This window comes from Ostrea edulis, chromosome 5, assembly GCF_947568905.1.
Source record: "Ostrea edulis chromosome 5, xbOstEdul1.1, whole genome shotgun sequence".
Taxonomy (NCBI): domain Eukaryota; kingdom Metazoa; phylum Mollusca; class Bivalvia; order Ostreida; family Ostreidae; genus Ostrea; species Ostrea edulis.
Genome location: NC_079168.1, coordinates 9,241,150 through 9,365,333, shown reverse-complemented (window position 1 = coordinate 9,365,333; position 124,184 = coordinate 9,241,150). Strand labels below are relative to the sequence as shown.

The 124,184-nt window shown below is 37.4% G+C and overlaps 7 protein-coding genes across 8 annotated transcripts; 3 read left to right on the top strand and 4 right to left on the bottom strand.

Moving 5' to 3' along the window:
* Window positions 1-21,748: 21,748 nt before the first annotated feature.
* Window positions 21,749-31,542, bottom strand: LOC125651664 (uncharacterized). Its single transcript, XM_048880363.2, has 20 exons — window positions 31,289-31,542; window positions 30,955-31,166; window positions 29,227-29,565; window positions 28,585-28,642; window positions 28,188-28,443; window positions 27,829-27,956; window positions 27,644-27,717; window positions 27,407-27,541; window positions 27,024-27,200; window positions 26,711-26,877; window positions 25,480-25,809; window positions 25,243-25,393; window positions 24,951-25,156; window positions 24,766-24,853; window positions 23,915-24,672; window positions 23,711-23,807; window positions 23,401-23,585; window positions 23,094-23,291; window positions 22,179-22,369; window positions 21,749-22,074 (listed from the first exon to the last, which is right to left on the bottom strand). Exons 1-20 carry the CDS (start codon window positions 31,457-31,459, stop codon window positions 21,802-21,804), a joined length of 4,194 nt encoding a protein of 1,397 aa, XP_048736320.2. The 5' UTR covers window positions 31,460-31,542; the 3' UTR covers window positions 21,749-21,801.
* A 19,449-nt stretch (window positions 31,543-50,991) lies between these two features.
* On the top strand, window positions 50,992-68,825 carry LOC125651667 (uncharacterized). 2 transcript variants are annotated; one of them, XM_048880374.2, is made up of 12 exons: window positions 50,992-51,358; window positions 51,543-51,736; window positions 55,370-55,482; window positions 58,805-58,822; window positions 60,205-60,450; window positions 60,671-60,919; window positions 61,220-61,408; window positions 61,507-61,723; window positions 61,807-62,006; window positions 62,284-62,430; window positions 62,899-63,140; window positions 68,216-68,825. In XM_048880374.2, exons 5-12 carry the CDS (start codon window positions 60,390-60,392, stop codon window positions 68,336-68,338), a joined length of 1,428 nt encoding a protein of 475 aa, XP_048736331.2. In that variant the 5' UTR covers window positions 50,992-51,358; window positions 51,543-51,736; window positions 55,370-55,482; window positions 58,805-58,822; window positions 60,205-60,389; the 3' UTR covers window positions 68,339-68,825. The 2 variants fall into 2 exon arrangements, with proteins under 2 accessions (XP_048736331.2, XP_056023164.1); XM_056167189.1 differs by lacking the exon at window positions 61,220-61,408 and having other exon boundaries at window positions 68,216-68,824.
* Window positions 68,826-78,724: 9,899 nt separating this feature from the next.
* Window positions 78,725-80,274, bottom strand: LOC125652296 (UDP-N-acetylhexosamine pyrophosphorylase-like). Its single transcript, XM_048881370.2, has one exon. The coding sequence runs from the start codon at window positions 80,272-80,274 to the stop codon at window positions 78,748-78,750; it is 1,527 nt and encodes a 508-aa protein (XP_048737327.2). The 3' UTR covers window positions 78,725-78,747.
* Window positions 80,275-86,789: 6,515 nt separating this feature from the next.
* On the bottom strand, window positions 86,790-93,052 carry LOC125651660 (heat shock 70 kDa protein 12A-like). Its single transcript, XM_056167188.1, has 2 exons — window positions 92,058-93,052; window positions 86,790-87,938 (listed from the first exon to the last, which is right to left on the bottom strand). The coding sequence occupies exons 1-2, from the start codon at window positions 92,122-92,124 to the stop codon at window positions 87,187-87,189; spliced, it is 819 nt and encodes a 272-aa protein (XP_056023163.1). The 5' UTR covers window positions 92,125-93,052; the 3' UTR covers window positions 86,790-87,186.
* A 5,568-nt stretch (window positions 93,053-98,620) lies between these two features.
* LOC130054521 (death-associated inhibitor of apoptosis 1-like) lies at window positions 98,621-99,827 on the top strand. The gene is made up of 3 exons (XM_056164487.1): window positions 98,621-98,899; window positions 99,222-99,441; window positions 99,697-99,827. The coding sequence occupies exons 1-3, from the start codon at window positions 98,621-98,623 to the stop codon at window positions 99,825-99,827; spliced, it is 630 nt and encodes a 209-aa protein (XP_056020462.1).
* A 5,888-nt stretch (window positions 99,828-105,715) lies between these two features.
* On the top strand, window positions 105,716-107,119 carry LOC130054519 (uncharacterized protein F54H12.2-like). The gene is made up of 2 exons (XM_056164483.1): window positions 105,716-106,750; window positions 106,880-107,119. The coding sequence occupies exons 1-2, from the start codon at window positions 105,716-105,718 to the stop codon at window positions 107,117-107,119; spliced, it is 1,275 nt and encodes a 424-aa protein (XP_056020458.1).
* Window positions 107,120-109,062: 1,943 nt separating this feature from the next.
* LOC130054518 (uncharacterized) lies at window positions 109,063-109,854 on the bottom strand. The gene has a single exon (XM_056164482.1). The coding sequence runs from the start codon at window positions 109,852-109,854 to the stop codon at window positions 109,063-109,065; it is 792 nt and encodes a 263-aa protein (XP_056020457.1).
* Between the last annotated feature and the right edge of the window lie 14,330 nt (window positions 109,855-124,184).

Genomic DNA, 124,184 nt, shown 5'->3' with positions numbered 1-124,184 from the left:
ACACACACACACACACCCTGGAAATATTGAAGAGATCCACCCCTGGCTTAGGTTGGTTTCGTTTCGTTCTCTAATTAGGCCTAGGCTCGTTTCAATTTCGTTTCGTGGTTTTGCAGGTGCCCTAATAAACGAAAAAAAAACACTCCAAAATGACCAAATTGTCACACCAAAAAAAAACGACCTCAACCCATTTGTTTCATCTAAAAATTCGAAGTAAACATGTTTTAGACAATAATAATAATGCATTGTACATTCAGTATTTCAAAACATTGAAAATGAATCCTCATGAGAATATAAAATGATGGTACATGCAATCTTGCTTTTTACATAAAGCCCTTTGTTCTGCAGTTCAGACTTTACGTTACCATGGTTATCAGGAACCGTTTTTAATCTTTAGTTTTATTCTTACTTATTAGTTTTTCTTACTGCATGTATAAATTCTTTGCTAAGAAACACTTCTACTTCACAAACGATGTGTTAAAATAGCGCAGTTGAAACGCACAGCTACATACATTGTACAACTTGCGTATCCATACCGACCACCTCGTAAGGAGGCCCGTAAAATTTGTCCATTCATGATCAAAAATTCTAATGATTTTATGCCCTTTTCATCAGATGTGTTCAAACATGGATATAACGTTAGAAATACCAATAAATCAAATTAATATTGTACACGTACTCTCTAAATTGTACTCGAAAATACAGATACCCTACCCTTGATCATGTTTTCAATAAGAATGTAAATTACAATTGTGAACTAGCTAACTCTCTCTCTCTATCGCTCTCTCTCTCTCTCTCTCTCTCTCTCTCTCTCTCTGCATGGGTGGGTGGGTGGGTGGGGGATGAATCTAATTTCTTTTATGATTTCGTATGTTTTATACTTTTTCAGTAATAGCGTAAAAGCATATCTCTAAAATGTCTATGAAAATACATGTACATGCATCTACATTCAAACTATCGGCAACATACACTTTTCGATACTCAGATCTATGCAATATCAATATTTGTTGAAGCCCGAATGACTTTCTATAGTCTGTTTTCTAAAAATAAAACGTGAGGGGGGTAACCCTGCTATGAGGGAAGATACACTATATAGTAGCATTTCTCCCTAGGGGAAAGGCTACTATATAGCCATTTTTCCAGGGGGGGGGGGGGGGGGGGTCTACTATGGGGGAAAGGCTACTAAACAACACCGGATCTGTACATAGCTCTCTGATTTCTCAGAGAGCTACAGTTCTTCAACTACCGGAGAGAGAGAGAGAGAGAGAGAGAGAGAGAGAGAGAGAGAGAGAGAGAGAGAGAATAATGAGTAGTTAAAATACGCCATATTCTTTGACAGGGGACATGAAATCATGTATAGACTACATATATCCCCTACAAACGACAGTGGCATTGACACAATGATTAACGTACTACATATAGGTTAACTTACATATTCCATTTCTTGAGAATTGTACTATACTGTCCATCTCCAGCTGCATCAGCCTATAGTCATCACGTCGCTCTAGTTGTCTCACATGGAACTGCGCAAAAAGAAATGCAAATGTGTCATAATTTTTTTAATTTATTTAATTCCTAATACATGTATATCAAAGCAAGACATCCATTCACACTAAAATATAAACATTGTCATTGTAGAGCGAAGTGGTAAACAAAACCTATAAATTGAATATGTTTATACATGTACGGGTCTAATCATTTTGACCCGCGGTTGTATAACGTCCCTTTTCCAATATCTTTATTTATCGAAAATGGATGAAAATGCATTTGTAATATGTTAGTAAATCAAACGCTAATCATCTACAACTTCTTAATGTTTGACAAAAATAGCACAGGCATGAACTATAGAACTATACATCATGTACCTATCGAAGTAGCCTAGTGGGTAGTGCGCAAGCCTTGCAAATCGGGAAGCTTTGTGACGCAGCGTGGATAAAATTTTCCCGGAGTTATTTCTGAACGTTGAAAAAAAATGGATTGTTTTAACGGGCACTCTAAAGCAAAGAGAAAGGGAGCCCCATCCCCTAGTATGTACTTGTATTGTTGTAAAGGTCTTGACGAGTAGAATTTTAAAAAAAAAATGACGCCCTTTCCTATCCCAAGGTATGGGCGAAACCCCGAAAAAGAAAGTAAGGAGTTGTAATAACTTTTTGGTACATTGTCACATTAAAAACTGAGATCAAACCTGTTGGGATTTTTTTGTTGTTGTTTTTGTTGTTTGTTTGTTTTTTTGTTTTTTTTTTGTTGTTGTTGTTTTGTTCTCCTTTTGTGGAAAAATGACCCGGATTCGCTATCAGACCATTTCGGTCAAATCCAACTAATTTGCGGGCATATTTAAACTTAACAGATGAAAATCACCTGACCTTAACTTGTATCTCTATATTTGGTAACCATATTTGGATGTTGGTAAAGGGAAATAGTCTAAGATAGACTGACTCTAAACTCATAAAAGAGACCATCGTATCTTCTGGGTATCTGTTATTTATCATTCTACATTCAAAGAAGAAATCAGAAAACATAATTTTTGACAATGTCAACACTGCCACGAAATGGTCGCGATGTCCGTGGTATGTGCACATTTACATACGTGGTCAGACGACGTGAGGTTGATTGTTTAACATCCCTATCAAGAATTGTTCACTCCTATGGAGATGTAATTAGCAAGCATTAAATTTCAGAAGAATACACACAATGAATGTAAATAGGTGCAAATGAATGATAATATCAGATAATGTTCATTGTCAAATTGGGGTGGGGGGTGGGGGGTCGTTCATTGTCAAAATGGGGGGGGGGGGGTAGCACTGCCCCCCCCCCCCCCCGATTAGTACCTGTAACAGCTGAGTACATAGTGATTATAAGTGGTGGTGTCATAAATAACTGGAGTTTTGTTTCTATGTCTGTTTGACATCCCAATCCAGACTTTCAATAATTCAGACATACATACATTTAAACATATACATGTAACATTAAGAGACCTTTATCTTGTCCTTATCTACCGTGACATTAAATATGTAGAGTCAGTTTTTATACAGTCCTATCCGTGATTGTTGGGCGCTTGGCAAAGGATGATAAATCGACTGTATTAAAAACTTCAATGCTCCAGAAAATCAAATTAAAATCTTAAAACTATAAATAAAAACACTGTAAATAAAAACAAAGCAAAATCTTAACACTGTAAATAAAAACTAAAGTGAAATATAATGATAGCCAAGCTACAGTAAAATGTTGATTATATATGTATAATATATATGTAAAATGTATATATATATATATATATATATATATATATATATATATATATATATCCATTCTCAACGACCGTGTAGCGTGTGACAGCGTGGCGAGAATTCCATCGTCATCGGAAGCCAGTTTTTTGACTTGCCTAGATGGTCTCAGGGTCTAGCGCGCTGGTTACATTCTGTTACATGTAAGAGTTTTGGTTCTGTAGGTCGTGAATTCAACCCCGAGTAGGGGCGGAAGTGGGTATCCAAATAAAATGAAATTTTCTGTACTTTATATATACATGTATATATATATATATATATATATATATATATATATATATAATATATATATATATATATACATACCAAAACTCTTACATGTAACAGAATGTAACCAGCGCGCTAGACCCCGAGACCATCTAGGCAAGTCAAAAAACTGGCTTCCGATGACGATGGAATTATTTACAACTACAGATATCAAGAGTGAGTACGTGTAGCTGATTGTAGTAAATTCTTTGAGACTGCAAATAACTAGTAACTAATTGTGTTCTCCATGACATCAAAGTTATATTAATAAAATGTCAGTTCATATATAATTTTTATGAAATATGAAGCCATTGAGACAGAAAGAAAATCCAAAAGTAACATGCATAATTGCTATTATTATACTTTCATGTAAAATACTCGAACCTGATTGGTCGAGAAGCATTTGAAAAAACATATTGTTACCCTCTGAGAACAAAAAACACGCGCCCCAGGGTGATATTATCTAGCAACGGGTAACAGAACTTGACAACGGGTGATATTATAAAAAATCATCACATGCGTCAAATTTATGCGCGTACGGTTCGCCGTAGATTGCTAGACGACGTCGTTTGAGCGTTTGTAATAAACGCGAGTACCCGCATCGAAATACGAAATATCGCATGACAGTGATTGATCAAATGTCAGCAGACGTAAGTTTTTCTGCTTTCCAGTTTACATAACATTCAGTATAATAAAACAAATATTGCATGTAGTTGAGAGTAACATTAAAATTTTCACCCCTCGAGAAACCATTGTCAACCTCGGCTACGCCTCGGTTGACAATGGTTTTCTCGGGGTGGAAATTTTCAATGTTACCCTCAACTACATGCAATATTTATATAATGGTACTACATTTTATTGGGAAACAAGGATTTCTGGTTTCCATATCTGGGAGGTAAACAGTCCTACCTTCACCGTAGTTGTGATATTCTGAGTTCCCAGGTAATCGGATTCTGCATTGTAGACATAATGATGGTCATAACCAGGCTCAAAATAGGATCCCAAACATGGTCCCAACAGAAAATACAGCAAAATCAAAATCATGTTGTCGGTCTACATTTGTGCGTTTAGTGTACCTTCTTAATAATGGATTCTATTTTTTTTTAAATCAACCATTTAAGATAACCGTGTTTGATTGACAATCACATTTGAATATTGATTTTGTTATTGTCGATTGTGATTCTATCCCTTTAAAAGATTTGTCATCGGATACAAATGTCAGTGAATTAAATATATAAATTCACCGGAAAAAAAAACCGAAAAAAAAACCCAACAACAATGTAAATCAGATGTGTAAACGTCACTCTTGGGTTTAATGCATACCGTAGAAGTATTCAATTTCCGTGGGGGTAAATGTTTTGATTTTTTTATCATTATTTTTTGGGGGAGGGGGTTAAAAATTAAGCATGTCTGAAGGAATGAAATTTTGTAACTGAAAAGTTTGAAATTCTTTGGTACCGGTATATACAAACCACAAAAATCAAGAGTTGTTCAACACCCAATGGAAAATTATTCTACAGCTGTTAAATTCCTGATGTCAAATGATCTCATCACCCTGTTCATGTATGTAGCTTTTGAACTACTGATGTTCTTTTATTGTTCTATTTTGATCGAAAGTAATGATACCATTGCAATTACATGTACCTTACTTTTCTCTATATGTCTCTCCATTAAAATATTGCTACACTTCGAAAAATGACCTGCATGGGTCTGCTCGCTATCTGGTCTTAACAGACAACTGGAGGGACAGACGTGCTTATTCATAAAGTATGCAGGCGTAGAGCGTCGCAGTTCATACTGTACCTTTATGCATATTCCAAAAAATGAAATTTATTTCTTAAATATCGCTTATTGACAAGAGTAGAATTGTCATGTACAGAGTCAACGCGTAATTAATTAAAAACTTCGTTAATTATATGATTGCTCTACATTCTAATGTTACTAACACAACGTCGCTTTTGATTTTTTTAATGGAAGAATTCTCGACTTTCAGAATTTTACAGAAATGTTCCATATGCAATTGATCTGATCAAAACCAAATTAGTGCGTTTAGCGCATACAAGATTGTGTAGACTAAGAATCATAATATATCGCAATAATGAAAACATTATAAATTACATTAACAAGCCCACGGATCACAGGCACTCGACGTTTTAAATATCTGTAATAAAAAAAATTGTCTTCCTGTAAACATAATATTGACAAGGTATACCACGCCGCCATCTTGGTTTTCGTTTTTACCAGCTGCATCGCTTTACAATTTCGTCGAAAAGTTCGATATAATACAATAATTAGAACCCTACCGTCTAGCAACAACTCTGTCAATATCTTATTTCTCGCATCGTTATGGAAAACTTGAAATAATGTCCATTGATCAGATATAATCAAGCATCAACTATCGTCTACTGCTCCTCAAAATGCGATAACTCCTGATCTAGGGACGGAAGTTGACATCATTATGCAAATGAGAATTCCCTTGCTAATGTACCCACTGACGCTTGTTCAGGGGGAGGGGGGGGGGGAGGGGGCACTGAATGCAGGGTAGTTGCAGTCCTGCAAACAATAAAACTCGGCACAATTGTGTGGTTTCGGGACAGGCTGGCACGGGAAATTTAGTAAATCTATTACATTACCAAATAACATTGGGAATGTTCATGACCCCACCCCCCCTGCTTCGACTCCAACCCACGTTTTGTCACCCATTGTGACAACACTAAAAATTTACAAATAAGCAGGACAGGACATTTGGATGTATAAATGTTACTGTGTACGTTTGAGAGTATACCCACGTGTAGGCGCGCGTGCGTGTGTGTATGAATTCAATTTTGAAGTTTTCTTATTACGTTATGAAATTTACTTTCAACAGAAACGAATGCATGAATAAGTGAAGTTATCATGTTTAACGTTTAAAAAAAGATTAAGTATGTATTAATTGAATAATGTTCAAGATCTATTACCTCGCTCACTAGAACATATTTACTGCTAATTATAATATTTACTATTTTTAATTTTATCGACCAATGAAAAAAGGGCTATCCCAAAATATTATGTCTACGTACGTCCACCTTTCAGCGATTTCTCGCATTTGAGAAGCAGTAGACGATGTTTGACGGTCGATTATAGCCGATAAATGGACTTTATTTCCAGTTCACCATGACGATGCGAGAGGTATGACCTTCATAGAGTTGCTTCTAAACGGTAGGGTTCTAATTATTGTATTATATAGAACTTTTCGCCGAAATTTTCAAGCAATGCAGCTGGTAAAAACGAAAACCAAGATGGCGGCGTGGTATACCTTGTCAATATTATGTTTACAGGAAGACAATTTTTTTTTATTTATAGATATTTAAAACGTCGAGTGCCTGTGCCACGGATCTAGTATAGAAATATTAGATTTATGTATGGTAAGAAAAGAGATAATACAGCTGTTTTTAAATCTTCTGATTCGGGTCATAAGTGACCTTTGTGTCAGTTGTTAACTGCCTATGTTTCTCATTTTGTAAGCTGTGGTACACTGATCTTTAAACCATAATCATTTTATTTGTATATATCAATAGACAAAAAACATCATCAAATGATAAACAGAACAAGATTGGGAAAAGAAATTAAAACATGTCAACTTTTTTTGAAAATAGTGACCTTAACCTAGTTTGAATTACTCTAGGTAATCTAGGTCATTAATCTAGGTCATGACACTGTTTGGTCAAAGGGAACCTTTTTGGAATATGTGAGCTAACTATTTATTAATAAGGAGTGTAATGCATTTTCAGTTTATGAGCCTAAAACCCCGCCCTAGGACGGAACCACTAATCCGTCGGTTACGAATTTTACAATTGTGGTAGCGGGTCTATTTTCATTATCACTACACATCCAGTTTTTGTGCTTGATATTCAATAAAAACGGGAAAAGGAAATATTCATATCTAGTGATCTGTCATAAAAAAAAATTACTTTCTTAAACACCACTCTTATTTCACGAACAAGTATTCGGAAGTTGAAATTAAGATCTGCTCATTGACAATATTTTCGTAGTCTTTGGTGATCAGATCTTTTAAAAGTATGTTGGAATTGCCATCGGCACGAAGTGTGCTCCTTTTGTTAGCTGACCCGTGTTCTTATTCAAAAGCTTCTAGATGAGAAGAAAAAAGTAACTGTTCTTCCTGTCACAGTGGCCTTTAACTCGACATTTAGAGATATCGACACCATTTTATCTATTAAAAATAATCGTTCTCATTCATATGTTCTCATTCCAAGCAAAAACTCTCCTTATGTGAATTTTTTTCGAAAATTATTTTTTGATGTTAAATGAATGTATACACCATAGGCATCATTCCCTAAGATATTAAAGATATATTCAGTGTCGTGAATATTTTACAGGTAATCAAAGACAATAACTATATATGAGCAATTACGTCGCTTTATTGCTTCGACGTTAAGTCACTTTTGAGAAGCAGGGTGGGCGTTGTCCTCGGCGTTTGTCTTTACAAAGGTTTAACTAGGACAAATTTTTGTTTATTGATTGTTTGTTTGGTTATGGATATATGTGCTTGAAATATTCATAATTCCTTCGAGACCATTTGGCTGAAATTACGCACCGGATGATATACATGAGTACAACTACTTATATGTAAAATCTCTTATTATAAGAGATTGAAGCCTGATTTAAATAAACTAAATTCCAATAGGGGGGACGGGGGTTCGGAAGGGGTTAAGGAGTCTCGCAGGTGTTGTTGTCCGACATAAAAAATAAATTACCCTTAAAAAGTGCATACTGTACTTGAAACATTCTGCTATTGGTGCTTGAAACAAAAGAAACATGTTATAATTTACAATATTGTGTTCAACATTTATCATATTCTCATGAATAGGACGCGGTAGTTCAGTGGTAGAGTAGGTTCCCACTTGGGGGGTTGGGGGGGGACTGTTATTTTGCAATGCAAATTAAAGATATATGGAGTGACTGCCCATCTCCCCCCTCCCCCCCTCCCCCCCCCCCCCCCCCCAACTATTTTTAGGAATAGTAGTGAATGGGAATAATGTAAGCTTTAGAGTTATGAATGAGAATTATTTAGCGAAGTACTGAGTAGTAATAGTAAAAGATCCCCGAAGTCTGGGATATTCATTTGTTGGAATGAGTTATGATAAAATACTCCAATGCTACCGTCTCTTCCTACCCCCATCCCCCGAATCAGGATTTTAGAGTTTTGAAGATCAACGAAAAATTTCTCTTTTTTTGGCTGCTCAAGTATTTTTAAGAAGCCAACTTCCATACCCCCTCCTTCCCTGAAAAACGATACGTGCGTTCGCTTCGTAACCAGGTAATGACCTACATGTACAACGTAACATGTTATGATACGGAAACCCTCAACATTTAGAAATGAGAATCGCGGGTCTTTCAGATATGACCTAAAGTGAAAACAACAGCATCAGCAAAATAAAAAGAACAAAACACACACATAAACACACAACGAAGAACTCGTGTTGCGACAAGCGTACCATAACAGATAGGAGACCCCATGATGTTGCCGATCGTCTGCACTTGCATCCAATAAAAATTTTGATTGACTTCATGGAGTCCGATAACTGATGCTGCTTTACTTCGATCGCTTTAGTTTTTATTACTGTAAAATGTTATAGCTTCCACTTTGTAGGCCTACATAATTTCTCTAGACTACTGCATTTGCCCATGCATTGTTAGCTAACCTTCCTGTGTTAATTGTCCCGTGGAGATCCGGGTTAGAATATGTCCTCATTACCCATTGCTTGTCGTAGAAGGCGACTAAATAGAGCGGTCCTTCGGATGAGACCGCAAAAACCGAGGTCCTGTGTCACAGTAGGTGTGGCACGATAAAGATCCCTCCCTGTTCAAAGACCATAAGCGCCGAGCATAGGCCGAAATTTTACAACCTTTCACCGGCAGTGGTGACGTCTCCATCAATCTAATTAAAATTAGATCCTATAATCCGCTCATCTACTATCGCCACACCTAGTGTAGCGACAGTAGATGAGCGGATCATAGGATCTAATTCTAATTAGATTGCGTCTCCATATGAGTGAAATATTCTCGAGAGAGATGTTAAACAATATTCAATCAATCAATCAATCCTTTGTTAAATTTGTGGAATAGATGATATATTCTTGATAAATATAACAAGTAGAAATAATTTGTTCAACTTTTGACAATACAATATAAACTATGTCAACTACATTATACCCCCCCCTACCCCCCCCCCCCCCCCCCCCCCCACCGAAATGCACCACATTTAATTTGTTTTATTTATGTTGAAATGAAGTTTAAATTTTATATTTAAAACAACATTAAGATATGTACTCTACGGGTTATTTAGAAATAGTATACCGATATACCAGAACAAGATCATATCCCAGCTAACCAACGCTGTCACCCCCTTCTCTGATTAAAAAAGCCGGGGAAAATAAGAAAAAAATAAAGTAAATATGAAAAACGTTAATATTTTTGTTTTAAAAATGTTATTGAGTACACAATACTATTAACATAAATAAATCCTTTAATTAACACGGCTTGAAATAAATCTTAAAAGTAAGGAATTTATTCATCTATGAATTAATTAATATAACTTGCATTTTGGCTAAGGAATATTCATATCATCATGAATATTTATTTTCTTTTTTCCAAATGAATCCGTTTAAAAAAAACAAATCAAAACAAATAAACCCCAATAACACAAACACATATTGTTCTGTAAGATATGTTAAAACAAAACTGTAGCAACTCCATTTTAAAAGGTTTATTTTAAATAGGCCCGATCGGATTAACATTCTAAATTGACTTTACGTTTCATAATTTAATGCTTTGCATTGCGCGCCATACAATTTACATGTACCATCATTTTGCTTCAGGAATGAGAGTACCAAACCCCCGCACGCGTAACCCGGACGCAGTTTACCCGTCTATAGGTGTTGCGTGATTGTCTAATATCAAGAGTGAAATATTTGGAATTGAAAGAAATATTATAGAGGTTCAAATTAATTGTCAGGATGAAAAATTATCGCACAAAATCGAGAAATGACTGAGGAAATTACCATGGTAGGGGTGTGCTTAAAATGAAGGGTGTAATTTACTGCAGATTGCTATGTGTTGTAAAAAAGTACAAATATGGCCTATAAAAGGCACGGGACCCTATATAATTTTTGTCGATTTTTATCAACACTTGGAATGAACTTTGAAATGTTTGCGGTCATTTGTTTAAAATTAATATAGTTAATTAGTGAGAGGGCCAAAGGTTAGCATTGAGGTCTATGGGAAATGATTTGGTACTCTTTTCCCTTCAATCGCGGAGCAAACGTATCGGCGCTTCAATCGTTGAGCAAATTTATTGGTGCTTTCGTCGATAGGTCTGTATTTGTTTTATTCTGCATACAGTATTTATTGAAATGCACCCACAAATGGCCACAATGTTCTTTTTGGTACATAGGCCGACACGAAAATGACACCAGGCCTAAGCATTGTTCGCCCGTCAATTACGAAAACATACTTGTAAATCTTTGCATTGGAAATGAATATCGCACTTAGTGTTTTTTCCCAGTATATATCATTTAGATTTTAAATTTCACAAATTCGTTTACAAGCAAAGACAAGCACAATGTTATGACGATGCGCTACTTTAACATTGTACGGCAGCCGATATCGCAGAAATTGATTAACCGCGAAATACATACACAAAATATTAATTTTCTTTGCATGAAAGGTACAGGTGTATTTGAATAAAACCATTTCCACAAAGGTTGGGAAGATGAATTTTCAGTACCTTAAAGGGACTGGTTCACGTTTTTCGAAAGAAATATTTTTCATTGTTTATGTTAAAATTTAAAAATACAACTCATTTCATGTTGAAAACCAAAATTTGGACCGTCTGAATGCAAGGATAAAAGCAATATTTTAGCTTTGATTCTGTGTTGTGTAAACAAACAAATCATTGAAACGTTAATTTTGCAATTTAAAGCATTTTCATTTTGTACTTTCACAAATTTAACTTTTGAATGACACATTTTACCTAAAGTATACTTGAGATGTGATATTTATATAATAAACTTGGATCAATATCTATTTATTTTGAAAACTTCGAAAACAATAACACACCTCAATCTTTGTTTTCAAAACAAATAATAAACTCTCTATAATGATTTTTTGCGTCGCATATTTTTATTGTGACGTAAAAATATGGTGGATTGACATAAGGGGGTGTTTGCTTGGAACGACTCATATGTCGATTCGATATACATGTATCCCAGTGGAATTAAAAAAAGTCACCACGGAATCCTCCACATCTGCTTTGTACTTTGATATTTTATTGAACATAGATGTTAACGGCAAAGTAACAACTCAACTTTATGACAAACGGGGTGATTTAAGCTTCTCCGTCGTCAACTTCCCATGTTTATGTAGCAATATTCCATCATCACTTGCATATGTTCTTTATATCTCTCAACTGTTTCGATACGCAAACTCTTCTGCGTATTGTCAGTTTTTAAATCGGGGCAGGTTACTGACAAACAAGTTGATATTACAGAGGTTTTAACAGTTTCGTTTAAAGTTAGCATTTGGCAAATTCTATGGTCGTTATAACGATCTAGTTTGCCATTACAACAAACCATTGGGTCAACTGGTGTCTGCCAAATTTTATACGATTTGTTAGGCCGTTCATGGCACACTGATTCCGACTACGGATAGTTCGTTTACTTGATCAAGAAATACGGCTCACGGCGGGTGTAATCGAGCGACAGGATATGCTTAAACCTCGTAGGCATCTGATCCCACCTTTGATATGTCCAGGGTCCGTGTTTGCCCAACTCTATATTCTGTATTCTTTTTAAGAGTTATGAATTTGATCACTGTTCTTTATCATCACTTTTTCATTAAGGAGAAATACAGATTTTCACATACATGTACATTGTATGTTTACTGTACGATCCTTGTTCTGCCTTGGAGCATTAACCAATGAACCATGGTTTGTGGATTTCACATTTTCCCCCCAATTTAACTTCACACATATCTTTGCTAAAATGGACGGGTGTAAAGGATATTTTAATCCAAATAGCCTCACTTTGGCTTGAGCTCATCACCCATGCATTTGCAAATTTTAATAGAATTCTGCATCTACAATGTAATTGTGTGTGATCCTAGTTTGTTTCCTAGATGTTCGGGAATAGTGAAAATTCTAAAACCATTTTCACCATATATCACTATATGACCGATATATCCCTGTCCTTGGGTCTGAACCTCTTACCCTAAGGCCACAAATGTCACTACAGTATTTCCTAGGTTCCATGATTAGGATTCGTTTCTCCGATAAATTTTCAATCATTTTGAGATCACCACTTGTAATGCAACATTTGAGGGATTTTAACGTGAAAACGCGACACGACACGGGACCTCCGTTATTAAGGTCGTATCCACAATTTTAAAGATACCAATCCGTAGATTATCGATTCTACCATTGTGTCTTAATTACTCTCGCAAATGTTAAGTGACACATATTCCTTAGTGAAGATAAAGGGCGGGGAGGGTACCGAGAGTTTCCGATGGGGATCTGTGAAAAGCCAATACAGTTATTAAAATATAAAAGTTGAGGTGATGCAAAAACAAAGCACACATGTCTGAGAAAACGTAGTGATGCTTCTTCATGTCACAAATGTGTTTGTAAATGTACCCTTGTATAGCAAGATGCATTAATGGTAGCGTTTGCTTCGTATTTGGGAGGTCATGAGTTCGAGCCTTGCTCGTGACATGTCCGCGTTAAACCTAAGACTTAAACATAGGCATTGATTGCTCCTTCGCCAAACACTTGGCATTTAGAAGTGAGAATCACGGGTCTTTTGGATACAACCCAAACACAGATGTCCTTTGTCGTGGCAGGCGTTGTACGTTAAGGAGGATTTCGTGTCGGGGGGGGGGGGGATCATCGCAATTTACAGAGCCTTCGTATAGGAGAAGGTTCGTCGATAGTTTGATACTTTAAATGGACATGCACACATATTGAGCTGGAAAATTTTATTTTGCCTTTTGTAATGTTTAGAATGCTTTACTGAGGTATTTCTATTGGTCAGCAGAAATTTGAATCTCACTTGTCGATTAGATCCTATGATCCGCTCATCTACTATCGCTACACATAGTAGTTACGCGAAACATAGGATCTCTAATTTTAATTAGATTGGTTGTCAAGGTACGATGTACATGGGAGATACAGATCTCACAATTCTTTGTTATGTAATCAAGGCTCATGCCATGTTTTTGTTTGCGTAGGTTAAATATATTAGTAAAAGTTTCGTTTAAAGCAGATTTTTCTAATTTATCAGTTTATTTTGAACATAGTTATATACTATTTATATTTTTCATTTTGTTTGCAATATGCCATTTTCTAAGCAATATATATGTAAATAAAAACATGGAACGAGTCTTGTTTATATAAAATAGAATAGACTTGCTTAAGTCTTTGTGTTTAATAAACAGTGCTCTCTGTAATACTCTTAAACATAGACTATGTTTGATAACATTTATGTATGGTAGAGAGTAGAGATTTAGATTTCTGAAACACAGTAAAATTTGGACGAAGTGATAAAGTAATAAAAAACAACATAGAGACTAGAGCAAGTAAACAAATAGAATTGTAAGTGCTGCATGAAAGGTGAAGATAACGAACAGTGATCAATCTCATAACTCCTGTAAGGAATACAAAACAGAGAGTTGGACAAAAACGGACACCTGGATATATCAGAGGTGGTATAAGGTGTATCTCACTTGTAACGCAGGTGATATCTAAATTTTGGTTGAACATTAGAAATACTTTAAAGCATTTTGAAGAATAACATGGGGAAAAATAAAATTTGAAAATGTACCTTGGTTGTTAAGTTCCCCCACTAAGCAAATGAAATTCAAAGTAAAAATTGAAGGTTTGTACACGGTAGGTGGTCCTAAGAAGAGAGAAAATCTTTAAGAAGCTCTCAATAACGTTGTAATTTATCAAAACGGAGAGAAAGCATTAATGGTAAAGAATATTTCGTATCATTCAAAAGGTCACAACCTCATTTTATTAATTCGTGTTGGTCATTTTGAAAAAAAAAACCCTGTTCTGAGTCTACTCCCAAGGGAATATTTGTTAAAGAAAATAGCTGAGCTATTTAGTTCTGATCTGAGTCCTGACACTGTTAATAAAGGCCATCGTGCCCATTATGACTATTTAGATAAGACGCTATCCATATTCCTCTAATCTGTAAACTAACGGAAGTGTCAAACATTGCTATACGACATTAAAATTGTTGAGAGTTTCGTTTATGGAATAACCACAGCCTACCTTTTTATCTTTTAAGTGCTCTGGTAGGGGGCAAGTTATTGTACATGTACCTGTAGGGTTTAAAATAAAAGTAAGATTTGAGATTTGATCCTCATTGGTTGCTCTGTAAACTCTTCCTGGTTGATTTAAATTCATACCTTCGAGTATCTTTAAACCAATTTAAGCTAATAAAGTAAACACGATCCAGTCCTAAAATCTCTGCTTGTCAATTTGAAATATATTGAGATTAATCACTGTTCGTTATCCTCACCTCTCATACTAGCAACAAGAGAAAAACAAAGTAATTGAAATATATTTTCTCATTTCCATCAATATATAAGCCACTTGTCAAAACCAACCTCGATGTTCTCCAAATTTTGAGAAACATAAAATTTAGATTACAGATGTCAAATGGCTTTTAGAATAACTGGTTCCTTTCTTTTATCCGCATTACCTCCTGGAAATCTTTTATGCCTTTCACATTTACTCTTTCTTTCATATCATCAAATGACCATCCTGTATTGCAATATACATATGTAGTATACAAATATTTACATATTTTATCACAATCAGATAACTTTCAAAACATCGAGATCGAGAGACCAAGAGAGAGAGAGAGAGAGAGAGAGAGAGAGAGAGAGATTCTTGCTAAACGGGGGATATCATGCTAAATTCTTCAGTTTTATACAATTGTAAAGAAAGTTTTATCAATCGGAGATTCGATGACATATAATTTTTGGTATGTTCATTGGACTGTCTACAAAACTTTAACATTTGCTATAACTTTTAATGAATGGTGATTAACATTTGCATAACTTTTAATGAATGGTGATTAACATTTGCTATAACTTTTAATGAATGGTGATTAACATTTGCTATAACTTTTAATGAATGATGATATGGCTTTTATATTTTAGATATGTATTACTTGTGACAAGATATCTCTTTTTGTACCAAAATATCTAACCTAATGACCTTGACGTTTGACCTACCTTTGATATAGTTTAACCTTGGCTTTAACGTGTGAATAGTTACTGATAGAGCTTTCATATTTCATATGCATATTTCTTGTGACAGTAACTGTCCTTGAGTACCAGCGTTACTTTGCTGTCATGCGAGGCATCAGTGTTTCATTAACACATCTTGTTTATGCCATTAACAGGCCTTTTAAGTAATATTTTATTGACATTGATAAGTTTGGATGATTCTTTGTTGTTTCATTCCCCAAATATGATGGTGCTGCCATTCCAGTGTAGTAGTTGCCGTATATTTTTGGAATTATGAAATATATTCAAATCACTAACATGTAGAAGCTGTTAGACAAATACCACAGCAATTGCACAATCTAATTAAAATCAGATCCTTAGATACGCTCACAATCGCTACACAGAGTATACGGCGCGGATCTAAGAAGTTTGATTTTAAATAGATTGAGCAATTGCACAAAACGTATAGCTTACCAAACAGTGGTAGTAGGTAGAATAAAACGATTACCTGTACCTCTGTAATTTACTATTTGGTGTGGCAAAAATAGAGATGATATACAGGATGTAGCTCGCGGGGGTGGGACAGACGCGAGAACTACCTATCCACCTCCTATAAAAACCTTAGATTTTTCTTCTCCTGATTGAGGTCTTATATCGCTATATTCTTGCATCGCCGTCCCAAAATAATTTTGTTTGTGGACGAAGCCACTTATCATACGTCCTACGTTTGAAGCGGCCAAGATACAAGTGGGGCTTGGACCCTCAGCGTACCGATTACGAAGCGAACACTCGACCAATAAATTACCGCTAACTTTGTTTCTATTCAATTATCATTTTTACCTCCATTATGATGAGTGACAGAACACTACAGTTATCTGTAGGTACTGTGGACTACTGTGAAACCACTTGAATTAAGCGCCGCAGGTCAACAAATCGTCTTTATAGATATCTGATAAGGTGGTGGTCTAATTGACAAAATATGAAACCACAAGTTCGGAGTCGGACGGTCATTTATTAGTAAATAATCTGCAATAACTTTGCAAAGAAAACTCCAAAAGGGCCATCAAAACAATACTATACAATGACATCAAACATGGATCAACACAAAATTGTTCAATCCAATACATCTGGAATTCAAACACATATACGGGTATTTCTGCAGTTGCGCATTGCTTTGCATATTGCAATAATTCGCAACAAGAGAACCACAGGTCCTTTCGGTCACCTGAGTATTAGTTAAAAGTATCACTAGCCCCGAGGGCTATGAAACCTAGAAACAAAATTCCTGTTCTGCATATTCAAGCTAAATTCTAACATTCAGAAAAAAGTATAAAACAAGATGTGTTCTTAAAACTTAAATGCCCCTGAAAGTACCTACACTGATGAGAGACTTTACATAATATGATACAAAATTATGTAACCTTAACACAGTATGACTGATTTCCACCCGTTCTACAGTTCAACTGATTACGATGTTCAGGATCTGTAAACTGAACAATATTCAAGTCACGATATACAATCTATCATCTCTGTCAAAGACATGTATGTGCGAATTTTTGACAAATAAAAATATAAAAAGAGGGGGGGGGGGTGGATATTAATTTCTGCCTAAATCTCAAAATGTTTTTGTTCACTTTTACTTTAAAAGGGGGCACTAGACATTGATCTATCTTTATAATACAGTTGACATTTTTAAGATTGTGACTGACAAATATCGGCGAGTCTTCCTGGTTCTTACACTGTGTTTTGTGCTATTGCTTTTCTTATGTTTGTTCCCGGGTAATCTAATGCTGGCACGTTTCAATTGAAATTAAATCCAATAATCCATTTTTCAGTAGACAATATTTTTCGGTGACATATCTCTTTCTTTACAGTGCTTTGAGGGGATTATTCGCTATGTGGAAAGATAAAGAATTATCGCAATGATGTAAATTAAAAGCAACCGGGGTTTACTTTCCGATGTCTTGATAATAATATTTTAAATTATAAGTTTTACAAAGTTTCGTTGATGTTTACATCGTGGTGAAGGAAAAATGTGAATCAATAAATAGCCGAATTCTAGATGTCAAACATTTATATTTTTTCTTGTTGTTGTTCCATCTTTCATTGCAAAGGAAACGCATGGCAAGGTAGTTTGAATCCGCATGCGAAATAACGGTGCGCAATTTTTCAAATAAATTAGTATGATTGTGTGAATGTTGTTTTAAGTCCCATTCGAGAATTTTTCACTCATGTAGAGACGTCACCAGCTGTAGGTGAAGTACCACAAATATAACCTATGTATGATGGCCGTAGAATTGTGGGTTCTTCAATGTGCCAACGCCTACTGCGACTCGGGATCTCCGTTTTCAGGTCATACTCCAAATACCCTTGACTCTCACCTCTAATGCCAGACGCTTTGTGAAGGAGCAGTCATTATCTATGTTCAGTGTACAAGTTTGACCCGGTGCCGGGAGCGCGCCTCATGGTTGCCAAGCGAGCGCCCTATAACCCTTAGGCGACGCCGACGGTGGATATCGTATGCTATAATCTATCAAAACTTGAGCACTCCTAATAGGACTAAAATTCCATGGTGCTCATCCAGTGTAGCGTATATCTTATTGTGTTCCTCAAACAAAAATTTAAACATTTTTTGACTGTTTCTTATCCCCCCCCCCCCCCGGTCCTTTTGTTTGTCCGGGAGTGTTCTCTGAAACTACACAAGGTATCAAGATAAACCCCTTTTAGAGGGATTGTATGCATGTCATTTGTAGATGTGCGAAACGAACATTATTTTGTCTGAACATTATTTTGTCTGAACATGCATGGAATCTTTTGCACCCTAACTTCGGAATCAGTCTAACTTCGTTTTTTCAATGAAATCTCACTGGAGGGCGTGGTTTTATCATTTAGAGGGTAATCTTTTTTCTTAAATGTTTTTCAACAATATTTACACAAAATACCATATCAAAACTATTTCATACAAAAAGCGTTCTTTGTGTACTATACAGCATATGTATATATTTGAATGCTGTATTCATCTAAATTCTTCTACAATCCCTGCTTTTAACACGACTCTTGATATCTGTACGGACACAAATAAATGAGCTTAGGTCAGGATAAAGTCAAATCAGGACACATGATTTTTAAATGCAACCTTTGCGCAACGCATAGCTGTAGAACTGTAGCTTTCTGAAAAAAAATATTTTGACGGAACAGAGAGCTACAGATCCACCCCTTATAAAAACCTTCGATTTACGGCGCACAAAAAGCTGCGCACGGTTGAGGCCTGATGTCGTTGTATTCTTGTATTGCTGTCTCATAAATTTAATATAAAGATAATCTTAACATATTTTCCTACCATAATTGTGTCCAAACATACCTTCAAATATTCATTAAAGCCCTATACGACCCGAAAACTCCCCAGCTTCAAATGATTTCGTTTGTTGACGTAGCCATGTTGGGTCGCCGGGTCAACACGAACCCCGTTGTTGTTGGTATCTATTCATAAAATTCTTATAAGTTATATGTTCGCTCTTCATTTATTATCATCACGAATAATTCATAGAAATTAAAGAATATAGTTTTTCTAAAGGTAAAATAAACTCTTGATTAATGAAAATGCTATAAAAGTCCTTAACACACGTGTGGCAGGGATGGAGATCGGACCAGACTAATGAAAGACGCATTCCCGTGAGTCTAGCTATTTGAATAATTATTATTTAATGGAACTGGGATGATATATCATTCAAAATATTTAAGGAAGTTAGCTCCTGAGCTTTTGAGTACAACTGCGCAGGATGCTACAACTAAGTATTCACTGGTTCAATACTGATCCCATTGGTGCAAATATATTACACATCTATTCTTGAACCCTATCCAGTTGAAAATGTTTGTGTCAATTCAAATTTTGAAAGGGTTTGACATGGACTATATTTTGTGGCGGAAGGATTCACTAATCAAAAAGTTCTAATTCTGCATGATATTACAGTTTCTGTTTCATCCCATATATATCGTCTATTTTTATAAACCTATACATGTATTTCAGTTGTAAAATTTATGATACAGGTAGTTGAGACTTGGAACTAGTTAAAATGTTGTAATTTATTAACTTGGTTGATATATGTTTCCAAACAGTATACCGATTCTTTAAAAAGGTTTAATTAATTTACTCTAAATTTTGTATAAAAATTCAGTATTTTCGCCAATAATTCAAAAATTTGATCTCCAACCCCCACTTTTTTTAGTTGCATTTTAAATTGAAAGACCAGACCTAGAAAATTATGTAAAATTTTAGAAATTGACATTACTCCTAATATGTCCTTTTAAACTCTCAATTTTGATATCATGAAGTTTTTCGTATATCAAGTGCAAAAAGGTCATTATTTATTTCCTTTACTAGTATTAATTTCTTTTTTCATCTGTAGTGTTAGAGGGCATGATTATGTATCTATTTTATGTAATGATTGATTTGTGTTGCTTATGTTGTGTTGACACTAACAGAAAAATCAAGTTTAATTGAATAAATTTTAAGTGCAAAAAGGTCATTTTAGAACACTGTAGCTCAATAACAAGCGTTGCGACCCCATATTTTCTTTTTAATTTCCTAATTCTCCTTCGATGTAGAAATCAAAAATACACTTCCCCAAGAATTGACATTACTTCAATATTTGTGGGGATATTAGTTCACATCAAGACGTTATTGTGCAAGTATGGAATCGAATTGATCGGCTACCTAACATGGCTACGTCAACAAACGAACTCATTTGAAGCTAGGAGTTTTCGGATCGTATGGGGCTTTAACGAATATTTGAAGGTATGTTTGGACACAAGTATAGTAGGAAAATATGTGAAGAATTTTTCATACTAAATTTATGAGACAGCAACACAAGAATACAACAATATCAGGCCTCAACCGTGCGCAGCTTTTTGTGCGCTGTAAGTCGAAGGTTTTTATAAGGGGTGGATCTGTAGCTCTCTGTTCCGTCAAAATATGTTTTCAAAGAGCTACAGTTCTGCAGCTATGCGACGTATTGCTTCTAATGTCTCTTAGTCATGACATTTTTGTACGAGTGGCCATGATTTGGGACAAAACAGTCTTAATTCAGGGTCACCCCAAACCATCTGCCTTACTAACCTTTATTTTGTATCAAGTTGAGGTTCTGATATATTTGCATTGCAAATCTATTATTCAACAAAAAATTCAAATTCTTTTTTTACCAGTGCATAGACCAGGATTCTGTTCATAAGCAATAAATAAACTAGACACACTGATTTCCTGACATTCTATAGCAAATTATTGGCAAAATAAACAATCTATTTTTAAGTGATATTATCCTACGCCGACCAGGATCTAAAATGCCTTTCCATGAATAAGTTATAAACAGACAGAAATCGATTTGAATGAGGTCCTTTTTGGAATTGTCTTTAGGACCTGACAAAATTCGCAGTACAACTCGCTATTGTAGCATAAAGGCTATTTCAATGTAAAAAAAAAAAATGATTAAAACAGTTGTGTTATGATTGAATAACCCCTAAGACTGATTTTGACTACGGACAACTCCGTTTACCTGATCAAGATATAGGGCGCACGCGGGTGTGACCGGTCGACAGGGGATGCTTACTCCTCCTAAGCACCTGATCCCACCTCTGTTATATCCAGGGGTCCGTGTTTGCCTTACTTTCTACTTTGCATTGCTTATAGGAGTTATGAGATTGATCACTGTTCGTTATCTTTACCTTTCATATGCCTAGTTATCAAAGTTGGGGAACATGGGGTCTGAGGTTCTCTGGGCTATTGAACCATCAAGTTTGTGGGTTTTAAGACTAGCGAGCCTATAAGGTAATGGACCTTTGAACTAGCGAGTATTCGGGGTTTTGGACCTTTGCACTAGTGGATCTTCGGGGTAGAGTGTCTTTAAATCAATGGACCTTCCAACTTGTGATCTTTTAAGTTATCATGCATTTATTTTTATACATAATACAACTTCAAATAAATCTAAACTTTAGACAACCATTCATATTCCCAGTTCCGTAAGACGTGTTTCGCATGATTGCGTGCTGCGCTCCTATACGCACTTCTCTTGTGTCTGTCCGTCGGAATAACGTGCATGCTAAATGGTGCGACAGCAAATCGCGACCAAGTATTGCAGGTGTTTCCGGACCAAGTCTCAATTTTTCTCTGCAGTGCGGCTTTTATACTTTCTTTTCTAAGATTTTCTGTAATGTGGAACTGCACCTCTTGCACATTAATGTTATGGACCATCAAAACCTAAAACAGAAAACTGTATACCTTAAAAGCCTCTTTAAAAAGTTTAATGAAGAAATATTTTCTCAAAACAAATATGTCTTCTCTGCATTATATCTAAACTTTACCTTGAGAACGTATCTAAGACTTGATAAATCTTTAGTTGATTCTATAAATACTCGAACAACACCACTTGCTCTGATAGCCATTTCCTGAGATACAATTTCGAGCAGTGGTGAGGGGTTGTCTTCTGCAGTAAATAGTCGTTCTTCTACACTCCTTGAAGGGTCTGGACGGAATGTCGCTGATATGGTTGGCACTGGCAATCGAAATATTTTCAATTAAGGAGAAATCAAATTCATATCGTATCTAAAACTTAGTATATTGCATTTTAAAGACATTGTAACTTACATTCAATATAGATACATAATGCAACCAGTCCAATCCCACCAAAACATGCGCCCGTACATTGTATATTCTCCAATATTGTTCAAAGAGCAGCGTGTCACTTCGCTTGATCGAGCATGCAAATTCTGGGTGACGTTTCTCATAGATTTCAATGAAACGGGTTTTATTTTTGTTGTCACTGACCAATTTCATTGTAAGAATGTCATATTGTGGTCATATAAACTCACTTTGATGGAAAACATAGGGCTAATCAGTAAGTAAAATTTTAGAGCGAAATACCACGCTGTTTTTCGAACGATAGTATGGGTAGCTAGGTCAAACCCACCCAAGGGTTTGTGATATTAATGTTATGATTGTATATATTAACTGTTTATGGTCCGTAGAATGTGACGTAATATGTTGCCCCATAGAAGACCACATCCTCTACATATTCGTGGTGGTTAAAAAAATTATTAGACTTGTTACGAATCAACATTACATGTACGACCTAAAACTTTGAAATCGAGAAACTTATTAAACTTCTAAACCTATATATGGCTGAATTATTGCCACCTTTGCTTACACCCTAAATAAACACACACAGAACCCCAACAATAGCTGTCTCTAAAGTATCATTGATGTAAATTATGTCATACTTAGAAGAGAATATATCTGTATGTTCTCAACACATATGAATCCAAAATGGCAAGCTAGAGAATGTACTGTCGACTCATGGTTTCCAGTATTAAAAAATGTCGCGCTGTTGTGCAAGCTTTGAAATGGTCTGGATGCTCTTTTGATGTATTTGTGAACCATAACTGCACATTGCTTGACTTTCCTATCCCACGTCGCACCTATTTTAAGATACAAATCAGATGTCAACGTTTTTAATATTATAATACTTATAAACATATCATGATGGCGTAACTGTCGTTAGTTTTGAGATAAAAAGTAAATGCTCACCTGATCCTAGGCACCCTCCACAGGTATCAACAATACATGAATTTATTTCATCAATAATCTCTGGTCGTGGAAGATTGTCCGATCCTGCAGCAGACGACAAACGTTCTTGAAGCAATTTTGCCTGCTCTTGTCTGTATCGTTGAGTTTTGGAACAGAAGTCTTTTTCTCCTGTATTCAAACATTGTCTGTACATCGGAAATAAAATAAAACAGCAATCATTTAAGATTTTTAACGAATCATGTGATAACTTTTATGTTCCAAACATATTTCAGAAACTCTCAATATAAGGAATTTTCGTTTGATGATTTACTCTTTCTGATTCAGGTGAAAAGCAAGGTAGGAATACTCTTGACCATTTGAAGTTGAACACGCCGTCCGTTTGTTCATAGGGACTATGATTGGACCCCCTACAAAACGATTCAATTGTATAAATGCATCTTCAGCGTTGTAACAAATCTAAGAATCTTGATGTTTTAAAAGTCGACAACGGATAAAATAAAACTCAATGACAAACCTCGAATTGCAGTATATACTCTAGGTAGCAAATTCAAATACACATTTCGTCCACCACTATTCCACAACTTTATGTATTTCTCTTCGTTTCCGAATAGCATTGGATGAAAATCAACATAGAGCCTATCTCTGTGACATCCGATACCAATTGCTCTTTGTTGAGGTCTTGTAATTGGAGGGCACATTCTCATAATGGCAATACCTATTTTTATTAGTTCAAGTTCTGTTCCCTTATTCGACGTTATTTCCAAACTTTGACCGACATGAAATCTAAATCGTTCTTGGGGCAGTCTCATGTCGATATTTTCTAAATTTACCGATCTAGTTCTAAATCCTGATATTACTTCTAATTTTTCACCAAATTCATTGGACGCTAGCTCTAAGCATTCAACTATTGATGAATCTATTCTTAGGAACCTAAATCCGGGAGATTGGAAATCTGATATTGTGTATCGTGGAGAAAGTTTTGTATTTCCATTCTGGCCGTCGATTAATAGTGGTATTCTTGTTTCATTAGCAAATAGAGAGGGTAGAATGTATTCCCTCTCAAAACCAGTATTATGTACGCTGACACCTGTCGCGTGGAAACCACTTGGATATACCATAACGTTGGAGACATAATGTTCTTGTGGTTTAACAAAAAGTTCTAAATATCTGTCGGACATGTGCGATATGAAATCGAATCCAGCGCATATTGCTAGCCCCGCTAACTGGCTATAGCTAATTCTTGACGGTTTTTCAAGCTCTATCATTAGTGCTCTACAATGAAAATTTGAATTGTAAGCAAGTATTGGGAATTATTGAATTATGGATTATATTCTTAAATTATAGAAATATGTGTTGACAACTGACCTCCCCTCTTTGTATAAAGGAGAAAGTTCTTTTTGTCCGAACTGAAAGTTCTCGGGTTCTTCATGAAATGCCTTTAAAACTTTTATACCTGTGAAATAACATATTTTTACATTACAATGTTAGTCTTCCTAGTATTTTTAACGAAAGTAATCATAATAGGAATGATGGAATAATACGTCTTATACTTGACGAATGATGCCTCGTTAACGTTGCAAGTCTTCGAAGACGCAGTGCAGCAATGGGTGTCATCAATCGGTTTGCACATATAGTCCAGGATTCCGTTGTTGATTTCACACTACAGTCAGAACATTGTCTAAGTGGACTGCCACACCATTTTGACCTCGAATCTTCCGGAGTAAATATCACGTCATCAAAAGTATATTGATAGAGTCTGAAAGTCAGATAATTCGAAATTTATTGTAACAAATACACATAATAAGTAGATTGTAAAAAAAAGAATATAATTAATTTACGAACCTGTCATGGATGGTGTTATGAAATCGCGAAACTCTGGAAAATATTTCACCACAGACTTGAACTTCTGTTTTGCCTTTCGGATAAGTCTCGTTCACACTAAGGGAAGTGGGCAATTTATTCAAAGCACATACAGAAGAATCCAATGTCAAGGCTAGAAACAAGAACATATACTTTAATTAATATGAAAAACAATCATATGGCTATTCATTAATATTTTGTACTTTGGTCATGGAATACCTGTAACACCGATGCTTTCATCAAACGCTTCCTTTTCAATTTCTTGATTTTGATTGGACATATCATCATCCCTAGAAACAGCTACCACTATTCCTTCTGTATTGTTAGAAAAATCAACAAAGTCGAACCCAGAACAAACCGAAAGCTGTGCTACTTTCTGTAAAATATTGATGTCTGATTCTGGTGTGATCGAGGTACTTTTACCGGAAATCATATTTGAAATTGAAAGTTTTGCCAATCTCCCTTCATAAAAGAGAGATTTATTTCCATATTTGCCAAATGGAAAGTGTGAGTTTGCCTCTTGAAATCCTTCCTCTAGGATTAATTTCCCTGCAAATAATAATCAAAATATGCATCGATGTACTTCAAGTGGAAAATTTATATCAATAACTTTTCAAAAAATTAAATCACAATACAAAATCGGTCCAATTGATATACGATTTTCACATTCTTAAAAGAAAATAAATTCATGTTTAAACGCGTACATAGTACTGCTTGTATTCGGTGCTTGTTTTCCAAGTCATTTACAATTAAAACTCCCAAATTCTTGGGTTGTCACAATTGACGGAAATGCAGACACTGTATACTAAATTTATCAAATGGTTTTGTTTGTTTGTTGTTTTACGTCCCATTCGATGTTTTCACTCACGTAGAGACGACACCAGCTTTAGGTGAAGTGCCACAAATTTTGACTTATGCATGACGCTTACAGCTGTAGCAGTGAGGGTTCTTTAGCACGACAACGCCTACCGTGCCACTTCACGGTCGTTAATGGGGTCATATCTGAGAAATCCGTGACTTTCACTTTTAATATCGGGCTCTTAACAAAAAATCCAGTCATTACCTATGTTAGATTTGACGCGAAACCGGTATCAAGAATCAAATCCGGTACCCCCAGTTGTTCCCATCCACTAGCCTATGGAATGGTAACGAAGATATTGCTGAATGGTAGATTCTATCATTCAATAACTTTGCAGTGAGTCATTCATAACAATTCAGTTTCTGACATGTTAACTTTCATTCTTTATACGATGTTAACGTTAAGAGTTTAATCACCATATTTAATATACATTTCCATGTTTTTAGTATATATCTTTAATTCAACTGACAAAACCTGTATGCTTATAGAATACCATGTAGAGTGCACTATAGCTTCTTTGACATGGGGATATTGACACCCCTCATTCTATTAGTTAAGACAATGAAAGTAATTTCCGTCTACACTCATTACTTTGTGGAAATTCCACGCGAATGTATTCCACTAAGGTTGCTAACGCTGTTGCTAATTTGGCAGACACGTATCTCTTTGAACAGTTTCTATTTGGTTCTCCGCACCAGTCGCCATCTGTAAAGTTGTCCGGGGTAAAATAAACATTGTCTCCTTGAATCAGATACAACCTGTTGAAAGGAGATTAAAATACTTATTCAAAATATAGCCTATATTTGTAATTTTGGCTGATAAACATTATTATAGGACATTAACAACAGTTTTATTAAAAACATGAGAAGATCGAGACTGAAAAAAATGAAGAGTGGACGCTTACCTTCGGAATGAGGAATAATTTCGTTGAATGATGTGGACCATTTCTCCACACACGTCTTCGGCTGATTGAGGGGGTCCTTTGTAGTATAGTGATGCACACATAGCTCTACAGGTTCCTCCAGTATTTCCCTCAATGATTGTCAGCATCTTATGAAACTTACTGGCAACTAAAACATCCCTACAAAACAGCGATCGCAGATGTGTTAATGCTCTTTGTTTTGGTTCAATAAAGGGCATATAACGACCATGTGACTATAAAATAATTATGAAAGTTTCAATGTGCATTATATTTCGTTTGTTTCGATCACAGACTGCATAATATGTGATTGAATAGTGGTGACGAAATACGTACAATTTACATAAGTATACGTATGTTAAAATTACCATATGTTTAACCCAAATGCATGAACAATAAACATCGCCTTTGCTATTTGGAAGTCCCCTTCAATTGTCACTGTACTGTTGTAGCAACGCGAAAATGCTGAAGAATTTGACTTAACTCTCAAAGTAGGCTTAATCCTGGGGGAAAAGACATATAATTAGTAATGACTAAATAGCTCATTATTTTCATTTTGTTTCGACGATAATTACACTAATTATGATTGAAAAAAAAATCATTACGTTATTATGGCAGGAGGTGATAAAACTGCAGATACGTCTTTTCCTGACCAAAGTACTGATGCATTCAAAACAGCCTACATAGTATATTGATTATATGTATATTATATATATTGATCAATCATAAAATGCTGAATATTGCAACATACATGGAATTGTGATTCTATAGTGTAAATGTATGGACTCACTGTTTGGAATATTGAAGCGGTGATATTAACGTTCCCAACTGTGTGTACGTCTAAGCCTCGAGAATGCAGAGTCCAGTTATAGGCTGTCACGTCACCATGAGAAGGTTTCCCATCGGACAAAGTGTGCGCTAGGATTTAATGAACGTTTATTCGTTATCATCTATTGAATTCTTTTAATTTTCTTACAAATAATTACGATCTAATTTAAATTTGATTGTTTTTAAATCAAACAAAATACATGTATGTACAATGTTCTCTGAGGTTTTTATTTTGAAGTAAAAGTGAAGATATGTACAGGTATCATAATAGTAAAGTTTTAAAGCTAGACTTAAATTCTGTAATGTTAACGGTTGGCTTACATAAAACGTACTGTCCTTGAGCTTCAAAATTTGAATTAACGACAGAATGCTGGGAGACCGCTCCGTGAACATTAGCAAACGCAACATTGTTGGATGTAACCACTAACTGTACCGGTGGCAATCCTGGTGCCTTTGCCAAAGTAATGTTGATGAGTTCCGTTGTCGGTGTGCTCCACAGTACACGGGAACCGCTTATAGTTGCCTCTTTAAAGAATTTCATTCTGAAGTCTGCGTTGATTTTTACAACTGAATCCAACTAGAATGCAGACAGAGATTACGTGTATATGCTTCTAAAAAAATTTCTCAACTTATCATACATGTATGTTAATTTCTTCTATCATTAATGATTAATTAATTGTGTAATCATTTATTTATTTTAACGAAAAAAGTCACTTGCCTGTGATAGATAATGCTTTAATACTGGTTTGTTGTCAACTTTGTATATGAGCAGATCACTAAAAATTGGTAAATGTAGTTTTAATATTCCTCTTGTACATAATCAATGTTGTGTTTATGTTTCTGAACTGATTCGATACGCAAGAGCGTGTTCTGTTGCGTATGATCAGTTTTTAAATCAAATCGAGGCAAGCTACTGACAAATAAGTTAATGTTACAGGAAAAGCGAATATAACGAACAGTGATCAATCTTATAACTCCTATAAGCAAAAGGAATTTCAAGTCTATGTTTATTATAACAATCTAATTTACAAATACAACCTATCATTAGGTTAAAGGCTGTCTGACTTGTTTCATATCAATCGTAAGACCATTCTTTGCATACTGATTCTGTTTACGAATTACTCCGTTTACCTGATCATGATATAATACTAAGGAGGATGTGACGGGTTAATTCTTGTACAAGGATACATGTGACGCCGTGCTCTTAATTTTGTATTCTTTATGGAATTACTAGTATGAGATTAATCATTATTCGTTACCTTCACTCTTTCATGCGGAGAATAAGTAGCTTGCAGAAAAAGACTAAGCGTAAGACTGAATAAAATCATGAATATTATAGATAAATACTTAAGAAACTTACAAGACATAGTTGATGCGAGTTACACTGTAACATGACAGACAGTCCCACGTAAAGGTTTTATCCAACTTGTTGGTTAGATTTGTATAGTTGTTTTCACTCATATCCCATTTAATCAAATTCTTCATTCCTGTATACCTATGTAGTGAAATATTGCTATTTTCTCCGTCTGTCTCGTTATTGAGATTGTACTGTACTTTGAGGGAAACATTGGCGTGCCAGTCTACGTTGTTCAGTAGGTCTGTAAGCATGTTAGATAGGTATCTTCTGTGTCGCTTTCTGTTGTCGACATGTGTCGTATACTGAAGGTGAATGTTTGCCTCTTCCAAAATGTCCAGTGGGCTTTGAAAAGAGAAGTATACATACATGCATAAGACTAGGAATATATCATGTGATAAGCACTATTGATACGGTACACTGTATATGTCATAACAATCAAAACATGCAAGCATAAAGAAGATCCGGAAAGTCTTATAGCATATAAAGGTTGTAATGTTGAACAAGAAGTTCGCGTGCTTTAACGGTCATCTGAGTACAGAGACAGCTAAAGTGAAAATCAACTGTCCGTGGCTTTCTGGATCAAATTATTCCGATGTTCCTAGAATAAAAGTACATTTTTTGAACAAATCATCTAATGAATTTTTACTTTATAATTGCCGCTCCATGAAACATGATTATTTAGTCCAGGGACCATAAGTTCCACAATTTTGGTAGTAGTCTCCATAAGCATACATATAATATTTTGTCACGACACACTGAAGATGAAATGTATTATCACTATTTCGACCCGCCATAAAGCCTTTACCCCTGTCCCAGAATCCTTTTTAACTTTGGTGGACAACTATATGCTTTTTATAATTATGTGCTAGTACAATATTGTATACAGTATACCTTCACAATACAAAAAGATAATACGTTAGTTATTTATATGTTAACATTAAATGTAGTTTCACTACATACCTATTTGGATCCCACCCTAGTGCCTGAACCGTAGGGATAGTAAATGTTACAATAGTGTGCATAGTAAAGACATTCACGATTTTAACTATGTTTATAAATGTAGTTTGTCTTCAAATTATTCAGGGGTAACACTTATAGTTTTAAAGAATATTTTTATCATTTGAACCATAAAGCAACAGAACCCTGACCCAGGCGTCACATATTTCACATATTCGGTAGAGTAATCCTTGGTCATCATAAGCATATGTACAGTTTGTCTGCTCGATGTCCCTGAGTAAGTTTTTAAAGATTTTGATTCTTGCAGTAAGCACTCAATCTCTTGACCCAGATGTCATGAATTTCAAACGTTGGAAGAAAATTTTCTTTTCAGAATTAATATAAATTCAGTTTTGATATTTGACGTCCAGTAGTCAAGGGGAATAATCTAAAAGAAAAAAAAGCATTTACACTGTATGGACCAGAATTCCTGATTCTGGGACTACGAATTTCACAACGTTTTTAAATAAAGGTGTTTCTTTTTATTATAACTATGTACTCAGTTTCATTGTTTGATGTCCAAGAGTTTAATAAGAATGCTTAGATAGATAGGTAGAAAGGTAATTAATATACAGATATACAGATGGATAGAAGGTTTTGACCCACTAAATAGGCCCCTTGAAGTTCATAGTTTAGTGCCCAAATGATGTACTTTCAGGGAGGGTGATTATGAATATAAACGTAAGACGGACAATGACGGACCCAGGTGATCTAAAAAGCAGAAAACCAATTTACCTGACAGGGTCAGTAAGAACATCTAATCGTGTTTCTTTTGGATGAATAATTCTTTTAACTTTTGCATATATTCCTTTGCTGGACTGATTATCATCGCCTAGGGTGCAATTCCACTTCCGGCCTCCCAGTAATATCTGACCTTCCCTCCAAGAAGGTTTGTCAAAGTGTTCTTTGAAAGCTATCATGATTATGCCTTTGCGGCATAATACTCTCTGCAAATGAAGAAGACCTTAAACAAAATTCTTCAGTGATATACTACAATATTATTAATGTAGTAATGGCCCCAGTTTTACAACAATGAAATATGATTTACGTAATATAACTGTATGCCTACCTTAATGGAGTCTATCTCATCAATGTCTATTATATCAGCGAAACGCCCTTTGCTCCTTAGCATAAGTAACTCACCATTTTCGTGTTCATAATTTACTTCATGGTGAAAAGAAGTGGTAGCACATGCATGAAAAATCGCAAAAGCAACGATGCTGAGAGATATCATGTACATTGCTATCACAATGATAGAGAAACAAAAACGTCTCTTTTCAGTCCATTTTCTATATCATTGCACATTAATGCAAGCTATCGATTGGAAGAAGGAGGGTCATATTTTTCCCCGCCTTATTACCTGGTAGGTTGATCGATTATATTATCGACAACTGATAGCTGTTCAGCGACGGTATTTATCTCTTTCCTAATAAATCCATTCCAGAGCAAACACCCGTGTTGATTTATTCAAGTGTCCTCTCATTCTCTTTACATGAATACGAAATTGCTCCCTCCCCACAAAAGCAAATCCAGTCGAGATTAATAATAATCGCATCTATTATAGAACAAGCAAGATTTTGTCTGCAATACAAACAATTCATAATCTGGTATTCTTTATTTCGTTTAAGCAAAACCTATGACCTTATGTTTGAAATATGTTTTTTTTTCTTGCAACCACGTTTAGTGAAACAAATCAGAACAAAACCATTCTTTGTACTTTTGTATATACGATATTCAAAGATTCCACAAATATTGCAATGTACATTTTCTTCCCATAATTATGCAGCAATATTCCATTAACGCCTGCAAATAGTGTTGATGTTTCGATACACAAGACCTTGTTCTGCGTATGATGAGTTTTTGAATCGAAGCGAATTACTTACGCGCAAGTTGATGTTGCAGGGGTTTGAACGATTTCGTTTAAAGTCAACATTTCGCAAATTCTATGGTTGTTATAATGATCTAGTTTACCAATAAAACCTATCTTTGGGTAAATTGCTGTCTGGTGTGGTTTATACCGATTTTAGGCCGTTCTTTCATACTTAATGATATTGATTATGACTAGAGTTATATCAATACCAAGGGGGATAACTTGTATCCCTAAGGATATCTAGATGTTTCATGACAAGAGTTATCCTTCTTCTGCATTATAAAAATCATGATATGCTATATCATAATTTCTATCTATGTGTTTGAACCTAATATGTTTTGATTTTTTTTATTCTTGTTTATGTAACAGGTTTTGTTATTTCCATAAAGCGTGTCAAATAAAATACAGAACCTAAGCAGCCATAGTTGTCATGTATGGTATTGACCAACAGAAAGAAGGATTTCACATATACAAATCCATTGATAAGCTAAAGACGATTCATTTCTGATCCAAAAACATTTGCCTGATTTGATTTTTTTTCAGGATCTTGCAAGCGAATATCATAATACTAAAACATTAGTTATGGAATAGAATTTTGGACTCAAAAATGAATTTACAGCACCGCGTATTTCCTCTAACATATGTGGATATTTCTCTAGCAACCTCTAGCAACCTTTTCTCTCTATTGCTCTATGCAATAATATAGTAAATAATCAAATTTTGTTGTCCATGAACCTCCTCCATATATCAACCCGGGGATGGGTGGAGGGGGTCATAGTACTATACTTCGCTTTGGATTTGACGTGTTTTGTCCTTTCAAAGATCGTTATACTCAAATACAAACATAAATTCATTACCTGGCCACTTTTTATAGTGGTTATAAATGGTAGTGTAAATGCAAAGTTGAACTGATGAATTGAACTCATATACGGGATGATTTAAGCTTCTCCATCGTCAACTTCCCAATATTCCATTATCACCTGCATATGGTGTTTATATATCTCAACTAATTCGATATGCAAGAGCTTGTTCTGGATATAGTCAGTTTTTGGATCGAGGTAAGCTGCTGACAAACAGGTTGATGGTACAAGGATTTCAACAGTATCGATTGAAGTCAGCATTTCGCAAATTCTATGGTCGTTATAACGATCTAGTTCGTCAATACGACCTCGCATTGGGTCAAATACTGTCTGACGTGTTTCATACCGATTGTTAAGCCGTTCTTGGCACACTGATTTTGACTGCGGATAACTCCGTTTACCGGATCAGGATATGGGGCTCACGGCGGGTGTGACCGGTCAACAGGGGATACTTACTCCTCCTAGGCACCTGATCCCACCTCTAGTGTATCCAGGGGTCCGTGTTTGCCCAACTATCTATTTTGTATTGCTTGTAGGAGTTATGAGATTGATCACTGTTCGTTATCTTCACCTTGCATACTGAAGGATACCCCACCCCGTCCACGATTTTGGATTTGGGCAGAATTACTTCTTATTGACTATAATTTTAGACAAATATGAATGCTATTTTATCTCCGTTCCCTCTCTACTTCCAATGCTTTAACTCATTATATCCAATACATGAAGTGTGTACGTAGGTGGCCTTGATTTTCTTTATTTACTGAATAGCCTCGTTGAACATACTAAATATTAAAACCGTGACGGAATCGGAGACGAAATAATATTCCACTTACAGATAGAATTATAAAAATGGATAATATGTTACCAAAAATCTATATCTGTCATTTATTGCACAAATCATCTCCAATAAAAATACTTATAATTGAGTCCCTGCATTCATCTCTATACTTTGAACAAACAAGAGGTCAATGGACCATATCGCTCACATGAGTCACCTTACCCCATATTCAAAAGTTTTCCCTACATATTCGCATGTAAAACTTTTATCCTTATTATAGCCCACATCTACCCCCGGGACATAATTGTAACAAACATAAATCTGCACCATGTCAGGAAGCTTTCATGTAAATGGAAACTTCTCTTGCCCAATGGGTTTTGAGAATGAGATTTCTAAGTAAAACTTTGATCCCCTATTGTGGCCCCATCCTTTCTCCCGAGAAGGGGGCATGATGTTAACAAACTTGAATCTGCATTATGAAAGGTGAATATAACGAACAGTGATCAATCTCATAATTCATATAAGCAATACGAAAATAGAAAGTTGGGCAAACACGGAGCCCTGGAAATACCAGAGGTGGGATCAGGTGCCCAGCAGGAGTAAGCATCCCTTGTCGAGCGGTCACATCCGCTGTGTGCCCTATATATTCATCAGGTAAACGGATTTATCCATAGCCAAAACAAATGTGCCAAGAACGGGCAACAATCGATATGAAACACGTTAGACAGCATTTGACCAAAAGATACGTTATAATGGCAAATTAGATTATCAAAACGACCATATGATTTGCCAAATGTTGACTTTGATCGAGACTGTTCAAACCCCTGTTCCATCAACTTGTTTTGTCAGTAGCTTGCCTCTTTCTGCTATTATACCGTGGTGATCCGGGTTAAAGTAGGTCCCCAGTACCCCTTGCTTGTCGTAAGAGGCGACTAAATGGGGCGTTCCTTCGGATGAGACCACAAAAGCCGAGGTCCCGTGTCACAGCAGGTGTGACACGATAAAGATCCTTCCCTGCGCAATGGCCATAAGCGCCGAGCATAGGCCTAAATTTTGCAGCCCTTCACCGGCAGTATTGACGTCTCCATATGAGTGAAATATCCTCGAGAGGGACGTTAAACAATATTCAATCAATCAATCAATTGAACTGAAATCTGATCATATGCAGAACACACTCTTGCGTATGGAATAAGTTGAGAGACATAAACACCATATGCAGGTGATGATGAAATATTGCTACATAAATATGGGAAGTTGACGACGGAGAAGCTGAAATGATCCTGTTTGTCATAACGTTGAGTTGTTTGTTTTCGTTAATGAAAGGCGAAGATAATGAACAGTGATCAATATCACAACTCCTATAAGCAACTCAAAATAAACAGCTGGGCAAACAGGGACTCATGGACACACCAGGGACGGGACCAGACTACCAGGAGGAGCAAGCACCCCCGTCGACCGGTCACATCCGCCGCGAGTCCCACACCCCGAACAGGCAAACGGAGCCAGCTGCAGCCAAAATCAGCGCGCCAAGAACGGCCCAACAACCGGTACGAAACTCACCAGACAGCACACGACCCAATGGCAGACCGCATTGACGAATCGCATCGCCACAACGACCACAGAACCTACGAAACACCGACCCTAACTGAGACTGATGAAACCCCCGTACCATCAACTCTCCTGCCAGCAGCCTGCTTCGACCCAAAAACCGACCACACGGAGAAGAGGCCCTCGCGTACCGAACCAGCCGAGAGACACAAACACCATACACAGGCGACAATGGAACACTGCAACACAAACACGGGAAGCCGACGACGGAGAAGTGAAAACCACCCCACCTACCACACAGCCGAGCTGCCAGCCTGCCGCCAATGCCCACATTCAACAAAATATCTAAGTATGAAGCAGAAGTGGACGACTCTGTGGTGTCCTTATTTCGAGCTCACAGGGACACATCGAATTGACAAGTGAATGAAAGGTATTATTGTCAATTGACAAAACGTCGCCGAATCACCCGAATACCGAATTGAATGCCACAGCAAGAGCTCTCTTCTTCGCGCGCAGAAGTTTTTGAATAAATTCTGCTTCATATGAATATAGAAGCAGGTCAGTCAACAAAGGAGCACAATTCGTGCCCATGGAAATTCCAACAGACTGTTGGAAAACTTGATCACCAAAGACCACGAAGATATTGTCAAGAAAGAACTCTAGTAGATTTTTTTTCATTTGAACTTCAGAGTACGTGTGCGTGGAATCAGAATGGTGTTTAAAAAAGCAAGCCTCAGGACGACCGATCACCAGACACGAACACCCCCTTTTTCACCTTCTGGGAAATTTTGTGTTCTTGTGACATTGAAAACATTTCTTAAAAGGCGCTAAAATACGCATGCTCTGGGACATACATGTACATGTGTTAGTTTAATGATCCCGGTGCAGACACCAGCATATGAAAACTTTAGATTTAAAAATTTGAGAAAAATAAAAGATATATGTAAAAGACCTAAGGTGATGTCCTCTTAAAATAAATGATGTGATATTGTACTTCTCCTGAATGAAAGGTGAAGATAACGAACAGTGATCAATCTCATAACTCCTACAGGCAATACAAAACAGATAGGTGGGTAAACACGGACCCCTGGACACACCAGAGGTGGGATCAGGTGCCTAGAAGGAGTAAGCATTCCCTGTTGACCGGTCATACCCTCCGTGGGCCCTATATCCTGATCAGGTAAACGGAGTTATCTGCAGTAAAAATCAGTGTGCCAAGAACGGCTTAAGAATCGGTATGAAACACGTCAGACAGCATTTGACCCAATGATAGGTTATATTGACGAACCAATTCGTTATAACGACCATAGAATTTGCGAAATGCTCACTTCAATCGAGACTGTTGAAACCCCTGTACCATCAACTTGTTTGTCAGTAGCTTACCTCGGTTTAAGAACTGACTATATGGAGAACAAGCTCTTGCATATCAAATCAGTTGAGAGATGTAAACACCATATGCAGGTGATAATGGAATATTGCTATATAATTATGGGAAGTTGACGATGGAGAAGCTGAAATCATCCCGTTTGTCATACAGTTGAGTTGCCAGTTCGCCTTTAATGTCTACTTTCAATAAAATACCTAAGTATGAAGCAGAAATGGACGACTCTGTGGTGTCCTTTACTTCGAGTTCACAGGGATATATCAAATCCACATATGAATGAATGTTCTTATTGTTAATAGACAAAACGTCACCGATATATCTAAATGTATAATTGAAGGCCACAGCGAGAGATTTTTTTCTTCTCAAGTAGACGTTTTTTTCCATAAATTCTGCTTCATATGAATATAAAAACAGGTCAGCTAACAAATGAGCACAATTCCTGCCCATGGGAATTCCAACAGACTGTTGGAAAACTTGATCACCAAAGACCACGAAGATATTGTCAATGAGGAACTCTAGCATATTTTTTATTTCATCTTCAGAGTACTTGTGCGTGGAATCATAGTGGTGTGTAATAAAATAAGTTTTTGGATGACTGATCACTAGATATGAGTTTTTCCGTTTTCCATTTTTGTTGAAGAAGCAACTGTCTATGATGTCAAAAAGTCTAGTCTTTAATTGATCGTGAGGAATGGTCGTGTATAGTGTTGAAAAGCCATATGTTTTAATGTTATTGATTAGGGAAAAATTCTGCAATTTCAAGTTTACTTAAAGGTCTTTAGAATTTTTTAGAATCCACATTTGATTAACATCACTTCTGGCATATGTAGTCACACAGTAAGTTAGAAGTTTCTCCTTCACAGGTATTAATATTTTCGTGAGCAGCGAATATAGGGGCTTGGTAGGTCACTTACTGGATCCAACAATGTATCTTTGTTTATAAGGGTTTTTATGTAGTTTAAGAATCCAGTATAGGTACGGTAACTTCCATTCATTCGACCCATTGACTGGAATATTAAATGTGTCTAAACCTGAAGCATGGTTTTGAAGATTTTCATCTTTTGAAAGGGCAGTTGGAGTATAAAAACGATTTCCAAAAGTGAAATTAATACCAAGTTCTAATTAATTACCATACTGTAATGTTCAGCCTAGGCCATTATAACAAGCCACACATCTAACAAAACTTATAATGCTTAAGCAATAGTTTGCACACTTGAAACATAAGCAATATCGGCTTTACCAGAGCTTTCATTCCATCTTTTTATTTTTGTTACGTCTAGATTTCAAATAATCAATAAACAAACTAACCTCTGGTGATGACAATTGTCGGTTTTTTTGTTGATGTTGGTCCCGGTGTTGCTTTTAACTTAAAAGTTTCCTCATGTTTTCTTCAAATTGTGATATCATGACATGAATTTCTCGTCTATATCTATTTTTTCATTCTTGCTTTATACGTACATTATCTACACGAGAAGGTACGGACATCACTTCATGAATAACTTTCCGCTTATCCTCAGTGGTTTGTTATTCCGGTCGGGATAATGTTTGACCTTCACATTACCTTCTCTATCTATTTATTTCACAAAAAGCCCATAAAGACAGAAAATATTAGGCAAACTCTACACCCTTTCGGGTGTCCTCAGCGACACTAAAAAATTTGTATAGGCGACATTCTGATTGGTCACCATCCTGGGCCGTGTTGAGGCGACCCTGAACGGCGAATTGTTAAATCTTGTATCGAAGAGTATCGTAGAGGAGCGGATCTACAAGTCTAATTTTGATTAAAATGGGACACCGTGCTACAATGCTCTGACCTTGTAAAGTTACCTACCGCTGATGATCATCCGACCAACAGCCAAAGTAAAGGATTTGCTTGATTCCTCTTCTTGTTTTATGTATTGTCTGCGCCAAAGATTTCACAAATATGTATGTCTTTAAAATCATCCGAGTACATGGTTTCTTAACTTGCATCTACTTTAATTATTTTCGTACAATTTCTGTTATGATGAAATTATGAAATTAGCCGTTAGGAATGTTAAACACAACCACCCGCTAATCACTTATATCGAAGCAACACAGCGAAGAACAGAATATGAGCGAATTCAAGACAGAACCACATGTCCTACATGTATAACAAGGCCCTGAAATGGTGGGGGATTTCAGAGAATTCAGTTAAGCGAACTCTTTGAAAATAATGTTAACTCCACATAAACTGTAAGCGGTAGTAACGACATCATGGTGTTATCAAATTTCCAAATCAAGTTCTAGACAATATCTGTTCGGTAAAGCAAGGAACATTAAATGACTTTGTACAGAAAGAGGTAATATCTAGAGTATACAGCGCCGCCTCAAACGTATTCGCGGAAAAACAAAATGGCGGCGTGAATTTCTTTAGATAGCAAATTCAAAAATGATTTACAGCTAGAATTCTTTGATTGTTTACTAATTTTGAGTTCTCTCCCGTACATGTATCACATGACTAATCATCTGACTAGGTGACGTATCAATGTTGTCGTCTGCTATTTTTATCAACCGGTGTTTTCCAACATGGTACGAAAGTCGAAAGAAATTAGCACTGAGCTTAGACAAGTGGTTGTTGATTTAAAACGGGAGGGACGCAGAAATTGTGACATTGAGAGATTGTTGAATATATCTGATTCAACAATTCGATCTATATGGCAAAAGTTTTGCATCAAGGGAAATGTGGAAAATTTGGCCCGTTCCGGGAGACCTCGAAAAGTTACCAAACGAGCGGAGAGTAGACTTTTGTGCTTAGTAAAAGACAATTACTGGACATAACGAATGATTTCAACGATGGAGGTGCAGTAAATGTCCATCACAAGACTGTCCAAAGGATTTTTACACAGGAATAAAGTTTTTAGGCGTGTTGTAAAGAAGAAAATGGTAGTCAGGGAGGTAAACAGAAAAAACGACTTTCATGGTGTCTTGCGCGGAGAAAATGGTCAGTTCAGAATGAATGGAAGCAAGTTATATTCAGTGATGAATGACAGATTGTGATAGGACAGAATAATCGTGTGTATGTGTGGCGGTCTGCAAATGAAGCTTACCGTCCGGAATGCATGTGTCGCTCATTTCAGAAGCGAGTGACTGTAATGATATGGGGTTGCATATCTTGGCATGGTGTTGGCACTTTATGTAAAGTAAACAGAAATATAAATGCTGTAAAATATCAAGAAATGCTCGAAAATAATCTTTGGCCTGTTTTAGCCCGTCATTTCTCCAATAGAATTTATCGGTTTCAGGATGACAATGCCCCTGTACATCGAGCGGGAATTATTGAGGAATACAAACACAATAATAATATTAACTGTTTGACCTGGCCTGCCCAGTCACCAGATCTAAACATAATTGAAAATATATGGCTTCGCATTAAGCGAGAACTTCAATATACCGCCCGAAACATAAGGACCCCAGATGAACTTTTTAACGCCATCAACGAACTATGGACTTCTTATCAACCCCAGTATGTCCAAAATTTATACAATTCACTTCCAAGGAGAATGCTAGCAGTCATTCGTTCCAAAGGTTGCTTGACAAAGTATTAAAGTAAGTCTGTTTATCATTTTAAGTATTTATTTCAGCTCTAAACTTTGGAGATAGAGTTTGTTTACAACGTCCGCCATTTTGTTTTTCCGCGAATACTTTTGAGGCAGCGCTGTAGTTACAGAAAATCAATCATTGTAGGGTTTTTCGTATACATTACTGAAACATATGTACGACTTGACCAATGTCAATGTGCACGCAGGCAATTGTATTTTGTTTCGGGTCCTCTTAGCTAAGATAGTGTAGCCCTCTCCGATTTTTTTTATTCTGACGTTTTCCTGAGAGGGCCATTAGATTCCATAGGATCTTTATAAAGCTGCAAATTATTTTATGCATAATTGTAATAAACTCCTTTTATTTGTCTCCAATGTTGTTTACACCAAACGAGTGCCAACTTTGTGCTTGGGCATGTTTAATAAAGGTGTTTTCATTAAACATGTACACCATGCAAAATCCTTCGTCTGCTCCGCCATGCTTGTGGATCTACTGAAAATTGTAAACAAAGACAATGCTGATCAGCGCGAAAATGTAGTTACGTGAGCCATTGCAACAAAGAAGAGAAAATGATATGGTGACAGAAAAACAATTACACTCGATTGTTCGTCTTTTAACTTTTCAATACGGACGAAATCGCTTTGTTTACCGTACTCGTCCATTGATATAAACACTACCTTATATACAGTAATGTATGCAAATAACTTGACACTTGGAAGTTGAAATTTCAGTACATGAAAAATGGCGCACAAATATAAATCGAGAAATTAGAATATATCAAAATTGTTAAAAACGGTAGAATAGAGCCCCACAAACTAGAAACTGCACGTTGTAAATTTATACATTGACTAAGAAACATAGAATATCATTTCATTTACGTAAAAAGCCAGAAAATGCTTAGAATGAAAAAAAAACGTTGCCTAAGTGAATCAATCCCGCATCTGCACAATTACGGAGATTCTGAGGAGCTGTAGTCCTTTCCTCCTCAAAACATATTCGGGGAGGGCTACATTATTCCTATATATTTACATTTACTTTTTAATCCTGTGATAAAATGCATTCGAGAGTTTTGGAGTATATTTGGTTATAAATGCCAAGACCTAATCACTATGAATCTGTTAGGCGTATGAACACTGTCGATCATGTCGTCTGCATCTCGGCCCACAGGAACCAGTGATTTTGTAATGATAATAGTAAGGGTCTATTTAGTACCACTTACTAAAATCGAGCGAGGCGACGAGCTCGCTCCAATGATTACACATATGAGTCACGTGATTTGCTCTTCATCAACTGAAAAAAGATTAGTATTACCCATAAAGCTTCTGGAAAAATGTTTCCGTCACTGCGGTATACTTCATTGACAATCCCGTAATTAAAATAATTAGATTGTTTAGAAAGTACCATCAACATTTTTAAATTCCAGATAAGTTTTCTCATAGCTTCAAACGTTTTGTATTTGCTTGGTTTGAGAGAAGAAGAAAAAACATTGCAGCTAATATGACATCACAATGTTTACATCTACCGTGTTATATTTCCCGCGTTAAATGAAGAGACGGATAAAATGTCTACAAGTCGTGTTGCAAGATGTTAATGGGCTTCGCTCGTCGCAACGGTCACACCGTACAACATATCAAAATTATGATTAACTCTTATCAGGGGTGGTATGGTATAGACCCCTACTATTATTATTACAGACAAAATTACCAGTTTCTGTGCTATACCGCACGTGTGAAGAATGAAAGCAAAGATTTGTTTTCCATTTCCGTCTCGGATAACACAAGTGCACTTCATTCGATGCCGGATAAGTTGATCTTACCTCTACTGTGATTAATATCACTAAACAAACACAAGATATTAATCCAAGTGCAGAAATTCTTAACAATTCTTCTTTCAGTAATTGTACTCTCAAATTCTCGAACGTCTCCATATGAGTGAATTATTCTCAAGAGGGACGTTAAACACTATCCAATCAATCAATCTATTCTCTAAGTAACAGCATGACCGACTGTACCTACGCTATTTACAATTAGATACATTTGAAAAGATTAAACCCAGTTCAGGGATAGAAAACACACAATTCGTTGAATATAAATCAAATCAAACCACAAACCATGGAAGATCCTATATATGTAACATATGTCTCCTGATAAAGATGCGGGTTAAGTCGAAACTTTGAGGTTTAAATAACCAACAGTGTGGTGGACCTTTCAGTGCTTTTATATACAGTATAATTTGTCCAAACCGGCCTCTGAGTACTCCGACGCTCTGTCAATTCCGGCCACAAAATATAGTCCCTAACATTTCTTTAACAAATCCTTTATTAATAATTCCCTGTACTCCTGATACTGCGTATTCTGTATATCGGCCGGCTTACACAGTCCCAACTGCTATCAATTGACTTTAATTATCCTTTGTAAACCGGCCCGTCGATGATACACCACTCCAATTGTTGCGGTCAGTTGTATTCGGTGTACACAAGGTCCCAACTGCTCGTAATTAGCTCTAATTATCGCATTTAAACCAGCCACCCCACGATGACCAACCTGTCGGTATTCGGTCGATCACATGCGGTTTACACAAAGGGTGTCTCGAGGGAAGCCACAGGTAAGTAAAAGAGTGCAACTGGCGATGAGTCGCGATCAGTTTAAAATAAAACCTGATGTTTAGGGGGTGCACTTTTCAATTATGACAGCATCACGCACGAGGTAATGGCACCCTCCCCCTAACGACAGAGACGAGAACTGACATTAAAAGACAAAGTTCAATTAATCGATGAATTCGATACATTCTTGGAATGAAACAAAATCGGCAACAATTCCGATATGTTTTCCAAAAGCAGGGTTTCCCCTCGTGGACTTTTCGGAGCTCTACGGCGAGTCAGACAGTGATGATATGCAGTTAGTTAGCACAACTCGCCATGTCCGGTCGATCACTCGGCATTACATTAGTTTCCGTTTCACAAATTGAGACAGTTGAAAGCGATACATTTACAATGAAAGCTGGGAAAGACAAATTTTAAACGAACACAACACAAACTTGACGAACGTACATAATGTAGTACTTGATAACGGCGATGATGTAGACGAAATCGACAATTTACCAACTGAAAATTGCGCGAATAATTCCCAGATTTTAAACTGTTTAATAAAAATTGAAACTTTATCAAATGAGCACGACAATTAAACACTGACATTTATATTTTTACATTTTCAATTCTTTTGTGATATATTAAAATGTTAGCAATCATTACACACGTATACATAGATAGTGAATACAAGGGAGGCAACTCTCATTCTTGTCAACATTCTGCACTCTGGACTCTGTGCAAACCGGCCAATTTCTTTGGAACCACACATAGCAGGTTTAGACAGATTATACTGTATATGTATATACATGTACGGTGATCAACCTAATCTGTTAGATTACAATTCTATCAGTAATTCCTCCAACTCATTCTCGTATAAGGGTTTTCAACGCGTTGTCTGCCGGGAAGAGATTCATACACACTATCTGTGTTGGATGTTCTCGGTTTGTAAATTATATATCCCTCGAGCATCTACAAAGCAAACAGGAAGGACTTTTCGTAGAGATATTAGTCCTCTATTATGTTATATGATGTTACTCGAACAATGTAGGACAGTTCATTACTAAACTTGTACCTTTAAAATATTACATAAAAACTTACTCTATCTTCTATTATCTCGTCATAGACTTCAGGTAAAGTCTCGTCAAAAGCGGGGTTTTGTGTATGTTCTTCAGTTCTTCCATTATTATCAGAATTCGTTCTATTGGCAGACATTCTCCATTTGTTGACCATCACAATCAAGGCAATGAAAACAATCAGTAGTGCCCCCGATATAGATATCCCCACTATCGTTAATGTATGAAAGGAGGAAGTCTGCTTCTCAACTATGACCTTCACAAAGCCTGGAAACAGAAATGATATCAAATATCAAATACGTTTTGCATTTGGTCTTGAAGCAACTCTATGACTCTAAGTCACTCCACCTGTACTACAGTCTTCACGGATCGCAACATACAAAAACGACAACATTCATAGAACATAGTGGATATGTTGAAATTTTAGAAATATTTTCTATTGATTGCATTTCTTTTGTAATTGATAAAATATAACTTGAAATTAACACTAATCTAAATCTTCTAATAACAAAACTTGCATCTCGATTTCACAAGTGTCCCCATGACTGATGTGGTTCCATCAGGACATTTTTTGCATCCACTTTGGCCATACTGATCTTGATAAAATCCTTTCGAGCACTGGACACAATCACCACCATCATAGAACCAACCAGGTCCACATTTCCCTGACCATGAAAAAGTTTTAATGTAGAGTTTTTCATTACTTTAAGCGACAAATATTCAAGTTCTGAATTGTCTTTTTGTCGTGTACAGTGTACACATTAATATTTTTCTGCAAATACCCCTCGGCATATATTCAAAGCTTTATACCTAACTCAAACTAAAAAACTACGGCATATTCTTTTCCCATGCATTATAAATCCAACTGTTCCATTTCTACAAACTTCTCGAATGCGATCGGCTTTGATGAGTTCGAATTGGCACCTGAGTGATGACATATTTGTTTGAATTTTCCATTTTTGAAATAAGCGGCGATTGAATTTCCGTGATCATCCATTCTGTTTACAAGATCATCTCTACTTGCTTCATACCTACATGCAAAGAAATAAAATTTGATTGACATTTTCTATATACAGAAAGAATAGTATATAAGGGAACTCACGGCAATATTTCCTCCAGTGTTGTCCAGATCTGGAGATCTTTAGAGGAGAGATGTTTCCCTTCTATCCGCTAGAAAGGCTTGTCACAGAGTAAAATATCACCCGTTGGACAAAGATCTGATTGCTTTATGCAGTCTCTTAGGGCAATGGGACTGAACTTCAGGTTGGGACAAGTGAATCTAAACGTGTAGTTTCTTTTCAAGTGAGTCGGTTCAGGTTCTATAATCAGCAATAGCAATGTATGTGAATTCTTAAGAATAATATGTTCCGTTTCATTTTTACATATACATGTATATGGAACACAAAGTACCTGTACTTTGTTTTGAATACTTACGGATACAACTTGATGAGACAAATTCTGTCGAGAACTGTGGTTCCCAAATTCCGTTGCTACAAATGTGAGTTTTGGTGTGTGTCTGTAAATATCCTGGTTCTCAACGGTCTATACCACAAGTCAGAGTGTAACCGTCATGACAGGAGATTACTCCATGAAATAATTGAGGTGGAATATCACATACGCTCTCTGTAATGAGATCGTTTAAAACGTAATTTATTCAAAATCAGTACTTTCATTGTTAAGGCAACTTTCTTTCAAAACCGATCTATTTGACACTTTTCATGATGTTTGTTTTACAGATGAAGAACGTATAATGCACTACTTAAGTTATATACCCCAAGAAAAAACTGAATTGTGCGGTGTCTATACTGTTCATATGGACAAGATATATGATTAGATACTTGGTAATTTCTTCACATTGACAGTGAAGTTACACTGGTTGGTGTTTCCGAATTCATCAGTAGCGTTGTAGAAAATTAAGTGACTTCCAAACTTCATAAATTCCCCGTTACTCTTGCTACTTGAGACTGTGACGTTTTCCGAATTATCTTCAGCATGTAGAGGTGACCACGTGACAACAGAGCCGCCATTACAACTATACTGCACAATTTCCACTGAGGGACAATCCAAGAACGATGGTGGGATCATATCTATGATTACAGTATCAGGTATGAAAAATCGGTGGGTACTTTATACATAGGTGACACAAAAAATCAATATGCTGTTTAAATTTATATGATTCTGTTTTCCACATGCATTTCACAATTAGTACCAACTTGCATAGAATATGTGTAATAGTATTTTATCATAGACATTTACCATTTATTTTGACACGTAATACACACAGTGGACTGTCCTCGGCTGTCATTAGCCGTAAATGTAAAAGTTTGTATTTCACGGTTCCACGTGAGTTCTGTCTCTGGAAAGTTGACCGTCAATCTCTCGCCGTCACAACTTTGTCCGTATAAAGCAGGAAGATTGTCAAATGATGAGAAAGTTATATTTTCCGTAAGTTTAGTGAAATTAAGTTCTTTTATCCCATCTGGACAGTTCTTCACTTTGGCTATGTTAGAATAAAACAATCACACACTTTACGATTATTTTAAAGATGTGAATGATATCCTGTATACATGTCCTTATGAAAGGTGAAGATAACGAACAGTGATCAATCTCATAACTCCTACTAACAACAAAAACAGATAGTTGGGCAAATACGAACCCCTGGACACACCAGAGGTGGGATCAGGTGCCGAGGAGGAGTAAGCATCCCCTGTCGACCGGTCACACCCGCCATGAGCCCTATATCCTGTTCAGGTAAACGGAGTTATCTGCTGTCAAAATCAGTGTGCCAAGAACGGCTTAACAATCGGTATGAAACACGTCAGACAGTATTTGACCCAGTGATAGGTTGTATTGACGAACTAGATCGTTATAACGACCATATAGTTTGCGAAATGCTGACTTCAATCGAGACTGTAGAAACCCCTGTACCATTAACTTGTTTGTCAGTAGCTTACCTCGATTTAAAAACGGACTATATACGCAGAACAAGCTCTTGCATATCGAATCAGTTGAGATATATAAACACCATATGCAGGTGATAATGGAATATTACTACATAAATATGGGAAGTTGACGATGGAGAAGCTGAAATCATCCCGTTTGTCATACAGTTGAGTTGTCAGTTTGCCGTTAATGTCTACTTTCAATAAAATATCTAAGTATGAAGCAGAAGTGGACGACTCTGTGGTGTCCTTTATTTCGAGCTCACAGGGATATATCAAATCGACATATGAATGAAAGCTATCATAGTTAATAGACAAAACGTCATCGATATATCTAAAAGTCGAACTGAAGGTCACAGCGAGAGATTTTTTCTTCTCACGTAGAAGTTTTTGAATAAATTCTGCTTCATATGAATATAAAAACAGGTCAGCTAACAAAGGATCACAATTCGTGCCCATGGGAATTCCAACAGACTGTTGGAAGACCTGATCACCAAAGACCACGATGATATTGTCAATGAGGAACTCTAGCATATTTTTTATTTCTACTTCAGAGTACTTGTGTGTGGAATCAGAGTGGTGTTTAACAAAGTAAGTTTTTGAATGACTGATCACTAGATATGAATATTTCCATTTTACGTTCATAAAACAAAATTTTGATAACAAAATCCATTAGAAATAGAATATCCCCGCCTGCCACTATATTTTGAATGATTTCATAAGATGACCTTCATGTACATGTAGAAATACACACGGTCAAGGTCATAAAGTAAAAATATTGAATCTAACAGAAAGATCTTTTCACAAGGAATTCTCTTGTAAATATTAAAACCCTATCACATATCATTCAAAATGCATGGCCAATATCACAATGTTTACTCTATTTCTTTCAAAAGGGGGGAGGAGTGGTCTCTCAACATCCACATCAACTTCATTCCTCGCCCTGGATTTGAGAAGAAATTTTCGAAATCTTCAAAAAATTAGTGAGAGAAATAATATTCCGATTCCAAGCACAACTTTTTGGCAGCAAAATGTCCTGGGAGCCCCCTACCCCCTTTCCATGACCTTCCACTAAACGAAGGGGACACTCCTTGATATGTTTGCATCGCGCTTTTGGGCTGAACACCCCCTTTCCTCACTTACATGTACATTTGGAACCACTATTTTAAACGCGTTGTCCATGACTTGAAAATGTGATAAGGAGGAATATTATTTAAGAATATTTATCGTAATCAGAATCTTGATAACAGAAAATGAAGTGAAATATCATGAAGATTGTTTAAAACATGTAAGACTTATACAAATTTAACATCCATCAACTATTTTACTTTGCTACGGCAGACACCTATCAAGAGTTAGCATTGTCACTTTTTTGGGCTACGTAGCGAGTAGTTAGCAGAGTCTTCAGCTACGTAGTCGTTAGCTGGTATAGTTCTGTCCGCACCTCAGTAAAATGTGATTCCATGTGGGTAATCGGACTAGTGGACCCTCGATCTTGTAAATCTTCGGACTGGTGGGTCGTCGGAGTAATGAACAATCAAACTAATGGACCATGACCGGTTGTGATGGCTCAGTGTAGAGTGTTCGATTCGTAAGCGGGAAGTCGTGAGTTCGAGCCCCGTTCGTGTCATGGCCGCGTCAAATCTATAGGTAGCGATTTCTCCTTTGCTAAAGAAGTGAGAATCGTGAGTCTTTCGGCCCTTGGCACTAAGCATGGGTCTAAATTTGTGGTACTTCACATACAACATGTGACGATTCAATACGAGTGAAAAATTCTCGACGGAACGTCAACCAAACATCCAACCAACCACTTATCCCAATGAAAGAAATATGAAAGTTACTAAGTTCTGAGTGTAAAATTACCAGCTTATGCAATTCGCGAGTTTAGTCCTTTGACTGTTTCAACATGGTAATTAACTCAAATAAAGGTTGACATTCAGTGCTAGAAATTTATACTACGCAGATATTTTTTTTATTAAATAAACATTTCATACTTTTATTCCACAATAGTCAACCCCTGGACTCCATATTTGATATTTATTTTCAACATTTGGTATTTACCTGATAATTTAAATATTTACATTATGTTGCACCGTATTTGGTCGAAATTTAATAAATTGTAACTTAAATTATTTTGAAGATATATTTTTCTACTGTAGTTCACATCCGATATTCATTTTGCATGAAGTATAGACTTAGAAGTTTTATTGAAAACACACTTATATTTATTTTATATGTTTAATGATGACATTCTGCTGCAAACTCGTTCATTACCAACAAATCAATCTCTTCTTCTAAGTATTCTATTTAAATTCTACGACGTACAAATTGTTACGAGTTAATGACGTTTGGATAAGATTGATATCTTTTCTCATACAGAATCATTAACCTCGTTTTACAGTCTAGATATTAATGTTTTAGCAAACCGAGAACAAAGAACAGGAATTTCAATAATGACAATCACTAACTGTGTTCTTATGAAGAAGATGCTGACAGATATTGGCTAAGTTGGGTTTACCATTGGAACACAACAATACTTGTCCTTCTTTGAGGCCTTGAATGAACTTTTATCTTGATTTAAAGTTTACGTTTCTTCTATCTCCTTTTAGGTATATCTGACGAAAAAATAATGTTTGACATTCGATTAACTGAATTCGTGGTCTTAGAGGAGAGGGCACGTAGATAAGAGTTTCAACCCCGTATCATCTGCTCGTTACACTATGCAAAAATAGTATATTGATCTTGATTTATTGTTTAGTGTGTTTCCTAGTTTTAAACTTTATTTATCCCTGCATGGTCTGTAGTTTGGGTCCTTTTAAAACGTTTAATCATGTATTGAGCTATTGAAAAATAGATTCATGCATTTATCACAATGATTCAGCAATAATGCATCAATATTACACACTTTGGTAATTTTAAAGTATACAAAGGATAATTAATACACAATTATCATTTTGATTAACTCTTGTTATCTGAAAAGCTCCGTCAAATAGACATACACATTAAAGCATTTATGCAAGATTTAAATTGAAAAAAAAAATGTACATGTATATGTTTGTTGCATGTAGTTATAAATCTCCGTATTTATCCATATATTATCAAGGGTTTGCTTGGCATTTTATTTGTCATATGCCATATGAGTAAAAGATTCTCAAAAGGGATGTTAAAATATACTATCTATTGGAGTAATTTTTACTTTAAAAACTCTAAGGTAAGATTCTAATAGTAAAATTAACAATAGGAGAGAGAGAGAGAGAGAGAGAGAGAGAGAGAGAGAGAGAGATTAACAAATAAAGCAAAATATAGCGTTAACAAATAAAACAAAATATAGCCTTAACAAATAAAACAAAATATAGGCTTAACAAATAAAGCAAAATATAGTCTCAAGTTATTCGAGAGTTAACTTCCTAGCAGTCTAAAACATTAACCATAAATATTATTTTCATGTAGTTATAAAGAAATATTGCGAAAACTGTCTAGATTAGTAAAATTTATATTTTGTCTCCCTGGTTTACCAGGAAGTATGATTCTTTTCGTATTGTAAAAAGGCCAGATATACACCTATCATATTCAGGTAACAGTTAAGGTCCATCCTTTGTTCAAGAAAATCCCTGTTTGATATTTGTATTTAAAACTGATAAAATTTGTAAAGGTCAGCATGTTTTCATTAATATTATACAGTCAGTTTGATGCCAGAGACAAGCATATATTTTGAGACAATGATATGCATGTATTTTGGCTATATGACTATGATTGAACCACACCTTAGCACTGCGTTTAAGAGAAAATGAATTTCACAATTAAGACGCAGGTGGTTTTGCTCTTACCATTATACAAAGTGTACATATATCTGTGTTATTTGTATCCGAAAAGGGAAGATTGTTAAATATTACATGTTTTAAGCCTTGATCCCAGCCCCAGCACATATTCGTTTCCTTGAGAGCGTACCCTCTTACATGTAAATACTGGATGTTACCTCTCGAATATCCAGGAGTTCGAGTTTGACCTACTCTTCATTTTGTATTCCTTTTAGAAGTTAGGGCATTGATCACTATTCAATGTTTTAACCTTTTCTTATCTGAGAAATTTTGATTTGTTTAAGACAAATCCTGATATGAATACCTTTGGCAGCAGGCATAAAAATTAGATAACACCCAGAGGCCACCCTAAAATGTAGTTGATAAGTTGAAAGCAATAGGATTTCATTCTGTTCTAGAAATGTGATGTGGCTGCTTTTGATTTTTTTGGCTGTTACGGATGCAGTCCTTATTCTTGAAGGCTGCAAAAATGTTACAGTATGTGGTCAGTTGCCGTGGTCAGACTGGACTACATGCAGCCAGTCCTGTGGCGGAGGGTCACAGACCAGGAAGCGAGAGATCTGTGGTTTACCAGAATGGAACGAGGAGGAAGTAGAGGAACGTTGCAGGAAACCACTGCGGATAGAACACAGAGTTTGCAATGCGGAGTGTCTAAACGGCGGAATGTTCGTTGATATCTGCGTTTGCAAACCTGAAAATTCTGGTATGTGCTGTGAAAATGGTAAGTTCAAAAGCGAATCTGTTGCTCTACTCTTAGTTTTGTATTCTTTATCGAATTTATGAGATTGATTACTGTTCGTCATCTTCACTTTTCCTCATCGATAATTAAATTGATCAAACTTCAGAGTTTGCTATTAAGGTAAAACTTAAGGTAAAAAAAAATCTAATGAATTTTTGCATTAAAGGTTTATCTTTTGAGAGCCTTACAACATCAAAGGAAAAGGCATCTTCATTTCTCAGAAAAAGAGGAAGTCGGAGAAAGAGGAGGTCCACGGAATCTGATGACTTGCACATTGAAGAGGAATGTCATGAAGCAGCCTCTTGTAGTTATGAGGAAGTGAGAGAATGGACTAGTCGCATGCATGACCGCAGAAGTGTGGTACGTCCGGATTTGATATGTTATATTTGTTGCAGTCCTTATTTTTATTAGAAAGTACATGTATTTTCCGAAACATTCATCTACCTACAAGTATGCTTAGCACCCAGGACCGTTACAGTGAAGTTTTTTTTTAACTTGCCAACGCCTGTCACGAAATTCTACCTCCGTTTTTAAGGTCATATCCAAAAGACCCTTGATTGTCACATCTTAATACTGAGCGTTTGGCAAAGGGGCAATCACGACAAATGTTTACGTTTTATGTTTGATGCGGCTATGGTACGAGCGGGGCTCAAACTCACGACCTCTAGGTTACATAGTGAAAGTGCTACCAATGAAGGAACGCGACAGGTCAAACTTATTGAATACATAACAATCTAATGTTGAATCTGAATATTTTTCGTGGTTTTAGAAAGTGTAACTAATCTATTTAGTGGTTTTACGGCTTTAGCATCGAACTTGTTACATGTACAAACCATCAGTATATAACTATCAATGATATTTCATACCAAATTTATGATTACTTTTTCATCACATATTTATGTTGAAATATCTTCGAAGTTTTGATTGAATCTAAATATACGTATAGTTACAGTATAAGGACTTATTTATATTATTTATACTTTATTATCGTATGTTATAAATAGATTTTGTTTAAGTGAAAGTCTACTCTCATTATAAAATATTTGTAAGCTATCGCTATAGTAAAACTAAATATGAATATTTTCCTATAGCAAATCGATATCAAAGTGGGTTTTTTTTTCAAATCAAAGTGTTTAGTTTGTTGAAAAATTTATTCTGCTGAGATAAATTTCAAACTTACTCAATATATCAGTGAGCATTTACGCAAATACATGTATATCAAACACATTTTCGTATTACATATAAAACTTATACGGTACAAATTTTGATGCACCAGATTCTCATTTCGACAAATATTGTCTCCTCAGTGATGCTCAAGTCAAAAGTTTGGAAATTCGAAATAACAATAAACTTGTAAGAGCTAAAAGGAAAACTAAAGTGTCAAAAAATTGGAACCAAAATCGTCCAAGGATAAGAGCTATGTATGAGTGAGATAATCCTTAATAATGAAATGAAATTCTAAATTTTATCCCAGCAATTAAATATACATCCGTATTTTTAAGCTAGTAACGAAGTACTTACCTACTGGGCTATAGAGACCCTCGGGGACTAACAGTCCACCAGCAGTAACCTCGACCCAGGGGTCGTAATGTAAAACTTATACGGTACTAATATGTAATGTTTATTCTGATAGTAAATCCAAGTAGGTTTTATACAGTAAATCAAATACGCATTTTCTGTCCCCGTAATCGGAGATTTTAGGTATACAATTTTTAGTTTGTCCGTCTGTCTGTCTGACTGCAAACACTCTAACCTTGGTCATAACTTGAATGATGATACGGCTTTCATATTTCCCATCTATATTCCTTATGGCAAAGCCTTTCGTTGGGTACCAAAATTACTTTGCTACAATACGGTGTCATCAATGTTTTACAAAAACACATTGCTTTTAGTGTAGTTGTCATCATGATAGCATTATTTAGTCAGAGATGATAAATACATTATTATATCAAATCAATATGCCAGACTCGTTATATATTTATGCTATGTTCAATCTCGGGTCCAGCATGGAACTTAAACTTGAATTCAATGAAAGGTGAAGATAACGAACAGTGATCAATCTCATAACTCCTATAAGCAATAAAATATCTAAGTATGAAGCAGAAGTGGACGACTCTGTTGTGTCTTTTATTTCGAGTTCACAGGAGATTTTTCTTCTCAAGTATAAGTTTGTTTTTTGGTTTTTTTTTATTTTATAAATTCTGCTTCATCAGAAAATAAAAACAGGTCAGCTAACAATGGAGCACAATTCGTGCCCATTGGAATTCCAACAGACTGTTGGAAGACCTGATCACCAAAGACTACTAAGATATGGTCAGTGACGAACTCCAGTATATTCCTTTATTTCTCCTTCAGAGTAGTTGTGCGTGGAGCCAGAGTAGTTTTAACACCGTAATTTTTGGATCACTAATCATTGGATATGAATATTTCCGTTTTCCATTTCTGTTGAAGAAGCAACTGTCTATAATGTCAAACATTCTAGTTTTGAGAAAACCTTTGCGATTTTCAGGTTTACTAAAAGTTCCTTAGAATTGTTTTTAGAATCCACATTTGCTTCAGGCATATGTAGTGGCACAGTACGTTTGAAGTTTCTCCTTCACATATGTTCATATTTTCGTGAGGAGCAAAGATATAAAGGCTTGGTAGAACACTTACTGGATCCAGCAATGTATCTTTTTATGTAGTTTAGGAATACAGTATAGGTACGGTAACTCATATTCATCCGCCCAATTGACTGGGATATTAAATGTATCTAATACTGAAGCATGGTTTGTTATATAATAGAGAAAATATCAAAATCATACCCAAGAAAGAACAGAATCAAATGAAATGCTAAAATTTAATGTAAATTTAGGTTCCTTAATGCTATGTTCACAGTATCACGATTCGCGCCACGATTGAAATCGTGGTCTTCATCTTGGACTCAACGTGGTGATCCATTGCAAGGTGAAGATAACGAACAGTGATCAATCTTATCAGATCGTGAGGGTAGTCATGACAATCGTATCGATCGTAGACAATTTTTTTTCTACGATCAACACCACCAACACGATTAATGTTAATGGTTATCATTGCATGGTTATCATTGCATCAGATGTATTGTATCGTAACAAAGCGCAATGTAAAACTTATACGTTACCAATTTTGATGCACTAGATGCGCATTACGACAAATAATGTCTCTTCAGTGATGCTCAACCGAAATGTTTGGAATCCGAAATAACAATGGAGTTTTAGAGCTATTTTAGGGGAAAACAGTGTGCCAAAAAGGTGGAGTCAAATTCGTCTAAGGATAAGAACTATGCGTGAAGGAGATAATCCTTAATTTTGAAATGAATTTCTAAATTTTATAACAGCAATTAAATATACATCCGTATTTTCAAGCTAGTAACGAAGTACTTAGCTACTGGGCTGTAGAGACCCTCGGGGACTAACAGTCCACCAGCAGAGGCCTCGACCCAGGGGTCATAATGTAAAACTTATACGGTACCAATTGTGATGCACCAGATGCGCATTTCGACAAATAATGTCTCTCCAGTGATGCTCAACCAAAATGTTTGGAATCCGAAATAACAATATTGCATCTAATCGTGCTCCCAAATCGTGATGCTACCAGTGAATCTTTTATAAAGTAATCACCAGGCTTTATTGAAATGTCCCATGATTTGTTACGATAACATCATGTCCCAATGATCTGGGTCTAGGTAACAATATGCAAGCATATGCATACTTGTGTGTTAGGGAAAGGGATTAATTTTCGTGCTTCAAACTTTGCTCAGTATCGGGCATTATTAGTTTCCAAAACTGCGAGAGCCAACCAACTCGTAGAAGAGCATAACTTTGGATGAAGTTTATTTGTTTTTAACATGTGCCTTGTAAGTTAATTTTCTTAAAACAGTATGAGATACTACCCAGAAAATAGAAAGACTTAACGAGAAGGATTGTATGTGTACATTGATGGTTTGGATAATTCTGAACTCATTGCACTTAACAGTGCCAGTGGATGAAAGACAGGCGATGCGGGGGAAAAAAGATGTGGATCAGAATACCGCTGTGAGACTAACGGTGATTGTTCTAAGTACAGTCATTATCAAGCTTGGTGTACAGGTAAGAACACACACAGTAATCTGTAGTTAAAATAATATTGATTTTGTCATTCTAATTGATGGCATACATTTGTATATTTTTCTTATAGCTCTTTAAACGTTTTGATGCTATTCATATTATATTTTGACTATGGATTACTCCGTTTACCTGAGCAAGATATCGGGCTTACGGTGTGTGTGACCGCTCAACAAGGGATGCTTACTCCACTTAGGCATCTGCTCCCACCTCTGGTATATCCAGTTGTCCGTGTTTGTCCAATTCTTAATTTTGTATTCCTTATAGGAGTTATGAGATTGAGCACTACTTTTATCTTCAAATTTTCTTATACATGCATTAATATTTTGTACGTTATTATAATAAGCTTCTAAAATTAATTGTTATTATCAATGAAAATAAGCATGTGACTATCCAAGTTATAGGGGCATGAACACGTTTAAACTGAAAATTTTCAAATTCTGTTTTTGTATTTTTAATGTTTAAAATGCTTAACTAAGACATTTCTAATGGTCAGCAAAACAATTAATGGCAGTTGTCAAGGTGCATGGGTGATACAGAGGTCACAATTTTTTGTTATGTAAACAAGGCTCGTGCCCTGTTTTTGTTTACAACTTTACATGTAAGCTAGATATACCAATAAAGGTTCGTTTAAAACAGATTATTCAATTTCCAAGTTCATTCTGAACATAAGGTATTATTTTTTCTAGTGTCTAGCACATCTCATTTTGTTTTTAAAATGCTATTTTCTATCACGCGATCTATATGTAAACAAAAACATGGCACGAGCCTTGTTTACATAACAAAGAATTATGAGTGCTGTATCTCATTCGTAATGCAAGCATCACCATGCAATGTAGACATACATGTATCATGAATCTCGGAGTCTTTGTTTTACAATGGAATATATAGGAAACTTTGGTCAAACTCATATTTAAGCAAAACAAGTGCACAGTATGGCATTATGATATGCTTGCATCTTCCAGGAAATATCTAAAGTTTTACAGCGGGATAATTATGTAAAAACAATTTTTGATTAATCTTCTCAATAATCGCAGGGGAATATTTTGTTAAATAATATACAAACAGCTATATTTACTGCAGAGTCAATAACATATTCCTCAGACTTAGGTCGGGACCGTAGGAGAGGTTTAGCGTTTGACATAGGAATACATGAGAAATACATTTTCTTCAAAACCTTAAAGACTCTCACAAGGACAGTTTTTCAAATTAATATACAAGCACCCTAACATAGTAGAGATGCGGTAGCTTAGTGTTTGTAGGGTTCGCTTCGTGACAAGGAGGGCGTAAATTCGAACCTTGCTCCTACTATGACGGTGTAATCCTAGGAATCGTGTCCGTGTTTGCCCTACTCATAATTTTGTTTTCTTTCTAGGATTTATAGGGTTTGTCGCTGTGTGTTATCTTTACCCTAAAGTAGAATTTCCGTTGGTTTTATGGGTCCTTTTTCTTTATAAAAAGCATTTTGTTAATTGCTTTTATATAGGTTAATGTCCCTCTCGAGAATTTTTTTTACTCATATGGAGACGTCAAAAAGAATTGTCAAAACAAATTCTGGGTTTGTAATGAAAAACAAAGCAATATTGAACAATTTCTATAACTAATTCAGGATGCCCACGTATCGTTTTTGTATATGTTGTCAATGTTTGTTTTAGCTAGAGGTAAAATTAGCGGCTTCTCCCTTAAAATGAAGTAAACAATAATGTTATCGCATGGAATCCTCTTCAATCATATTTTATGCGTGTCCTGCAGAAGAAAAAAGAAAGACATTGCATATAAGCTGATATAATTATATAACGAACAGTGATCAATGTCATAACTCCTAAAAGCAATACAAAAAAAAAGTTTGACAAACACGGACCCCTGGATATACCAGGGGGGGGGGATCAGGTGCCTAATCCCATGTCGACCGTGGAACCCATATTTTGATAAGGAAAACGGAGTAAGAAGAGCCTAACAATCGGAATGAAAAACGTCAGACAGCATTTGATCCAATAAAATGTTGTATTGGCAAATTAGATCATTATATAACGACCATAGAATTTGTGAAATGCTGACTTTAATAGAGACTGTGAGAACTCCTGTAGCATCTACTTGTTTGTCAGTAGCCTGCCTCGATTTAAAAACTGATCATACGCAGAACAAGCTCTTGTGTATCAATCAGTTGAGAGACATACACACCATATATAGGTGATAATGGAATACCCGGTAGTGCTACAGAGATATGGGAAGTTGACGATAGAGACGATAAAATCATCACGTTTGTCATAAAACTGAATTGTTTGTTTGCCGTTAATATTTCTTTGTATCCAGCAAATATCTTTGTTTGTAAGGCCATCTCACAACTCCTATAAGGAATAAGAAATAAAGAGTTGGGCAAACACAGATCCTTGATCTCATAACTCATATGAGGAATACAAAATTAAGAGTTAGATAAGCATGGACCCCTGGATATTTCAGGGTTGTATACCAATGTCATTGAAAAAAAAAACATCACAGAGTCTTCCAGGGGTCCGTGTTTGCCCAACTATCTATTTTGTATTGCTTGTGGGAGTTATGAGATTGATCACTGTTCGTTATCTTCACCTTGCATTTAGATATTTCATTGAACATACATGTTTTCGGCAGACTAACAACTCAACTTTATGTCAAATAGGATGATTGCAGCTTCTCTATCGTCAACTTCCCATATCTATGTTACATATGGTATTCATGTCTCTCAAGTGATTCGATACGCATGAGCTTGTTCTGCATATGGTCAGGGTTTTTTTTAATATGGAGACAAGCTGCTGGCAAATACGTTGAAATTGTAGAAATTTTGCAACTTCTATAGTCATTATAACAATCCAACTTACCAATATAGCATGGAATTGGATAAAATGCTGTTTGACGCATTTCATACCAATGGAGGCAATTCTTTACACATTAATTTTGACTACCGATTACTCTGTTAACCAGATTGAGATATAGGGCTCGCGGTGGTGCGATCGGTCGACAGGGGATGCTTTCTCCTCCCGACCCCACCTATGGTACATCTAGCCATCCGTTTATCCCTATTCGTAATGATTTATTTATATAGGAGCTGTGAGACTAATCACTGTTTTTTGTAACCTTTTCAACGTGCGTTTTCAGGGAATTTAACATTTGATCGTATTACTTTTGTATTGAGTAAAATTATTAAAGGTGCAATAAAAATCAACCTTATGTAGTATAAGACTTATTCATTTGCTCGTTGGTTGGTGAATTCCTTGATAGCAGTGCGATTCATTGGACACGGAAAAAATGAAAATAATTTTATTCATTCCAGAAAAATGTACAGAGGCACGTAAGTCATTCATTTTCATTAAGAAAAGACTATAGTTATTTTCTTATTTTTAAGATCCAACAACATATAATTCACAATAAAAACTTCTTTCAAGTGAATATTGGTTGTGGGGAAGTTTATTGGGTGTAGTTTATTTATAATGTACTCTAAAAGATGGTTTTGTTGTTGTTTGTTTGGCGTCTAGTCAAGGATATTTCACTTATATTGAGACGGCACTAACTGTAAGTGAAAACCAAAGTAGCACTCAGGGCAATAACCATGGAAGTTCGTTGTCATGCCAACGCCTGGCGCGACACGGGACTTCCGCTTTTAAGGCCATATCTGAAAGACCCATGATTTTCATTTCTAATTGCCAAGCGTTTGGCAAAGGACCAATCATTACCTATGTTTCCATCTTAGGTTTGACGCGATTATAGCACAAGTGGTGTTCGAACTCATGGCATCCCGGTTACACTTTACGAAGCAAACACTCTACCATTGACCAAGCGCGACGGATTTAAGATAGCCTTAATATCAGTTGACAACTGTGGAGACATTGTACGAAGAAGGTGTCTTATCTTTCATTCGATCATGACGTCAGTAGTTAGTGTATAGAAATGAATTACACCGTTGTTCAAGGCAAAGCTTGCCATCACACCAAATTTCATTTTCTAAATATGGACTGATGTCTATTACTATACGCAGTGATTTTGTATTATTTGCTAAAATTATCAGAGGCAATATTCTTAAAAATCCGAATTAATTATCTTTGCACTATGTAATATATTATGTTTTTATACCTCAGAATGCTTTTGCTATATACAAGTTAGGTGAATAAACTTGCTATTTCTCTGGATAACGCTAGCCGTGAAATAGTTTCTGAACTATCTGCCCTAGGGAAATAGTCTCGAAATTATTTACCGGATCCTATATTTTCCCGCGTTTTCTTTTCTGTGACGTCAAAGTCTGATAACTGTAATTGGTTTACCACTCGGATCACCTCGGTCGATTCCATTTAATGCCGAATGTTAGTTTACTTCACTTTGGTATGTCTGACACAAGCAAAGTCTACTTTTGTCAAAGAGGATAAATTTGCCGCCACAGCCATGAATTGGTGTGCCTCGTTATACGCAGTGGTTTTGTTTTATTTGCTAGAAATATGCAAACTAGTATTCGTAAATAATCCAAAGATTGGATCAAAATTATATATATTCAAATGTATATAATGTGTGTGTAAGTAGCACATGTACATTAATTGCATTGAGTATTAATATATCAGATGTGAATACGATAGTTTGTAATTTGTAATTCGCAAATGCTGCAGGACCACAATGGAAACTAGCTATATGCTAATTTGTGTAATCCTGGATAAATAAAGGCTATTATTATTATTATTATTATAGCCAATGTCATAAACTGCCCAGATGGAGTACAAGAACTTAATTTCACTAAACTGACGGAAAATATAACTTTCTCATCATTTGATCATCTTCCTGGTATATACGGACAAAGTTGTGACGGCGAGAGATTGACGGTCAACTTTCCAGAGACAGAACTCACGTGGAGTCGTGAAATACACACTATTACAATGACGGCTAATGATAGCCGAGGACATTCCACCTCGTGTGTTCTTAGTGTCAAAATCAATGGTAAATATAATGTATTGTGTTTGAAATAAGATAGGTATAGTCAATGCAATTCGGTATCAAATGTGAAATGTATGTTATAATGTCATCATGTAATGAAGAATAGCAAGTTAAGATTGCAATAAAAGTTCATTTTCTGATCTTTGTCATATTCATAAATGTTCTAATGTTGTATCTCAATAAATTTCGAATCAATTTTCTTATTTTGACGCTGTCATTATAGATATGATCCCACCATCGTTCTTGGATTGTCCTTCACTGACCATTGTGCAGTATGGTTCTGATGGCGGTTCTGTTGTTACATGGTCACCTATACATGCTGAAGATAATTCGGGAAACGTCACAGTCTCAAGTAGCAACAGTAACGGGGAATTTATGAAGTTTGGAAGTCATTTAATTTCCTACAACGCAACTGATGAATTCGGAAACACTAACCAGTGTAACTTCACTGTCACTGTGAAGAAATTACCAAGTATCTAGTTATATATCTTGTCCATATGAAGTATATATAAATCGCACAATTCAGTTTGTTTTTGTGGGTGGAGTATAACTAAGGCAGTACATTTACACGTTCTTTTATGTAATCATATATCTTTTCCATGTAAATGGTATATAAATATATACATTAAACAATGGACATTTTGTGAGGAAACTAAAACTAGAGCAGTAACTTCTTCATAAAAAACGTTTATTATGTAAAATTGCCTCAACAATGAAAGCACTGGGTTTTTGTTTTTTTTAAAAGATTACAATTTGAATGGTCTCATTACAGAAAGCGTATGTAATATCCCACCACAAGTATTTCATGGAGTAATATCGTGTCATGACGGTCATACTCTGACTTGTGGTATAGACCATTGCGAAACAGGATATCTTCAGACAAACGCCACAAATCACGTTTGTAGCAACGGGATTTGGAAACCACAGTTCTCGGCAGAATTTGTCTCGTTGAGTTGTATTAGTAAGCATGTTAAAACAAAGTACTTGGTGTTCCATATAAAAATTGGATATAACGTATTATTCGTACGAATTCACATACATTGCTATTCCTAATTATAGAACCGGAACCGACTCATTTGGAAAGAAACTACACATTTAGATTCACTTGTCCCAACCTGAAGTTCAGTCCCATTGCCCTAAGAGATTGCATAAAGCAATTAGGTCTTTGTCCAACGGGTGATATTTTACTCTGTGACAAGCCTTTCCAGCGGATAGAAGGAAAACACCTCTCCTCTAAAGATCTCCAGATCTGGACAACACTGGAGGGAATATTGCCGTGCGTTGCCTTACACACTCTCCTTTCTGTAAATAGTTACGACGAGAAAATATATCAATCAAATTTTATTTCTTTGCATGTAGGTATGAAGCAAATAAAGATGATCTTATGAACAGAATGGATGACCACGGAAAGTCCATCGCCGCTTATTTTGAATATGGAAAATTCAAACAAATATGTCATCAACTCAAGTGCCAATTTAAACACTTCAAAACTGATCCCATCCGAGAAGTTTGCGGAAATGGGGCAGTTGAATTCATACTGCATGAAAAAAGAATATGCCGTAAGTTTATATTATTTATTGACATGATTCATGTATATGGCTTAAAAGTGTTCGCAGACACATAATAATATATGTGTAGCAATGTTAAAGAAAAAATCCTAAATCCCCCGGTATATCCAGGGGTCCGTGTTTACCCAACTATCTATTTTATATTCCTAATGAAAGTTACAAGATTGATCACTGTTCGTTATCTTCACCTTTCATTTGATGGTTTCTAAAATCCCAGTACGTTTGATAGCTTTTGTTAATGCTTCATTGAAACTCTTGATATGGTCAGGGAAATGTGGACCTGGTTGGTTCTATGATGGTGGTGATTGTGTCCAATGTTCGGAAGGATTTTATCAGGATCAGTATGGCCAAAGTGGATGCAAAAAATGTCCTGATGGAACCACATCACTCATGGGAACATTTATTAAGTCAAGATGTAAGTATGCCTATTAGAAGGTCAATCGAAACATCTTAACATTATATGTTAATTTGATCATTTACAAAAGAAATATTCTTAGAATATAATATGTTCGCAAAGCTCTTTGAATATTGACATTTTATATGTTGTTTTACGACTTATTCTGGATATTTCACCCCCATAGCGACATAAATTGCCATATATGAAGTATCATCACATGTGTGGAGGTTAAAAAAGGTAATATCCTAATTGAAAGATTTGTGGCCTTCACTTCTAATATTGGTCGCTTGGCAAAGAACCAGTCATTATCTAGTGTACTAAGCTCTTGGATTTTAATCTTGCCGGTGTGGTTGATAATCAGACCGAGGCTACTAAATTACTAAATTAAAGCGACTTGTCAAGGTTTTCGTAGAATGAACTAGGTGTTGTCACAGAATATATTCAAAACAAAAGGCAACATGCATTTCATTTCATTTCTGTTTACAGGCTTTGTGAAAGTCATAGTTGAGAAGCAGACCTCATCCTTTAATACATTAACGATAGTAGGGATATCGATATCGGGGTCACTACTGATTGTTTTCATTGTCTTGATTGTGATGGTCAACAAATGGAGAATGTCTGCCAATAGAACGAATTCTGATAATAATTTAAGAACTGAAGAACATACACACCATACTGTTTTTGACGAAACATTATCCGAAGTATATGACGAAATAAAAGAAGACAGAGTAAGTATCAGTGCATTATTTCAAAATATCAGTTGATTTATTAGTGTTTCATCATAAAAAGGTGAAGATAACGATTAGTGATCCAATCTCACAACTCTTATGAGGACTATAGAAATAATAGTTGAGCAACACGGACCCCTGGACATACATGTACCAGATGTGGGAGCAGATGTATGGGAGGAGTAAAAATCCTCTGTCAACCAGTCACATATGACGTGAGCCCTATATCTTAATCATATAAACGGAGTAATCCGTAGTCAAAATTATGTACTATATCATATAATATATTATGCTATATTGAATATTTTATTCATATGTCGATATGATATACTATACTATATTATACTATAGTTATATTGAATATTTCATTCACATATTTTCTCTCACATTTGTAAAGCGCTTTAGAGAACTAATGTTGATAGAGCCCTATATAAATCTGTTAATTACAATTACAATATATCTAAATGTCGAGTTGATGGCAACAGCAGGATATTTTTTTCTTCTCCTGTAGAAGCTTCTCAATTCAAGGTGAAAATAATGAACAGTTATAAATCTCAGAACTCCTATGAGGAATACAAATGTACATCATGGATATGCCAAAGGTGGAATTAAGTGCCAAGGAGGACTAAGTATCCTCTGTCGACCGTCACACCCTCCGTGAGTCCTATATCTTGATCATGTAAACGGAGTAACCTTATTCAAATTCAGTGTTGTAAGAACGGCCCAACAGTCAGTATAAAACACGTCAGACAGGATTTGGTCCAATGATAGGTCATATTAGCAAGCTAGATCATTATAGCGACTAGGGAATTTGCAAAATGCTGACTTTGAACGAGAATGGTGAAACCACTGTAACATCAACTTGTTTGTCAGTAGCCTGCCTCGATTTAAAAACTGATCATGCTCAGAGCAAGCTCTTGTATATCGATCAGTTGAGAGATATAAACACCAAATACATGTGATAATGGAATAGCGCTACATAATTGTGGGAAGTTGACGATCGAGAAGCTGAAATCACCCCGTTTGTCATAAAGTTGAGTTGTTAGTTTGCCACTAATATCTACTTTCAATAATTATCCACGTATAACATAGCTACATATATATGTAAGTATGAAGCAGACGTAGAGGACACTGATGTCTTTTATTTCGAGTTGTTAATAGTTATATCATCGTCGATATATCTAAATTTCTAGTTGAATGCCACAAGAGATTTTTTCTTCACTCATGTGGAGACGTCATCATTGCCGATGAAGGACTGTAAAATTTAAGCCTATGTTCCATGCTTACGACCTTTCAACAGGGAGGGACCTTTCTCGTGTCATACCTGCTGTGACATGGGGACTCGGTTTTTGTGGTTTCATGCGATGGACCGCCCCATTTAGTCGCCTCTTACGACAAGCAAGGGATACCGAAAGCCTATTCTAACCCAGATCTCCACGGAACGCGTGGAATAAGAGTGTATTTAACAAAGCAAATTATTGGATGACTGATCACTAGATACGTATATTTCCTTTTTCCATTTTGTTGTAGAAGCAACTGTCTATGGCGTCAAAATGTCCAGTCTTTAATTTATCGTGAGGATTAGTCGTATAATGTGCTGGAAAGTCATACTTTTTTGTGTTATTGATTTGAGAAAAGTTTTGCATTTTCAAATTTACTAAAAGATGTTTAGAATTATTTAGCATCCGCATTTGATTTATACCACCTCTGGTATATGTTGTGGCACAGTGCATTTGACGCTTCTCCTTCAGAGCTGTTAATATTTTTGTTAGGAGCAAAGATGGGGTTTGATAGAACATTTACTCTATCCAGCAATATATCTTTCTTTGTAAGGGTTTTTAGTGAAGTTCAGGAATGCAGTATAGATAGTACGAAAACTCATTCAATCACACCATTGACTGGAATACTAAACGTGTCTAAACATGAGGCATAATTTGAAGGATTTCATCTTTTGAAAGGGCAGTTGTATAAGTACGATTAACGAATGTAAAATTAATACGAAGAGTTTGGTCAATCTCTCTTAGGGCATGTTTATTTCTCCTCCGCACCTGGTCCCACCTTTGGTATGCCCATGGGTTCGTGTTTGTCCTTCTCTTCATTTTCTACTCTTTATAGAATTCCTGAAATTGTTCACTGTTCCTAGTCTTCACCTTTTCGTGAGAATGATCACTGTTCGTTATCTTCATTTGTTCATAGAGGAAATGAAAGTACTGAGAAGAGATAGGCTGATTTGTACAATGCAATGATACTGTATGGGTCAAGTACTGTCTGGCGTGTTTCATATCGATTGTTCGGCCGTTCTTGGCACACTGATTTTGACTACGGATAACTCCGTTTACCTGATCACGATATAGGGCTCACAGCGGGTGGGACCGGTCGACAGAGGATGCTTACTCCTCCTAGGCACCTGGTCCCACCTCTGGTGTGTCCAGGGGCCCGTGTATGTCCAACTCTCTATATTGTTCTGCTTATATGATATTGATCACTGTTCGTTATCTTCACCTTTTATGAATATTAAAGTTATAATAGTACTACTAGCATATTAGATAATAAGTTTCAACAACTTGCTGTAATTGCCGAGTCATGGAAAGAATAAAATATTGGAGAACTTTTCAAATCAATTATCAATTATCATATATGAAAAGGTGAAGATAACGAATAGTGATCACTGAAAGGTGAAGATAACGAACAGAGATCAATATCATATAAGCAATACAATATAGAGAATTGAACACAACTCCTGTAAGAAGTATATAAGACGATTTCCTTATTTGATGAGATTTTTGATGAAATGAAAGGAGGAGATAACGAATAGTGATCAATCTCATTATCCCTATAAAGAATTCAAAATTAAGAATATAATAAACACAGACCACTGGACAAGCCAGACATGGGATCATGTACCAAGGGGTTGTGAGCATCCCCCATTGACTGATCACAGTAAGCCCTATATCTTCATCAGATAAGCGGAGTAATATGTAGTCAACTTCAGTGTAATATGAACGGCCTAATAATTGATATGATACACGCCAGACAGCATTTCACTCAATGACAGTATCTATTGGTAAATAAATCATTATAACGATAATAAAATTTGCGAAATCCTGACTTTAAACAGACTGTTGAACATCCTGGCTATAACATCAATTTATTGTCAGTAGCCTGCCTCGAGTTTAAAAATGATCATACGCAGAACATGATCTTGCGTATTGAATCAGCTGAGGGATATAGATAGCATGGTCGTGATAATGGAATATTGCTATATGGATAATGGAAGTTGATGTAGAAGCTCAAGACATCCCGTTTGTCAGAACGTTGAGTTGTTACATGTGGTTTGCCGTTAAATTTATGTTCAATGAAATATCCGAGTTCGACGTGATTGTTTTATCTTCTAAATGAACACTTCCCTTGGCACGCAAAAGATCGATTCCCTGATGTTCGAAAAAGTGTAGGCTCACTGGGGGCCGTCAGGGAAAATCAAACACTCACAACCAAACATAATTGAATTAGTTAACCGCCGTAATGGCTGAAATATTGCCAAAACGGCGTTAAACACCAACCAATCAATCTAAATGAACACTTAATATAGTTGTTCGACGTAGTTAGATTCTTTTTTGTAAGAATGACTCATAATTGGACTGTTCAATTGATGAAATTACCACATCTTGCAGTGATATCCACGTATATAATATGGTAAACCTTTTTGCTACAATTAATTACAAAGTTGTTTTGATATGTGAAAAACACATTTATATCAACAATATTGACGAAGAATAATGTTTGTTTTTTCCTTTATGATGTATCACAATACTCAGAACAAATATATTTAAAGGGAAAGGCAACCCAAACCACATTATTGCTTTTATGAATAAAGTATTACTTACTGATATAGTTTGCCAATACATCCTATCATTGGGTCAAATGCTGTCTGAAGTGTTTCATACCGATTGTTATGCTGTTCTTGGCAAATTGATTTTTACTACGGATAACTCTGTTTACCTGACCAAAATATAGGGCTCACGGCGAAGGTGAGCGGTCGACACGGAATGAGTACTCCTCCTAGGTACCTGATCCCACTTCTGGTGTGTCCAGGGGTTCCTGTTTGCCCAACTCTATATTTTGTATTGCTTGTAGGAGTTATGAGATTGATCGATGTTCGTTGTCTTCACCTTTCATACCGTGTACAGGTATCATCTGTTTTCATTTTCTTACCAACACAATGAGTGAACAAATGTATACATGGTACACTGATGGTGTGACATAGCAATAGAGGAAGATATCTCTGATATATATTTATTTCAGGTAAAGTCAGCAGTTGATAATGCACTATGTCTATCAGGTCCAATGGTTTCTCCGCCTACTTGTTTACAAACTTCCAAATCACGCGATATTTCCCCAACCCACGCGGTCTTTGTAACCTACGCTACGTGTTTGAAAAGGTGTCACAAACCATGTGCTTGGTATCGAAACACGAGAGTCTTTTAGACGAAAGGTGAAGATAACGAACAGTGATCAATCTCATAACTCCTATAGGCAATACAAAATAGATAGTTGGACAAACACGGATCCCTGGACACACCAGAAGTGGGATCAGGTGCCTAGGAGGAGTAAGCATCCCCTGTCGACCGATCGCACCCGCCGTGAGCCCTATATCCCGATCAGGTAAACGTAGTTATCCGTAGTCAACATCAGTGTGTCAAGAACGGCATAATCGGTATGAAACACGTCAGACAGCATTTGACCCAATGGTAGGTTTATTGACGAAATAGATCGTTATAACGATCATAGAATTTGCGAAATGCTTACTTCAGTCGAGACTGTTGATACCCCTGTATGTCAGTAGCCATAATACATACTTTAACGAACTAAATGTTTATGACACTGCATCGGTATTTTGACAGAAACGAAAATGGGTGCGAAGAAAACCCTAATCCATGTTGTAGAACCCCATTGTTTGGAATATTTCATTTGACGATAGGTTTCATTGATTAAATGACTGTTAAACTCTAATAATCGTGCGCATGCGCCCAGCGCTTACAAGTTTTAACTGAAAATCAACCATGTTTGTTTTGTAGGTGTTCGAGGGATACATAAATCACAAACCGGGAATATCAGATACAGATGGTGGATATGAATCTCTTCCAGAGAGGCAACACGTTGAAAACCCTTATACGAGAATGAGTTGGAGGAACTACTGATAGAATGTTAAATAGAATATTTGGTAGTTTTAATAGTATACATTGCTATATTTTATTCATTAGTTAGCATTTGTCTACATATGTTTATCATATCTGTTTATATATAGCTGCTATAAGATATTGTGATCAATTCATTTTCACATATATAAATTGTTCTGGAAGTGATGTTCGTATTGGCAAGATTTTTGTGATAGCAATAAATGTACACACCACATTGTGGTCCACTATCCTCCAAACACTCCAAGGCAGAATCCACCGACTTAACCAGTTGGACCCCTTAAAAGGACTGGTTCACGATTTGTGATAAAAATATTTTTCATTTTCGATGTTAAACATTAAAAATATGTCATTCAATGTTGACAGCAAAATTTTTGACCTTCTGAATGCAAGAATAAAAGCAATATTTTAACCTTAAATATGTGTTGTGTAAACAAAGACTCGAGTATTTTTATGTATATAAACAAACAAGTTAAATATTGATTGTGTAATATAAACCATCTTCATTTTGCATAGTCACAAATTTTAACTTTTAGATGACATATTTTACCCCAAAAATACTTGAAATGTGAGGATATGATAAACTTAGATCGATATCCATTTCTTTTGAAAATTTCGTTGTTTACAGAACAAATAATAAACTCTCTAAAATGAGCTTCTGTGATAATGCATAACCATAATTTTTATGTGAAATCTTTTAAACACATTAGACCGTAGATTTTGATCATTAAAAGTGACAAAGAAAATGTCATGGAAAATCGTGATTCAGTCTCTTCAATACCTGGCTAGGTTTCATTAATGTCATTGAAACAAAGTGAGTTGATGGTCGTACAAAGCCCTAATGATTTTTGTTACGATTGCGAACATTATCCGCTATATCGAGTTCACTGTAGAAATGTCCACCCCCAAAAATAATTTATTGAATATCACAGTCACACTTACAAATGGGGAAAGTGAGTTCGATCTCCACACTAAGCCCACTGACTGATGTTTTTTACCTCCAAGAGTAGGGTAAGCATGGACCCCTGGACATACCAGAGGCGGAATCGGGTGACTAGGAGGAGTAAGCATCCCCTGTCGACCTATCACAGCGGCCATGAGCCCTATATCTTAATCAGGTAAACGGAGCAATCCGTAATCAAAATCAGTGTGTAAAGAATGCTGTAACAATTGGGAAGAAACACGTCAGATAGCATAACATTCACATAATCGTTTTTTCATATTTTAGTGGCTATCTTGGTAAATCAATTGTAAACAATATTGATAGTTCATAGCGTTCATTTTTATGTAACTGCTTTTGTTCAAAAATGAGAGAGAAATAGATATCAACTCGTGCCTGGTGACAGTCAGGACAAACAATTATCTCGTGCTCATTTTCGTCAACAGTTATCACCTCTTTCTAGTTTACATAATTTCTAAATAAGTAATCAAGCTCCTTCATAATTGGAAGACCTCCTACATGTACATGTACCTGGACTAACCGGAAAATGGGTATCTTGCCTGATTGAAATGAGCGTTTAACCCCAGTAAACAAGCTCTACCCAGAGTTATCGTTCGTTAAACTCCATATACCTCTGCCAGTCAGAGTTCAGTCAAATTGCCGTCCTCATTCACCTCATGGACACTACTGTATAACCAAGAAAGTGTATGAAAGTATAGATGGCACTATCTAGTATCCGTTCTTTTATGCTAATAGTGGGATGTTTCGACGCAAGAGGGGCTATCACAACTACGGCTAAATGTAACATAAAGATGATAAACAAATTATTGTTTTGTCAATATTTTCAGAGCATTATGCTGTTAATATGACACTACAGGTGACGTTGCTGTAAATACTGGTGACCTGGGGTTTTGATGCATGACCCTTCACCACATGGCATGCTTTCTGCTGTAACTTTTAAGCAATAAACTGAAGCAGCTTCGGGCTCTAAGGCTAAGACGAGTTGATCGTTCGGCACACTATCCTGAAAGAAAATGAAAAAAGCAAGCTGCATTGAATATCAAGACTTCGGGCGCTAGAGCTAAAATGAGTTGATCGTTCGGTATACCAGCGTGATGGAAATTCAAAATAAAAGCAGCTATATTGACTATCAAGACAGGCAGATGAACGGACAGCAGAAACAAAATATCTTACACCGTTAACCTACAAATATATGTGGATCGCATTGATAACCTAAATACCTAAAAGGAATTTAGTCCCCTAACCCACATTATCGATTGACGGCTTATCTCTGTCCACAACATATCAATATATTGTGTACTTGTTAACATATTACGTTAGTGTTGGTTTTCACAACATGTCTTTGATGGTAAGGCTCATTATCGCAATCGTGTTTAAAAGAAAGGCAATTCAACCTGTACTCTACGTTTCAATTCAAGAGACGAAATTCCTCAAAGTTTCAATGCATTTCAAGTATTCAATGTACATACATGTATGTATATCAACCATATTTCCTAACTAGCAAATGGGTGGTGGGAGTTTTGTAATCATGGTATCAACTTGAAGGATGTATTTATTGAGTAATTTAATATAGGAATCCGACTCTTTTTTATAGATAATTTAAAGAGGTTGGCACTTGAGATTTGGAGTAATGCCAATTGTTTTTTTTTTTGTGAAGTGTATTTTTGATTTCTACATTGAACAAGAATTAGTAAATTAGAAAGAAAAAATGGGATCATAATGCTTGTTATTGAGCTGCAGTGGTTTGAACTTGATCTCTTTACACTTTACTCAAGATTTATTTGTTTAACCTTAATTTGTCTGTGGGTGTCAAGACAACATAATCAACACAAATCAATCATAGATACATAATTAGGTCTTCTAACACTACACATATTCAAACAGAAGTTTAAAACTAGTAGATTTGAAGTAAATAATGACCTTTTTGCAGAAATTCATGGTATAGTACCGTAAATCTGAATACTTTTGCGTCGATTGAACTTTGCGAATTTGAGTAAACAGCCTACATATTTAAGTTTGTGTTATTTTTGCGAATTTATCCTGGAGCTTAAAATAAATCGACAAATAAATTCCATCGTACGAATTTATGTCATTAATTCAGTTCTGTCAACCCAGCAGGCGTTTGTTTATATACTGATAAAGATCCTCGCTAGGCGTAGGTGCATTGAAGACTAAATTACAAAATTTAAATATGTCTTTTTCTAACTTTTAAAAGTAATGCCGAGCGTGATAATATACCAAACTATATACGGTATAGGATAGTCGATAAAACGTGAACGTGTATATTTGATAACTCTTCGAAAAAGTATCACATGCAAAACGGTAAGGTTCTAATCATCTACCAGTCATGTGAATTTGATCTATTGCCCTTTCATCATTATTTAACAATAAACAAATCATTCAAAATTGTTCATTACCCTTTCGTTATACATTGATAACTTAATATCCCTGTCAATTGGTCGGGTGAATATGGATTACTGTATATCTATAGTGGATTTCAAAATTTCACATAAACCCAACAAACAGAGATACATTGTCAGATCCCGACCAATCCTATATTTTTGCCCCGACACTAAAAATTTTTATCGGAAAGTATATATAATTTTCCGAAAATTTTGTCTCCTTCCGGAACCAAACCCGCTATTAATCAACTTCTATAAAAATGGTGACTTCTAACATTGGGGATTCAGTGAAAGTGCGGTTAAACGGTGAGTGTTTTATCCCCGAAATTCAACGAATGTGTCCACCTGAAAGAGTCGATTAGTGTTATTGCACCATTCCAAAATCCCTCTGCATTTATAGATATTTTCAACAAATGTCATGACTTCAATTTAAAGAACCCGTGTGAATCCTGGCTAGAATAGGTCATCGGTACCCCTTGCGAATAATGAGACAGTCCTTCGGATGAGACCGCAAAAACTGATGTCCCATGTCACAGAATGTGTGGCAAGATAAAGATCCACCCTGTTCAAAGGCAGTAAGCTAAGAGCATAAGCGCCCTTCATCGGCAATTGTGACATATCCATATGAATGCAAAGGTTTCGAGCGAGACGTTAAACGTAATCAACCAAGAACAATGAATATAAAGTTATGAAGAAATTGAACGAGATATCGCCATCACTAGCAGTTCGTGAGGTTGTTTAAAACTGTCAAGATTACAACAAGTAAACAAATAATAATAGACTAAATATCAAAAATGTAAAAAACAAATCATTCGACCTAACAACTTTATTTTTTCAGCCGGTTACCGTAAAAACACATATTGTTTTGGCCTAATCAATGCAAACATTTCTAAACTTCCATAGATACATGTTCATGTATAGTTTACTTTGTCTATTTTTCTATATATTCCTTTTAAACATGCGAGACGGTCATTATAGTTATTCAGCTTTATATGCAGGCGTTGCAGTGGATTTATGGAATGCCTTTTCGGGCATAATTAGTTAATTTATGTCTTGTGGTTTGAGCTTTAGTTTTTGGTCTGTAGTTCTACGAAGTAGTAAATACATAATAAAATTCACTAATACCCCTTCAAAAATATACTAAATATTTGCTGTTAACCTTTAGGTTTTCTAGCACTCCCTAACTCCTATCCTAGCAAAAAGCATGCTTATGCAAGGTGAAGATAACGAACAGTGATCAATCTAATAACTCCTGTAAGCAATACAAAATAGAAAGTTGGGCAAACACGGACCCATGGACATACCTGAGGTGGGACCAGGTGCCTAGGAGGAGTAAGCATCCCTTGTTGACCGGTCACACCCGCCGTGAACCCTATATCCTGATCAGGTAAACAGAGTTATCCATATGCAGGTGATAATGGAATATTGCTACATAAATATGGGAAGTTGACGACGGAGAAGCTGAAATCATTCCGTTTATGTCATACAGGAAACTACTCAGGGCTTTAAAACCTTGATGTTTATTTGCTCAGAATATTAGAGAAGAGAAAAGCTGACCATGATGTTAGTGCCTAACCAAGTGCGTAGAACTGATCAAACACTGCCTTATATACCTAAATTCTACTCACCATCTTAAGCCAATCAAAACCAAAGAAACTATCCTTACTTATCCAATCAGGAACGATATAGCTTGTTCACTTAGGACAAAGTAGAACTGGGATGCAATTTTTATTCATAACAGTGATATTGTAAACAGATAAAGCTGTTTCATAACAGTAAATCTGTTTCTTGATAAAAGCTGTTTTGATTGTGTTAGACAATGTTCATTTAAGGAATGACTTTAATTCTGGGACAAGTTATACGAGTATAACCTGGTTTGGATCAGTTTACGCTTTAGTCATTCCTTATAATTTAATGCAGGAGACAAAGATACTAACCTTCGTTTATCAAAATGTACATAATCTCGGAAAAATACAAGTCAACTGAGCCGCGCAATGATTCACTTAGCAACAACGACGAAGCGTCTACTTGTAGCTATAAAAGGTCGCCATCTTAACTCGTTGTCAATTTGTCTTAGTTCAACAGAGCCTAGCCTATTTATTAAATTATTGTATCGAAGGTGAAGTTTGTCATGACAGAAAATATGTGTAGACTATGCATGCAATGCGTATTACGCTGCCCTTTAGAGATCTACTTTGAAGTCGCTCATCTCCGACAGATTGAGAAAATACGGGAGATTGCATTGTTTAGGCCTAGATCTACCCAAAGTAAGTCTTCAAATATCAGAAAATGCAATAATTTGCGGCTTTTAACTCTGTGAAAATTTCTACTACATGAAAACTTACCCTTGTATGCAAAGTTGTCACTAATAGTAAATCCAACACAAGAAAATATGTAAGCAAGCGACAAACCGCGATCCACATGTCAATGTGACTGACGTCATGTGGTAAAATGTGACGTATGATTTTTTTGTTTGTTTTGTTGAAAGGCGGATCAGCAATGAAACACCCCCCCCCCCCCTTTCCCCAGTAAGAAATGTATTTGAAAATGAACAGGATAATTCTTACTTGGTAAATCATTAATTTGAATATAATATCTTTGTATTAATCTATTTTAAAATTATTCGATCATCATACAGAGAAAAATGATTTACAACAGTGATTAGCGTACAAGCAGGTGCTAATTGACAACGAGAAAACAGAATGTGTATCAAACCGAAGTATCTTATTGTACACGTTGACTTTCTATTCCATAGAAGGCTGAAAACAGTGCTGCGATGTAAATGTAGAGAGAGAAAAAAATAGTCCCGGCTTCTGGTTGTCAAGGGGGTGTGTCCTCATACCAAACCAGGTTATACAAAAATAACCTGTGTTCCTCAATTGGAATTTGACCAATCAGAGACAAGGATACAATAAGAATTAAATTATTAACATTTAATACGAAATTGTCTGTCAGAATACTAGCTTCAATAGATACTTGCAAAAACATAAACAACCATTGTAATTATGGCAAAATTACCCGAAGAATTGATAACATATAAAAGCGATTTCAAAGTCCAAGTCATCTTCACAAGTCAAGGGTTATTGATTGGTTACCTCGCACTAACCCTTGACATCAGTCGCTATATAAAAGTGGGGCTCATTAGACCATTACGCAATCCACTATAAATAAAACATCCAATGAAATAACTGGATCTTGTTACCGTATATACTCGCCTATAGGTCGGTTCGCCTGTAACTGGGTTGTATATTTTGTAGGTTATTTTGGAGCGATTTGCAATTTCAAATCAATGCTCTAGCGTTTTCATCTCTGTTTCAAATAATATTTTTGTGAAATGCGCTGATATTTATTCATTTTCTCAACAAATCAATTTCAACAATATAAAATCATTAAAATATGACTTGTACTTAATGTATATAATCATATAATAGATGTATAATATAATATGTCCAGTCAATGTTAATCACGGTAATCGTTGGAGTACGAAGTTGTTTGAAAAATACTATATATTACGCTGTTCAGAGAAATGCTAATCTTTATAGGACTCGCCTATAAGTCGGATGTAGAGTTTTGGACCCATTTTTAACTCCCAAAAATCCAACTTATAGGCGAGTATATACGGTATGGTGTACATGGATACAAATGACGCGATCTGATACTGCTGTATTGATATAACACGCGCAATTGTAATATTTACACCACTAATTACGTTTATTGACAGTAGATCAAGTTTGGAAACCTTTTTGCTAAAGACAATATTACTTAAACGATTGAAATAGCCATAACTGTTGGTATCAATACACGTGTTTTTATTTGAATCTCTTGATTCGCGTTGTTTTAAATAGAACCGCATTCTCATTGGTTCTCAGTATTTGGTGGAAACAATCAGAACGAGTCCAATTTTTTGATAGTCACTGATGTCAAGGGTTGGTGCGATGTATAACGAATCAATAACCCTTGACTTGTGAAGATGAGTCTAAGTGTTATTGCAAACATGTATCACTAGGAATATCAATAAAGTTTGGGGATACAAAGCATTGAAACCCAATTAAAACAGCAATTCCAATTGAAAAATTCCCATTCACACGGTCAACAGTATTAGAATGGCAAATAAAACTCCAAATTACTCGCCCTTGATTACAGGTGGCGCACGATCCGTTAACGTCCAAGGCGTTTCTAACCTCAAGTTTAAGAGAGCGTCGGAAGGACACGTTTAGATTAGAAAGTTGTTGAATATTTAGTAACGATGGCGGATTACGGTTCGTAGGACCTCACTGCGCTTAGAGACGAACCTAGAAAACGCATTGCAAGACTCTCTGGGCGGAAAGGAAAGCACGTTGAGAGTTTCAGCTGCAACCGAATTTTCTCTGTCACATCGATTAAATAAAGACATTCAATACACACTGAACGTTTTTCATTATAAACTACTTCGTGATTAAGTTTACATGCTTAAACAGTAGTTTAGGTTGAATATACAATACATCATAATTCTTTATAAGTTGTTGAATTGCATATGTTTAAAACAATAAGATACGGACACCCCCCCCCCTCTCTCTCTCTCTCTCTCTCTCTCTCTCGAGGATTAAGAATATATCCATATATCTCTGAATTTCTATTATTAAGCTGTTAAAATGTGTAGTAATAGTGAATGTATATGTATAACTTCTCTTATGAAATAAAATTCACGATAGAGAAGGCACATGTATGCAGAGTACATGTATATATATCATCACAGTTAACAGTTTATTTGCGTGTTTTAACTTATATCACTTACGTGATGACGTCAAGGTAGGTAAACAGTCCTTGCGATTAACTTTTTTATTAGTCCATAGGGCAAGCGAGAGCATAAAAATTGGCAGGTCAAATAAATTTTACTACCCCATATGCTAGGTGTACAATAATGATTCAAAATTTCGAGTTTCTACATTTTAATTGAATATTACAATTTGGATTGCAAGTTCAAGACGGAAGTTCAAGCTTTCTTTCAACTTCTAAATTCACGTCTCCATCCATATACTATGATTGATATACTATGAGTTGGTTGTACTCTGCGTAAAAAGCACGACTGTATCCTGCGTATAGGAATGGTTGTATCCAAATGACGTTTGTCCATGGTGTTGCAGGAAACTGATGTAGGCCTACATAATTTGACCCTTGTTTACTTTCACGTATAAGGATTTATCATGTTTATATGTACCATGACAGTTCATGATATGAATAATTTAAATTTAATACTAAAATACATCACTTAACAAATGTAGTACACTTTTCAATTTGAAGGTCAGTTTGAATGTTCATACTTCAGATTGAAATCGAAGTTACAAGTGAATATTGAAAAACGTAATGCAATGATTTTTAAAAATAAAAACCACAATGAACAATAGTCCTATGTGTGGCTTTTATCATAAACACAACATTGTATATATGGCAGCGAAATTTGTATTTACTTCACTTTATAAATTTATGGCTTTATGAATTTGCATTTAATTTTGATAAAAGTAAATATGATTCAAATTTTATTTCTAAAAAATTCAGAAATATCTTAATCTCTTGAGATGCATTTTTCTTCTGGTTTGCGCCAACAGTTAAAATAGGCTAGGAATGGTATTAATTTCTTTGACTGACGTATTGGACTGCACTTCCGTGGGTCAGTTGATAAACATGACATAACAACATAACTATGATAATACAAACTTTGAAAAGTTATGAAAGTTTGACAATTTCATCCCATATTTTGATTAATTTCATACGTATTGACTATATTGAAGAATCCAGACTCGTTTTGCCTGAAATTCAAACAATATTTTACAACAATTTTTGAATTATATAACAATATTAACAATGAAAGTAAAGAGATGAAATTAATTTACAATCCAGTCATCAAAAACGAAATCCATCATGGAAAATCACGGAAAAACGAAAACAAGACCTAGGAATATTCACTGCCTTACAGTTACAGTCTGTTATAGCCACCCCTCCATTACAGTCGCGTCGTCGTACCGAGTGACGGCGGAGGGGAGGGGGGGGGGGCGGGGGGGGGGGGGGCTGTTAGCAATCGCGTTCATTCATATTTTGACGACCTTGGTTAACTCTAAAATTAATTCTTAAATGACATCTGTAATATATTTTTGTACCATACTTCGTTTATATATTGATGACTCAAATTTCCCGTGTTCGATTATAGATCTAATCTAGAAGTTGGGGGTGGGGGGGGGGGGGGGGGGGGTGAGAGTCATAGAATTATAAGATCATTGATGACTGTATCACTAAGGATAGATAAAATTTCAGCATAAAACATTCATGCAGAATATTACGATCTACAGAGTAAATGTTTACCCCCCCCCCCCCCCCCCCGTAAATACTTTCTGCAACAAAGTCGTCATCTGATTATATCTGTGAAGTCGGACTGAACTGAAGACTGAAGTTTATAGCGCACGACACTGAGTTGAGCTTAAAACGATCGTTGTCGCTGTCACATATGATGACAATGAACCAATTGAATTTTTTAAAACCTTCATATCTCGGGAATTCTACCCTCGCTCCCTATTTGCACAACAAAAACCTTACAATCCCTCATAAATCTTATGTACACCGGAAGTCAACAAGGACGTAAACGAGTCTTGCGCCACCTATGTTTGAAATAGGGGAAACAACTGAAAAATATTCGCAATTCTAAACCTTGCAATGTGTTGGTTGGCCTACATCTGGAGAATGTCAAAGAAAAAAATCTACTAAGCACTTCTCATCATACTGTATATTATTTGTGATTTGTGAGTAATGTTTTTATTTCCGTGATTTTCCATGATGGATTTCAGGCAATGGAGGTGTATCAGGAAGACAAACGTTTAGTGGGTAAATAAGTAATATTATTTGCACGAACTTTATATTTTCAAGAACAGAATGGTGTGGAAATAAAATTCTTCTGAATACCAAGTGATGTGCAGTAGACAACAATAAATGAACTGACGTACATCAGCCGCCATACATTTGCATTTGAATAAATAAAAGCACTTGCATATTAAGAAACGCTGTTTTGTTTGTTACTACCATTAGCCATCGACTATCTTTGGTTTGTCCATGGTGAAGTCCTGATTTATGTACACTGGACTTACAAACTTTCTCCCCTCCACCAATTCGTTCAGACCCTCCCCTGCATACGACACGAGAGGTGAGATCTCACTCTCTACAAACAAAGCTTCATCTTCTCCTTTTTGACTGGGAATGTGGGAAATCTTTGTCCCATCTGTGTATACAAACTCGGCCCCCGCGCCTATCAGGTAACGGTGATGAAGATTCAGCAGAGCACGGCGACAGGTAGTGGGCGTGTCCTTATCAGCAGTGTCTGCATTTTTCAGGGGAGCAAACTCATCCTCCCGGATAACCTCCCAGACAGCAAAACTCGATGACAAAAGGAAAACATCAAATACAAATTTTTCCATTTTAATGCCATTGGGAGAACCCGGCTGAGTGGTCTGTCGACAGTCCTTGTCGCTAACATGTGGAATTTTCTTCTTAGCAACATGATGCTTTAGTAATCTTTCCTGTGAAGGCTCTGACACAAATTTCAGGAAGTCCAGAGTAAAGAAATGGTTACAGATGTTGCCAGCATTGAAGACCAGTCTGCCATTGCAGTCTCGTTTTCCTGCCGTTTTTAGTGTGATTTCGCTGTATTCCACCACTTGATATTTTCCCTCTACTTTACACACCACGCCAACAGCCTCTGTGGGAAAGGTTTTCTCAACAACTTTTGCCCCGCAGTTCGCCCCCCTGCTGATACAGAATCCTATAAAGACGGGGTCTGCCATCTTGACCAGTATATTGTCTACACTGTAGACGTGGATGTATTCGATTTCCCGACTTTCCATGTCCTTCAGCACGCCATTGTGGTGCAGGGCTCGGTACAATCCTCCATTGCCAGCTGGAGATAGAGCCACTTTGTGAGGTTTTTCCAAAATGATTTTCCCGTCAAATCCTATACATGGAAGAAGGTTCTGTTCAAAGAGGATGACATCGTCTTCCTGTAGGCCAAAGTATTTATGCTTTTGAAAGAAATCCTGGGTAGACTGTTTAGAATGTTCGCTGGTCATGATGTACCATGGAATTTTGCAGCTGTTCCCTGTTACAGACTCCCCAAGCCTCTGGAGTTTCAGGAGTTTCTCGGCCTGTATCTGATACAACGTTTTTCCCGACGGCAGTCCGACATCGTACATGCCTTTAGGGTATGGTACACCTAACCTAGTACCCTGACCCCCAGCCAAGAGAAGAACAGCCACCCGACTCTCTCCGATCTTTTTCAGACCACTGTTGTTATACTGCGACAGAGTTTCCGGGCCGGTGTTTACTACTCTCCCACACACCTCCTTCGGCAAGGGTTCTATGACGTCATTAAGCTTCTTTGACGCAGCGGACACATTCTCCATTACCGTCTTATAAAATTCATTGATTTCATTAAAGTCTTGATGACTAAGTTCATTGTAGAGTTGCAGTTTTTCTTGATCGGAGAGTTGGTCCCAGTACCGCAAGAGATGCCCTTGATTTGCTTCTTCTAAACGTGCTCTCAGCTCTTCTATGTTCATGTTTCCGAGTTTAGTTGATTTTGTTGTACTGGAAAATAAAGCACACAGTTCATGTAGCAATATTCAAAAACCAAATCTCTTATGATAGAAATAACATCATAGAAATACCGTCATATAGACAAGTTTATATTGAACAAGCACGTGAGAAGAATTACCAAAATTGCATACCATTATATTGTCTTTGGTAATTTATAACAGTGTTTTGTAAACAGAAAAAGCTGTTAATTCATAACAGTACATCTGCTTTCTTAATAAAAAGCCGTTTTGATTTGTGTGTTTGATTGACAATACCCCCCCCCCTTTTTTTTGTGGGGTTTGGTTCAATACTTTTATTCAATTCTTTTAGTCAGGATTTTTACAAGTGCCCCTACATTCCAACCTGACCAGCGGGTATGGGAATACTAGACAATATTTGCATTCAAAATTAATACCAAAATGTCTGTCAATATGAGAATGACACAAACACCACACATTCCTCTCACACAAAATATACATTTACCAGCTAAACATATTCCAAAGGAACCAGAATTACAAAACCAGTCATGACTGAAATGATACTTCAGTGAATACAACAACACTTTTGACAAGACATGCGATGAGTTAAACACAAGATTGTCAACAAGAATAGAAACATCAGAGCCGTGTTTAGATGCATCGCTACCAGATATGCACTTTGGATTAAACCCAATGTAAGAAATCTCAAATACGCAAAGAGATCAAGCTGTTCCTACGCAGCAGTCTAAATCATGGGTAGGAGTCACAGACTTGTCATCCTGACAGTAATTCCAACTCGTAATATCCGATGTACATTGACCTTGGAGGTCGCCAGTTCGGAAAATGCAAACAATAGGTACCGCGCACGTGTGAGATTTGTAAACAATTTAACCAGGGACCTATATACTGTTAGTATATAGGTCCCTGATTTAACATGCCAAAATATAGCAAACTCACTATCAAAATTTCATTTGAGTGGCACATTTGCGTTATTTAAAGACCCATCTCATGACCGTACGGTCAGTGAAAATGTAGGCGGAGCCTAATCTAAACAGATGTTATTTACCTGGAGTGGCCAGGGTCTACCAAGGTGTTAATTGTTATATCCCATGGCACTCAAAGAAATACACAGAGACAGTAGAAATCTACCTGTCCATGCTTTTTTATAGTTTTGATATACACAGGACCTGTCTCAGGGACCTCTGCAGAGTTTCTGTGGTCATAGTGTTTGAATAATGGTTGTATTCCTAAGGGTAGCTGACACACATTCTACACTCACCCCTCTTTCTCTCTCTCTCTGTCATTGACTCAATGAATAATTTCTGTTATAAATATAGAGGTATCATAAATTGATGACATAAATTATTTCAATAGGCTACAAGTTTTAAAACTTATTGTGCAAATTATTGTTTGATTTCTGATTGTGTAATTTATAATACATGTACAGGTATATAGAGGGGGGAAAATTACAATTATATTGAAATTGCATTGTTCAGGGGCCTTTTTTTTAAAAACAATTGAATTACAAGAAAATAGCAGTTGTGGACAGGTCATTGCTATCAAAACTCAGGTATACTGGGCTTCCTCAAGATCTAAAGAATGCCTATAGATACTGGTGTTATTGTTATCAAAACACCTCTCTGGGGTAGCCCCAGACCACAGTGTCTGCAGATGTCACTCCACCTGAGATCTATTGTTAAATGTTTGATTGGCAGGCAGCTTACAATTTGGGGGTGTCAACTTAAAATTGGGTCTTTAAGTACTTTCTACTTACAATCACCCATGACACAATGTAATATTTTAAAACAAACGAAATGTGTAGTTACTGTCGTCAGTTTCCGTCTTAAAGTTTGTATATGACATCGGTCTCATTTATGTTCAGCAACCATCGTTCCCATGTACATGTATAAGACGCAATGGCGGTTTATACGAAATGCTCATTGTAGGAGTGCTTTCAAACAATTTGTAAAATGTCGTTTTACTATTCCGAATGGTCGTGTTGAAAAAAGAGAGACTTTATTTTAAACCATAAGAACTAAACATATAAGTGTCAATTCGGAGATTACGAGCAGGATGACAATGAATGATTCATAAATCGACATTTTCTGCTGATTTGACGGGTTTATTGCTTCAGATTCTCTCTGATTCTATGAAGTTATATATATTCAATAATAAATATGTTAAATATTTGTTCTTTTATTTTGCAATCATTCACCGTCAGTTACAGCTTGTTTCGTTGTTAGTACAGTTTTATCACGAATGAAATAGTCTTAGCTTGGTCCGTGTGCATGGGAAATATTTGAATAATCGTGCACATGGAACACAAAGCAATACACCGATATAATATTCATATCTGTATTTCAAATACTTAAAAAGGACTTCTCAATACTACTATCAACTGTCTGAAGACTGATCTTGAAGACCCGCGATTGCAGGAATGCGGTAAATTGAAAACTGCCGACAGATCGAACTTTTGCTCACCGACTTCACAAAAAGACTCACGCAATTAATTGATTCGATATATATTTTCATTGATATGGTCCTTTTACGACTTATCTGACAGCGCCGCATTTCCATTGGAACACAATCCCGGTCCCGATAATGTACTTATTTTGTTGATAAATATTTTGCGAGCTTTCAAAGAAATATCATATTTTGAAAAGCGTTTTGTATTGAAAATCAGCAATAAAAAAAACCAAAAAACAAAAAAAACAAATCATAGATATACATTTCAAAATAAACACACTTTCAAGAGGCATCTTATCAGGGACAGGTCCCTGATCTTATAAAAAGAATTTTACTGCCGATAAAATTGAATGAAATTACAGACCACAATTTGAATTCTTTGCGAAACCACCGAGGGCAAATCCACTCAGTGCAAATAAGCAACCACCCGTTACCATTCCATAAAATAATTTATTTATCATTTTCTTATTTGCAGAACAGGAATTATCAATCCATTATCTTATCATATTTCATTAATTTATTGTAAACATCTTGCTAAACTCTGTAGACAAAAAAAAAACATCAATAAATTACAAAGAAGATGTAGTAATATTTTGGCATACCTTGCAATAAATCTACCGAAGTCAGGAATTAGTTGACCAAGTGCTCGCAATTGAATGGAGAAAACGGACTTGGGCGCCCAAACTAAGGCCAACAGTTTCTTTCAGGTAGCCAATCAAAATGTTAAAAAAGTCATGTGATCGAAACACTAATTAAATTATTAAACGGCAGGGTGGATTTACAATTACACAATGTCGGGTTCCAAAGGGACGCCTTCCGCAGCATGACACGTACGCCAGAAACACCTGTTAATCCCTCTAAAAAAAACCGCTTCATTATCCTTAATTAACTCAGAGAGCAAATTTGTCTGGATGATTTATGTATTAGTGTCATTCTTTTGTTACCAATAAGAGTGACTGATTTATGTTTATCTAAGAAGAAAAAAATCAAATGGATTTTGTAAACAAATTGTTTGTGAAACAAGGTAATGTTTTCTTAACTGACCGATAACCTACAGCTAGGGAAGTTGAATTATACAAACCGGAATATGTGACATTTTAAAGTTTTATACAATTCTCATAATGTATAGTATGAAATTAACACACGCGGTGTTTCTCAATACTATAATTATAATTTGTCGTGACATTTCACGTACAAGTCACTTGCATTCAATTTTGTTTCTACAAAACACACTGGGGAAAATCTCCATGTTTTTTTGAGTTAGCATATTTTCATAGTTCTTGGTTATATCATGTTAACTGTGATGTACATACGTTATAGTAAGTTGTGTAAATGAGTAAATGAGAATCGTTAGTACTACAGAAAAGTTACAGAGAAAAATAATTGGAACAATCTAGTAGTTTTGTAGTACATGTAGTTGGTACCCGTCTAAGAGTCAAAACCAGGGGATTGTGAAATTCACAATTTTTGGTATATTCTTTCCCGTTTTTCCTAAATATGCATTTAGATTGTATATATCCATGTTGTTTACATTTTTTGTGATTCATGCGCATTATCATATGTTTAAACTGTGTGGTCCAATGTAATTGTAATAGTTGTTCTTCAGTTCTTGTTTTTGTTATTGTCAAAACATGATCGACATTTATTAAGCTATCATAATGAGACAGGAATTGATACAAGTCCATAGAATTTGTTTCCCAATCTCAACATTCCTATTATGTACTTGGTCGTGATTTTGCTTCTTTGAAATAAATACAGTTTAAACTAAATGCCACGCTTACGGATATTGAGACTACTACTCAATAAATCCCACCGTGCATTGTATTGAATTGCACCATATCAAAACCCTTAACATATATCATACTTAGTCATGAATACTAATGTTTTAAGAAATACATCAATTTGAAATTTCGATATGCTGCTTGTATGTCTACTTTCAGAATATATCTACATAGCCATATGTACGAAATGAAAATATTTCGGAACAAATTACTATAAGCCTGAAATTAAAAATTGGCATGTTACAGAAAAGTTGAAACAAACGTCTGCTATAGTCCTGCGATGCATGCGTGTGATTTTTGTAGGTCACGCGTTATGGGCGAGTCACACAGACAATTTTGGTAGCCAGAGAATTCTGATGTGTGGTCCACAAAAACTAATTCAACCAATATAAGACTTTCTAAGCAGTTTTGGAATATGTTAAATCATTGTAGGGCGTTGGATGATGATCGGTACATCTGTTTTACATAGTCAGAAAATCTACCGCACTACGCAGGAACTCCCGTCGGAAACTCGGTATATGTATCCGACGAAGGCAGTCAAATGAATACAAGAAAACTTAGAATAACGAATATTCTGCCTAGTTTTTCAAGAATGTAGGACAGAAAGTCACAGGACAAAAAGTCACGGACAAAATGACGATGGACAAAAAAATCACAAAAAGAAATTTTATGAAAGTACCAGTAGGACAAAATGTCACAGTTTTATAAGAAAATAAGACAAAAATCACAATTAGAAACGTTATGAAAGTAGGACAAAATGTCAGAAGACAAAAAGTCAGTTCCATAAGAAAATAAAAAAAAATATATTGATTTTGATATATATTTGAGAACATATCTGTTCTTTTTGTAAAGTTTAAGAAAATATATATGCAAAATTTATATTTTCTATGAGAATCTATATTAATTTCAAACTGTTTATTAATATAAAATAAAAATAAGCTTTGTGATCATTTGGTTTACTATACTACATATTCATGAATGTCAAAACAAAATCTGATGGCAGAATTAGGATTGGCTTCCTCTCACTCCAGATTATTATCAAAACAAGAAGTAAGTGAATTGTCATATTATAATAATTGCTATATAAACCAGTTCATGATGGTTTTTGTTTCTTATTATCTAATAATTAACTGAAAGTGCTAAACGTGGCAAAACAAAATTAAAGAATGATGACATACATTCCCTTTTACCTCCCATCCACTATAAGAAATGTCTGGTGTCTGAACAATGTCTTTAGTGAGTATTTGGGTACCACCTGTTATTGTTAGCTTACAAGTATGTATGGGGTCTCATTTGCTAAGTTTCATTCATCATTAGATATATGAAAACGGTGCATATATTTGAATTCATCATTACATATATAAAAACGGTTTTTTAAATATTTGAATTCATCATTAGAAATCACAGTTTTTCTATTAGAAATCACAGTTTTGGGCCCGAGTTCGGGCCCAAAACGGGCTTAGCCCCTGTGTTAGAAATATAAAAACGGTGCATATATTTGAATTCATCATTAGAAATATGATTAAAATAAAAATATTAGTTTAGGTTTAGATCTAAATGTATTCAATTGTAAATCACTGAGAATCTATCGGATTGCACGATATTTTAATTTGAACAATTCTTTCTTGATATTGAGAGAAACGGACACGTCGCATAGCTTTTATTGATTATACTTTTTTTGAAAGTAAAGGAGGAGGCAGCCAGAGAAGGTCACTTCACAATTCTTCTCAAGCGAGAAAAAATGGATTTGAGGTACTTCTGCCCAAAACTCAAAATCCTAAATCGTTAATATAGAGGGGGAGGCAAAGGTTGATTCACTCCACCTACATATATACTTCAGTGCAGCACGTCATACTTCAGCTACCTTTTCACGGTACTACTTTAGAAATGGGGAGCGACAGTCAATCAATAGAACTTTACACATAGAAAATGAGGCTTTGTATGCTACAATAACGAAAAAAAAAGTGTGGGACGACAGACCAGGCCCCCTGCCCCTGTAGATGTGCCTGATGTTAACATTTAGACAAGTACAATATCGCGTTGAAATAAAAGCACAGGTACATGTAATCAACCCCAGGCCTGGTATATATCTCGGAAGCTGCACTATCACTGATTAGCAATGACATAACAATGAAAAAGAATCGATGGGAGCAGTGTAGCAGAGACGTCGGGAGCGCCATGGGATCAAACCTCTCAGCAGTTTTAAAATCTATATCCAAATAAATGTATATTTCGTATTAAACGATTTAGAAAAACGTTAAATGACTGTGTAAAAATGATGGCGTTGATAATTTAATTTAAAGTAATAAATCACATTCATAATAGGCACTTATAGGATGTGTTATACATAAGTAACGGTTGAAACGTACTTTGATTAGCTACAATAAGTCAAAGGTGTTTGACACACATTCTCCAGTTTCGAGAATCAAAGCTTGATGTTTCAATTCTGTCATACCAAATGTAAAATTGTGTACAACGGCTCTCTCCCGACCGCAAGGTTTTGGAAGGGGAATTGATATGCGTTTCATAAATGTACATTTCGTATCCACAATAACAGGTTCTTCTTCGTCCGTGTAGTAAATATCGACATACTGAAAGTTTTGTTTGGATGTCGCAGCACAGTATGTTCGAGAAATATTCAATCCAGTCGTTGGAACCGTTGTGTTTTTCGCTATGAGCAGATCAAAAGCCCCTTCGCACCTTTCCTCGCCAAATTCATTAATTTTGTTATCTTTCTGTCCTCAGGATGTTTTCCTTTTTCGAAAGGAGCATAACCCTCTACGCCATATGAAAATCGCATTTTTCGACAGGATATTGCGAGAGGATAATATCCAAACAGTACAGCACCTTTGACAACTGATAAATCGGACTCTTGTGGCATAATGATGGTTTTCTCTGGAAAGGTTCTCTTCAGTTCACGCTGTAAAAGATTTGATCCGCCATATCCACCCAACAATAGGACACTTTTCACTTTGGAATTTAGCTTGATCACATTACACATGTGCTCCTTGATTTTTCCTATGGATTTTTCGAAAAATGTTTTCATTAAAGAAGGACTGATTTTTAATGTCCCCTTATATAAGGAAATTAATTCTTTGCTATAAAAACTATCTATACGTTTGTGCATAATTTCAAAATCACAATTTTCTAATAAAACAGAAGGCAGTTTGAGTCTAAATGTTTGGCAATATTCATCCGATATTATGCGCTTTTTATTTTCAAAACTTCTACAGGTTAGAAGGTATTCTTCTAGGTCATCATGTTTCAGGTTTTCAATGGCCTCTTTTCCGAACAAGACCTCGAGCATTTCCAAAAACTCTGCATTGACACAGTCACCACCGTAAGGGCCCCCGCTTGCCGAGTAAAGTTCCGTCAAATTGCCATCCTCATTCACCGCATGAACACTAAAATCTGCAGTGCCACCTGACAAAACAAAGATTTTAATCGGTAGTAAATGATTTTAGAAAATTCGACCAAATTGCAAATGTATAACCAAGAAAAGCGTATAGTTGTATAGAGATCAATTAAGTGTCAGTTCTTTTACGCAAATGGTGAGACCTTTCAATATCAAAGGACCTATCACAAACAGGACAAACAAATTGTTCTGCCTATCCCACCAGAGCATAATGGCGTTGCATGCGATGTCTTTTCGTTCGCGGTGGATCAGTGACTAGAGCGTTCGCCTCGTGACAAAGAGGTTATGGATTCCAGCCCCGTTCAAGCCATGGCGGCGTCAAACCCAAGACGTGAAGATAGGTAGTGACTGCTCCTTAGACAAATGAAGTGAGGGTCTTTCAGATTAGATTTTAATACCTTGTCGCGTCAGGCATGCGCATTGTCATGTCAGTGTTACATTCCGGAGCTCATGAATATATTTTATTGGGGCATTTCTCCTATAGCTAATGGCGTCCCAGTATGAGTGCAAAATCCTCACAAGGAAATAAAGTGACCCAAGAAACAGTTTGAGCATATAACCGTACAAAAGATGAGATCCATAAATGACAATCATCACAACGATCACCAGGTGACCCCCCCCCTCCCTTCCACCCTTTACACAGCGCGCAAGTCTTGTTCTTCCCGATTAAAGTAAATTGAAATCGACTTTGCGTATATCCATTTAAAGACCATGATACAGCTATCTTTACACTCTTGACAAGATCAACCCCGTTACAATTCCACAACTCAATCTAGACATATTCGTCGCAAGACAAGAATGTCCCTGTTACTAAAAATGTGTAGATTTAAAAAGAGTTTTATTAGTGTTTTTCACATCATTCGCGTCTACGTATGCTCAATTTGTTTTGTATGCATGTTGTTTTTCGTCCCATTCCAGATTTTTCTATCTCATAAAGAGACGTCACCAGCTTCAGGTGAAGTGCCATAGATTTTGAACTACATATACATGTATGTAAGCATGGCGCTTGCGGGCGTAGCTAGGACATTTCTTTATCGTACCCACGCCTACCGTGACACAAGACCCTCGGATTTGTGTTTAAGGTTATGTTAAAAAAAAACGGTTACTTTCACTTTCTAATGCTGGACGCTTGACGAGGGAACAGTTACTACCTAAGTCAATAAACGTGCTACATGTAGGTTTGACGTGACTCCGGAATCTAAAATTGACCCCTTGACGTCCGGTTATGAAGCGAGCAACCTATAACCACAGACCCTCATAACGTCAGGGTACTTTTGATATGTATAACAGAGAAAGACTTGTACTTCTAACAACAGGGTACCCCAGTTTGGCGATTAGAAAATTTGAATAATACTGTATTAAAACTTGTTCTTATAACTCGTTGAGATTGCAGCCAAACTTCATCACGAAATTTCAAGCATTTCCCCCAGTGTTCGAGAATCAATTAAAATGCCTTTACCTGTATGGTATTTATCATATTCGACATCACTTTAAGCCCAATGAGCACTGCATTAATTTACCTATACGTACAGGCGGTATTTACCATGATCAAATACATCATGATAACCTTTATCTATAAACATTGTGAAATGGAAAACCTGATCTCAATTCGAAAATTCATGTGTTAAATACTTCCAATGGAAAAAGTTATCCATTTCTTTCAACTGTATTTTGCAACAGATGGTCATTTTTAAACATTTGTAAAAGAGTGGTATAATTGGATCATGCAGATGCACGGATGGAATTCCTCTTGGTGACATTGACCTTTGATTTATGACGTTAAAATTCTATGTATTATGGATCGTCAAAAACTCACCATGGGAAAAAGTATGTTAAATTGATTCCTCTCATTGCCACAATTTCCTTTGAATTTTGCCCATAAGATAACACATAAAGAACTCACACAGGGCAAATATATCCCCATTACAACCGTTGTGATAGGAGGATAACGATAATATAGCGAAAGGTGGGCGGATGTCTGAATAATTATATATAGTGAAAATCAACTTAGATCCAAAATAAACTGAGCTGTATACCGTTTAGCTAGTGTATACAGGGAAATATTCGCCCAATTCGCCCTTGTTGTCAGAGGGCGAATTCAAGACTGGGCGAAATTAATTGGTTTTTTCCTCTTATCTCTCTTTAATACAACGATTGATTGATGTTTTCTGGGGTGTTGCTAAAACGCGGAACGGAAAACGGAATAAAATTTAAGAATTAGAATGATTAATATAGCTAAGATACATGTAACACCAAAATTCGGAAGAAAATACTTTATTATGATTAAAATCTAAATAGTGGGAATTTGTTTACAAGCGGTAAAACAATTTTATCTTAAAATTCTGCATCATAAATTGAACAAGAGGTACTGTGAGCAATGCTCACTAAGAAAACCCCCCGCTTACCCCAATCTCCCAAAGGGTGTTGGTAATAGATATAAACTATCTCTTTTCTGAGTGTAAAAAACAAATGGCATGACAAACCGAACCATATTGCTACTTCGATGTCCAGTGCGCGTGACCTTTGACCTTTTCACCCCAAAATCGATAGGGAACATCTTCATCCCATGGGTAGTCCATATGTATGATATGGTGACTGTAGGTGGAAAGGATAACGCTTTAGAGCCCGGAAACCATATTGCTACTTCGATGTCCAGTGCACGTGACCTTTGACCTTTTGACCCCAAAATCGATAGGGAACATCTTCATCCCATGGGTAGTCCATATGTATGATATGGTGACTGTAGGTGGAAAGGATAACGCTTTAGAGCCCGGAAACCATATTGCTACTTCGATGTCCAGTGCACGTGACCTTTGACCTTTGACCCCAAAATCGATAGGGAACATCTTCATCCCATGGGTAGTCCATATGTATGATATGGTGACTGTAGGTGGAAAGGATAACGCTTTAGAGCCCGGAAACCATAATGCTACTTCAATGTCCAGTGCGCTTGACCTTTGACCTTTTGACCCCAAAATCGATAGGGAACATCTTCATCCCATGGGTAGTCCATATGTATGATATGGTGACTGTAGGTGGAAAAGATAACGCTTTAGAGTCCGGAAACCATATTGCTACTTCGATGTCCAGTGCGCTTGACCTTTGACCTTTTGACCCCAAAATCGATAGGGAACATCTTCATCCCATGGGTAGTCCATATGTATGATATGGTGACTGTAGGTGGAAAAGATAACGCTTTAGAGTCCGGAAACCATATTGCTACTTCGATGTCCATTGCGCTTGACCTTTGGACCCCAAAATCGATAGGGAACATCTTCAATATAATAAGCGAAGTTAAACGTCTGTATAAGTAATAGATACTTTGTAACCGCAGCACTCCAATCCTAAATAGGGAGGACTTCTAGTAGTTTATTTTTAAGCTAAATACTTGTATCTTATTATTTAGATTAATGATGAGATGGCATTTTAATTCCATTCAAGCATAAATTGTCTGTTAGCCTTTTACCTATTTCATATCTGCTAATTTCTCATACTATGGATCGTAAACTTCACCTTAGCTTTCATTGGTTCCGTTTTCTTCATTGGATATAAAATTTGAAAATTCAAGTCTTTTTCAGTATGATTATTATTATTTTTTTTTTCGTTCTTAATATTTTTCATGGCAAGTTAATGGCTTTAAAATACATATGCATTAGTATGAAGTATATCAAACTTTGGATTCTGTGGATGACTACCCGCTCTCTATGTAATTTCTGCTTCCCTTGTTCATGATAAACCTTTTACTTTGCAAACTGCTGACCTCATAACATTATTGCATACAATATTTTCTGTTTCGTCTTCCGTTTCATTTTCCGTTCCACGTTTTAGCAACACCCTGTTTTCCGCCACACTCGACAATTTTTCAATTATCTGGTGGCACCCAGTTTTTATTGGTGGTGGAAGAGAGAACCCGGATACAATGTAGCTGGGAAGAGACCACCGACCAAGTAAACTGGGAAACTTTCTCACTTACCGGCGTGAGCGGGATTCGTAAGTTTAAAACGAAGCGAAACCGTCAGTAAGTGCAGAAAGGCGGAAGTAACACGGGGCGAAAATAATCTTGTATACAGTATCAAGAAGTAGCTTATGAGTCAAGTCTATGTCGTTCAGTTTCCATCAATAAATACCTCCTAGATCAGCCACTAAATACTGGTGACCTGGGGTTTTGATGCATGACCCTTCACCACATGGCATGCTTTCTGCTGTAACCTTTAAGCAATACACTGAAGCAGCTTCGGGCTCAAGAGCTAAGATGAGTTGATCGCTCGGCACACCACCCTAAAAGAAAATAGCAGTACCACAAACGGTACAACATAACGCCCGTCGGAGAGTGACAGAAATTAGCACGTAATTCACTCTGGATTCCAGCCTACATTTTCAACGTGTATACATGTATATCTAAAAATTTTGCTAATGAGATTTTTATAATACAAAGTAGAATTCAATAGTAATTGATGTATAATATTTTAATACCAGTGTTGATTATTATAGCAATCCATTGTTCTTAATTACAACTCCTTTAAATTAAGGGGTTGAAAAATATGCTCCTTAAAATCGGGTTTTAAAACGTTATATATTTTAAATGCTTATTGATGTATATAAATATCCATTTTAAAATTTGTCAAATTACTTTATACTATTAAGTAAAAATGGTTAATCTTCATTTTTTTAAAACAATTATTTGATAACCTTAAAATTTGCAAGTGAACATTTTCGCCGCGTTTTGATCTGTAAAAATATCCCCTCCCGTGAAACAACAAAAGATTTAGAATATATTTGCTAAATGACAATATATAATACCTGTAGAAGGAATGAGTATTTCACGAAGGGGATGTTTTAAAAATATTTTCTTATTTTTCTTTGACTTCTATAGTGAAATACGTGTTTTTAACCCAAATTATAGTTATCTCTCGTTTTTTAACTTTTATTGATTGTATCTTGCTTAACGACTCTCTCTCGAGAATTTTTCACTCATATGGAGACGTCACCAAGACCGGTGAAGACCTTCAAATTTAGGCCTTTGTTCGGCGCTTACGGCCTTTGAGCAGTGAGGGTTCTTTAGCGTGCCACATATACTGCGACACGGGACATCCGTTTTTTAAGGTAATCCCCGAGGACCCGTGACATTGATATAAATTAGGCACCACAGTACAAAAACTTGGGACGTATTAGTCCGGCGTCTTCTGTTTCTTCAGAATCTTTAATATTCTAAAATTGCGCAGCAACATCGTTGATGAGTGAAGTCGTAGTAACAACCTTGGCAATGGAATGTGTTGAATTCTTTCACGCAGTGATCTAAAAGAACGTATAAATGTAAATTACATATTGCTAAAAATGTGTTAAGTGGCTGACATATTCCATTAGACTTCCAGTAATTAAACTCTTTATGATACACTAACGTGGGTGGAATTGAAAAACACTAATTAAGGCTTTATTTTTGGATTATGCTTATGTAAGTTTTTTTCCAATGTAAAACAAATTATATAGTTGATTAATTCAAAATTGACAGTAAACATCTAAGGTTATACTCAGTAATCAAACAGAGTGTAGATTAGACAAGGTTTCATAAAAGGAATCAAATTAAAATACTGGCATATTTCTGAATAATATTTTGCAAGAGTAACTTACTTCTAAAATTTACTGGAGCGGAGGAAGTCTGTGGCTTTTGTACGGAATCATCCATTCGAAGATCACTGAACACAACTTTAAGGCAGATGTAAATCACCATTACGGATCCAAATAAATCCACACACGCAATATAGTTTAACAAAAATGAAATGCCTTATTCGTCCAAAGAGCTGATTTTTTTTGGGGGGGGGGGGGGGGGGGGGGATCAGCTCTTTGGACGAATAAGGCATGTCCTAATTCGCTCCACTTTTAACATTGATTGGCAAGCCTAAAGACCAAAAACATGTAGTCTGCGTTGTAAATACGTTTGTAGATTAGTGTAGTTGTAGTGCGAGATGTATTTATATGTAGTTTTTGTTATTATGCTCTGTTGATATTGACCACATTATGTAATTGTTTTCGTTTGTCCTGAAGAAGAGACGGGTCGTCCCGAAAATTTGACAATCTCGTTGTTCGTGTCGTTGGTCATTTTAGTGCTTTGTATAATTTATTGTATTTGACCTTGTATCCATGTTGTGGATCCGACACTTTGAGGTATTGGGTGTTGTTGGAACTTTAGTGCTTTTATATATATATATATATATATATATATGTGTGTGTGTGTGTGTGTGTGTGTGTGTGTGAGTAGTATAACGCGTCCCGATAGGGAGGTCAACTGAGTGCACTTTTTATGCAAATGAGGTCAAGTAAGGGCGTTTTTGATTGGTCAAGCGGTGTCGGGGTCAACGGAGTGCACTAGGACGGGGTCAACCCCAGCAGGGGTTGTAGAGCGGGTGAATAGGCTGGCCTATGGTCCTAATTTTAGCATGCGGTACTTTCGCTTTGAGTTCCTGGAATGAGTTCCTGCTATTTTTCTGAAAATCCAGTGAAATCCTGTGTATTAAATCTAAAAGAATAACAGTGTATTAAATCTAAAAGAATAACACAAGGTTTTAAGTTGACATGTTTATTAAAGAACAATAGTACAATCCCCAGAGCTGGCACGGTCCCTAGTTTTACCCAGCGCTGTCTACAGGTAATATATATATAAAGCGGCGCGCGGTGCATTGGGTGTCACTTTCGACATCATGTCAGACAAGTTACCTACTGGACTTCCACGGAGTTATATTGAACAGCGATTGAGATTTTTGAATGATCAGCTGAACAGACAACGGCAGCGTGAATTACAACTTCGCAGAGAGAATCAACGACGACTACAGTATTTACAGCGGGGAGGGGGGAAAAAGAAACTCATTTCGGATTATTACAAAATTCAACTGGAACGAGGACGTCAATCACGGAAATTTAAAGTCAAGGAAAATGTCTACAATGTTGCTTTCAAACCTATTCCAGAGAAAGAAAATACAGCCTTCATTCGTCGGCTCTTCCGGGATATGTTAAAAAATGTGAAACAGGAAATGCAGTGCAATCCCAATGATTATCTACGTTTAAATATTCGGCACCCGTCTCTGGATTCAGCTATTTGGTACGAATTTACGCAGTCCAATCAGCTCAACGAGGACAAAATTCTGAACAAAATAGAATCCGTCCAGCAATCTAAAAAGGAATTCCTAATCACCGACGGGGCAGTGCAGATGGATTTTTTCCATGTCAAATATCCACAAGGCAGCGGCTGCACTAAGAAAAAACATCTACACGTGGATAAGGAGAAATTCAAAAACTCCAAGAGAGCGATCGTTCGCATTCAAAATCCTGAGGATTCTCTCTGCTTGTCCCGGGCTATTGTGGTAGCACGTCTACACAGCCAGAAATCAAACGACCCGGCATGGGAAACGAAATGGTTACGCATGAGAAAAGGGGATTTCAAAACGCTCGACCAGAAACGAGAAGCGATAGCCTTGATGGAACAAGCTGGGTGTGTTATGAACCAGCCGTGTGGGCCGCGTGAATGGGAGCAATTACAGCACGCGCTCGCCCCACAGTATCGATTGAAAATATTTCAATTCAAAACGAATACAACTCGTTTACGACTGGAACCTATTTACAAAGGACCGGGGTACGGGACTTGTTTGAATATCCTGCTGGATAACGAGCATTACGATGCCATTGTGTCTATGCCTGGAGTGACGGAAAACGGATACTATTGCGATTATTGCGATGTTGGTTACAGTCACATTGAAGATCATCGGACCGTCTGTCCTCATCGATGCTCATTTTGTTTAGCCGATACCCCCTGTACCCCGGACGGGACTCAGACGAATTGCCCTCATTGTAAGGGATTTTTCAGAAATGCAGCTTGTTACCAGACCCACTTGAAACCTTACAGCAGTAATACAACGACCACGGTCTGCAGTTTAATGGGGCGGTGTAACCAGTGTCAGAAATGGATGTCCAAGCAATTATTAAAACGCCACGCGTGTGGGGGTCAAACCGAATGCCGCATCTGTCACAAAGTCGTCACCATGCCTCATCACTGCTTTGTACAGACGAAACCCAAACCTAAGAAAGAAAAAGAAGAAGAGGAGTTGAAAATATACATTTATTACGATTTCGAATGCAGTCAGGAAAACGGTATTCACATCCCCAATTTATGCGTGGCAGAACGTGTGTGTCAACATTGCGACAGTGTGGATATCGACAAGCCCTGTTCTCATTGTGAAGGATTCGGATCACAACGCCGCTTCCTATTTCAAGGCCCCGACACGTTAAAACAGTTTATGGAATGGCTCTTACAGAGCGAGACCGATGAGCAAGGCCATGTGGAACTCAAACACGATGAAGCCACCATCATTGCCCACAATTTCAAAGGATACGATGGGCAGTTTATTTTGAATTACCTGGTGCACACGGCGTGTATCAAACCCACCGTCATCCTGAACGGGAGTAAAATCTTATCCATGCAAGTCTTGGGGTTGAGATTCATCGATTCTTACAACTTTCTACCCTTTGCTCTTGCCAAGATGCCCTCTGCTTTCGGATTAACGGAATTGAAAAAAGGCTATTTCCCGCACTTTTTCAACACGACAGAGAACCAGCAGTATGTGGGTCCTTACCCGGCCGCTCATTTCTACAATCCTGACGATATGTCCACCGCCAATCGTGAAGCCTTCTATACTTGGTACCATCAACAAGAGGGCAAAGTCTTTGATTTCCAGAAAGAATTCTTAGCTTACTGCATCTCGGACGTGGATATTTTACGCCGCTGTTGTGCCCATTTCAAATCCACCCTGTTTGATCTGGTGGAAGTAGACCCCTTTCAAGAATCCATCACGTTTGCCAGCACGGCTAATTTAGCCTACCGACGAGGATTCATGGTTGAAAATACCATCGCCATCATTCCTAATATGGGCTACCGGCCAGCACGACGATATTCAGCTAAAGCTTGCCGATGGCTCGCCTGGTTAGAACATCAACATCACTGCATACGACATGCTAGAAATGGGGGTGAAGTCACGCTTGGACCCTATACAGTAGATGGGTATGATGAGGAATCCCGTATCGTGTACGAATTCTATGGCTGTTACTGGCACGGCTGTCCCACCTGTTACCCGAATCTGTTGACTGACATGCATCCTCATCGTGTTCAGCATACGTATCAAGACCTCTACCTGGACACCTTAAAACGAGCCAGTGCTTTAGAAGACCAAGGCTATACAGTCGTGAGCATATGGGAACACGAGTTTGATCGTCAGACCCAGACCAATGCCGACTTACAGGAATTTTTACAAGGAGTCGATATACAAGATCCTTTGAATCCCCGTGACGCTTTGTACGGAGGCCGGACCAATGCTACACGACTGTATTGTGAGGAGGGTGACATGCGATACGTGGATGTCTGTTCCCTGTACCCGTACGTGTTGAAATACAAGCCATTTCCCGTCCAACATCCCCAAGTCATCACCAGCCATTTCACCGATGTCAGAGACTATTTCGGGCTCATTCGTTGTCGTGTCCTCCCACCCCGAGAGCTGTATCACCCCGTATTACCTTACAAGACCGGGGGTAAATTACTCTTTCCCTTATGCCGCACCTGTGCGGAACAGCGCAACTTAGGACCCGACGAGCGGTGCCAGCACACCGATTCTGAACGCAGTCTCACGGGCACCTGGGTGACCACCGAACTTCACAAAGCATTAGATCTAGGCTATCGTCTCGACCGCATTTACGAAGTTTGGCATTTTGAGAAAACCAGTGACCACTTATTTCGAGCGTATATCAACACCTTCTTGAAAATTAAACAAGAAGCTTCCGGATTCCCCGAGGATTGTCAAACAGCCCAACAGCAGCAACATTACATTGAGGAAATTCAGCAACGAGAAGGCATTGCCATGAATCCGGCAGACATCCAGAAAAATCCGGTCCGAAGAACCATTGCCAAACTCTTTTTAAATTGTTTGTGGGGAAAATTTGCTCAACGATTACAATTACCCAAATCCCTGTATCTCACGGAAGAAGAAGAATTACAACAGAAATTACAAGATGCCACTTTAGAAGTCAAAGGCATCGAACTCTTAGAAAATCGTGAACGCCCCGAATGTGATATGATGCTGATCAATTATCAGGAGAAAGAAGAATTTTTAGAAGACTGTCCCTTTGGAAACGTGGTGCTGGCGTGTTTTACAACAGCTCATGCTCGTTTACATTTGTACGAGACGTTACAGCCTTTGGGAGAGCGTGTCTTATACTTTGACACGGATAGTATCATCTATCAGCACGACGAGACCCAGTTCAATCCGACCATTATCAACAGTTTAGGCGGCTGGACCGATGAATTGGGTGGAGATCGTATCATCAAGTACATGTCGGGCGGGCCCAAAAATTATGCATACGAGACCCAGGGGGAAAAATCTGTCTGCAAAGTCAAAGGATTGACACTCAATTATCGTGCCTCTAGAGTCGTGTCTCTCGATACGTTGGAAAAAATGTTAAAAGGCGAAGAAGAAGAAGTCCATGTCCGCTATCCGCACTTTATTCAACGAACCCGCCAACATGATGTGCGAACCATTCCTCTGGTGAAGAAATACCGCATGGTGTATGATAAACGTCAACGTATTCATAACTATGACACGCTGCCTTACGGGTATTAAAAAGGACATGCTAGAGAAAACCATCAGTCGGCAAAATGACGGACTACGAATCACTACATAACCCGGGTACACCACGTTATGCTCTACTGTCAGATCGAGTAGCGTCGTTTGAAAATGCTCCCGAACACTTGCAGAACCTATTACCTACCATTGCAGAAGCGGGATACTTTTACAAAGGGTACGGGGATAACACGTGCTGTTTTTATTGCAACTTTGGACTTCACCATTGGGGAGCTGTCGACAATCCTTGGATACAACATGCTTATTGGTATCCTCACTGTCCTTACCTGAAGTGTAATAAGGGTAAACAATGGGTACGACAAGCCTTCAATGCCTATGCCCGCGCTAAAGACAGTGGTTGCGATTGGGAAGGCTTACCCTTAGACGCGGCAGGGAATCCAATGTGTACCCAGAAATGTCACATTTGTTTAGAACGAGACTTGAGAATTGCTTTTTTACCTTGTGGTCATTTATGTACTTGTGCTATATGTGCTACGGGACTGAAACAATGTCCTATTTGTAGACATGGTGTTGAGCAAGCTGTACGTATTTTTATTTGTTAATAAATATGTATGATCCCATGAACTTGTGTCATTTATCAAGATGTATACCTACGAGACACTTGAGCCTTTTCAGTTGAAACATGAATTTACCATGGTGGTGGCTGGACCCTCTAAATCGGGTAAAACGGAATTTGTCAAGCAACTGGTGCAAAATACACAGTGGATTGCACCGCCTCCCGAAAAGATGGTATGGTGTTATCGAGAATGGCAGTCCGCGTACGAATCCTTACAGGACAAGGTCACTTTTATCCGCAATATACCTCAAGACGATGAGCAGATAGTGGCGGATCTCAGTACGCGTCATCTACTCATTTTTGATGATATGATGGGAGGTAAAGCCATCGAATCGATTGTCGACTGGTTTACGCGCAAAGCGCATCATCGCAATACCAGTGTCATTTATATCACACAAAATCTGTTTGATCGAGCAGTACAACATCGTACCATCAGTCTGAATGCTCACTATCTTGTGCTGTTTAAAAATCCTCGAGATAAATCTCAGATTGGGGTGTTAAGTCGGCAATTACAAATGCCGCATTTACTTCCAGCCTATGAGGACGCCACCCGTGTACCTCACGGGTATTTACTAGTGGACTTGAGTCCTCAGACGTCGGACGATTTAAGATTAAGAAGTCAACTCTTTACCAACTTGGCTGTGCACATGCCCCCGAGAGTATAAATAATGTCACATCATGGGCAGGTGTATCATTCGAAAGACAGTCTTCATCATGGGTAGACCTTCCGCGAAGAGTAAATTAGTCAAAACGTTACGCCGTTTACAACGGGAACGGGATCCCGTTCAACGGAGCCATCTCATTGAATTAGGACGTAGAGCCTTACTCAACTGGTTTGCGATGGGCGCTCGAAATTTATTGCGAGGCGTCTTACCAGGCAATAAAATCACTCAGCGGTTCATTCAATCCCATCGCCAAGACTTGAGTGTCATTGCCGATAAGAAGTCCAATGAAGAAGAGCGTAAAAAAGCCATTTTGAAACGAGGAGGCGCCGGATTCTTAGGAGGGACCATTATCCGTCATTTATTCAAATGGGAAACAGGCCGTAAGCCCCGTGGGGGACAACCCAAGAAAACCAAGAAACCACGGGCTAAGAAAGCTAAAAAATCACCTCAGAGAATTCCTAAACTCATTATTCGCTTACCTAAGAAGACACCTAAGAAGTCCCCTAAGAAATCCCCTAAGAAGACACCTCTCAGGATGAAGAATCCGTTTCCCAATTGGGCTCCAAAGAAAACCCCTCTCATTGTGAAGATGCCGTTTCCCAAGGCCACTCCCCCCAAGGCCACTAAAACGTTAGCCAATCTGAAAGCCGGATTAGCTCAAAAGAAAATGGAACGACCCATGCATGGGCCTATAGGAAGTTCCAGAACCAGTGATACTGCTCTACCGAGTTTTGCTCATACCTTTGGAAGCATGAAATTTCAACCCTTAACCACCTCAACACCGGTTCAGGTGCAAAAGAAATATAAATGTAAATTTTGCCCTCTGGTCTTCAATGCGAGAGAGAACCGCAATCGTCACGAAGAGACCGTCCATCACAAGCGTTTTGATCCTAAACATCCGAGTGCCATTGTCCTGGACTAGGTATAAAAAGGAGGGGTAAGGTGCCCCACCCTTCATTACCATGGCTCATACGAAGAAGTGTGAATGTCGATTACGCCCTCATTTACCGCTCTTGCAGACGTTAGCGGCTCCTCACTATTCCAGCAAATTAAAGACAGAAGTGTTGAAACATTGTTCCAATGACTGCATTTTAAAGATTTGTGAGATTGTGTACAATCTATTAAAAGGGGTGATTCCTCTCAATCCTACTCAGAAGCGACAACTGGGTCGAAAGAAACACATCTTAAGACGCTTAGTCCGGACTCAACCCGTGAAAAAACGACGAGGTATACTCATCCACCAAAAAGGATTGGGTTCGTTTGTGTGTGGCAAGATTTGTAAGAAATCATGAGTCGAAAAATGGTATTGGTACCGGAAGCGATGCTCAACGAATTAAAAGGCAAATTACCTAAACCTCCCGAATTTACCTCGACTATTGGTTTACGCAGTGATTTGGACGAGATTGAACATCGAGATGATTTAACCGAGAAAGAAAAAGTGGGGTTGTACGGTCATCAACTTCATCGCTATCGTCAATATTTACAACAAGCTCGACATCCCACCCCAGCGACTCTATCCTCCCCAAGCACTGCAACCAGTGCCGCCTCAACACCCACAGCCGCCTCAGCATCCGATGACTTGGAGGAACAGATTATCAAAAGCGTCAATAAACCGGGTCGAAAGAAAGCAGGTTTATTACTCGATCATCTCAAGAAATCCAAAGTGGTGACTTGGAATAAAGAAGGAGAAATCAGCTATAGAGGACGTAGGGTTCCCGATTCCAATATTGTGGATTTAATGACCGAAGCCCAACGACAAAGACCCTTAAGACATCGTGATCCCCCCGCGGGATTAGAGGAATTTGCTCAAGCGTTAAAAGAGACTCATGCTCCCAAAGGATATGTGAACAATCGGGATGTTATAAAAGCCATGGACAAACCAGGGAAAATCAGTACGCCTAGACCTCTAGAGGAAGAGGAGAGCGGATTTCAAGAAATCTCTGGTTTTGACCAATCGTTCTATGAAACTCCCAGACGAATGATGACCCCTAAAAATATCTGGGAGGCCAGTAAAAAGACATCACGTGAAATTGGAAAATGGTTAAATCTACCATGAAAGCAGAACAGATCTTACAGCGACTGTATTACGATCCCAAGACAGGGTATGGGGGAGTCCAGGCGTTGTATCGTCAAGTGCGTCAATTAGGACACAAGATTACCCTGTCTCAAATTCGAGAATGGGTGAAAGCTCAAGATACCTATACCTTGCATAAACCGATACGGAGGAAATTCAAGCGACGACAAACACGAGTGACGGATATGGATGAACAATGGCAATTAGATTTAGCCGATGTCTCCAGCTTGAAACAAGACAATAATGGGTATACGTTTTTATTATGTGCCATTGACGTGCTGTCTAAATATGCCTGGGTCGTGCCTTTAAAACAGAAAACGGGGAAAGAAATGATACGAGGCTTACGACGGATTTTTCGAGAGGGACGTCGCCCCGTGCGCATTCAGTCCGATCAAGGAAAAGAATTTACCAATAAAGAATTTCGTCAAGCCTTCAAATCCATTCATTTCTTTACGACCCGTAATGCCGAAACCAAAGCCAGTATTGTGGAACGTTTTCAACGCACGCTGAAAGCACGCATGTGGCGGTATTTTACACGTCATAAAACACGACGGTATGTCGATGTCTTGGGGGATCTGGTGTATGGTTACAATCATACCTATCATCGCAGTATCCGGCGAGCTCCTGCTCAAGTCAATGCCAAGAATGTCTTGACCGTATGGAAAACCTTGTATGGAAAACAGAGTGCCGATACCACGAGTCGCTTGCAAGTGGGGGATCGTGTACGCATTAGTAAAGCCAAACGTACGTTTGAAAAAGGATATTTACCGAATTGGACCAAAGAACTGTTTACCATCTCTAGAAAAGTGCCAGGACGAAACGTCTATCGTATTCAAGATGATCACGGGGAAGAATTAGAAGGAACGTTTTACGAGAAGGAATTACAACAAGTGATTAAAGACGATGATGTCTATGAAGTGGAAGAAATCTTAGGGTATAATTAAAGCGGCGTGTGGGAAAAAAAGTCTTTTCAGAAGTCAAAGTGCGTTGGAAAGGATATCCTCCCAGTTTTGATTCATGGATTCCGCAAGCGGATCTCATTCGGCCATGACCAACCAGTGGACTTTCTTGGGTGAAAAAGTCCCTCGAGCAGAAATTGTGTATTTTGCACAATTATTCCTGTGTTTAACCATCATTATCACTTCGGTCGTCATGTTAGCCTTAGGCGATCCCAATCGCGATTTTTGGATGGTGACCTTAAGTTCTTTGGTGGGCTACGTCATGCCTAGTCCACAAATGACGTTAGCGAGCCCGAGTATAAAACAGGAACGATCTTCTTCAGATTCATCAGTTCACCATGGCTAACACACAGTACGCCTGGAAACAAGAGGGAAAGAAAACGGCATGGTTTGCGGATAAGCAGATGTGTTTGATGCATTGTAAACAACACAAAACGTCCACGCATCCTGTGTACTTGTACAAACGTATACTGATACCTCACGGATGGTCAGCCTTTATCATGAAGACCAAGTATCAAGAGTTTCGCTGGAAAGTCAAAGCCTTCTGGGGATTGATGGGACGACAAGACGAATCCGATTGGACCTTAAATGAGAGTCCTTGGTTTGACCATTCCGAGGACTGTCTCCGACATTTCAAAGACATGATCAATGAAGGTTATGATGTAGCCGATTGCTGGGGAACCCGACACTATCTGGTGATGCGACGACGCTTAGTCCCGAGACGAACACTAGAGTTGGAAGACTCGGATGCGTTGATGTGGGGTGGTGGTGGCCGCGATCAAGAAGAATGACATGTAAAATTGTGTATTAACATTATGTTGTATGTTGTTTCAAATAAAAAATTGTGAAAAAACAAAACGGTGTTGTGTATAAATAGAGAAGGAAACAGAGACAGGGGCTCATTTAAGACATCATGGCTGGAGGAGAAGGGTTTTACATGACTCTGTTGAGTGATGGGTCGATGGAATCGTTTCCGACGAATACGACTGCTCAATTTAAAACGTTATTGCCACACACCATGGACTTAACGGATGGAGCATGGGAAGTCGGATTGACCGAAATGATGTACTCGGCCAACTTACAAAACGTATCGGATAGCGAGGCTTATGTGGACGTTCTCATTCCAGATCCGTATACGAAACATGTCCAAGATCCCAACACTTATAAATGGGAAAGATTTAAGACAGAGAATATGGGTAAAGTCACGATGGCCAGGTGTGAGGTGGTGGTCCCCTGGGATCTGACGCCATGGTCCCATCTCTTTGCGGGAGGGGATAGTTTATTTCCCTTCGATATCATTCGCATTCACTTCCGACCCGGAGCTTATACACAACCTTTGGCGTTAATCAATGAAATCAACGCAGCCTTAAGGAGAACCCTGTGGAAAGTATGGAGTGAGTTAGGGAATCCTAACGACGAGGGGAACAACCAGATCTTAGTGTATCACCCCGAGTACGATCGTGTCGAGTATCAGTTTAATGGGAAAGCACTGAGAACCACCCCCATGTGCATTCGTTTCCCTACGCCCTTAGCGTACAAGCTAGGTCTGGATAGTGACAAAATGATCCTGGGCGATGAAACCATGACGAAATGGATCAACGTGAATTACTTGGGGAACACGACCATGGATGTCTACGACAATCTGAAAGCCATGTATGTGTATTGTGACATTGTGGATCCTCAAGTGGTGGGCACCAACAAATTGAAATTATTGAGAGTCGTCCCCTGTACGGGTCAATACGACGATCGACAACAAGCCCGTTGGGAACCGATTCGAGCCGAATATTTGAAACTGAGTAAGAAATATTTCGATACCATTGAGGTACACATCATGAATTCTTTAGGGCGTCCTATGGGGTTTTTAAATGGGCGCTCCTTAGTCAAACTTCATTTCCGCAAAGTGTATTGAAAGATGAAGTACCATCGAGGAGTCAGACGCCAGAAAGGACACGGAATCTGGTTTCTCATTCCGTGGATTGCCAATGCCATTGTGGGTCAAGCGGGCCAAGGAAAGAAGAGAAAGAGACGGCGTAAAAAGTATAAAAAGCGGGTGTAACCCCTAACGAAGTTCATTTACATCAAGATGCACTACCATAAAGGTTTAATACGGCAGCAGGGTCACGGGCTTGGAGCCCTGCTGGGAATAGCCAGCAAAGTGGCGGGTCCCCTGATCAGTGGATTATTAGGTGGAGCCCCCGCACAACAGCAACAACAACAACAACGTCCTGTCTATCAAGAGAGATATTATGATTACGACCGCCCTTATCGCTCTTATCGGAGGAGACGACGTAGAAGCCATCCAACAGAAGAATATGATCCAGAATCTGAAAAGCAGAAGGGAAAAGGATTTTTCACCGATTTACTCAAATCGGGGGCTAAAAGTGCCTTAAAGGCTGCTGCTAAAACAGGGATGGATGTGTTAGATAATAAACGATCACTCAAAGACGCTCTCAAGACACACGGTGCCCAAGCCCTGAAAGAGACAGCAGGGTATGCCCGTAGGCGAAGATCTCGAAAAGCCCCATCCAAACGAGGAAGAAAAGCACGCACAGGAATACTCAGGAAGCCTGGAACCACGACCCTCAAAAGAAAACAGGTGGGAAAACAGGTGGGAATACAGGAAGGAAAAGGATTTGTTAAAAGAAAACAACGTATCTTAGCTCGGGGAGGGCCTCATAAGAGACCTAGGAAGCAACCTAGGAAGCGATCTAGGAAGGGAGGTAGGAAGCTAGTGAAAAGGGGTAAGCCAAAACGCTCTCTGGATATTTTCGACTGAGAACCCTATAAAAAGGGAGTGAGAAGGAGACCAGAACACATTTGATCCCAGTTCACGCTGAGTAACACATCGTTCCAATATGATGCACAGAGAATCTTGCGCTTGTGGTACCAGCAGTTTAGAACTGTTTAAAGTGCCCCCGACCAACGTCACTTTAGAAGATTCGAAATGGATGGAATATTACCCCATTTCCAGTACCCTCAACTCGGATACGGCTCCGATTGAATTTGAAATCAAAGGACAAGGAGATGAATATCTGGATTTATCCCAAACTTATCTCCAGATGGTCTGTAAATTCACGAAAGCCAATGGAACGAATCTCACAGGAGGCCATTCGACCTCCACCCCCGTGAATAACATTCTCCATTCCTTGTTCAGTGAAATCGATGTCAGTCTCAATGGAAAAGTCATTACCCCGGGGACGGATACTTATCCCTACAAAGCGTATCTGGAGAAATTGTTGTCTTATGCACCAAAGACTCTGGAAACCCAGATGAGAGCCTGTAGCTTGTGGGAAAAAGATACGGCAGGACATATGGATGAGGTCAAATTAGAAGATCTGGCTCAAACTCCTGTGGAATTTCCAGTAGTGAATAACAAAATCAGCATCGCGGCCGTCATTCCGACTCCCGAGTATCCGGATGATTCCAAGAATGTAGGGTTGAGAAAACGTCACGAGAAGATTACAGACAGTAAGGAGATCGTGTTGATGGATCGATTACATCTGGATTTGTTTGAGCAAGAGAAATGTCTCCCTAATGGCTTGGATGTCCGTCTCCGATTCAATCGCGCTCGACCCCAGTTCTACATGATGACCGCTGCCGGGAGTAGTGGGAAAGTGGCCATTCAAAGTATGATCTTGTGGGTGAGGAAAGTCAAACCTGTGCCGAGTATCATTAATCTCATCAATCAGCAACTGAGTACTCAAACGGCGAAATATCCATTGAGACGAGTGGAAGTGAAAACCTTCACCATTCCTAGTGGCACCCAATCTAAAATCACCGATCATCTGTTTCAAGGACAGATGCCTAAACTGATCGTGTTGGGCTTTGTGGACAATGCGGCTTTTAATGGGGATAATACCAGAAACCCCTTTCATTTCCAAAATGAGAGAGTCAAGAAATTAGAAATCAGTATCAATGGAGAAATGATGGAAACCCGACCTTTGGAACCTAATTTCACCGACGATCAGTACCTGAGATCGTATTTGAGTCTGTACAAAGGCTTGGGAAAATTAGGTCAGGACTGGGCTCCGGACATTACCCTAGAAGAGTATAAAAACGGTTACACCCTCTGGTGTGTGGATTTCACGAAAGATCAAGAAGCCCAGACGGATAAATTTCATCTCATACAGACGGGGAACTTGAGAGTGGAAGTGCAATTTGCCGCCAACGTAGCCAGGACCTTAAACTGTGTGGTGTATGCCGTGTTCGACAATCTGCTAGAAATCAACAAACAACGAGAAGTCAGCATCGATTACTAAGAGAGAGATGGATACTCAGCAATTGAGAGCTGTTTTACAACGAGATTTAGGACCGGCGTTTGCAGGTGTGTATCCTCGAGATGTCATACCTGAGCTGTTACCTCATCACAAAGCCATCGTGGTGAATACAGACCCTCACGATCGCCCTGGAGCGCATTGGGTCTGTTTGTATTTGAGTAGCCCTACCGTCGAATATTTTGATTCTTACGGATTACCCCCAGCCATAAAGACATCCAAGACTTTATTCAACGCCACGGAGAGACTTGGATTCATAACACCCATTGTTATCAAGATTTGAATACGGATGTCTGTGGACAATACTGTGTGTATTTTTTACATCAACGCCATCGCCATAGAAGCACCGTACGAGAATGGTTACTTCCCTGGAAAGGCACAGCCTTACAACGCGATCGTTTTGTGGTGGATTGGTTTAAAGAGACCTTCCGTAAACCGAGAACCCATCAAGGACAAACTTGTCAATGTCAAAGACTGAATGTATTGTAAACTATGTTATTGTTATTGTTTATAGTTGGAGTTTAATAAAACGTTGGAAAAAAAAAAAAAAAAATTTTCTTGTCATTGTAATCAACCATGTCTTTTCAAAAAGAATGGGTAGCCCTGAAAAGGGCTGTTTTCTTTCTCTCTCTGTTCTTGGTCTTTTCTCTTCTTCTTCTTCTCTCTTCTCCTTCTTCTCCTTCTCTTCTTCTCTTCTCCTTCTCTTCTTTTCTTCTCGGCCCCCCTCACTGTCTGTTCTTCTTCTTCTTTCTTCTCTTCTTTTTCTGCTCCTCCGGGGGTTGCTCGTGGTCAAACACAAAAACGGGCAACCACCCGTGTTTAAAAAACAATCTCCCCGGAGGCCGTTGCACCACTTCTAACTCTGCGTCCCAGTTTTCCTCTGGCGGGGGCAGATCCTGGCTCATGGGCGGTGGGGGAAGAGCCTCCCGTGAGGCCGGCGGGGCAATCTCTTGCTCCCAATCCTCCTCCCATTTGATACAATAATCATTCACTGTAGGGTCTGGTCCTACTCTACGGCTCATGGTTCTGGTTCCTTTAAAAAATCGGAATGCCCGATTTTGACGTTGCGCTCGGTTTAAAAAGGCGAGAGCGCGGACGTCCTCGAAAACATCCCCTACCTCAGATGGCTGACGTCATGTTGATGACTCATCAAAAAACACTATATAAATAGGTCACTTGTTACCATTTTTTCTCAATCATGTCGTTTGAACGGTACGCGGATGATGAGAAAGATGTACTAGTGTGTGGGTATTGCCGAGGACCTTGGAGCACTTGTGGCTGTTTTCATTATAAAAAAGAAAACATCCTGGCCAAACAGAAGTGGATAGAGAGATTGGCAGAGCTGACGTATTATCCCTTTGTCTATAAACGTTGTGGTCACACTAGAGAACCCTGGCTAGAGTGTAAGTGTCCGCAGCATTGTACCATCACCCCTGAAGAAGAAATAGCGCATAAGGACTGTACCTGTGAGATCTGTCAGGAGTTTAGAGAGCGCTGGACTCAGAGAAAGTTTGATCCCCGGGTGTTTCAACATTGTCCTTACAGTCAAGAACCCCGGTCAACGTGTACCTGTGAGACCTGTCAACCAGCATGTCGGTGACGGATCTACGAGGAGATGTATTATCTCTACCTTGGGTGGATGCTATTGTACAACAATGTAACTGTTTAACGGTGAAACCTCATGGATTAGCCGGAGGCAATTGGACTCATTATAGACAATGGATTTGTGACTTTGCTTATCAGTATCATAAACATGTTTACATTGTCAAGAAAATGTAACTTTATTATAGCTTTATTCTAGCTATTACTTGTGTTAATAAAACTTTTTTAAAACAAACTTGTGTGTTTCTTGATTTTTGCCATAAAAAGTGTCTTTTCAAAAAAGTTGGTGGCCCTGAAAAGGGCCGTTTGGTCCTAAGGACCGACTTTCATTCCCTGCTTCCGGTAAACCGGCATAACGGGCACCGTCCCCGGGTGTGTCGCCGCTCCTGTAACTCTTCCACGCACGAGCAGCAAGCTGGGCGCTGCCCACATCCCCTACACGTAATTCCAGAGTGTACCCTGTCTTGCCAGCAGACAGGACACTTAAACCAGATGGGAACCGCCCTATCTGCCCAGCCAGGGACAGTCATAGGGTGGTTCCTCGGGGGATGAGTTGCCACCGGTGCGTGGGTTGGTCTCGGTGGTGGTGGAGTCCTCCCTGCAAACCGGATGGTAGGTGGTGGGGGTCTTGCAGGGGCTGCTGGTCTCGGTGGTGATGACGTGGCTGCCACCAACAGCGACGGACTCTGGGCTGGACTGGGAGGTGGTGCGGGGGACGGTGACCTCGGTGAATACTCCACCGGTGACGCTGGTGAGTCGCTCATCGGCACCGGGCTGTATTCCACTGGTGCCGATGGGATCGCTGGTGGTGGTGTTGTAGGCGTCGCCGGGGAGTAAGGTGGTGGTGGTGAGGGTGGCTGTGGGGCCCGTCGGCGCGGTCTCGTGGCCGTGGAGATTCGAGCGGTGCGGCGGCGGGGTGCCCTCCCTTCATACTCGGCCCGCACCCGGCAGATGATCTCACGGACCCCACTCTGATCGAAAGGGGAGAAGGTGCTCAGGTCGTTCTCAGAACGCACAACCCAATTCTCCCCTACCCGTTCCTCAGCCACCACTAGGAGCCGGTACCGGAATCCAGGCAAGGTCTGGAAATTGTAGAGCGGGTCTCTTCTTGTAGCCATTCTTCTTTCTTCTTTCTTCTTAAATAATCTTCAAAAATCTTCTACAACTGTGCTGGATCACCAGTGAAGCGAACTGGCGAGTGCGCCGGTATATATCAGGAAAGCGCGGACCTCCTCGAAAACATCCCTCGCTTCGGAGACGAAGCCAAGATGGTGGCCGTCAAAATGGCGGATTTGTGCTTTCGAGTAGAGAGTTTTTTCTCATTGTCTTTTTCTAGACATTCGATATCTGTGCAAGGTAGATTTAATCTGATAGATTCTGAGACGGCGAATGCGTTAAACTTATTTTTATTTTGCTACGTCGCATAGTTTTCAAAGAAACAGCGGTTAAAGAGGTCGAGTCGAGGTTCAATGTTTCTTCACCGCCTCTTTAAAAATTTATTTCTCGACCATGTACATCCCTAAAAACATCTCATAAGGTCTATTCGATAGAAAACACCTTATTTGATTCGATTTTCACTCTACCTTTAGGATTTTCTGGATTCCTCAACAAATAAACCCTTCTCTGAGAGACTCAACCAAACACAGCTTTCGTGTAAACAATTTTATTCATGTCACATATTTCAAATACATAACTCCCACACACAACACCAATGCACATGTCTTTTTAAAATAGGGTCCAACATTTTTTCCATTTCTCGAATCCTGCGTTGAAATCGATATCGATCAGCAGCTACAGTCATCCAGATACTTGTCCGGTCTTCTTCGGGTAACAGATACACTTCATTATGATCCAGATTAAAAGTCACACATTTTCTTGTATTTTGTTGTACATGTGATGAAGATACCGTCCTCGAAGGGTCTCGATCACCCCACTGATGTGCGGCTTTGTTCTCTTTAATTCCTCGGCTACTAAATGAATCAACACTAATGCCTCGGTGTTGATACGGTTCTCGATCAAATGTCTGCATATCCACCAATATTCGTCTAAAGTGATTGGAAATAATACCGCACGAAGACAGGATTTCAATTTTTGAAAATCTGGCAAGTTTTCTATTTCCTCAATACACTGTAGGACAAATGTTTTTTCGATGTTATCCCTAGCACTCATGATTTCATCAATGAAATGAATTAAGTTCTTCACACTTTATGTATACTTCTCGAAGCCAGTCCTTGGTGATACTTTCAATCTCGGCGGTTTTTTCAGGCATGCGTTTCTTGAATTCCTCCCCCGCGACATAAATTAACATCAATCCCGCATCGTTATAGAGATTGATGTACACATGGTTCCGTAGATCTGTATATTCGTCCAGAGTCATTGGAAACACCCCCGCTATCAGATAATTTTTAACCGCTTGAAACACCGTATCGTCTTGCATTTTCTCCACCCATTCTAATGCATGGTTATGCGCTTTTTCTGCGATGTTGTCACTGCTGGCCATCCTCCAGGAATAAAGGAAAAGAAAACGGTTAGGTTTTTTTATACACCTTTTCCAACCAGTGATCGGTAATCGCTACAATCGCCCCAGTCTTCTCAGGTTCCCGTCGTCTAAATTCTTGGTCCATGGTATAAATCATGATCAATCCAGACTCTCTGTTCAGGTTGTCGGCTATATGCTTGCAAACGCTGGAATATTCATATAAGGTCATAGGAAATTCCCAAAAGATCAACAACTTCATGGCGAATTTATATCTCAACGGGTGTTTTTCTTTCCAGTCCTTGATACACTGTAATGCAGCGCTACGAGCGTTGTTCACCGATTCTTTGTAGTCCTCGAAATGCTGTAATACAGCGGTAAGAACGTTGTTGGTCAATTCAGCCATGATGATCAAAATGAAAAAATTCTAAAACGTTCTTGTTTTATAACAGGGCAGCCATTCCTTTCATACGAATCAGTTCCACGAATCCTTTTTGTAGACAATCGCGTAAGATCCGATCAATGTCACTCATCTGGTCTGGAAGATTCTGTTTCAATTCCTCAGCATACAAATAAATCATGAGTAAACGTCCCGTATTGGTATTCTCCGCTAATGAATCAGCAATCCGTTGAAAACTATGTACATTTCTGACCTCCGGTGACATCTGTTGTACAAATTGACGAGCATTTTGAATGTGAGGATTATGTAAGGCCACGTTCATACATTGTAGTACATAGCTATATCCATTTATTCTCGTAGTAGCACTGCCGCCCATAGTAAATAACGAACGTTCAGAAAACACCTGTATTTATAGGTAAAGGTTATGCATCACGTGATCAAACACCTGCACCACGTGATCAAACACCTGTACGTCAGGTGGTTTTTCTACAGTCATTCTTGTCTGACCTTCAGTCATGGATACACGGAGAATTTTAAGAGCGAGACGCCGCGGCCAGGGAATACAACCAGTGGAGAATTTAACCATAGTAGAAGATTATGTAGACGAGATGGAGATCTGGGACAATTTAGTACAGAGATGTCGCCATCGATTACGCTGGGGCCGATCTAAAAATTGGTGTTTTGACTATGTATTGCAGTCACATGAAACAGTGGAGGATATTTACCTGCGTTTAAGTGACATGTACCTGAAAAATTCCCCCCTCATACAGTACATGATTTACCAGTTTTACACGTTATTGAACGGCACTCAAAAAGTATCGGGATTTATTCGACTGGAGAAACCACGTTACCGGAGAAGTGTATGGGTATTGTTTTGGGATGCACACTGGATGTGGGAAACCGTCGAAGAGATACGTTTCCCCGGGAGAAGAGCTCGACAATTAGTACAACACATTATATCCGAAGATCATGACTTACACGTGTATATAGAAGAACCTGCGTATGAAGCCGGCCATTTTTAAAAATAAAAACTTCATGCACAGCCCTTTTTAGGGCTACTTTAAACACCAATATAAGTTCCATTCCACTAAAGTCAATGTGTACCAATGGGCACTAGCACGCGCTGGTCGCGAGAAACCGGCTTTTCAAGTTCAATTAGTGCACTAGCACGCGCTGGTCGCGCGATGTTCTAGCTGAAACCGGTTTTTCCAGAAAAAGATGATGCAACCACGTGCTCCCCACGTGCCCCTCACGAGACAGAATAGTCTAGACATTTTGCTGGCTATAAAAGCGGAGCCCCAGTGTCAGTCCTCATTCGATCTTCAATCACCTTCCAGAAGACATGGCTCAGAAACAACTAGAATTTGTGGACAAAGCTCAGAAGAAAATAGATCAGCTGGTACAGAAGGAGATGGGGCCACAGAAAGACTACATTGAACTGAAGAAAGCTAAGAGTGACGATCAGAAGACTGAACTGGGGAAGACCTCGAACTTCTTGCTCACGTCTCCAGACTACGTTGCTCAAAGAAGAAGAGAAGAGAAGAAGATGGCCCAGACCTCGAACCAGACCACGAGCTTCAATCTCACGCCTTCAGACCACGTTGCTCGACAAGTGAAGATGGCCCAGACCTCGGATTACCTCCCTAGCCAGAATCCGACAGACCCGGGATTAGGCTTCTATTTTCCCGATTCACAGGACGCTACGGGACTGGAGATGGGCTTATACGATAAACCCCCCTTCGGCGGAGAAGATTCCCCCATGAGCAGGACCGATTTCGCCATCATTACCACGACACTAGACGGGATCGTTAACCGCATTAATGTGCTGAGTAATGAGATTGGAAATCATACCACAATCCTACTGAAGAAGCTGGAAGACCTGACTTCTAAAAAACCTAGGAAGGAATACACTCCAGATTACACTGCTAACCCGTGCTACACGTGTGGAGAAACAGGACATTGGTCGCCGGATTGCCCACAGAAAACAGATTATCCGCAGACCAGTAAGAAATCGTGGTCGGCAGATTCTCAACAGACCAGCAAGAAAACCAAACAAAAGGATCCTTGCTTCAAATGCGGAAAAATAGGACACTGGATTAGTGAGTGTCCAGAAGAACAAGCGGAGATAGATGCGATGATTGGACCCGTACCTGGCTCAAAACCCCCTGTGAAGAGAGAATACACACCGTTAGAGATGTGGAATCCGCCCGCACCTACTGAAGAACGGCCAAAAAAGAAGAAGAAACTCAGCAGAAAGTAATGGACTGTGCTTGAACTGTTATGCTTATTGAACTGTTTTTATGTTTATTGAATTGTTTTGCATTGTTCTATGCTTGTACCATTGTTCTTTAATAAACATGTCAACTTAAAACCTTGTGTTATTCTTTTAGATTTAATACACTGTTATTCTTTTAGATTTAATACACAGGATTTCACTGGATTTTCAGAAAAATAGCAGGAACTCATTCCAGGAACTCAAAGCGAAAGTACCGCATCATAGACCACCGGCCATAACCCACCCTATTCACCCGCTCTACAACCCCTGCTGGGGTTGACCCCGTCCTAGTGCACTCCGTTGACCCCGACACCGCTTGACCAATCAAAAACACCCTTACTTGACCTCATTTGCATAAAAAGTGCACTCAGTTGACCTCCCTATCGGGACGCGTTATACTACTTGTGTGTGTGTGTGTGTGTGTGTGTGATATTCCTTATTTTCTTCAAATTAATGGAGAGTATATCATAATCAAATGATAATCTTATTTGAACAGAACAGGAAGAAAACATATTTATATTATGTACCAATTTAGAATTAACGATTACAAGCTACAGATTACGGCAGTCTATGTTTTTATACAATGTTTTTGCAACAGTTAGCATGATTTCCTTCCATTTTGTATAAGAAATATTTTCAAAGCTTGTACCTTGAACACAACCGATTCAAGATGAAAATTGGCTTTCATGATCTTGATATTCAAACAAAGCATACTCTTCTACACTGAGTATTTGTAGAATATTTTCAAGCATAGTTTCTCTGTCTTCCAAAAGTTTAAAACAGTTTAGCATAAGATGCATATTACAATTATGCGTATTCCTATTACATAATGGACACAATTTACAAACAATTTTCATTGATGGCACTTGTACTAAAAAGTTAATCAATAATCTTTTGGATGGGTCGCTTTTAACAATTTGCCATAATCTATTAGGCCTCAGTATTGTATGTATTTTACTGAAAAAGTACATACAGACTGTATCAGTGTCTCCTTAAACTCGTAGGAAGTCGCATGTCAATTTTTTAAAAAATTTACGACATAGATAAAAATGAATAGTCAAACTTTATTCCTCATTTTTTTGGTATTATTCATAAATTTATTAAGATATTTGCTGCTCAGTTCAGAGTATGAGAATAACAGGAGCCCCCACCCCCACCCCCGGGGGGATGGGTTATATTCCATAAATTTTAACAACTAACATTTTAAAAGAGTTTCTACATATGTCATAAATAAAACATTTTGATATATGATTTTAAACGTTGTCACAATGATATTGTACTGTTTTGAGAACTCAAATCTAAGTGATCCAAAATACACATGTTAGAGTACATGTAGTGATATATACATGTACATGTACATCATGAAGGTATCAAATATTTAAACTCTAGACTCCGGTCGCCAAAACTCAAGATCGACAACAGCACTGTTTACTTTTCAACTCTTATCTATTCGGGAACTCACAAGGTCAGTTCAGAATTCTATACTTATCACCAATCTGCTGCAGTCCAAAAAAGAAGACATTTACGTCTATGGTTGCATACATTCTTTCAATTGGTCTACCGTCGAAAACCTATTAAACGCATCGATGATCGTGATCAAAGGAGAGATAATATGTAATTTATAAATCCATATTCCTTGATGTATGTTAACTTTTTTTATTTTAATTTGTAGACTGGGGAACTTTGAATCAGACTGCTGTTTCCAGATTAACACAAAGGGAAATAGCTGAGAGATTTAAAAGGCTGAGCATGTTCTATTCCACTCAGGAATAAGACATATTCGTATTCAATATATATTTTATGAAAATTGCAAAGAAATATGCATTTAAATTCGCAGATCCCGGTTTGGTCACATTTTTTTGAACACGAACACATGCACTTAGTGATTGGTGCTGTCGCAAGTTATTATCAAAGGGGCATGGACACTATTTCAAATGAAAGCTTTAAAAATATCATTTTACATTTTGAGTGTTTACATTGCTTAGATAAGATATTTATAATAGTCAGCAAAATTTTGAATGTCAAGTGACATATAACACTGACAATTCCTTGTTATGTAAACAAAGCTCGTGCAATGGATTCGTCATAATAGTGATGTAAAAAAGATACAGTTATAAAAATCAACAGTTTATGAAATCTGTTTTAGGTGTGTGAAAAATCATAAATACTGCCTAGGCGTATTTTGAAACTTGGAGGTCAACTTTGAAAATCATTCGATTTTTCAGAATGTTCAAATTTTGGTTGAAAGGGTTGCGTAGTGAAAAATATATACTTAGAAATTGTTACGATGAATTATATTACAACTATGATATAATGGTAAATTGTAGCAAATTGCATAAAAGAAAAATTGTACGGGATAGGGTTAGATGTCCGCCAGCAGAGATACAAGCTCGATGGTTAAATGAAAGGTGAAGATAATGAACAGTGATCAATCTCATAACGCCTATAAGCAATCCAGAATAGAAAGTTGGGCAAACACGAACCCTTGGATATACCAGAGGTAGGATCAGGTGCCTAGGAGGAGTAAGCATCCCCTGTCGACCAGTAATACCCGCCGTGAGTCCTATATCTTGATCAAGTAAACGGAATTATCCGTTGTCAGATTATTATAATAACCATATGATGACTTTAAACGAGACTGTTGAAACCCCTGCACCAATAACTTCTTTGTCAGTAGCCTGTCTCAATTTAAAAAAACGATCACACACAGAACAAGCTCTTGCGTATCGAATCAGTTGAAAGATATAAACACCATATGCAGGTGATAATCAAATATTACAATATAAATATGACACGTTGACGGTGGAGAAGATGAAATCATCCCGTTTATCATGAAGTTGATTTGATAGTTTGCCGTTAATGACTATTTTCAATCAAATATCTAAGATTGAAGCAGAAGTGGACGACTCTCTGGTGTCTTTCATTTCGAGTTCACAGGGATATATCGAATCGACATATGAATGAAAATTGTTATTGTTAATAGATAAAACGTCGTTGATGTAAAACTTATACGGTACCAATTTTGATGCACCAGATGCGCATTTCGACAAATAAACAAATAATGTCTCTTCAGTTATATTTAAATGTCCCATTGAGAGTCACAGCAAGAGCATTTTTCTTCTCATGTAGAACGTTTTGAATAAGTTCTGCTTCATAAGAATATGAAAACAGGTCAACTAACAAAGGAGAATAATTCGTGCCCATGGGAATTTCGCTTTTCCATTTTTATTGAAGAAGCAACTGTCTATGATGTCAAAAAGTATATTCTTTAATTTATCATAAGGGATGGTCGTGTAAAGTGTTGTAAAGTCGTACGGTTAGATGTTGTTTACTAAAATTTCTTTATAATTTTTTAGAATCCAAATTTGATTTACACCACTTCTGGCATATGTAGTGACACAATACATTTGAAGTTTCTCCTTTACAGCTGTTAATATTTTCGTGAGGAGCAAAGATGGAGGCTTATTAGAACAATTACTGGATCCAGCAATGTTTCTTTGTGAGGGTTTTATGAAGTTTAGGAATCCTGTTCTGTCACAGTAACTCATATTCAGTCGACCCATTGACTGGAATATTAAATGTGTCTAAAACGGAAGCATGGTTTTGAAGAATTTCATATTTTGAATGGGCAGTTGCAGTATAAGTACGATTACCAAAAGTGGAAGTAATACAAAGTTAGTAAATTAATGCCAAGTTCGTTTAAAACACAGTTGTAATAATGAGCCTTACAAGCAAAGACAATGTTGTTATAAGCTTTATCAGTTGGAACCAAATCATATTCCTAATGCAACCTATCTAATTCTTGCATCACTTCTGGTTTACTAAACACAGAAGGATAGATGCTATGTACTTTTGTTTTGGTGTGTCTAATGCGGGATTATATTCTTCTTCTTACATTTTTAATCCATTCTGACAATGTATCAAGTTCTTTTTCATATTTAGCGCATCGTCCTGCATAATCTTTGACATAATTTATAATAGAGATGAAGTTCTATAGCCAATTAAAAGACCTAGGTTCTCTGTATTCAGGACATTTTAGAATAAGTGACTGTAGGTCCTCATTTTCAACTATATCAACATCACCAGTAATGACACACCCAGCTGGACTTTCGTTGAATGAGGACTAAGAACACGTAGGTGGATTAAGTGTAAGATGATCTATATCTAGGCACTGCAAATTTTGGTTATAATTACAAAGTTTGGATGCAGTAGTAGAAGTACACGTATATTTGTCGGAAATACAGGGGGTAGACTTGAACTTGAAATAAGCTGGAAGACAAAACTAAACTTTTTTATGACTAAGAATGTTTCTTATGTTGACGGCATATGTTCCTTTCTTTGTAAATTTAAGCTTAAGGAACTGGCGGCATGATTCGGAAGAAAATAACTTTTTCCTCATAATATAAAAACATGTCAGGTAGCAAAGGAGCACAATCTGTGCCCACGGGAATTTCAACAGACTGTTGGAAGACCTGATCACCAGACTCCGAAGATATTATCAATTAGGAACATATTTTTTATTTCAGTATCGTTCAACCCCTCTGACCTCCTACAAACCCACAACTGTGGAATGGGGTATGGTTTCAGTGTAGATATAAGACGAAGTTCAGAATAAATTCTAATTTATTGTTTCAGATGAAATTAAACAGCTACTTGAAAGCAATTCAACTGTGATATTTCCAGACCATTGCATGCATAACGAATTACCGTACCTTTCTTTTATAGTTTTATATCAACAAAAGTTTGAATGAAGAATTGCCGAGGAACTGCAGATTTGTACAACTGAAACCTCTTCATGTTCTTTACTCAATGCATTCTGTTCTCATTCATTACTTATCGGCATGCATTTATCAAATCTATTCCTGTGTTGCTATCAAATTACAAATTGACAAAAAATGAGGAGTAAGTTTTATTATGATATCTTAACGAAGATTAAACACGCAAATTTTCTGTTCAATTTTCGCTGCAATTCGCCAGATCAGCAGAGAGTGTTCATGTGTACTGCTTTTTTTCTGTGTGGCGGTCGCCGTCGTGCATAGTCCTGTGAATTAAAGAAAATTTAAATAACTTTCTAGATGATCTTGACACATCTATGAATCTGAGGTTTATAGTTCTTACTTTTTCTTAAATCATAACAATATTGATATACAAGGTACATGTAATAAGCACCTTAATCTTTGCTAGTCATTGCGATACCGAAATACAAAACAAATAACACCTTGGTATTTATAAGTCATATCAATGCTGATATATAAAATAGACAATATATTAATCTGTGTAGTCCATCACAATGATGATGTGCAAAATAAACACTTTCTTGATAATTGAAAATCATTCCAAGGCACAATGCTTCTTTTTGTCAATGATACTATACAAAGTAGATTAAATAACTTTTAGCTGTTGATAATAAAAATTGGTTTTTGTTTTGATAATTTTACAGATAGAAGATCTTATTTTATTCTGTCACTCAAATTCATTGAATTGTTGTATTGTTGCATTCCTCTTCTTACCCTTGTAAAGCGACTTAGAGTAATTTGTTTTATATAAGGCGCTATATTGATTTTATTATTAGTATTATTATTACACTATATTGACCTGTTTGGTATCAGATGTTAGACCGTTCTTTATATATACTGTTTTTGACTACGGAATACTCCAATTATCAGATCAAATATAGCGCTCACGGTGAGTTTGATCAGTTAAAGTTGAATGCTTACTCCGCCTAGGCACCTGATTTCAGGTTTACAGGGACCCGTGTTTGTATTTTATATTCTTTGTACAATATTTTTATGTAATCAGTGTTGATTATCTTCACCATTTTTCATGATAGGTGATAACAATTCATCATACCTTGATTAAAGGAATACTGATATAAAGAGAAGACAACACCGTGGTCTGCAATGTTGATATACAATGTGAATAATTCTTCTGTTTTTGTAAGGCATATCAATGCTGATATAAAATTTTTGAAACACTCCGTGATCTTTGCAATTTAGAATGCTGGTATGGAATGCAGATCTTTGTGACTCAAAACAAGGTCGACACATTCCATGATCTTTGTAAGTCCTAACATTATGCAAACTAATCAACATATTTGAAAACGTAATCGTCACCATTATCTTTGAACGCCATATACATGTAAACATGTATATCTGTATAACACCTTGATTTTTGAAGTCATGGCAATGCTGTTATACACAGCAAAAGAGGAGTCAATTATAAAGTAGTTGACGTTGGCGAAGAAAGTTAAATACCACAAGTCTTATAACAATATATAATCGAGAACACGGTAAATACGGACCTCCGAAAACAAGGGATGGGTCAGGTGCCCAAGAGTAAACTTCTCTTGTGGACCTTTCAAATGAACCATGAACCCTCTATATCGATGCACCACTGTGAAGATGATCAACAACATATTTTCATTAAAATAAAGCATAAAAGGACGCTCAAATGCTTCCTCTTGCTTTTATTCAATGTCGTTTTTCAATCCTATGATAGATCTCGTTTCCCTTTACACAATATGCTCCACTACCTAAACATGTATGAATGTCAATAACGTGTCCCATAAATCACATGGTATATCTAATTCCAACCTAGTGACTAGGTCACCAATGAAAGATAAAACACGGCTATCACAAGCACACGTGTACTTTATAATGCACCTTTCACTTCAACATGATACTAGTAACCAAAGAATATATCAAGAGGTACACAGCAGAAAAAGAAAGTAAAATCAGTCCAGCTAATAAGGAGCACGATTCGTCCCCATAGGGACTTCCAACAGATAGTTTGAAGACCTGATCACCAAAGAATACAACAAAATTGTCAATGAGGAACTTTGAATATTGATTCCAGATTATCTGTGCAAATCAGGGTGTTGTAAAACTTATACGGTACCAATTTTGATGCACCAGATGCGCATTTCGACAAATTATGTCTCTTCAGTGATGCTCAACCGAAATGTTTGACATCCGAAATAACAATGAAGTTTTAGAGTTATTATAGGGAAAAACAGTGTGCCAAAAACGTGGAGTCAAATGCGTCTAAAGATAAGAGCTATGCGTGAGGGAGATAATCCTTAATTTTGAAATGAATTTCTAAATTTTATAACAGCAATTAAATATACATCCGTATATTCAAACTAGTAACAAAGTACTTAGGTACTGGTCTGTAGAGACCCTCGGGGACTAACAGTCCACCAGCAGAGGCCTCGACCCAGGGGTCATAATGTAAAACTTATACTGTACCAATTTTTATACACCAGATGCGCATTTCGACAAATTATGTCTCTTCAGTGATGCTCAACCGAAATGATTGACATCCGAAATAACAATGAAGTTTTAGAGTTATTATAGGGAAAACAATGTGCCAAAAAAGTGGAGTCGAATTCGTCTAAGGATAAGAGCTATGCGTGAGGGAGATAATCCTTAATTTTAAAATGAATTTCTAAATTTTATAACAGCAATTAAATATACATTCGTATTTAACTAAGTATTGTTTTGGGGATGACTAATCATAAAATATGAATGTTTCCTTTTCTGTTGAAGTGTAGTTTTTAATTGCTGGTGAGTATTAATCGTATTAATTCTTGAAAAGTGATGCGTTTTTTTCTCTCCGTAATCATAACAATACTCATATACATAGTAATTGATCTTTGCAAATCTCAATAATGGCGATATACAAAAACATAGGAAACATTCTTCTTGCACACATGAAAATGTATATTAGAGAAAATGTTTTAAAAAGCTAGCGTATTATTGATATTCGGGTGGATTTTCTTCTGATGGTGACTTTCTAATTTCATACAATTTTTTAAAGGTATTCCTTTAGATACTGATTTTGATTACAAAATATCAAGGCAGACAACTCATGGATAATGTGTCCATTTTTACTCTTTCTAGATCCCCTATTCCACCTCTGGGATTTCCACGGTTTCCGTTTGCCTAATTCTCGATGATTTTGTATTGCATTTCTATTCACTACGAATTACACCCTTTACCTGATGAAAATAGATGGCTCATTGCCGGTGTGACCGGTCAACAAAGGCTGCTTAATCCGCCTACATACCTGATCCCACCTGTCGTGTGTCCAGGAGTCCGTGTTTGTCCTACTTTTGATTTCATATTCATTTATGGGATTTATGAGATTGATTACTGAAAAATAATATGACCATGCAATAATTTTCGTCACCTATTATACATGTATTTATGAGTCCCTTGTGGGATATTTATCAGGCAATGAAGGATCATGGTGTACAGTGTAACAAAGGATGTAAATATTAGTCCTCGATTTCGTTAGATCAGGATCTTTAGCATGAAAATATGATGAATCTCATAACACCTATAAGAAATTGAAAATTACGAGTCGGATAAAGACGGGCCCCTGATTATACCAAAGATGGAATTGGGTGCCTAGGAGGAGTAAGCATCTCCTCTCAACCGGTTACACCAGCCGTGAGCTCTATATCTTGAGCAGGTAAACGTAGTAATCCGTAGTCCGAATCAGTGTGCTAAGAACAGCCTAAAATTGATATGCAACACGCCAGACAGCATTTGACCCAGTGAAAGGTTGTATTGACAAACACGATCATTGCAACGGCCATAGAATTTGCGAAATGCTGACTTTAAACGGGACTGTCCTAACCCCTGTAACATCAAATTGTTTGTCAGTATCCTGCCTCGATTTAAAGACTGATCATACGCAGAAGAAGCTTTTCGCATCGAATCAGTTGAAAGATATGAACACCATATGCAGGTGAGAATGAAATATTGCTACATACATGTTAATATGGAACGTTGACGACGGGGAAACTGAAATCATCACGTTTAAACGGTCGTAAAGTGGGGTTGTTAGTTTGCAGTTAGTATTTAGTTTCTAAAATATCTGAGTACGAAGCAGATGTGGAAGACTCTGTGGTGTCTTTTATTTCGAGTTCCCTGGGATATATTGAATCGATACATGAAGGAGAAAGATAACGAACAGTGATCAATCTTATAACTCCTATAAGCAATACAAAATACAGAGTTGAGCAAACTCGGACCCCTTGATATACCAAAGGTGGGATCAGATACCCAGGAGGAGTAAAAATCCCGTGTGAACCGGTCCCATCCGCCGTGAGCTCTCTATCTTGATCAAGTAAACGGAGTTATCCGTAGTCAAAATGAGTATGCCAAGTACGGCCTAACAATCGGTATGAAACACGTCAAACAGTGATAGTGATTATTGTTAAGAGATAAAACATTGTTGATATTTAAATGTCAAGCAAAAGTCCACAGCAAGGGATTATTTCTTCTGATGTAAAAACCTTTGAATAAATTCTACCTCATAAGAATATAAAAACAAGTCAGTAAAAAGGAGCAGCACAATTCGTGCTCAAGGGAATTCCAACCCACTGTATGAAGACCTGATCACCAAAGACTACGAAGATATTTCAATGAGAAACTTCAGCCTATTTTAATTTCACCTTCAGACTACTTGTGCGTGTTTAACAAAATATTTTTCAAATGACTGATCACTAGATTTGAATATCTCCTTTTTTCATTTTCGTTGAAAAAGTAACTGTCAAAAGTCTCGATTTTAATTTGTCGTGAAAAATGAGGGTTGAACATATCAGCAATTCTTCATTACTATTTCTAATCAATAATTTCGACGACTAAACACAATTAGATATGCTTGATATGGCATGTGCAAATCAAGGACTGTTCAATATTGAATTTTTATCGATTTACACTGTGGCCAATGAATGGAATATGTTAAATGAAAAGATGAAGATCAATACCCCTAATGTTTTTTCATTTGATCCAATTTTTTGAAAATTAAACTTTATATAAATAAACTTACATTGCAGAGCTCAAAGTTATCAACATGCACAAAAATATCATGCACGTAGTACATGTATCGGGGATGGGGGTGGGGGTGTCTATTTCCTAATTTGCGGATAACATACTTTTTCCGCTATCATTTGATACAAAGTTGGCTATTTTTACATAAAATGTTTGAACGATAATATCCCCATATTTTAAGTAGTTGTGGAAATTGATAATTAAATCAATGAATTGACTTGAAAGATTAACCCTATCTCTCATCCTCCAGGATTTTAGAGCTTTGGTTTTGTTTTATTTTGCTGACACAAGTCAAAAATTTTCAGAAAATTTTGAAATCAACTTCTCCGGCTTCCCTCCCAAAATTTAAGACCCACAATATGAACAAATTATTGTTTTGGAAAAGTGTTCCCCATAACATTGAAGACTCTAAATGATGTTTTTTATCATAGACGTAATACAACTGTTAAAGGCAA

Bases quoted from the DNA above. Each gene is read 5' to 3' on its own strand.
- LOC125651660 (XM_056167188.1), bottom strand. From the start codon at position 92,124: ATGCCATGTGGTGAAGGGTCATGCATCAAAACCCCAGGTCACCAGTAT. The intron at 87,939-92,057 runs GTATTTATTGAT...TTGTTTTGTCAG, and splicing joins TTTAGTGGCTGATCTAGGAG to GTGGCACTGCAGATTTTAGT.
- LOC125651667 (XM_048880374.2), top strand. From the start codon at position 60,390: ATGACGGCTAATGATAGCCGAGGACATTCCACCTCGTGTGTTCTTAGT. The intron at 60,920-61,219 runs GTATCTAGTTAT...GTCTCATTACAG, and splicing joins CACTGTGAAGAAATTACCAA to AAAGCGTATGTAATATCCCA. The intron at 61,724-61,806 runs GTGCGTTGCCTT...CTTTGCATGTAG, and splicing joins ACACTGGAGGGAATATTGCC to GTATGAAGCAAATAAAGATG.
- LOC125652296 (XM_048881370.2), bottom strand. From the start codon at position 80,274: ATGAACATAGAAGAGCTGAGAGCACGTTTAGAAGAAGCAAATCAAGGG.
- LOC130054521 (XM_056164487.1), top strand. From the start codon at position 98,621: ATGACGGACTACGAATCACTACATAACCCGGGTACACCACGTTATGCT. The intron at 98,900-99,221 runs GTACGACAAGCC...GAGCCTTTTCAG, and splicing joins GTAATAAGGGTAAACAATGG to TTGAAACATGAATTTACCAT. The intron at 99,442-99,696 runs GTACGCGTCATC...ATTTACTTCCAG, and splicing joins GCAGATAGTGGCGGATCTCA to CCTATGAGGACGCCACCCGT.
- LOC130054519 (XM_056164483.1), top strand. From the start codon at position 105,716: ATGATGCACAGAGAATCTTGCGCTTGTGGTACCAGCAGTTTAGAACTG. The intron at 106,751-106,879 runs GTCAAGAAATTA...AAATTAGGTCAG, and splicing joins TTCATTTCCAAAATGAGAGA to GACTGGGCTCCGGACATTAC.
- LOC130054518 (XM_056164482.1), bottom strand. From the start codon at position 109,854: ATGGCTACAAGAAGAGACCCGCTCTACAATTTCCAGACCTTGCCTGGA.
- LOC125651664 (XM_048880363.2), bottom strand. From the start codon at position 31,459: ATGTACATGATATCTCTCAGCATCGTTGCTTTTGCGATTTTTCATGCA. The intron at 27,957-28,187 runs GTAAGCCAACCG...ATTAAATCCTAG, and splicing joins TCAAGGACAGTACGTTTTAT to CGCACACTTTGTCCGATGGG. The intron at 24,854-24,950 runs GTATAAGACGTA...GTTATTTCACAG, and splicing joins AACGAGGCATCATTCGTCAA to GTATAAAAGTTTTAAAGGCA.